At 36.9% G+C, this 144179-nt stretch overlaps 1 protein-coding gene and 1 pseudogene across 1 annotated transcript; both read left to right on the top strand.

The window, feature by feature from the left end:
* The first annotated feature begins 43317 nt into the window (after window positions 1-43317).
* On the top strand, window positions 43318-46404 carry LOC131079699 (pentatricopeptide repeat-containing protein At3g24000, mitochondrial). The gene is made up of 2 exons (XM_058017728.2): window positions 43318-43715; window positions 43890-46404. Exons 1-2 carry the CDS (start codon window positions 43550-43552, stop codon window positions 45785-45787), a joined length of 2064 nt encoding a protein of 687 aa, XP_057873711.1. The 5' UTR covers window positions 43318-43549; the 3' UTR covers window positions 45788-46404.
* A 22688-nt stretch (window positions 46405-69092) lies between these two features.
* On the top strand, window positions 69093-123478 carry LOC131079711 (pentatricopeptide repeat-containing protein At3g09040, mitochondrial-like; annotated as a pseudogene).
* The last annotated feature ends 20701 nt before the right edge of the window (window positions 123479-144179 follow it).

Here is a 144179-nt window from a genome sequence, read left to right as displayed (position 1 = left end):
CCCAAGCATAATCCTAGCTTGACCCTTAACCCTAATCCTAACCATAACTCTAAACCCCAACCCTAACCTAACCATAACCTTAAACCCTAACCCTAACAACAATCCTTAGTCCTAACCCTAAAACCTAATCCTAACCATAACCCTAACCCAAACCCTAATCCTAACCATAACCCATAACATGTCCCTTATCCTAAGATTAAATCTTTTTCAAAATCCTAATCCTAACCCTAAACCCTAACCTTAACCCTATTCTTAATCTTAAAACCCTAATCCTAACCATCACCCTAACCCTGATCCTAAACCTTACTCTAACCATGATGTTAATCATGACCCTAACCTGAACCCAACCCTAAACTTAACCCTCTAGCTATGATGTAAAACCTAACCTTAACCATTATCCTAACTGTGACCCTAACCCTAATCCTAACCATAATCTTAAACCTAACCTTGACCCCAACCATGATGTAAACAATAAAATTAACTATAAATCCTAACCCTAACCCTAATCATAATCCTAACCCTAACCCTAATCCTAATCCTAACGCTAACCTAAGCATAATCCTAAAAATTAACCCTAACAATAATCATGCCCTAAACTTAACCCTAACCCAAACTAAACTTTAATCCAAATCTATTCCTAGCCCTAATCTAGCCCAAACCCTAATCCTAATTGATCTAAATAATACTAATTTAACCCTAACCTTAATGTTATTGAACCATAACCCTAATTATAATCCTAACTTTGATGTAAACCCTAAACGTAATTGTAACCCTAACACTAAACCCTAACCATAAACTTAACCTTAACACTAAACCTTAACCTTAATTGCAATTGTAAACCCTAACCATAATCTTGAACCAAAATCAAATCCTAACCTTGATGCTAACCCTAACCATGATGGTAACCCTAACCATGATATACACCCTAACCCTATTCATAACCCTAACCATGATATAAACCTTAATCATGATAACCTTAACCTTGATCCAAAATATAATCATAAACCAAATCCTAATCCTAACCATATCCCCAATTATAATTCTAACCCTAACCCTAAATGTAATTATACTTACTGCAACCCTATATTTACTATATAAACCCTAAACATAATTGTAACCTTGACAATAAACCCTAACAATAAATTTAATCGTAATAATAAACCATAACCATAACCCTAACCCTAACCATAATCGTAACTATGAGCATAAACCCTAACCCTTACCATAATCCTAAACACAAACCGAAACCTAACATTGATGGTAATCCTAACCATCATCATAACCCTAATCATAATCCCTAACCCTAATCATAAACCTAACCCAAACCATGATGTGAATCGTAATCCTGACCATAACATTAACCTTAACCCTAACACTAACCATATCCATAATACTCCTGATTAAATAATGTGTTATATTATCATTAAATAAACTTTAATAATCTTAGATTTTAGTATTTGCTTTGATCTTGCAACACATATATATTATAAAAATAGTCTAAATACATATATATAATTTCATATATCTCTATGTAATAATTTAATAATATTATAATATTATAATATAATTTATTTTAATAAAAAAGATACTATATAATTATATATTGATTTATTTTATGATTCCCATGATGCGTCACACAATTGCCACTAGCATATATACCTTAAATTTTAATTTAATCTATATAAAATACGCTGAGAGATATCCTTCTCGAGACGCCTATTTTTAATGAAATCGCACCCTAGAGTCAAATAGGTGCCTTGAGAAGCATATCTCTCGGCGTATTTTATATAGATTAAATTAAAATTTAAGGTATATATGCTAGTTTGTATAATCATTTTGTAATTATTGTATAGGGTCGACATTGAATATCTTTTGTAATGTATTGTAAGCCAACATAGGCATATTGTTTGTAGAGGGTATATAAGTCAGTCTGTTAGGTCATTCTGATATATGACAAGGTAGTAGAATAAAGTGATGCGAAGGATATGTATGTAGGTCATTTGTATGTGAAAGTAATATCAGGCAATGATCAGTTTATGGTTTGTAAAGCATTCTTGGAGGAAAGGAGATACCGGTAAAAAGGTTTAGGGTTTATGAACCGGTACAGAGCATAGCTATAATTGGAACTCTTTTTGGCATTGCAGATGCATTTTGAGAGTTCATCATTATTGTTTTATCTTAGCAGAAGCTTGTAGTCAATGAGACTCTTTTGTGTTGAGCAGTGTGCCTTCCTGCATGTGCAGGCCCCCATGCTATGTAATATCTTTCATATGGCCAGTGAATTGATATTGTGGGGCACAAATCCCACTGTGGTTTTTCCTCTTTGAGGTTTTCCATGTATAAAATTATGTGTGTTATGGTGTTCATTCATGTGGTTGATTTATTTACTTCATGTTATACGTTTCTTCATTTACCAGTTTATATGTTTATGTTATAAAAAGTTAAAATCTTGTTTTACCAATAGAATAATGATTCAACCCCCCCTCGTAGTGTTCTTGGATTCATTGTATTCCAACAATTGGTATCAGATCCTAGTGCCTCGAAGAAAGTTTAACAACTTGAGGAAGATCCTGAAACCGGAATCATTGAACATGGCTATGGAGAAGCAACTTGAGATGGCACTTGAGGATTATGATGCTGAAAGGATTAAGAACTTAAAGTTGCAAGATCAATTGAATTTTTCTAATGAATTCATTCTTGTTCTGCAAGAAAGGTTATCATCAACTCAAGCTAGGAGGAAGGCACTTTTGCAAAACCAGAATGATGAAGAGAAAAATGCACTTAAGGAACAATGTTAGAAACAGAGTCAGGCAAACATGCTCATGAAGAATGAAATGCAAGACCTAACTTTGAGGATGTCAAAAGATATTGAGGATAGAAAGAAGAAGGAAGAAGATCTTGCTATATCTTTGAAGAACAAATTTGAAGATTGTGGCAGATTGGCTCATGAGAATGATCTGTTGAGAACTGATTTGGTACAATCCCAGAATAATGAACAAGAGCTTGAGAGACAAATAATGACTCTAAGAGATGATCTGACTATTGCAAGTGAGTATAAAGAAAAATTTAGGATTAGTGTTGCACAGTTGGATGATTTCATGAAAAGACAAAGGCAGAGTGAAGATTCTAGAGGACTTGGATTTGTACAACGTGAAAGCTCTGGTACTACAAATGAAGATCAAACAACTGGCATGCAGAACTCATCAAAAAAGAGGAAATCGATAAGGCAATCTAATGCTTACAAATTCAATGGTAGATGTTTTGTTTGTAATAAAATTGGGCATATGGATAAACAATGTAGAAATAGAGCAAATCAAAACTACAATTCAGTTCCTGGTCAATGCACAAATTGCAAGAAATATGGTCATAAGTCAGAGGATTGCAGAATGAATGTTAAATGTCATGCATGTGGAAATTTTGGATATTTGGCTAATCAATGTAGGTCAAGAAATGACACCAGATATGTCAAAGTAATTCAAAATAACAATGTTACATGTTATGCATGCAACAAAATAGGTCATATTGCTAAGTACTGCAGAAGCAAGACTAAATCGGTTAGCAATGACAAAGCAAATGAGAAAGGGAAGCAAAAGGTAGATGAAATACAAAAAGATCACACCAAGAGATGGGTTAGAAAGTATGAAGAACCAAGTGGAGATGCAACTACACCAACAACTGCACCAGTAACTCCGCTGATAGAACAGAGCATTCCTGCACCGACAGGAAATTCAACTGGTAACTGAGGCATGCGCCTTAGGGGTTGGCAAATTCATTGCAAATCTTGCATATTCCTAGGAAGAGATCTGGAAAGAGATCTAGAGAGTTGTATCAATCATTGATGGAGGTTTATCCGACATAAATCTGTGAAATTGACATCTAGTAGGGTACATCGCTAAGCATTTATGACAGTGAAGGATTAGGGTTTACTCACTAATAAAAAGGGAAAATGGACTCATTTTCACTCACTCAGGACTCAAGCAAGCTAGAGCAAAGCAAAGGTGAATCATAGGCGATCAAGAGCGAGCAAAGCCATTCTGGAAAGATTTCCAACAATTATCTGAGAAGTGATCAAAATCTTTCAACCGATGATCGTTATCTAGGTATTTCTTTGAAATGGCATCCGGATCATCATCTGCTCCTACTTTCATTGCAAATCCCACTATTGTTGAGGTTAAGGATAGGCTTAGACTTTCTTTCAAGGAAGTTCCTCAAATTGTAATGAAGGAAGACTCTACTGGCACATTTTTGAGGGTTCCCGATGGCGTAGTTTATGTGGAAGATGTCAAGGTCTATATTCACTGCACCTTGGAGGATTTAGGTACTAAGGAAATCAAGGGAATGTATCAATCTGTGATACTAGGCAGCTTCAGAACAATCAAGCCAGAATATCAAATCATTGAAGACCTAGGGTTAACCAGAATCATGTACATACCAGAATTCAAGGATGAAGTGATTAGATATATTCTAAGCAGGGTCTATAATGAATTCATCTGGCTGGACCGGCCTCACATGATCACCAAAGAAGCAATTTAGGTGATCACCAACTTACCCAAAGTTGGACATGAACCAGGGAAGAATATCTCCAACACTAAGGTTGAAAACCTCACTAGCACAACCCATGATAGAAGGTCGATGAGGATAAGCACCATTAAAGATACAAATGTGAAATTTGCTAGCATGATCATCGGCTACAAGGTAACACAATCAAGTCAATTGAACTATGTTTCCACTTCTTGTATCCATGTTGCATATCAAATGATAAAAATTAATGGAAAGTATGATTTGTGTGAATGGTTAAGAAGTGAATTAATGTTAAATCTGGCAAGATCAAAGGTGTTAAGAAAGGAACTTTTTGGTTTGGCAATCTTATTGTCTGCTTGATGTTATATTTCATGAATGAGCTACTGGGTTTGGGAAAGAAATGTTGGGCTCATGACATATTGGTAGGCATGCAGATTAAAGATGCAATCACCAGTCTTGGCAGCAACAGGGATGAGAATATTTGGGGCTTATTTAAAACTTTTCAAGAGAACATGAGACTGAGGGAGAGAATCTCCAAACACATTGTGGAGAAATACTCCACTGATATCTGCTTCATGGTAAAAATAGATGAGACACTCATGGAAGCAGTGGAACCTAGAACAATATGGGTCACTGAATTGGGTTAAGAAGTTGATGACAACATCTTGGAACTATATGCTAAAATGTTGATTGATGCTCCTTTGGATGATAAGGTTGAACACTTTGTTACTGCAGAGGAGAAGGTTCTTGAAGTTAAAATTGGTTTCAATAAGAAAAGAAGGGAAAATAAAATAGACAAAATGTCTTCCTTCATTCAAAATGTAATTCACAGGATATTTACAGAACTAGGTTGTGGATCTAAATTGGTAGATCAACCGGCAATGGCAGCTGCAACAACTGTAGTGAAAAGTGCTCCTGAGGTAAAGAGGCCAGCAACTTTCATATCTCCTATCACTTTTGACTCTAATGAAGAGGATAATCAACCTCTTGCATTCAGAATGCTACAGAGGAAGAAAGCTAACAAGCCTCCGATAGAAGAGAAGAAGGTAGAGCCAAGGAGGAAGCTAGTAAGAAAGGTGACAACAACATCCACACCTCCAACAAGGAAACCTACTCAGAAGAGGAGGCCTGCTCCATCTGCTCCTACAACCCCCAACAAGAAGAAGAGTAAGAGTGATGAAGCAATTGAATCTGGTAATATGACTTGTGCATAATTAATAGATGAGGTAACAAAAGATGGAATTTTGAAGAATGTGTCAAATCTATATGAGCATTTAGATGACAATGAACAAAATGAAATAGAAGAAGCAATTTTGTTACATTTAGACATATATAAGAAGGATTTGGTAGAGATTTTAAAGGAAATTCCTTTATCATTTTATAAGAAGTTAGATGCAAGGAGATTAGATGCAATCAAGAGGGACAAAGAGATTAAAAAAGTTGAACTTTGGGCGTTTGTGGTACTATAAACAATGAGGAAATGAAAAGATGTATAGAAGTTGCAAATAGAACAATCTTTAGTAGCAAACCCTGACAAATAATCTTAATGATGGGTAGAGTCAATGAAATAATAAATGAAACCAGAGATGGTTGGGCTAAATTCTTCCAAAAGAATCTTGATTTCCTTACTTCTCAAGAATAATTTGCTAACGCGACAACTCCCACCATTCCAGACAAATCTAAAGGGAAAGGAATTTTGGGAAGTTTAGATCAAATTTTAAATGAACCCGTAGATAAACCTAAAATTGATAAAAGTGTACAGACTAAACAGACAAAGACAACATTTGTACAGTCTAAGCAAGGTAATATAGGTACTGTACAAGATACTGATAATATTGTGGATAATACTCCACCGACAGTAACATATACTACACCAAGTGGCAAAGCCACTGGTGCAAAAAAGGATGAGAAAAGAGATACACTGGAAGAGGATAAGGAAAAGGAGATTGATAAGACACCCAGTACCATACTGGCGGTTGATTCCCCAACAAAACTTTTGGCAATTGACACTTCTCAAGTTGAGAAGAAATCAATCACAAAGATGAGTCCCATAGAGCTAATGATGATGGCTACTCAAAAGCTAATGAAGGAGGGATCTGTAGACAAAGGAATAATAGATCAGTCAATAACAATTTTGCACAGATTGATTCTTGATTGTATGATTGAAAATGAAGCAATCCCTTCCGACAAGCTTAAGGTATTGACAGAGCTTATATGTAAAAAACTTTCAATCATTAGAACAGATTTCCTACCGGCAAGCACTTGAAAGATTTACTTTGGCTAAGAAAGCCGCTTTTGACCAGATTATTGAGACAGAGAAGAGGAAGGTTGAAGAGAAACTTAAACTTATTGAAAATTATTTGAAATAGGGTACTAACATCTACATGGTCTATTGTAATATAGAGATTCTTACAACAAATGTAGATAAGAGGATAAAGGAGTTACAAGAAAAGATTGTTAAGATTGCAAATTCTTTTGATGGACTAACTTCACTTACAACATCCATTGATGGACAATTTTGACTTTGGAGAACCAAAATTTTTCTTTTGAAAAGGAAAGAGACAAGATTATTTAGAGAGCAAGGAGTCTCAGGGGTTTGGTGAGTCCAAGATTGGATTCACTTGGTGTACATAAGAGGGAATGCATGGATATGCTTGCGAAGCTCACACCGGCAGAAGTCACTGAGAAAGAAACACTTGCACATTTACTGAGTGGACTTGTATCCATGTTTGAAACATTCAAAACCGACTGGGATACCTATATACAGTTACTAGAGAAAGCTTATCTGAAAATATTGAAATTGGTCAAGCTCCGATAAAGTAATCTGTAATTATTTCTTTCAATTCTTTTACCAGTCTTTGGCATTGATGCCAAAGGGGGAGTATATATATGTGAAAAATATGTATATAATCCTAGGAGGAGGATATCAGACAGAGAGTATATTGCAAACATAGTCAATCAGCTCAGGGGGAGCATGTTTCAGTTGAACTGCAAGGGAATCCATTTTTCACATGAGTGTTGCCATCAATGCCAAAGGGGAAGATTGTTGGCAATTGACACTCATTGGATTCATATGTTGTCATTGATGGCAACAAGATTCTATAGAAGATAGATACCGGCATTGGAGGCATATACTGGTAGATACCAACATTGGAGGCATACACCAATAGATACCGGCATTGGAGTATTTAGGGTCATCATCGGCACCGACATCCAACACTTCAGTGAAGTCGACATCAGTCTGGGATGCAAAAAGTTTTATTTGTAAAATCATTTTGTAATTATTGTATAGGGCCAACATTGAATATCTTTTGTAATGTATTGTAAGCCGACATAAGGCATATTGTTTGTAGAGGGTATATAAGTCAGTATGTTAGGTCATTCTGATATATGACAAGGTAGTAGAATAAAGTGATGCGAAGGATATGCATGTAGATCATTTGTATGCGAAAGTAATATCATGCAACGATCAGTAGATGATTTGTAAAACATTCTTGGAGGAAAGGAGATATTGGTAAAAGGGTTCAAGGTTCATGAACCGGTATAGAGTAGAGCTGTAACCGAAACTATTTTTGGCATTGCAGATGCATTTTGTGAGTTCATCATTATTGTTTTATCTCAATAGAAACTTGTAGTCAATGAGACTCTTTTGTGTTGAGTAGTGTGCCTTCCTACATGTGCAGGCCCCCATGCTACGTAATATCTTTCATATGGCCAGTGAACTGATATTGTGGCTCACAAATCCCACCGTGGTTTTTCCTCTTTGAGGTTTTCCATGTATAAAATTTTGTGTTATGGTGTTCATTCATGTGGCTGGTTTATTTACTTCATGTTATATGTTTCTTCATTTACCGGTTTATATGTGTATGTTATAAAAAGTTAAAATTTTGTTTTACTAGCAGAACATTGATTCACCCCCCACCCCCTCTTAGTGTTCTTGGATTCATTGTATTCTAACACTCTTCTTACTTGTCTTTAAGTGGATTGGCCTTATCCAATTATGTGTTAAGGAACCTTGTATGAAGTACTCTTGATTGTGTCCAATTTTATAATGTTTACCATGTGCTTGTGTGGATTTTGTCTCTTAGTATAGAGGGGTAGCCTCAAGTTCTCACATGGTTGGATGGTATTGACCACCATTATGGTTGCATAGTGGATCATGTTAGACAATCTTAGAGATTGTAGAAATCATGTAGTACTTCTTGTATTGTTGTACTTTAGTTGTAATATACCAACCTGTTATTTATAGTTATTGAATACCTTTAATAATGAGACATAATAGTTTTAATTGTATATTGATCTCATCTTTATATTTGAGTGTAATATATCCATGTTTGGGATCTGAATAGCACTTTGAAACTATGTATTAATTATCATTTGAATTGAATTCATGTATTTCTTTGTAATAAATGTATCATTAATTAAAGTTTTGAATTTTTTACATTATGGCCTCATGTGTTCTTATGTTGGGGATGGATATGTAGATTTGGTTTATTCTTCATTATGATGTTAGTGTAATTGGAAATTATATACATGTAGCATTGTTGCATCTTGAATATATGAATGCTTGCCTATTAGTAGTAGAATTTTTTGGTTACTTCAAATATTGGTATTTAATGAGTTTTATGTGACATATTGTAGCTTATTGGAAATGAATAATTCAAGCTATATCATACTAGCTCTTTTTAACAAAAAAGGTATGTCTTGTTTCATGTAGGTTGTCTAGGCTTACAATGGCTTAAACCTTTATTTATGTTGAACCTTGTTGCCTTATTGTTTGTCATTTGTGTTTGAAACCTTATATTTGGGGTTGATATTATTTTTAGGTTTATTGTGGGTGCCTTACTTTTTGTTGGAATTAATTTTGACCTTTTGGGAATGTTATCCATTCCAATGCATGTTATTTTCTTAAAATTGCCTATTTGGCATAGGGGTGATTTGACTAGTAACCTAGATGATCTAAAGATAGTTCAAGTGATTTAAAACTTTCAAAAAGGGCGATTTGGACATAAAAGAGGAAATTCAAAGATAGTGGATTCCTTTCAACCTTCTTTAATCTTTTTTTAAAGAGATGTTGTTCATTGGTGTCTTCCATGAATCTCTATCATCTAATTTTTATGGCACTTTGTATACCCTATTAGTTATCCATATGTTTTTGTTGAAATGAATATCATTTGAGAATGAATACTATTTTGTGTGACTAGGTGAGATCTTAGATCTCCTAATTGTTGTTCCTTGTGAGTGAGTGAATTGATGGTTAAGATGTAATTCCCACTTCATTGTATATGTGTGGTTGTTCGTTGGTTAGTTTATGGTATGAGAAGATATAATAATTTCACCCTATTCTTTCTTTTTAGGAGAGATAGTGGTAGTGGTCTAGTACACTACCGTTAATTTTAGAGGAAACTCTACACTCTTTGGTCATCATAGTGATGGCATCATGTGACAATGTGTAAATATTCTAATGTTATTCTATTTTGGTGTCAATGGACCTTACATCACAATACACTTTGTTGTATCATGTTATGTGTGTTACCATGATTTTGTCTCATATGTATGTTATAAATGGATTACAAAACTGTTTATATATGTTTTATTTATTAATTTTCTAGTGTAAAATTTTGGGAAGTAAAGTCCAAGAGAATATTCTAGCCACATTTGCCTCTAAATACCACATGAGCACCCAATTCCATTACCTTTGGAGACATACACAAAATTATAATCCTAGATAGCATTTGGATTACAAATTTGTTTACAAGTACTTGCAAGATGAATAACACATAATCCTAATCTAGGTTTAGCATCATTTTTAGGTTACAACCACACTCACAAGGTTTCTAGTGCCATGCATGTCACCTTAATATAGTTTCACACATAGTTCCATATTTCATGGAACATAGTAATCTCAGTATGCTCATTTTAGATCTAGACCCAAATTCTCTAGATGTTAATCCTTCATCACAAAAAAACGTGCTTTCCTATCTAGCTTCAAGTTATAGATTTATTTTAGTCATCTTATTTGTATTTTTATATTAAATATAGGTATGAATCTAAACTCAACTCTTATATATGAGTTAATCATCCAGTAATTTTTTTAATTCATATTTTATCAAGTAGATATTTGAGAAGAATTTTTTTTAAACTTGGCATCGCCTACATCCCTTAGGGTTTGGCCTAAAGATTTATTTAAAATATTTGATGCTTGAATTAGATCTTATTTATATTAGATGGGGTTTTCTTAGGACCCTAACCGACAAAATATTATAAAAACATTACATTATATGCAAAAACAACATAATTCTTTAAAATTAGTTGTAATTATGATTATATTGACCAGAAGAATTGTACACCTCTTTGACGAGGCAACCTCCTTTAGAGAAATTCTTTATTACAATGTATGGTTCTAACATGATATTTTTTAATTATAAAATCAATATAAAACCATTAGAAGGATTGACTTAGAAATTACAACCAATGTGGGATAAATCCATTTATTATTTAATATTAACTACTAATTATACTAATGAATATCACAATACTTAAAGTATCTTAAAACATGTTTTGGCAATTCCTTAATATGTCCAAGCATAACGTACCTAAGAAACACACAAATTAATTTGGTACATAATTTCTATACAACATCGTCCTTGGAAACCACAACCTAGATATCCATTCCTCGTCATCTCATTTCTCATCCCTCATTGCTCTCTATAAAATTCCATCCTTTGATCCCTCAAAACACCTTCACGCTTGGTGCTAGAATGGTTTTCTTTTTAAATAATTATAATGTTGGCCAATTCAAATCCTACCACACAATAAATCCAATCCCAACATATGATTCAAATCCTATATTATAGATGCTCAAAACTTCAATATTGTAATCCCTTATCTAGTACCCAAATCCAATCCATGCTTCCAATCCATTAAGACAAAAAAATCCTCTTTACACAAACACCACAATAGATCATCACATAATGATATTACCAAATCTATCCAAGCCATCCAATTTATATCCAAAAGGCATCCACAAGATTTATCATAAATTTTGTTGAAGTCCGCACCTTGTTTAATTCATCTAATCATCCTCATCATAAAATCTTGTTCCCAACCCATGTATTGCTCTCAAGATATATTATTCACATTTCCCACGATGCTACCATCATAATAAAATCAAATAATCATTAGTTTTCAAACTAATTAGAGGCAAAATACTGCATACTAATATTTTTATTAATTTTTTATGTTTGCTTGTGTGTGTTACTTTTGTCACTTGCATTTGTGAGTTTGTACTTGGGGTACATCATGACCAATATAATCATAATATTTAATATCAAGGTGAATTAGGCCATATGTCTACTTAGATATTAGTCCCTCACACACTTGGCAAATTGTCAGCTTGGTCCTTATACCCTAGTGCATGATGTCAAGTGATACAACAAACATTAGTGTACTCACCATAAATTTGACATTTCCTACATCCAATTTCCATCACATTTTTTTTTTTCATAAAATCCACCGTCCTCATCATCCATTCTATCATTATGATGATCATCATTCTTATCCTATTCATTACTATCATCATATCTTCCTTTCCTAACATCCCAATATATATACTCTAACCACCCCTTTGGCTTCTTCTTATCTCTTCAAACCCCATTCATTTTTCATCCCTTTGGACTTAGGTCTCTTTTTGAGAGACCACCCAAGTCCTATCAACTCACTTGCTATTTCAAGGGGGAATCCCTTACCCATTTTCTAACTTCATTTCCTCTAAATGACCAGTGCATCCTACTACAATTATATAGCGCTAAATGTCTTTATTTATCTTCTTTGGAACAAAATTGCTTTTATTAGACACAATGTAATATTAAAGAGGGGTAATGTGTGTTGTGATTTCCAAGATCATAAAGAAAAAACCAAAAATGGAATTCCACAAATCGCATGCACACAAATATGCCAAATCCAAGAGTTGATTTGAATGTACAAAGTAGGCTTCCATATATAGGCAAGCTAGTGGAGGTAAGAAAGTAGTAAACATGTGACTGATACTCCAAATGTGGGACACTTGTGAACACACTTGGCAAGTGTCTAAGAAAGTGGTAAATGCAGATGCAATAGGTGTCTCACTAACTGAGTACACGTCGTAACCACATGAAGTGAGACAAATCTATAAGATAGGTATAATTAAATTTAAGCAAATGTGAATATGTTACCCTAGAAAGTGATAACAACTAATTACTTATGTAATGACACTATTTACACTTATGTGTGGACACATAAAATCATCCTAGCATCATTCAATATTAATGTTTCATTGTCACCAATTAATTAAAATTATATCATTTAATCCATCTAGTTTATGACCAACTAATAAAATAAATATTATTTAATTATTATTTAAGTAGTCTAACTCAATGTCACATCTAGTTAAATAATCAACTCAATTTCTATCTCACGTCTAATTAAATAATAATATCATTTAATTACTTCAATCTTCACCTCATATCAACAATTAATAAAATAATCTCTAATTATTTACCTTACTTATATTCCCTTCATCATTTCTAGAGATAAATGACTTTTTCATTCTTTTTCTCTCCCATTTTTTGTTGTAATATATTATTTTTAGAAAATGCAATATTAGCCATTCATTTTAAACAAACTAAAACGAAACCCTCCATTTTCTCCTTCATCCTAAGAAAATATTATCATTCAATCTCATTTGTAGATCTCATCCTTGAATCCTAGCCATCTATCCTCCTTGCCAAAAATCTATAAATTGACACATTATTCTATGCAAATGAATGAACTATCTTCAATAGGTGGATGTAGAGATTTTGAGCAACCTCATCCTATCCATTGAGCAAATCTATTTGCAACAATAGGTTTCAATTAATGTATCTTGTTTTATTATTTGAATTTTCATTAGACACAATTACGCCAAAGACATATTATTCTCACATATGGATGCAAAAATGTCCCTCAACAAAAATTAGAAGCATTTAGTTTGACATGTTTGCAACACTTCAATGCATGAAAAATTATAAAAAAAATAATTTATTATTATTTTATCTTCACTTCCACCTCTCAACTCCCACTCACTTTGAGTTTAACTAATCAATCAATTTTGTCTATCTCCATCCTGCAATCAAATAATTATCTCGATATTAATCAATTATTTATATCCATCATGCAATCAATTCATCTCATCGAATCTATCACAAACCTCCTTTATCACTTTTGGATTTAAAATACAATTCTATTATATTTTTGGATAAGCTATTTAATGATTGAATAAATGTTATAAAAAAAAATGAAAATAATAATACACACACACACACACATGGAAAATATACATTATTTTTATTTATCTATTTTCCACTTCCAATTATGGCACATGTTGTAGGAAGAATAAGAAGCTTCTAGAGGATTCTCCACCACATTGCATGTAACTCCCCCACTAAGTCTAATCAATTTGCATGAAGTCCAAAATTGGGAAAGAATCTCCTTTTTTAATTAAATTTTCTAGATAGTGGAGAGGAGGGAATTTTCTTATAAAATAGTATGCAAGTTTCAAAGAAGGGAGTTGATTATGTTTTGAAGAAAATTTCCCAAGTTTAGAAGTAGGATTCTCTTTGTTAGTCTCATTTTGGTTCCAGGAATTTTTAAGTTGTTGTTTGAAGGATTCTCTCAAATTTGAAAGAAGAATTTGGGACTCTGGAAAAAAAAAAAAATTGTGTATGGGTTTTGAATGAGATTTGGAGGATTTTGGGGTTTTGATTTTAGAGGTTGAACTGAAGGTGTTGAAGAGGATCTCAAATCGTTCGACAGAAATTGTGGACTGCTCTGCATCTTCGAGAATACTCCATCGGACGTTGGACTCCAAGTTGGAGATTTTATTGACCTTGCCTTACCTCTGTATAGTGTCCTATGTAAAGTTCTATTAGTTTAGTTTATGTTTTTCGTGCTTCTATCATTTGTCTTTGTTTTGTTTTCCCCGAACCTTTACTACCGTCAAGATGTAATTGTGTATATATGTCTGATCGAAGAATTTTTCAATTTCAATCTGTCCTTTTTATGCATGCAATGACCGTGTACCCCCTTGATTTCACCATACCAACCGATTAATATAATTGGACTACTCCCTCCTTTCACCGAGTTATAATAATCGATAAGCATATCCTTTTTAATTGTTTTGAGCTCTGTATAACCGTGTGGAAGTTGTTTTTCTTTATCCACTTTTCTTATTTTTGTCATGCATTCGAACTGACATGTTTTCATAGGGTAATGTTGTAGCCATCCATCGATTATGTTCCTTACTACCAGTCGCTATTATAGGTATTCTACCATTCATTTCCATGAATAAAAATAGGTATGCATTTTCCTTTATGTCTTAGTCATGCTTTAGAATATGTTCTTTTATTGATCGATTGTTATCTTCGGTACTAATTTGATTATCTATCAAATAAATTACTATATTGTTCTTTTCACATCCAGTAAAGATTGGATTACCTGATCGATATGATCGATATAGAGACCCTTGGAACCCATTTAAGTGTAATCAGCGTGTTTTCCTTGTCAACCGGTTTAAACCCGGTATCTATCCATATTGTCCTCAGGCTTTGAGTTGCACAGTGCCTTACTGATATTTCCTCAGTTTCCATTCTTAGTGTTCGACTCTTGTTTTACCTTGTTATTCAATTTACATAATCGGAAAGTATCATTTGATAACCAATTAATATTATCACGGTACCCTCTCGTTAATCGATTGTTAATCGGTGTGCTATCTTTGTATAGTGTTGTTTTGTTTAAAATGGTTTCCCTAGATGTTTGCCAAGTATTAAATCAGCATGCTTCATTTTCTTATGTTGTAGTCAACCCTCTTCTTACCAAGTAATAAAATTCGTTGGGTTACTTAGTTGGCCTTTAGCAATTAATTCATGAATCGAATGCCTAAATTAATCACTATTTTTGGATTGCTTAATCATGCACGCAAGTTACACTATTCTTATAACATGAAAATTACTTATAGATTAATTACATTTATTGATGTTCATGCAAGTTGCACTATTCTTATAACATGCAAATTACTTATAGATTAATTACATTTATTGACGTTCACGCAAGTTACACTATTCTTATAACATGCAAATTACTTATAGATTAATTACATTTATTGACGTTCATGCAAGTTGCACTATTCTTATAACATGCAAATTACTTATAGATTAATTACATTTATTGATGTTTATGCAAGTTGCACTATTTTTATAACATGCAAATTACATTTATTGACGTTTCATGCAAGTTGCACTATTCTTATAACATGCAAATTACTTATAGACTAATTACATTTATTGGCGTTTCCATCTCCATGCAAGTTTCACGTTTAAATATTATTATGCAAGTTTCCTAATCGTTATTATTATGCAAAGTTATATTTCAAGTTTTCAAATAATAAATAATGTTAGTTATGGTTCTTGTATATGGTGAAAATGGATAACAATAATAACATTGAAAGGCTAAATGAATTCAACCACAAAACCCTAGCCTAACAACAACAAAGATCCACCATAACATATGAAGATTACCTAAAACAATGCAAATCACATGAAATCACAAAGATTATACCATCACATGTCCAATAGGGTTTTGATCTCCATTCTTCCTATCTCCATTGATCTTGTTTGATATATTTGCTCTCAGATTTTATGTGCACAAGAGCTCAACAAAGAACAGAATGTGGTTGCAAGTAGGATCGTAGTGTAGTCAAAAATGATCATTAGGGCATTAAGTCATTAGAATGATTAGCTCATTAGCTCATTAGGGTTTGATAATGAAGGAAGCATCTCCTTATATAGAAGACACTATATGAAATGGAGGGATAAGATTGAGAGGTGTAAAAGGATGTCGGCTATGATTAGAGGGTAGGTAGAAGAAATAGTAAAACAATGAAAGAGGTAGGTAGTGTAGGAATTAAGAGATGAATGACATGTGTCATAGGTAGAAAAGGCTAATGAATTAATTAAATAAATAAAGATTTATTTATTTAATAGAAGAAGTGGGATAATTAAATAAATAAATATTTATTTAATTTAGGAAAAGGATAATTTAAATAAATAAATGTATTTATTTAAATGAGAAATAAGGCTAGAAGAGGATAAATGAATTAATTAAATAAATAAGGATTTATTTAATTAATAGAAGAATTAGGCTTAGATAATTAAATAAATAATATTTATTTAATTAGACTGGACAATTTTGGGTGTCTACATTTTGCCCCTCTTTGAGACAATGCGGCTTGTCGCGTTGTTTCAAAGAAGATAAGATGAACTGATACAGAGTTGCCCCAAGATGGGAATGATATGCCCCCTCGAGAGATTGGATGAAAATGTCTAAAAAGATTGCAGACAATCTCTCGATAAGAAAGAAAGGCTAGAATGGACTGACCGGATAAAGTGACAAAGTCACGGGATAATGAAGACTGACTCGGGAAATGAAGGCTAAGGCTAGGGTAGGCTATAAGATAGACCACGGGGGAAAATACATCCTCATTGTCATCTACACCTTCACGAGATCAAAGTGCAAAGCGAGAAAAGAGCAGCAGCAGTCAGCAGCGATGGCTTTCGTGCATAGATTCGATCGTGTTCGCCGATTTCAGAGGCCAGCAGAGGTAGGAGAGCCGGTAAGTACCACCAAACCTCCTCGTACTTTGACGCATTTAATTTTGTCATTAATGCATGTTGAATAGGGCAATAAATGTGCTTAGAAGTAGCGTTGAAAAATGTCAAAAATCGTTTAACCGCGTCTGCGTCGGTGCCAGGCACGTCTGTGTCCGCCAAGCGCGTCTGTGTCAGTGCCAGGCACGTCTGTGTCGATGTCAGGCACGTCTGTGTCTGAAACTGCGTCTGCGTCGAATGCGGGCGCATCTGCGATGTGTAGGGGCGTCTGCGTAGTCTAGTCGCGTTTATGCCTGACATAGGCACGTTTGTGTTATACAGGCGCGTCTATGTTGTGCAGGCGCGTCTGTGCAGTCTGTAGGCGCGTTTATGTAATGTAAGCGCGTTTGCGTTGAAAAAAATGCAAGTTTGGTCTTCTAGGTCAAATCGGCAGTTCTGTGATGAACATATGCTGTCGATTGGATAAGCTGCTGAGAGGATACACTCAAGCAGGTCCTCTAGGGAAGACTAGGATAGATCAAGGCACTTTGTGATGAACAGTGAGTACCAAGATAGAGTACTTTGTGATGAACAGGGAGTACCCAAAGTATGAGCAGCACTTTGTGATGAACAGGGAGTGCAAATGTGAGTAACACTTTGTGATGAACAGGGAGTATCACACACATAGTACTTTGTGATGAACAGGGAGTACTACTAGGATAGAAGCAACACTTTGTGATGAATAGTGAGTGTCACTAGGATAGATAGCCATATGCATTTAGATAAAAAGTAGCATTTTGTGATAAACAGTGAATGCCACTATAACTGACATGATTGATTTGCTTGACTGCAAGAGTATTTGTCGATGCTGGAGTCACGGGAGAGATTCCCATCGACATAGAGGTTGCGACCGGAGTTGTCGTTCGAGGACCGAGCTGCCATCGAGGAGATGGGCTTGAGACATATATTATATGTGCCTGAGTTTCGAGCAAACATGGGTTTGCTGACTGCGCTAGCTGAGAGATGGCACTCTGAGATGTGCACGTTCCATTTGCCTATGGGTGAGATGACAGTCACCCTGGAGGATGTATACAGGATTTTGCGGGTGTCGATCGATGGGGAGCTGATCCCATATGATCGAGATGGTGACAGAGAGGCCCTGAGACGAGTATTCCAGGACCCTGGATTAGAGATGAGGGCAGGACACGTGGCATGAGATACCATGACAGCCATAGGGTTAGCATTGTCGGTAGTGATCAAAGGAGTTATCAGTGGGTTCCTGTGTCTAGACAGGGCGACACGGGGGTTGGCTGTGGGATGGGGGGGAGCATTAGAGACGTTGATGACACAACATACCAGATATGCCTGGGGACCATGTGTGCTGGCACACTTATATTATGAGCTGCATCAGTTTGTTTATCATGGGTCAGTGGGATTGGGCTGTGGAGTGACACTGCTGCAGGTGTGGGCTTACGAGCATCTGCTAGTGACGAGGCCGATACACTTCAGAGGCAGGGGACATGGATGCAGTTTTGTGCATCTGTACGATATGATCACCTCACAACCATGGATTGGCAGGTTGGAGCATTGGTGGTGAGTGCTAGACGATATCAATGTGGTCATTGTAAGGAAGTTAAGTAGCGGAAACAACTTCCTACACTAACCTTGAGAGGAGGGTAATGCAAAACTTTTTCAGATCATTACAACAGTTATAGAAAATAGAAATAGATATAATAGCAATCATACCACAACACAATGATTTACGTGGGGAAAACCCTTTTGGGAGAAAAACCCCACCCTCCAAAAGCAGCTCAATATTTTATTCAGCAATCAAAAACAGATTACAACATACTTGCAGAGCAAGCTCTTCACAGGAGTATCACTAATCAGAGATTCAGAGGCAACTCAATAGCCATAAGACTCTTACACACAACCTCTATCTCACACACCTCATAAATAGGAGATACAATACAAGAAACCGTCAAACGGTATTACAAAACCATGGGCTAAAACCACCCAATAAGGTGTAGCCGACCTTATCTCCCTTCTAGATGCCCTATGACATGTTAAAGCACACATCAACATGTGTCGCTCCCCTTTACAGCTCATTTATGTATCCGATACAAATTATTTTTCCTATTTCAGGAGTACAAACTTCCGGAGGCCATAACTTGAGAACCGGGTGTCCGATTGACGAACCGTTTGAAGCGCCGGAAAGCTCGCGAAGTGCTCTATCACCTCGTAACCCGCTTCGCCGGTTACGACCACTTTTCAAGGCGTTTCGGAGCCTCTAAAGTCCCCAAAATTAAGTTTAAATATTTTATTGCACCCCTCCAAGACGAAAACATTAATATCTTCAAAACTAGCTGTGACCTTGCGACACAACTTTATCGGAATGCTTATCTAACCAAGCAGAAGCTTTAGGGAGAGTTTTGCACCATTTCATGCTCAAATGAAAACTTACTATAAATAGTAACCTCGCATAAATGCAAGGTTGAGACACCATTTTTCCCAACAGTCATATGGAGACCATATCTAGGCTGCGAGGAGTGGGAGGATGATGTAGTGGAGCTGCCCTACACCTTCCGGAGCAGGTACCTGATTGGGTGGACGCCCTATGTGCTAGAGAGGCAGCTTGTGGATAGGGTTGGCTGACAGTTTGGCCAGATTCAGAGGATGTCGCAGGGCTCAGGCATGTATGCCCGTACCGTGAGAGATCAGGCACAGTTTGGGCCGTTGCTGTCGTATGATCAGGCAGTGACACAGCTGGTGGAGATGATACCTCTACCCTGGGACATGTGGCCAAAGATCGAGGATGCTGGCATGGATGTCGAGTATACAGCTTATTGGGCAGAGCATCCATTCCCACGGTTGACAGATCCAGGAGAGGCACTGGAGGGAGATGGTGGGAGAGATGATGATGACGGTGGAGGTGATGGGGGTCGAGGCCGACAGAGGAGGAGGGGAGTAGTTGGAGAGAGGAGGGTTGCACCTCGGAGGGAGGGTGATGAGGAGAGACCGGCTCGGGTGGTGAGGGGTCGCGATGGATTGCCACTACAAGTACCAGTAGCATAGGGTCCCAGATAGGTACAGGCACAGGGACAGGGACAGAGATAGGGACCAGTACAGGTATAGGTACAGGGACAGGGGGAGCCACAGGCAGAGGCAGAGGCAGAGGGGGTTGACCCAGTGGAGGTTGAGCTACTAGATCTGAGGGAGATCTGCCAGGGACAGGCATATGAGATTCAAGAGCTGGAGAGGGAGAGGGATCGGCTCAAGACGAGGCTCAGAGATACTGAGCGGGAGAGAGATCAGGGGATCCAGCGCTATACAGAGGTCGAGACAGCACTGAGGGCAGGGAGACAGGCGATGGAGGACACAGGGGCAGGATATGCATATGTCCTGTGGGCAGGAGAGGAGATAGGCTACTGGAGGGACCTCTACTATGGTGCAGTGCCAGTAGATCAGCGGGCGAGGAGCTTCCATAGACCGTCGCGTACAGCGACAGCTACGGGGGGGAGCCGGAGGAGACAGGCATCAAGTGGTGGGGTCATGGGTCCTCCACCACCACCAGACAGAGGGGACAGGTAGGATGATCCTGGGGCGGGTCCTTCAGGGGCTCAAATTCCACCGAGGCCAGGCGGCTCCGAGGGAGGGAGTTCATCATAGCCATAGAGGGCTCCCATTGTATCAGTTTTGTACCATTTTTTTGTATGATGATGTAGACACCTACGGGTGCTTTTGTAGCCATATGTATTTTTGACATCATTGTATCATGACACTTTTGATTATATATATGAGATGATGCATTTTTTGCGGCAGCTATATGCATGTGTACCTATGTGATGAGATGTTCTTATGCGATGCTTATGATATGGATGCAAATATGTATATGATACAATGCAATATTTTATATTTGTTCGTTTATGTTTTATATGTGTATGCATGATGCAAATGTGAATGTATGAAATGTGAATGAATATGACAATGCAAATGTAAATTGTGCTAACAGGTGTTGTGTGTAGGATGTGATGCAATTGTGATATCTATATGTATGTATGAAATGCTTATATGTGGTAATGTAGGTGTAACTATATGACATGCAAATGTTTTTGGTGTGTCATTATACTCAGTCATGTGATAGCAGGCTACACGGACTCGAGAAGGACGATGGAAGTCAATCAAGAAAGGGGGATGAAAGACAGAAGATATGAACATGAAAGAGCTTCTTGTGTGTTATCATCATTGAACTTTATTATGCCAAAATAGGTTATGACAATCGAGGCATATGTTCAACCCAGAAAGTCATTGTACCTGTTTGCATGGAGATAAGACAGTCACAAACAAGGAATGCCCCAGTTCACACTAGACTCACAGTGTCCTCATATCCTTGGACAAGTCACAGCATTACTAAGAGACAATCCACAGACAGCAAATACAAATAGGTGACGATACCCCATCCTCGCCTTTCTAGTCAAAGACATCCTAGAGATAGAATCTCTAGTCAAAGACATCCCAGAAAAGCTAAAAGACATGTCACCAAAAAAAGATGAAATCAAAAGAAAACCAAGACTCGACACCAACATCCACTATAGTCCTCAAGTTTAGTGTCTCTTGTCACTTGTATAAGTCTTATTTGATTGTGTTCACAATGTTTACTTTCACAAAAAGGATAGATAGCACTGAACCATAATATTGTCTGAGTCTGTTGAAAGATTTGATTTGTTGAAGCCCATTGTTTTTGCTGTCTCATCTGAAATTGACTGAATCCATGAAGCTGATACTTTATTGCGGAGAAGATGAAGCTTTATTGCGGATCTGTGATGTAAATGCTGCTTTATTGCGGATTGTGGGCGGATAGATTGAAGGAAGCTGGAAGAAACTATACTCCTTGAAACATGTGATGTTCTCAGTTCCACACCCATTACTAGACGTAGGATTTGCCTTAGCCACAGATAGGATCTGGTTTATTATGGATGGAAAGGGATGATTTATTATGAATGGCTAACCAATCTTGGGTAGATCAATTGACAAGCCATGATAGGAATGGGTAAGTTTATTATTGATGGAAAGGTTGTGAGTGTGTGCAAAGTGAAAGGATGAAAGTGAATCTTGAAGGAGGGAGGAGCAATGTCTCTACGCATGGCGCTGGTGACCCAGTTTTCACCATGGTACTTGCCCAGGGTGCCACCGAAGTGGTTTTCACCGTTGGACGAAATTATTTCTCTTTACTTTTTTCGAATTTTCAATGTTTTTGTGTCACAAGGCACCTGTTTGCCAGGTTTTCACCAAGTAACGATTTTTTTTGTTTTATAATTTTTTATTTTTTTTATATTTTGAATTTTTTGATTTTTTTTTGTATTTTTGAAATTTTTGAATATTCCGAAGAGCTATGTGTAGAACCTGCGAAGGTGCATGCTGTTGATAGGATCCTCCAAAGGTTCACCTTCTGTAGTTGAGAGCTGATATGCCCTAGAGCCATATACTACTGTGATGATGTAAGGACCAAGCCAGTTTGGTTCGAACTTGCCCTTCTTCTCTCTGTCTTGCTGATTCTTGGGGTTTTCTCGGAGAACCAAGTCACCTACCTCAAATGTGCGAGACTTGACTTTGTGATTGTAGTTGCGACTCATTCGTTGTTGGTAAGCCTTGAGATGATTAAAAGTAGTTTGTCTCCGTTCATCTAGCAGTTCCAGTTCTTGTAAGCGAGAGACTCTGTAGTCTTCATCAGTGATGATGTTTTGCAAAGAGACCTGTAAAGAGGGTAGCTCGACCTCAATAGGCAAGGTGGCTTCAGAACCATAGACAAGTGAATAGGGTGTAGCTCCTGTAGGTGTACGGACACTTGTGCGGTAGGCCCAAAGTGCAGGATTGAGTTGGATATGCCAATTACGACCAGCATCGTCGACTGTCTTCTTGAGGATTTTAAGGATTGTTTTATTAGACACCTCAGCTTGGCCATTACCTTGGGGGTAATATGGTGTGGAGAAACGATGGGAAATATGGAAGCAGTCACAGAGTTCACGAACATCCTGATTTTTGAAGGGACGCCCATTATCAGTGATAATGGAAATAGGGATACCATATCGGCAAATGATATAGTTAAGGATGAAGGTAGCAATCTATTTTCCAGTGACTTGTTGGGGAGGCACAACTTCAATCCACTTCGTGAAATACTCTGTGGCTGTGATAATGAATTTATGACCATTGGAAGAAGGAGGGTGAATCTTGCCTATGAAATCGAGTCCCCATTGACAGAAGGGCCAAGGAGATGCAAGTGGCTGTAGTTCTTGTGCTGGCGCATGTATGAGGTCTCCATGAATTTGACATTGCTTACATTTCTTGACAAACTGATATGAGTCTTTTTCCATATTGGGCCAGTAATATCCAGTCCTAATGAGTTTCTTGGCCAAGGTAGGACCACTAGCATGTGGACCACATATCCCTTCATCCACTTCACGTAACGCAATCTGAGCTTCGTCGCTTTCTAGACATCTAAGAAGAGTGCCATCTAGACCTCGCCAATATAGGATATCAGCTAAAATGACATATCGAGAGGATTGGCGAATGAAGGTGCGGCGTTGGTTATTTGATAGATCAGGAGGTAGGATATCGTCGCGAAGGTATGTGAAGATGGAACCATATAACTGGGATTCAGGACCAACAACACATATCATTTCAGTAGGAGTGATCTCATATGATGGAACCAAAAGGTTATCCACCAAGAACTCATAGCGGGTCTCATTTGGAGGTAAATCGATCAATGAAGCAATTGTAGCCATGGCATCTGCGGCGCGATTCTGCTCTCTTGGTATCTGCTCAAAATCTATCCTTGTGAAGTGTTGTTTCAGGTCATCCACCATTTGTTTGTAAGGCATTAATTTTTCATCTTTTGTTTGGTAATCATCAGTTGCTTGACAGATGACAAGTTGAGAATCCCCAAAAACACGAAGTTCCTGGATCTTCCACTGAACTGCAATCCGTAATCCAGTTGTTAATGCCTCATATTCCGCTATATTGTTAGTGCAAGGAAATGATAAGCGGTATGATTTTGGTATAGAATCCCCTTGAGGAGTTATAAAGAGAATACCAGCTCTTGCCCCATGCTGTGTGTATGAGCCGTCAAAGTACAGTTGCCATGGCTTTGCATGTGATACTGTTAAAATGGATTCATCTGGAAATTCTGAATTTAGAGGAACATCATCAATCATGGGGGCATCTGCTAACTGATCTGCGATGGCTTGTCCTTTTATTTCTTTTCTGTCCACATGCTCGATGTCGAATTCACTCAGGATCATTACCCATTTGGCCAGTCGCCCCGTAAGTGTTTCTTTATTGAGAAGGTATTTTAATGGATCAATTCTTGCAACCAACTTAGTCTTATGAGTGAGCATGTAATGTCGTAATTTCTGTGAAGCAAAGACCATGGCGAGACATGCACGCTCAATTGGTATGTAGTTTAGCTCATATCCCACCAATGTGCAACTAATATAGTATACGGCCTTTTCCTTGCCCCCAGCAATTTGTTGTGCTAAGAGTGCTCTCAGTGCTGTTGGAGTAGCTGATATGTATAGTAGCAAAGGCTGATCTGGAACTGGTGGCATCAGAACAGGCGGATTCAAGAGATAATCCTTGAGCGTCTGGAAAGCCTGTTGACAGTTATCATCCCATTTGAATTTGATATTTTTATGTAGCAGGTGTTGAAAAGGATTGCACTTATCTGCAAGTTGTGCTATGAATCTTCGTATAGACTGGAGTCTCCCTTGTAAGGATCGAAGTTGACTGATATTTCTAGGTGGTGGCATGTCCAAGATAGCCTTGACCTTTGCTGGATCAGCTTCGATTCCTCTTTTGGACACAATGAATCCTAGGAGCTTCCCGGAGGTTACTCCAAAGACACATTTCTTGGGATTTAATCTTACTTTGTATTTTTCCAACTGATCAAAGATGACTGAAAGTATGTCCAAATGTGTATCTCTGTCTACTGATTTACCCAAGAGATCATCAACATAATCTTCCACAGTTATGTGCATGAGATCATGGAAGATAGTAGTCATTGCTCTTTGATATGTAGCACCTGCATTTTTTAGTCTGAAGGGCATGACATTCCAGCAAAAAGTTCCCCAAGGACAAGTGAATGATATTTTATGTTGATCCTCGGGTGCAATCTTGATTTGATTATAACCAAAAAATCCATCCATCAATGATAACATTTCGTGACCTGCCGTGAGATCAACAATCAAGTCAATATTTGGTAATGGGAAGTCATCTTTTGGACAAGCTTTATTGATGTCTCTGAAATCTGTACATATTCTGATGCTGCGATTTGGTTTACTGACAGGTACCAAGTTGGAGATCCATTCAGGATAATCAATTGGGCGTATGAATCCGACATCGAGTAATTTCTCAAGTTCTGCTTTGACTAGTAATGCCACTTGTGGATGAATTTTTCTTAATTTCTGTTTTACTGGCTTTGCCCCCGGTTTGACTGTCAAATGATGCATTACCAAATCCGGATCCAGTCCAGGCATATCAGCATATGACCATGCAAAGTTGATTTGTCGTTCCTTGAAGAAACTTATGAACTGTGACCTTTCGGACTCTGTCAATGATTTAGCCAGGAATATGTTATGTGGAACCTCTTCCGTGCCAATGTTTGTTTTGATAGTCTCCTCTACCAACATGGATGACTTTTCCTCATATGATGCTGGGAGAATGTCGAGCCTTCCATCTTCGGGTGCCTCAGAGAGGTTTTCGCCCTCAGATACGTCCTTTCTTTTTACTTTTTTGGGGTCAGATAGCACCACAGTGTGGTTTTCGCCATAAGACCCTTGATTTGTTCTTATTTTCACATTTTTGCGCCTGGAAGGTCCAACACCCTCACCAAAATATGCCATGTTGTTGAGTTCTATAGTGTATCCTGCTTTATGGTCCCCAGGGGGGAGATCATCTCGTATGCCAAGATAGTTAATAACAGCTTCATCATTTTGGAATGTGTCAAACTGTGCTGGTCCTTCATAATCCCAGTCAATGAGTTGGTGATGAACAAGGGGAAGGCCTTTAATGTTTTCGGAGTTTGCGGGGTTAAGAGTGAAGATGTGGTTATATTTGGGTATGTCAAGGTAATTATCGAGGTCATCGATGGCACTCTCCTCATCAGTCTCAATCGCGAGCGAATCCAAATTGTCATCACTAGTAGCGCATTCTGGGATAGGTGTTCCCATCCTATGTGATTTCAACCTAGAACCTTGAGACGAAGACTGTGTGGAATCCTCATGGGTTGTTTCTTGACCAACTTTGAACTTTTTATAAAATTCCTCTTCTTCTGTGGGTTCATCTGGCTCTCTGAATGTCTTGGTGAGCTCATAGTCATTGGAGGATTTGTCTGAACCCCATTCCCATTCGTTGGAGTCTGTGGAATAGCGATCCTCTTGTTGAACTTTGGCAGCTTTGATTTGTAATGCTTCTTCTGTCCTTTTAGTGTGGATCTTGGAAGTCAGAAAACCAAGTCCCTTCGAGTGTTCCTTTTTGAAAGTCAATTCAGGTTGTAAAGGTTCAATGATGCCTTCCTTTCGTAACCCAAGAGGGCTTCTTCCATCATACCCAAATTTTTGTAAAATCTTGAAGCCTTTGCCATATTTCTCACAGGGTATATTGATGTGATCTTGTGTGTCATCTTCAATGTCTTTGTAAAACATTTTGTATAGATCTTCCTCCTCCAGTTTGCCCCATCTTTGAAAGACAGTAGGGTCCCATTCGAGTATCATGATGGATACTTGTTTGTTAGGATGTGGTCTTCCATATTCTTTTGGAGAACTCATGACTTGTCGTAAGTACATGGTCTGATTTAAAGTGTACTCTCCCAATCCTTTGTCCTGAAATTTGCCTTTAAGCTCACCTTGTTTTGATGTCGAAGGTTTCAATGACTCAGGATCAACGTATGCGGAAGAAGGGACAGCTTCACGATTACTGGGAATGATGGTTTCTGTATGTGATCTCAGGTTATTGCAATATATGAATGGATTAGGATCACCGTTAACTGTTACTTCGACTCCATTGTGAGGAAACTTAATGCATTGGTGATATGTCGATGGGACTGCCCTCATTTCATGAATCCAAGGACGTCCTAGCAATATATTATAAGTGAGGTCTAGATCTAGGACTTGACAAACCATATCCTTTGTAACTGGCCCAATTCTTAGAGGTAAGGTGACTATGCCCTTAGATGAGTGCTCTTCATCATCATATGCCTTGATGGTGATTTGATTTGTTGAATTTACAGCTTTGTCGGAATATCCCAATTGTTTGATAGTGCTTAATGTGCAAATGTTTAGACCAGCTCCTCCATCTATCAGGACTCGTTTGATTCTATGTTTGTGTATGAAGGCTTCAATGTGTAATGGTGCATTATGAGGCTGACTTACGGAGGCGTCATCGGCTTCTGTGAATGTAAGGGAATGTGGAATGGAAAGGTATCCCACCATGGCTTGAAACTAGTCCACGTTCAGATCAGTAGGAACAATAGTATCTCTCAAGATTTTATCAAGAATGGCTTATGAGCGGGGGATATGTGTAAGAGTTCAAGTATGGAGATGAGCGCGGGCGTCTTCCCTAACTGTTCTACAAGGTCATACTCAGGTTTGGTTGATGAAGAAGCGGTGTTTTTAGTTGAAGCACCTGGCAAATTAATTTTACCTCGACGGGTTGTAACATGACACTCAGAGGTAGGCTCAGAAGAAGATCCAACACCTCTTAGGACAATCTTGGGTCTCTGAGTAGGATTCTCAGGGTTTTTGTTCTTGATGGTAATAGTAGAGATATGATTGTCCATCGAGATGTGATTGATAGTTGAATCATAGTTGTAAGGTGCTCTAGTATAGTTAGCTTGATCATCTGTGACTTTAGCTTTTCCCTTGTCGTGCTTTGGGAATGGTTCCTTAAACATCTCATGTCCCTGATTAGATGAGTGTCCCTCAATCTCAATGTCACCTCTATCAATGAGATCCTGTACGATGTTCTTCAGTCGATGACAATTTCCTGTCTTATGACCCTTGCTCTTATGAACAATACTCATCATCATTCCACCAATTTGGTTTAACCTTTGGTTCATATGGAGGAAAATCTGGAACTGTGATTACCTTGTTTGCCACTAGCTTCTTGAAAACTAACTCAAGTGGTTCTCCCAATGGGGTATACTTCCTTCATGATCTAGAAGTTGTTTGAGTATTCACTTGATTGTTTGTAGAACTTGATCCTGAAAAGATGAATTTGGGTCGCACTGTGTTGGCATCAACAACACCATCATTGACTGTGTTCTTGTTTTTATTCCAAAATCTTGGCTTGTCTTTTCCTTTAAAGTCATCTTTGTTCTCCTTGAATATCTTAATGACTCCTTGTTCAATTAGGACCTTTTCTGTCGCTAAGCCTTTTTCAATAACGTCTCTGAAGGTGGACAAACAAGCTTTCCTGAGATCATAACCAATGTCTTTGTTAACATTTTGTGTGAACATCTCTACCATTTGTTTTTGTGGAATTTCACAAGAGCATCTGCTGGCTAGATTTCTCCATCTTTGTAAAAATGATGCAAAAGATTCTCCCTCTTTTTGCTTAGTATTGCACAAAGTAGTGACTGATATGTCTGTCTCTATATTGTAGGAGAAATGTTGAATAAATGCCTCTGCTAAGTCACCCCATGACTTAATACCAGGTGGGAGTTGGGAAAACCATTCCATAGCTTGATCACCTAAGCTTTGTGGGAATAATCTCATCAAATATGTCTCTTCTGAAGCTACTTCAATGCAAGCTGTGAAAAACTGTCTTATGTGTGCCTTAGGATCCCCTTTTCCTCTATACTTATCAAATTTAGGCGTCACAAAATGTGTAGGAAATGGAGGCATTGGAATTTTCTTGTCGAATGGATAGGGACATATGTCTCTGATTGTGTATGTTGGCTTTGGTGTATTTATGTCCTCCATTTTCTTTTGTTAGTCCCTTATTTGTTGCTCCAAATCGCTCTTAGGTGGAGATCGACTTCTTGGACCATACCCCATGTTTGAGGCACCAATTGGAGGAGGAGCATGTTGCATATATGGATGATATTGATCATACACATGTTCATATGGAGGAGGTCTATAGTGATGCGGCATATATGGAGCACTTGGTATAGATTCATGTTGAGGAACACCATATCTATTTTGCGCATGTATACCATATTCTATAGGCATGTCATGTTCCATTGTGTTGCCCCCAAATTTGACATGAGGTTTCCTTGTGTCCAAATTTTGAGCATGCCTTTGAACATCCAATTGCTTTGGTTGATCCTTAGCATTAGTATGTGATTGAGCATATCTGTCTACATAAGACTTCCATACTGGTCTACGAAGGTAAGTATCATATGCTTGACCCTGTGTATGTGGGACCTCTGGTTTTTGAAGCAAAGACGATGGTGATTCAGGCACCATATATGGTCCTCTATTTCCTCCACTATTAGGTCTCCTTTGATCCATGTTGGAGTGAGTTTGTTGCAAAGGTCTATGTTCCATTATTTGAGACATGTCAAAATCATGAGGTATCTTGTCTCCACTTTGTGCCATCATGTGTAAGAAGTATTGTCTATCTCTCCTCATTATTTCCTCAACCAATCGATTGAAATGGGGATTCATAATGGATTCTTCCACATCTGCTGAATGTATTGATAAGTTGTCCAAATTGTCATTGTGTGTAACATTGTTGTTTGTAGTGCCTGTGTTTTCAACATTTGGAATGTTTCTATAGACATCCATGTCAGGTAATGTAGTATGATCAGTGTTGAAAAAGATATCATTCTCATACTCATAAGAACTCATGTTTGTGGACTCTTGAGCCTCTTTAGTTTCTCTCCTAGATTTTTGAAGACGGGTTTCAACCATGAACTAGGTATTGGCCAAGATGTGTGAGACTAGATGAAAATGTAAAAAGTATGGAAGAACAAGAATTGTATGGAGTGTAAATGAATCTGAGGTGTACTTGCAATGTCCCAAGTGTAAGACCAAGTATGTATGTAGTAGAGTAGGTGTGACTTCCAAAGAGAGGATAGTTTCTCTTGATGAGGTAAGCTGACCTTGACCCTAAGTAAGACCAAATGAGACCCAAAGGTAAGAAACCTTGATGAGGGACCACCTAGCAAAGTGTTGTTGTATGTAATGTGTTGACAAAGTATGATGAGGACAAGCAAGTGACCTTTTGACTCAAGTTTAGACAAGTGTGAATGTAAAGCAAGATGTAAAGCAATGATGGATTTTGTGAGACCCAAAGACAGGTTGAATGCTAAATGAAACCTTAGAGAGATGACCTAGGAAGCTCAAGATTTCCGAAATTGACTGTGTTTGCTTGCTGGACTGTAACAGTTTTTTTTTTTTTTTCAATTCTGAACACAGACGCGACTGTATACTTCACAGATGCGGTTTCCTGACATAGACGCGCTTCTGAGATTTTCTTGTTTATGTTTGCTGGACTGTAAAATTTTTTGCAATTTTGAACACAGACGCGCCTGTATACTGCACAGACGCGGTTACCCGACACAGACGTGTTTCTATTCAACACAGACGCTGTTATAAGCACAGACGCTATTCTGCCCTTCACAGACATGCCTAGACAACACAGACGTGGTTAAAACAGACACAGACGCGTTTCTGTAAAATTTGTGCAATTTTTTCCAATCTGTGAAGTCATTTTGTTGTGACCAAATCTGACTGTTTGACTATTTTTCGTGACAAGAGGACACAATGTTGATGAGGACTCAATGTTTGCAAGTGTTTAGACTGACAATGACTCCAAGAAAAGTGTGTTGTTTGATGTGAAATTGTTTTGCATACACTTGAAGACACAAAAGACACAATGTTTTTGTTGTTTGGTCTTGAATGTTTTGAATGTTTAACATAAGTCAAGCACAATTTTTATGGCTGGCCAAGACAATAGTTGTTGATCCCACATGGGGTTTTGCCCCCGAGGCTACGCTATTCAGAGCGGATACTTAGATGCTTGACCTCACTGGCTCCACCCTCGGCACTCACTTCTCGAGTCAGCCAAGCATCAGTCCCCATGAAAACTCCCCATGGCGAACTTTGTATCTCTACTAAGAACCGCATGTGTGTGGGCCGCTACCAGAGGTCCGACCTCCTGCCCCAACAACTAGAAGGATTTGGGCCTCTAAAACAAAATGGTGCTAGTAAGGGTATCCGCTCATGTGGCCATACATGCGACACTTTTAGCTCTGTAAATATAGAAGGCTCCCAGCCGGTAGGGGTTACGCCCTACAGCTGATCAAATAAATTTGATCAAACGGGTTTATGGGGAGACATAGTGTCGGTATGAACTAATCAACACACGTTATTCATAGTTTTCACCATGAATACATTTGATTATAGTGGTTCGGATGAGGTGGGTTTTCCTCGCTACCACTTGGGTCGTTCTCTTCTCACTAGTAGTCCTAATGACCACATGGGAAGATAGGCCCTCTAAAGATTAAACAAAAAGAGCCTATTGCTCAAGACACAAAAGACAATGATTCAATTTTAGTGCACCAATGGAAGTGTTTGCTAGTCTATGAAAACAAGGCACATAATAAAAATAAAAAAACCTTGCCAAGGACCTGCAACAAAAGGTTGTTAGTAGTTTGGGTTGTTTGAAATAATCACCCCTTCCTGCAAACACACAAGTTAGGTAAATTTTTAAAACCCAAAAGACTTTGTGAAATAGGGGCCTTCAACCAAACGATTTAGCTTCCAAGGCAAGCTGCACCACTTTTGTTAGCTAGATCTGAAAATGTTAGCTCAAAATAAACCAGATCTGAAACCCTAAATGCAAAATCCGAAAACTGAATCAATAAAATTTCAATATTTTGAAACAGGCAATACATAGACGCGATTACCCCCGACGCAGACGCGACTCTGCGACACAAACGCGGTTCTGTGAGACACAGACGTGAGTAAAAATCACAGCTGCTCTTTCCACACACAGACGCGGGTAAAAATGACACAGACGCGCCTCCCTGGAACCTACAAAATGAAATATTGCCAAAACACAGACGCGGATCCAGTTGTCTCAGACGCGCCTGAAAATCAAAAACGCGATCCGAAAGTGCGCAGACGCGAAAATACCAAAAATGTTGCCGAAAATGTCTGATCTGCAACTTCAAAAACACAAGATCTGCAACAAGGAGGTTAAATGCAAAGGGACAAGAGTCCCACCGGGCGTGCCAAAATGTATATGGTGAAAATGGATAACAATAATAACATTGAAAGGCTAAATGAATTCAACCACAAAACCCTAGCCTAACAACAACAAAGATCCACCATAACATATGAAGATTACCTAAAACAATGCAAATCACATGAAATCACAAAGATTATACCATCACATGTCCAATAGGGTTTTGATCTCCATTCTTCCTATCTCCATTGATCTTGTTTGATATATTTGCTCTCAGATTTTATGTGCACAAGAGCTCAACAAAGAACGGAATGTGGTTGCAAGTAGGATCGTAGTGTAGTCAAAAATGATCATTAGGGCATTAATTCATTAGAATGATTAGCTCATTAGCTCATTAGCTCATTAGGGTTTGATAATGAAGGAAGCATCTCCTTATATAGAAGACACTATATGAAATGGAGGGATAAGATTGAGAGGTGTAAAAGGAGGTCGGCTATGATTAGAGGGTAGGTAGAAGAAATAGTAAAACAATGAAAGAGGTAGGTAGTGTAGGAATTAAGAGATGAATGACATGTGTCATAGGTAGAAAAGGCTAATGAATTAATTAAATAAATAAAGATTTATTTATTTAATAGAAGAAGTGGGATAATTAAATAAATAAATATTTATTTAATTTAGGAAAAGGATAATTTAAATAAATAAATGTATTTATTTAAATGAGAAATAAGGCTAGAAGAGGATAAATGAATTAATTAAATAAATAAGGATTTATTTAATTAATAGAAGAATTAGGCTTAGATAATTAAATAAATAATATTTATTTAATTAGACTGGACAATTTTGGGTGTCTACAGTTCTTATTCCATGTAATTCATGAAGTAGTTATTTCAAGTAATTGAGCTTTGCAATGTCTAAATTCATAATTATTTTTCAAGCATGATGTTTATCATAAGTTAGAAAATTAAATAAAGGAAGTTGGAAAACCAAAACCTAGTAGCGTTCGGTATATACAGTGCCTCTGGGTCACGCTTAATGAAGTCATGTTGAACTACTGCACTTAATGCCTAATAAAGCTACATCAACGACGTCTGTGGCATCGTCCCTATAAATCATCGAGGAGTAATAAGGGACACTTGGAAGTTAAAATCCAAGGGGCGGGTAATACCCCTTGGATCAATAATTTAATAAGATAATTCTAAGACGATCTTTCATTCGCTGAGTTAAACTATAGTAAACCCCTATAGGGATGATGAGTGAAATGCTTTTATAAAATTGATTTAATCTCGAAGAATTATTGTCAATTGACAATTGGTCAAGGGTGATGCTTACGTTAAGATTTAGGATCTAGTGTTTTAGGCCACAAGCAATAGGCCATCTTGAGCCTTTGCTTAAGCGCTACCACCGTGGGTAGCAACCGCAAAGAAACTATTTGGGACATTGACCCTAGAAAGGGTTGCGTACCCACTAATCAGTTTACATCAAACCATAGAGTAGAAAATAGAACTACATACTTTACGCATTGATCCCGTGTCGAAGCGGGTATGTAGGCAGTCTTGGTACGGAGTTGTCCCTCATACTCAGGCTTTCGTGGGTGGGGTCTAGGCTTGGTATAGAAGGATTGAATAGAATCCTAATTTGAAAGATAATTAAAATGGGAAAATGTAATTCAATGCATACTGGGAAAGAATCCCGTATGGATTCACTTGACTTCCCGAGGCTTTAAGCCAAATTCCGAGGCAGAATTCAAGCTTGTATTATGTTATTTAATTACTCCTAAGGACAGCAACTTCGGTGCACTTCTGTTAGAAGAGTGTAGTACTTAGTGAGTGGCTTAAGACCCAAATGGTCCCAATGAGTCTAAGTCTCTGGCCAGAGCACCTCATATCCCGATTGGATAGATGCCTACCTCGCATGGGTAGATGCCTATCCCGATTGGATAGATGCCTACCCCGTATGGGTAGATGCCTATCCTGTATTAGATAGATGAAATCTTATGTCCCGTATGGACAAATGCCTAACCCATGTGGTTAGATGCTCATCCCGGATGGATGAATGCCTAACCCAAATGGATGGATGCCTAGAGTATGCGATTGAATCAAACACAATGATTAAATTAAACAAAAAAAAAAAGAATGCTCAATTTTGTTGAGTTAATTTTGGTGGGTTACTACATGTGGTATCAGAGCAAAGGTTCAAATCTAGGCCTTGTGCTCACTTCAATTTATACAACTAAGGGAATGTTTTGCAATGGTAGAAATTAAATTTTAAAAATCCTAAATCAAGAACTAACTACATAATTTAACTTTCAGGTAAAAACCTAAAATGGCTAGAGGAAGAGGAAGAGGAAGAGGAAGGGGTAATGGAAGACGTACTAGGAGTCAAAGGGAAGAAAACCATGAGGAAAACCATGAGGAAAACCATGAAGAAAACCATGAGGAAAACCATGAGGAAAACCATGAAGAAAACTATGAGGAAGACCATGAAGAGGATCAACACAACCTAGGAAATAACGAAGATGGGGTCAAAGCTATAACAACCTTCTAACCGAACAAAGAGATAAAATCAACTTCTTGGAACAATCAATGCAGGACCTTAGGGAAAGGCAAAATGACTTTGAAAATAGAAGTGGTACCGAAAATGGAAACCCTAGTAGCAATCAAGGGAATATGATGGGTTATAGAAAAGAAAATAACATATTGGAACTCTCCAAGGACTTAAAGAAAATCACCCCTCCTAAGTTCGATGGGAGGCAAATTGGTGAAGGAGCTGAGAATTGGTTAAATGAAATGGAAAAGTATTTTGAACTAAGAGATTTTAGCGAAACAACCAAGGCTTTATGGGGTTCCTATCAATTCACAGGGGAGGCAGCTAGTTGGTGGACCAACACCAAGGAACAAAATGGGTATAGCAGGGATACGGTCACATGGGATCAATTTATTCACCACTTCTGAGAGAGGTGGCTCCCTCAATTGTTCTTTGATGAGAAGGTGACAAAATTCCATAATCTACATCAAGGGCCCCTATCCGTTCAACAATATTGGGATAAGTTCACCAAGTTGCTTAAATATGTACTTATGTACCAGAAAGATGAAGAAGGCCAAGCAAGGAAGTTCATTTTGGGGTTAAATACCAACATAGGAGTAGAGGTTGACATGGATGGACCCAAAAACATGAACAAAGTACTTGAAAAGTCCCTAAGGCAAGAGAGGAAGATTCAAACACTAGCAGGGTAGAACTATAATGGGAACCACTCATTTAAAAGGAAGTAGGAATTCAATGGGAACACTAATTTCAACAAAGGTCAAAGGAATAATTCTTCCGAAAGAAGGCCACCTCCTAATCAATATAAGAGGAATGGAAATAATAATAATAACAGGGGCAATAATAACAGAGGCAACTATAACAGGAATGACCAGCAGAACAAGGTAACTTATCCACCCAGGGCCAATGAAACAAGGAATGATCCCCCTAGGAATCAAGGTAGGAGGGGTCCTCCAGGTGGATGCTTCATGTGTGGGGGAAACCATTTTTCTAGAGAGTGTCCCAGGATGCAAGGACAGATTAGGGCCAGTCAACCCCAACAAGGGCCCCAACAAAGGATTCATGCAGCAGTTAGGAACCGAAGAGGAAGATACCAAAATGTTCCTATGGAAACTACAGGTACACTATTTGAACAACCAATTTCAATTCTAATTGACACTGGATCATCTGAATGTTTCATCTCACCTGAATTAGTAAACAAGTATGCATTAAAAGTTAATCAAATGGAGTCATCATGGACGGTTCAATATGGGGATAAGGCAACTAGGGAAGTAACTAAGTATTTGCTGAGGGCAAGGGTACAATTTCCTGAGTTCGAAACAAGGGTAGATCTCTATGTGGCAACCCTAGGATTATATGATGTAATTATTGGAATGAGTTGGTTAACAAACCATCAAGCTAATGTAGATTGCTATAATAAAGTTGTTGAATGTTTGGATGATGGGGGGGAAAGGTCAAAATCCAAGTTTAAACCCATTAATATAGAAACCATCTCAACCATGCAATTAAAGAAGGAAAGGAGAAGAGGAGGCCTAATCTATATGGTTGAAATTGATGAAGGGAAGGAGGAAAATACCCTGACCTTTGAAAATACCCCTTTCTTAAAAGAATTCAAGGATGTTTTTCCAGAGGTAAGAAGCTTTATGGGGCTAGCAGGTTACTATAGGAGGTTTGTGGACGGATTCTCTAAGATAGCAAACCCCATCACCACATTACAAAGGAAGGGTAAAAGGTTTGTGTGGACAGAACAAAGTGATAAGGCATTCCAAATTTTGAAAGGGAAACTAACTTCAATACCCATTCTAAAGGTACCAGATCCAAATGGACACTTCACAGTCGTAACTGATGCTTCTATTGAAGGTTTAGGAGGAATACTTGTCCAAGATGAAGGGGTAGTAGCTTACGAATCCAGAAAGCTAAAGACTCATGAAGTCAATTATGCACCCCACGACTTAGAGTTGGCAGCGATTGTGCATGCCCTACAAAAATGGAGACACTTCTTACTAGGGAAGCCCTTTGAGTTAAAGTCAGATAACCAAGGACTAAAGTACATCTTTACCTAACCCCACTTAAATGTTAGACAAAGAAGGTGGTTAGAGTTTCTAAGTGAATATGATTTTGAAATTGAATATATTAAGGGGAAGGAAAATAGGGTGACAAATGCCTTAAGTAGGAGGAGACACTTGATGACTATAGCAACATTCAAAACTTCTTTCAAAAGGCAAGTAATGGATGAACAAGGACATGACCCATGGTATGAGCAAGTCAAATTGACTTTAGAATATGATCCAACCGATCCTAAGATCGAAGGGTATACATTAGATGAAGATGGGTTGCTTAGATACAATAATAGAATCTATATTCTTAATTCAGGGAACTTAAGGGAAGTAGTCTTATCGGAGGCTCACAATGCCCCTTATTCAAGGCACCTAGGAGTTAACAAACTTTATGCAGATCTAAAGAAGTTATACTTTTGGCAAGGGATGAAGAATGACATTGTCAAGTATGTGGCTAAATGTTTGGAGTGTCAAAGAGTAAAGGCAGAACATAGACATCCAGCTGGATTGTTACAATTGTACGATGTACCTCAACACAAGTGGCAAGTTATTAGCATGGATTTTGTGCAAGGGTTACCCATGTCAGCTTCTAGGCATGATGCAATAATGGTGGTAATTGACAAATTCACTAAGGTGGTACATTTTATACTAGGGAATCTGACGGATGATGCACTTACCTTGGCTAGGCGTTTTGTTAAGGAAATATTTAGGCTACATGGAATACCAGAGAAAATCATATCAGATAGAGATGCTAGATTCACTTCAAGGTTTTGGACCACTCTTCAATCAGCTCTAGGAACTCAACTAAATTTTAGCACTGCATACCATCCTGAAACCGACGGTCAGACAAAAAGGACAAATCAAATTATGGAAGACCTACTTCGCATGTATTGCATGGACCAACAGAAGAAATGGGAAGAGTACCTACCTCTGGTAGAGTTTGCTTACAATAATACATATCAAACATCTTTGGGAATGGCGCCTTTCGAAGCTTTGTATGGTAGACCATGTCGAACACCTTTGAGTTGGGATAGTCTTGAAGATAGAGTGATTGTTGGACCATATATGTTGAAAGAGATGGAGAGGAAAACTAAGGAAATTAGGCAAAGATTGAAGGAAGCCGTAGATAGGCAAAAAATTTATGCAGACAAAAACAAGACACCAAGGGAGTTTGAGGTGGGACAGAAAGTCTTCCTAAGGGTTAGGCCACACAAGAGTTCCATAAGATTTGGGAAAAAGACTAAGCTTGCACCTCGTTATGTTGGACCCTTTGAAATATTGGGAAGGATCAATCCAGTTGTATACCGGTTGGCCTTACCTCCCCAATTGAGCCGAATCCATGATGTCTTCCATGTATCTCTTCTTAAAAAGTATGTATCTGATGAGAAACACATTTTGAATTGGGATGCTTTACAGGTCCAGGAAATGGGAGGAATAATGATAGAGCCATTCAAAATCTTGGAGAGGTGCCAGTGCCAGTTGCACAACAGAGAGGTTGATCAGTGCAAAGTACAATGGGCCCAGTATGATGAAAAGAATGCCATGTGGGAAGATACTAAGGAAATGCAACAGTTGTTTCCTTTTTTGTGTTAATCATGAACTATAGACCCTTTTGGATGCGTTCAATAAGTGCATCAGGACGATGCACAAATTAAGGGGGGGAGGATGTCACAACCCTCCTTTATCACTTTTGGATTTAAAATACAATTCTATTATATTTTTGGATAAGCTATTTAATGATTGAATAAATGTTATAAAAAAAAATGAAAATAATAATACACACACACACACACATGGAAAATATACATTATTTTTATTTATCTATTTTCCACTTCCAATTATGGCACATGTTGTAGAAAGAATAAGAAGCTTTTAGAGGATTCTCCACCACCTTGCATGTAACTCCCCCACTAAGTCTAATCAATTTGCATGAAGTTCAAAATTGGGAAAGAATCTCCTTTTTATATTTAATTTTCTATATAGTGGAGAGGAGGGGATTTTCTTATAAAATAATATGCAAGTTTCAAAGAAGGGAGTTGATTATGTTTTGAAGAAAATTTCCCAAGTTTAGAAGTAGGATTCTCTTTGTTAGTCTCATTTTGGTTCCAGGAATTTTTAAGTTGTTGTTTGAAGGATTCTCTCAAAGTTGCAAGAAGAATTTGGGACTCTGGAAAAAAAAAAAAAATTGTGTATGGGTTTTGAATGAGATTTGGAGGATTTTGGGGTTTTGATTCTAAAGGTTGAACTGAAGGTGTTGAAGAGGATCTCAAATCATTCGACAGAAATTGTGGACTGCTCTGCATCTTCGAGAATACTCCATCGGACGTTGGACTTCAGGTTGGAGATTTTATTAACCTTGTCTTACCTCTGTATAGTGTCCTATGTAAAGTTCTATTAGTTTAGTTTATGTTTTTCGTGCTTCTATTGTTTGTCTTTGTTTTGTTTTCCCCAAACCTTTACTACTATCAAGATGTAATTGTGTATATATGTCTGATCGACGAATTTTTCAATTTCAATCTATCCTTTTTATGCATGCAATGATCGTGTACCCCCTTGATTTCACCATACCAACCGATTAATATAATTGGACTACTCCCTCCTTTCACCAAGTTATAATAATCGATAAGCATATCCTTTTTAATTGTTTTGAGCTCTGTATAACCGTGTGGATGTTGTTTTTCTTTATCCACTTTTCTTATTTTTGTCATGCATTTGAACCAACATGTTTTCATAGGGTAATGTTGTAGCCATCCATTGATTATGTTCCTTACTACCAGTTGCTATTATAGGTATTCTACCATTCATTGCCATGAATAAAAATAGGTATGCATTTTCCTTTATGTCTTAGTCATGCTTTAGAATATGTTCTTTTATTGATCGATTGTTATCTTCGGTACTAATTTGATTATCTATCAAATAAATTACTATATTGTTCTTTTCACATCCGGTAAAGATTGGATTACCCGATCGATATGATCGGTATAGAGACCCTTGGAACCCATTTAAGTGTAATCAACGTGTTTTCTTTGTCAACTGGTTTAAACCCGGTATCTATCCATATTGTCCTCAGGCTTTGAGTTGCGCAATGCCTTACTGATATTTCCTCAGTTTCCATTCTTGGTGTTCGACTCTTGTTTTACCTTGTTATTCAATTTACATAATCGACAAGTATCATTTGATAACCAATTAATATTATCACAGTACCCTCTAGTTAATCGATTCTTAATCGGTGTGCTATCTTTGGAGTGTTTTTTTGTTTAAAATGGTTTCCCTAGATGTTTGCCAAGTATTAAATCAACATGCTTCATTTTCTTATGTTGTAGTCAACCCTCTTCTTACCAAGTATTAAAATTTGTTGGGTTACTTAGTTGGCCTTTAGCAATTAATTCATGAATCGAATGCCTAAATTAATCACTATTTTTGGATTGCTTAATCATGCACGCAAGTTACACTATTCTTATAACATGCAAATTACTTATAGATTAATTACATTTATTGACGTTAATGCAAGTTGCACTATTCTTATAACATGCAAATTACTTATAGATTAATTACATTTATTGACATTCACGCAAGTTACACTATTCTTATAACATGCAAATTACTTATAGATTAATTACATTTATTGACGTTCATGCAAGTTGCACTATTCTTATAACATGCAAATTACTTATAGATTAATTACATTTATTGACGTTCATGCAAGTTGCACTATTCTTATAACATGCAAATTACATTTATTGACGTTTCATGCAAGTTGCACTATTCTTATAACATGCAAATTACTTATAGACTAATTACATTTATTGGCGTTTCCATCTCCATGCAAGTTTCACGTTTAAATATTATTATGCAAGTTTCCTAATCGTTATTATTATGCAAAGTTATATTTCAAGTTTTTGAATAATAAATAATGTTAGTTATGGTTCTTATTCCATGTAATTCATCAAGTAGTTATTTCAAGTAATTGAGCTTTGCAATGTCTAAATTCATAATTATTTTTCAAGCATGATGTTTATCATAAGTTAGAAAATTAAATAAAGGAAGTTGGAAAACCAAAACCTAGTAGCGTTCGGTATATACAGTGCCTCTGGGTCATGCTTACAGGTAATGTCGTCGTGTTGAACTACTACACTTAACGCCTAATAAAGCTACATCAACGATGTCTGTGGCATCGTCCCTATAAATCGCCGGGGAGTAATAAGGGACACTTGGAAGTTAAAATCCAAGGGGCGGGTAATCCCCCTTGGATCGATAATTTAATAAGATAATTCTAAAACGATCTTTCATTCACTGAGTTAAACTATAGTAAACCCCTATAGGGATGATGAGTGAAATGCTTTTATAAAATTGATTTAATCTCGAAGAATTGTTGTCGATTGACAATTGGTCAAGGGTGACGCTTACGTTAAGATTTAGGATCTAGTGTTTTAGGCCACAAGCAATAGGCCATCTTGAGCCTTTGCTTAAGCGCTACCACCGTGGGTAGCAACCGCAGAGAAACTGTTTGGGACATTGACCCTAGAAAAGGTTGCGTACCCACTAATCAGTTTACATCAAACCATAGAGTAGAAAATAGAACTACATACTTTACACCTTGATCCCGTGCCGAAGCGGGTATGTATGCAGTTTTGGGACGGAGTTGTCCCTCATACTCAGGCATTCGTGGGTGGGGTCTAGGCTTGGTATAGAAGGATTGAATAGAATCCTAATTTGAAAGATAATTAAAATGGGAAAAAGTAATTCAATGCATACTGGGAAGGAATCTCGTATGGATTCGCTTGACTTCTCGAGGCTTTAAGCCGAATTCTGAGGCGGAATTCAAGCTTGTATTATGTTATTTAATTACTCCTAAGGACGACGACCTCGTGCACTTATGTTAGAAGAGTGTAGTACTTAGCGAGTGGCTTAGGACCCGAATGGTCCCGATGAGTCTAAGTCTCTGGCCAGAGCACCTCCTATCTCGATTGGATAGATGCCTACCCCGCATGGGTAGATGCCTATCCTGATTGGATAGATGCCTATCCTGATTGGATAGATGCCTACCGCGTATGGGTAGATGCCTATCCCGTATTGGATAGATGAAATCTTATGTCCCGTATGGACAAATGCCTAACTCGTATGGTTAGATGCTCATCCCGGATGGATGAATGCCTAATCCAAATGGATGGATGCCCAAAGTATGCGATTGAATCAAACACAATGATTAAATTAAACAAAAAAAGGAAAAAGAATGCTCAATTTTGTTGAGTTAATTTTGGTGGGTTACTACAGAATCTTCTCATGAGATTCTCCATCATTAATCAATATCGTATAAAATAGTAGTATAATGATAGATTAGAAATAATGTAGTCTTAAAAGATTTTTTTATGTTTAATAGAAATATAATAATATAATATTTTTTTAAATGGAATAATGTACAAATATAATATCTTCGGTGTACTTTACCTATATTTCTCTAAAAATAGGATTTAAATGTGTTTTTGTATTGATTTTATTGTTGAGTTAGCGTTTACAAAAACATTTTAAAATTTACAAACAACATATCCATAACTATAGATCAAATCTATAAGACAAAAGCCAATCCATACTCATGAAATCAATTACTAACATTCATCTTACAATTACTAACATCCCTCCATAACTAGTGAATTATATTCTATCATCAATCACAATACTTCTAACTAAATATTTAAATGTAAAATAAATTGAGAATATTTATATTATTTATTTATATATATTATGCTTATAATAAGAGATTTTGTTCCTCTTTCACTAGCAAACAAGGATAAAGAGCAACAAAATAAGCATTTTTGGAGCAATTTATCAAGGCAATTATAAGCAAGTTATTAAGTGAAGAGCATGAGTTACTCCTCATGTTTCAATTATCATTCATTGAATTTCGCTAATTAAAAGTCCACTAAAAAAATCATCTAGTCAGCCAATAACTACTCATTTTCTCAAAAAAAAGAGTTATTAATTAGATCAATTGTTCAACTTTATTGGTACCAATAGTGTATGATTATTAGGGCATTTTGCATAACTATTGGATCTATTGTGCGATTTTTGTGGGTTGTCAAGCAAATGGGTAATAGGATAACATAAAATATGTTTTGAATGACACTTTGAAATGGCCATTTTTTGACTCTTGTGTGTAAAATGTATCCCATAGCATTCATCGTAACTACCCAATAAGACATAACTATAATCAATTAAGTTACATATAAAGACCAAAAAAACAAATTCATATATTGTTTAAAAGTTTAAGTAGGCCAAATTAACTATAACGACTAGTATGCTCTTCCCCTAAGGTATATAAGATTTTTCTGTTTGAACACCCACTTTCCTCATTGTTATTGACAGATTAGAGAGCATAAAAACCTCTAGACAGTCAGTTGTTTCGTTGCTATTGTGGGAGAAGTAGATTGAATGATAATGTGCTACAGCAGTAGACAAGAATGGCTTATATATTATTTTTCACATGTTCCAGACATGTTGGTGATTCCTCAATAAATTTTACACCCAGGGAATGACAGTAACCCATTTAAAACAAAATGGGAACTGAAATTTAAGATTAACCAAATGCCAATTCCATCCACCGCTAATCTCATTCTGAGAGCATCGTGTAGAGACGGTCGGTTGAAAGAGGCGTTACAGATTCTGCTTGCTATAAAGGATACCCTAATCAACTCTTGCACAAATCTTTTACTGTTGCAGATCTGTATTGCCAGGAATGGGCTTTTACAAGGTAAGCAAATCCACTCTCTCATCAATCACAAGCGACTTGCATTTGCTGCCAACACATTTGTTCAAAATAAACTTATCAGCATGTACGTCAATTGCGGTAGTTTGGAAGATGCTCGTAAAGTTTTTGACGATATGAAGGAGCGAGACAGCTTCTCATGGAATATCATAATTGCAGCTTACAGAAGATATGGCTTTCCTCAGGAGGCATTCAAATTGTTTCACCAAATGCAACGAACAGGCATTGAACCCAATCAGTTCACCTTTGCCACTATACTCCCAGCCTGTGCCAAACTGAGAAATTTGGCACAGGGTATGGATATACATCAAAGCATAATTGAAAGAGGATTTTTGTCAGAGGTTGTTGTTGAGAATGCACTGCTAGATATGTATGCAAAATGTGGAAGCATACAAAAGGCACGTGATCTGTTTGACATAATGTCTGAAAAGAATGTGGTTTCGTGGAATACCATGATTGCAGGGTATGCACAATGTGGTGCTCTGGATGAGGCTTTGAGACTTGTCAAAGAAATGCCTCGCCCAGATGTCATCTCATGGAGTGCCATGGTTGCAGGATATTCACAAAATGGGTTGTTTGAAAATGCCTTGGAGGCCTTTAAGGAAATGCATTTGGCAGGTTTGAAGCCGAACACCACAACCTTTGCCAGCATCCTACCAGCCTGTGCCAAAATGGGAGATTTGGAAGTGGGGATGGACATCCATCAAAGAATAATTGAATGTGGATTTTCATCAGATGTTGTGGTTGCAAGTGCCCTCGTAGACATGTATGCAAAATGTGGAAGCATAGGTAAAGCGCGTGAACTCTTTGACAAAATGCTTGAAAGAGATGTGGTTTCGTGGACGGCAATGATTGCAGGATATGCACAGAATGGTTTTAATGAAAAGGCTTTGGAAACTTTTAAGCAAATGCAGTTGGCAGGTGTAAAGCCAAACCCCACAACCTTTGCTAGCATCCTTCCAGCCTGTGCCAAAATGGGAGCTTTGGAACAGGGCATGGACATCCATCAAAGCATAATTGAAAGTGGATTTTATTCAAATGTGGTAGTTGCAAGTGCTGTGGTAGACATGTACGCTAAGTGTGGAAGCATACACAAGGCACGCGAACTGTTTGATGAAATCCCTCAAAGAAATGTGATCTCATGGAATGCTCTGATTGCAGGATATGCACAAAATGGCTTTTGCAGCGACGCTCTGAAAATCTTTGAACTGATAAAGCACTCTGGAACAAACCCTAACGATGTAACCTTCGCTTGTGTTTTATTAGCATGCACCTATGCAGGCTTAGTGGAAGAGGGATGCAAATACTTCAATGGCATGAGCGAGTTCCATTGCATTATGCCCACCATTGATCATTATGTGTGCATGGCTGACCTTCTTGGTCGTGCTGGCTATCTTGAGGAAACTTTTAACTTTATCATCAAGATGCCAGTTAAACCCGAGGTGGTTGTGTGGACATGTTTGCTTGATGCCTGTCGACCACATAATAATATAAGGTTAGGAGCATTTGCAGCAAAACTTCTCTTTGAGATGTATCCTGACAATGCTGCAACTTATGTTCTTCTGTCAAACATGTATGTAGAAGTGGGCAGGTGGGGTGATGCTCAAATAGTGAGGAGTTTGATGAAAGATAGAGGAATTAAAAAGATACCTGGATGTAGTTGGATTGAAGACCACAAGATGATACATGTTTTTTGTGCAGGAGACAGATCACACCCACAAACACAGGAGATCTATGAAAAGTTGGAGAGTTTGTCTTGGGAGATGAAGGTAGCAGGGTATTTTCCAGATTCGACACATGTATTGAATGATGTGGAGGAGGAGGAAAAAGAATTCTTCGTATGCCACCATAGTGAGAAGCTGGCAATTGCGTTTGGATTGTTAAACACACCCCCTAGAACAACTATTAGGATCGTCAAAAACCTTCGAGTATGTGTTGAGTGCCACACTGCAACCAAGTTTATCTCCAACATTGTTGCAAGAGAAATTGTTGTGAGAGATGTAAATCGGTTTCATCATTTTAAACAAGGAAAGTGTTCGTGTGGAGATTATTGGTGATGCAAAGGAAAACAACCTGTAAAAAATGAGACTTGCACCATATCAGGTTTGCAGTGATATAGAAGGGAACAGTCATTATTTGCAGTTTCTAACAAGTAGTTTTCGTCTGTTTGGAGACGTAGACCATGCTGTTAAATTGATAAAATCAGACGTCCATGATCCAATGTGCATCACTGCCTTTATATTCTGATATTTGATATTTATTGAAGTACTGTTTTATGATAGCACAAAGGTGTCAAAAAATTGAACTGTTTTCTGGAAACCTGCAATCTCTGGATCGAAAAGCTAGAGTAAAAGGCAGAAAATAGGAAAAAGAAAAGTAGAGGAACCCTTGAAGGAACTGGGAGAATGCTTGACCAACAGATGTTTGTCAATTCAAATAAATGTGAGACAAAGGCTTACAATTGATTCCGTGCGCGGAGATGACATGGAGAACATATCTTGATAGTTATTCATTCCAACTCTTTGTCATTTTGTACAGCGCTTCATTATCTCTGTGCTTACATCAGGTTTGCCATTTGGAACTGAATTTCATGTATGCAAATTTATATATGCTCAGCACAAAGCTTGATCTAGAAATTGTAGCTGTGCACAGATCAATCTTGGCTATTCATTCACTTGTTTTTAATCTCCTCCAAAAATGAATTGTCTCTGTAAAGAATTAGTGAATCATTCACAAAATTTAAAAAGATATAAATAATCATGTGTAATCCCAGAGTAAGATGAAAAATAAAGGGTAATTTTGATTGCCCTACTAGCCCAAGCTTAATTCATGTCTTTTGTTTGTTAGTTCCTGCATCTGGCAGGGATATTTATGTGATCACGTTTTGGTCTTTCTTTGCTTTCTAAATTTTGTAGAGGTAAAAGATTAAGGGAATGGCTAATGCTTTGGTTTTTTTTTTAAAACCTTCTTTTCTAACAAAATTATGTGATTTTTGAAGATTGTTTTGTGAAGAGAGTTTTGAATTTCTTAGGAGAGGAAGAAGTCAGATTACACAAGAAAATCATAGATATTCTTACACCAAAGGAGAGAGTACTTGATTTGGGAATCCAACATAATTGGGGAGATTGGTATCTTCATAACAACACCACACCTATAAGGGCATATGGTTACAAGGCAAGCCCACACATTTTGACAAAACATGTTCCAAAAATATTGGCATATTTGGAGATTATTTGGCAATTAAATGATTCTGAGAAGGCTCATTTGAGAAGTCAAAAGAAGGGGTCTTTATTCCTTATTTCTACAAAATTAATTGATTTTATTGCCCAAAATAAGGAAGGGTTGGAACATACCTATAAAGTGGAAAATTGGACCCTAGTGACTCCCCACATAGGAGAGAGAAAGGAAGTCACTAGGATGATTTTCACTTGGAGGAACTTTACATTCAAAAGAGGGGCTTGACTCCACTAGATCCAGATCCAAGGGAAGCAAGGATGTGAATTCCAAGTGGAAGGGTTGAAGTGTGATTTACCCTCTTTTGTAAATGAGAAAGTTGACTTGTTGACTATGTGGAACAAAGAGAGAAAATGAGTGAAATGAGGAGCTACTGGTTCAGGATTGCACTGTAACTTTGGATCTGAGTTAATTAAACTGATACGGATCCGCCCTGCAAATTTGGAGAAAAGTTGTCGGGACTGTGGCGACAATGTACATGGTCTTCCACAAAATCCACGAAACGAAAGGGGTTCTTCCATCTCTGCAAATGAAGCCCAAGCTTGCAATTATAGCGGCGCACCTACAACCTACACACATAAAAGAGAGGGATAAAGGTTGTGGATAGGGGTTTGCCTCAATCAAACCCGGTTGAGGAATCAACCTTGAAAGAAAGTAATTGCGAATGCTTGAATGTAAACAATGGAAATGTATACCTTGTAGATCTGCAACTTGTTGATGATGATTGCTTTGCTTCTTGGATGTAATCACCAGTGTTGCATGAAATGACATGTAACATGACAAAACCCTAACACACACACATGCTTGCAAATGAATGTTGTAATATTGCTCATATGGATGAATGAAGAAGACTTGAATGCTTGAATGCTTGATCATGTATATTTTCGCCTATGCTTGCTTACCATCCCTTCGCTTGAATTTCGCCTCCCACAAATGAGAAAACCAACTCCCTTTTATACATGCCTCAGAAGATTAATTCATCCCATCAAAGGTCGACATCGGGGAGATTTGGGACCCCGAAGTGCAGATAAGCCCGGGGGGACCTATCTCCGGGCCACCCTAAGAGGGTGGGACAGGGGCGCCCCTATCCCACCCTATCTTGGGGCCCAGACAGGGTCCTGAGGCTATCTTAGGGCTCAAACAGGAAGGGGTATAAGATGAAGATGAGAGATGCAGAGCAATACCACAAGGAGTATAAGATGTCACTAATCTTGAGGAACAAAAGCACCCAATCATAGGATCTTAACTCACTCAAACATATGCAAGAGCACACAAAACAAAAGAGGAACACGACAAACAAGAACAAGACCAAGCACAAAAGACACACAACGAAGACAAGACACAAGACCGCAAACCAACTAGCCGAAGAGACCTCAATATCCAAATGTCTCAACAACTAATTGAAACACAAAGACTAATGCCACCTCATTAACACAAACGATCACATAAAAGAGCAAAAGATGATATCATCCATGAACCATCAATAGTAAAACTATGAGTTCATGAGAGGAAGAAGAGAGAGAACATGAATACACACTTTGGTGATCCATGAAAAGAAAGGCGAACAAGAGAGAAACCATGGACATCTCGCCCCTAAAACTAGGTGATCCATGCAAAGGACATGGAAATCTAGCCCCTAGAGCCTGTTTGGGTGATCCATGTAAGGGAGGAGAGTGAGAGCGTCATTAGTTCCACTCAACCTCATGCACGTGTTTGCAAGTGAGGTTCGAAGCGCCTCATAGGAGTCCATGCCCGAGTATGCTACAACCTGTTATGGAATGTATAATACAAGTGTCAAGAAATGTGTGATATCTCGCTCTAAGAGTCTATGCTTTGGTTCCGAGAATAATCACCCTGCATAAGAGAAAAGTGGTGTCATCTCGCTCTAAGAGTCTGTGCTCTGGTTCTGAGAATGACTCACTGTATAAGACAAGAAGAAGTGAAGACATCTCGCTCTAAGAGTCTGTGCTCTGGTTTTGAGAATGACTCAATGTATAAGAGGAAAGTGATGACATCTTTCTCTAAGAGGCTGCCCTCTGGTTCCAAGAATGTTGCACTGTACAATGCATGAGAGAAGTATAGTACAAAGGAGCAGTGTGGGTGCCCCCCCCTTAAGATGTCAACATAGGTAGATGCTGATATCTTAAGGAAAGTAGAACAAGGATACCTACCTTCGTCACAAAGAAGATATCCACTATGCAACAATGTCGTAAATCGAAACAAGAGAGGGAATACTCTTCAAGCAAGGATAAGATAGTTGAAAAAGAGATATCTTGCCGCAAGTGTGAAGGAGATCCTTGGAGGAGAAGAGATCTTTGTTCAAAAGGCATCTACCCCCAAGAGGAGTTGTCGTAGACAAATATAACATCTTCTAGAACAAGAAAAGGAAAGAACAAGAATGCAATCCTTTCTCCTATTTCTAGGTGAAAGGGATTCTTGATGAGGGATGACTCACTTTTAGCCCCCAGAGGGATGGGTGAATTTATCATAGATGTACATTACCAAGTGTAAAAGAGGTCATAGTCAAGGACTAACACCTCTTGTATAAGAGAGAATCCTTGAGCCAATAACCAACAACTATGCACAAGGAATGACATCAAGTAATATAACTCACATCATCCACTTAATAGGGCAAAGTGGATCCCTAGAGAAAGAGAGAGAGGGGGGGATCATTGCCCCCCAAGCTAAGGGACAATGAGAAGAGCTTACACAATCTTCTAGAGAGAATTGAACATGAGTAAATGAAAGACATCAGTAAATGTAAAATACATGTCTCAAGAAGTGGTAATCTTCGAAAGGAAGAGAGAAAAAAGCATCACATATTCCCCAAGGGGGATTAATCATAAAAGCATACCATTGTAAGAAATGATAATCACATATGAAAAATGCAGCCCCTAAAGCAAATAATAATACATGAGAAAGAAAGAAAGGGAAAGGAGTGAAAATCCTTGCCCCCCAAGTGAGGAGAACAAGGAGAAACATTACACATTTTCTGATGGTGATTATTTTCAAGTGATATGCCTTCCTAGTGGAACAAATCCTTTCAAGGAAGGGATACATACTTCTCAAGAGATCATTCCCTGCTAAGGAGCATATCATACTTGCGAATAATCAAAATCATAGAAGAGGTAAGATTTCCAAGAGAATGAAGGAAAGAGAAGAAGTGCAATACTCATTAAAGATGCCCCTCTCCAAGCAAAGAGAGAAACCAAAGAACACTTATGTGCTCACATAAGAATAACTCTATGCAAGAAAAGAGATCTAATAATGAATAATGCACAAAGATAGAGATAAATGTATATAAAGAAGAAGGAAAATAGACTTCATGTTGCTGCCCCAAAGTATGCAAAATGGAAACAATACCACCATAAATGATAAAGAGCCCCCTATTAAATGGGTTAGTTATGACATAGGGTGAAGAGAAACATGAAGGAAAAATAAGTACTAAGGCACTATGTTTTTACCAAGAAATACAACTAGATCTGTTGTGAGACAAATTTGTGCAAGATCATATTGCAGTTGAACAAATTTCTTAAATACATAACATTTTCCAAGAGAATGTGAATATGAATCATGAAAAGTGCAAGATTCAATACCTTTCACTTGCTTAAGATTTTTGTTTTTATTTTGAATAGGAAAGGAAATGTTCTTGTCATATTTCAATCTCCAATAGATTCTTGCAGCTAATCTGTCAGGATGGTAAATATCATCTTGACATAAAGGAGAGGGTTTGTTAGGAGAGGAAGGTTGATTACCCATAATTCTAATTTTGCCACTATCTATGCCATCTTGAATAGATTTTTGAAAGTCAGGGCAATTGTCAGCATTATGGTCATGGGGTTGATGAAATGAACAAAAAGGACGTTTTGAAGAAGAAGCATTCTTGCAAGCTCTCTTGATTTGTTGTCTTTGAAGGTAATCTTTAAAGTTTTGAGTCGAAAGAGGTCATCCGTAGAAAGAGGGGTACCACTTCCTAGGCCTTTTGTAGTAGTTTGTGTAGGGGGATTTAAGGGACACGAATTCCATGCTCAAATTTCCCAATTCATTGTCCTTTAAAACCTTGTTTTGTAATTATATGAAAGCCACGACTATAAGAATGTTGCAATTGACTAGATGGAGGAACAAGATCATGAATTTCTTTGAAATTTGATGTGTAAAGAGGCAGAAAAAGATTTGTAGATGAAGGAGTATCATGTGAAATGACAATCTTCTTTCTTTTATCAAGCTTATCCTTTTTGGAAGATTGAGGAGGAACATCTTCGTCATCTAAAGGCTCATTTTTTAGTTATTTATATGCGAGGGGGAAGGTCATGCATAAAATGCATGACATCATCCTCCCTACATATACTTTGATGTTGAAGATAGGTCTTAGAAGAATAAGAAGGATCTAAAGAAGTAAGAATGTTGATGTTTTGATTTTGCCCCCCCTTGCTCAAGGGTATGTGTAGAAGAAGAAGATGAATCCATGTTACTTTCCAATGCTTTATTTTTTTTAGAGAGATCATTGGTTAAAGCATTAGGTCTTATCTCATACACACAAGATACCTTAGGAGAGGTATAAAGGTTAGGATCTCTCGATTTAGTATCTACAAAAGCTTTAAGGTGATTAACATAGGAAATGCATTTTGTTAACAACATCACCATAATGCAACATTTATGATACATGAAAGCTTTGAGATCTAATTAAAAAGAAAATAATTTTGAAATCCTAACAACACAATATGACCAAGCACTATGAATAAAGAGAAGCAACAAAAAATGAAATAAATTCTTATCCGACACATGATTATAGTAAATATATGCAAAAAAAACAATGTATTCATATGCGAAAGAGCAAGTAAATCCAATTTATTAATTGCCATTGAAAGTTTCTTAATTAAAATTTGAATTTGCTGGAAAAGCAGATCCAAAATTAGGACCTCTTATGAAAATCAATATAAGATTTGAATGTGATGAACTTTGAATTTGTGTTTGACCTTAAAGAGTGTTAAAATTGTTAAAGTACGTCGATTTTTTGGATTTGAGTAGAAAAATACAGTCAATTCCGTCTCCCGAAATTTCGGGAAAAAGCCGAAGACCGTGGCAAAAGTGCACACGGTCCGACCAACTTTTTTTGAAATTTTCAAGGATGATAGAAATTATGATTTTAATGCGGAATCCAAAACAACAATCGATTTGGAGATGTCTAGATTGGTCAAACGTGCAGTCAAAGGTCAAAAATAGAAGAATCTTAAAAATTAGGGTTTTATGATTTAACCACTAAATTTTCAGAATAAAGGGACAGATTTGAATTGCAATTTTGAAATAGAAATCAGATCTGAAACAAGTAATTAAAATTTTACATTTCACAAGCTTAATTTTCTCAAAATGAAAAATTACGGTTTTTAGGCAATTAACCTCTAAAATTTGCAAATAGATCAAACTTGGAAATGAAAATTTGAAATTGAAATAGCAATTAATCAGAATTAATGTGTAAGACGTTGGGTTCACCAAAATGTAAAGTGGAAAATTGGACCCTAGTGACTCCCCATGTAGGAGAGAGAAAGAAAGTCACTAGGATGATTTTCACTTAGAGGAACTTTACATTCAAAAGAGGGGATTGACTCCACTAGATCCAGATCCAAGGGAAACAAGGATGTGAATTCCAAGTGGATTGCAAGGGTTGAAGTGTGATTTACCCTCTTTTGTAAATGAAAAAGTTGACTTGTTGACTATGTGGAACAAGGAGAGAAAATGAGTGAAATGAGGAGCTACTAGTTCGGGATCATGTTGTAACTTCGGATTTGAGTTTTTGCCCTGCAAATTTGGAGAAAAGTCGTTGAGACCGTGGCAACAATGTACATGGTTCTCCACAAAATCCATGAAACAAAAGGGGTTCTTTCGTCTCTGCAAATGAAGTCCAAACCTGCAATTACAACGACACACCTACAACCTACACACAAAAAAGAGAGGGAGAAGGGTTGTGGATAGGGGTTTGCCTCAGTCAAACCTTGATTGAGGAATCAACCTTGAAAGAAAGTAATTGCAAATGCTTGAATGTAAGCAATGGAAATGTATACCTTATAGATATGCAACTTGTTGATGATGATTGCTTTGCTTCTTGGATGTAATCACAAGTGTTGCATGAAATGGAATGTAACATGACAAAACCCTAACACACACATGCTTGCAAATGAATGTTGTAATATTGTTCCTATGGATGAATGAAGAAGACTTGAATGCTTGAATGTTTGATCATGTATATTTTTGCCTATGCTTTCTTATCACCCCTTCACTTGAATTTCGCCTCCCACACATGAGAAAACCAACTCCCTTTTATACATGCCTTAGAAGATTAATTCATCTCACCAAAGGCCGACATTGGGAGATTTGGGATCCCGAAGTGCAGATAGGGTCGAGGGGACCTATCTTAGGGCCACTCTAAGAGGGTGGGACAAGGGTTCCATGCCCTTGTTCAAGGGGGACAGGGGTGCTATGCCCCTGTCCTACCCTATCTTGGGGCCTAGACAATGTCCTGAGGCTAGCTCAGGGCTCAAACAGAAAGGGGTCAATGAGGCGAACATGCAGAAAGAGGTCCAGGTCAGAATGGAGGGTGTCGTCGCCAAAGTGATGACTTCAAATGTGGTTAAAATTGTAGGAGACACAATTTTATGACACTACAATACCTATTCAATTTTGTTGTTTTATAAAATGGGATTGGAGCCTACAAGGATCTTTCATCTAGAAGGGTTCATAAACCAAGTCAAATTGAGAATCACGAGGACTAGATTCCTTGGTGAGAATTTATATTAAGAGGATGTAATTAGGAATTGTTTGACATTGAATGAGGTAGTTGATAGAATATTTAGGACTTGAAAATTTAGGACTTGAAAATTTCATTGTTAAGAGATTATTGGACACTACTTTCCCCAAGGTGCATCCCTTGCAGTAAATATAACCTTGTTTAGTGAAGCAGCAACAAATAAATTGTAGGTAGATTTTGATAAGTTGCATGAGAAACATATGAAGGTAGTTGTTGATCTAAACCAAATGAAAACATTCCAACCACCACCTTCAAGTGCTAATGTCTGATTGTTTCTACTTTGTCTATAAGTGGACTTTGAAGTCTACAGTCATGAAGTAGGTTTAAAAATGTGCAAATTTTGATTCAAAAGTTCCCAATGATATTATAACAACTAATGACATGCTAATTATACTTGTGGAAGTTGTTGCATACATGTAAAAGTTGGACAAAAAACTAAAAGATAAATTATAGATGCTGGAAAATGTAGAGGGTAGGTGCACAAAGATGTGACACAAAAAGGGAGTCTTAAGATGTCTGTTTTTTTTTTCTAAAATTAGCAAATTTTGACCTTTGATGAGAAATTGAAGATAGTTATGCTTAAAATTTGAAGATGCAACATGAACAAAAATTGTAGTTCTTTGAATCTACTTTCTAAACTACTATTTTTTCTTAAAAATGGCGGAGATTAAGGGTTTCAAAAAGGGGGGCCACACAAAGTGGTTATGCTTTTAATAAAAAAACATAACATAACATCTATTGTATCCCCCCTAAAATGTTAAATTTTTTGTAGAATTTCAAAAATAGCTCCAGTGATAAATTAGTTAATACCATAGTTTATGCTTGATATTTTTGGCTATTTTTTTTAATGAATATATGATTTTTTACTGACTTTTGAAGTGGAGACATCCTGAAAAATAGAAATTTGAGCATGCTCCCCCCTAATTTTTTTGACAATTAATTGAAAATCAAAAATTAAATTTCAATACATGTAGAATGGAGTCTAGTTTCTAAAATCTAATATGTTTCAAAATTCAATGGACTAGTTAAAAACTATACCCAAAATACCACATGTTGGTTTTGGAAAAAAAAAACGAACACACTTACAAAAGAAATTAAAGATGACAACTTTAACATAATCAAAATATAAAAAATTATATGCTTAGATAGCTAAGATAAAACTTAACATCATTGTGGTATTTTTGTAAATTTGCATTGAAACACATGCAAACATGATGGAGAGCACAACCAAAAATGTGTGAAATTTTTCTCTCTTTTCAAAAAAACACATCTTTGGCATGAAATGGTCATCCAACCCATTGGATTGGAAGGGTTGGTATTTTCAAATGCAAAATATTTGGCAAGCACCAAATTATTCCATTTTTCACATTTGGTGAGCGTCAAATTCAATGCTCACCAAATGTTCTGTAATGGAAAATTCTCTCTCTCTCTCTCTCTCTCTCTCTCTCTCTCTCTCTCTCTCTCTCTCTCTTTGTGTGTGTGTGTGTGTGATTAAATGTTTCAAACTTGAGTCAAACACAATATACCAACAAGAATATATACATGAAATATAACATTTAAGTATAAGAAAGAAAAAAGACATGTATATTTCACTTCTTTTTCCTTTCTGATACTTTAAGTTATATTTCATGTATATATTAGTAAGATGTTTAAGAGTCTTTTCAGATCTCTAGGAGTTATTAATATAGATTATAGGTTTTAGAAGATCATATAAGTTTTCAACTTAGTCAAATTTTAGTAAGCAACATGCTCCTATTGATATTTTCTCGCTATCTCTATCTTAGTCTCTTTATCTTCCCAAACTCTAGACCTATCTCTCTCCCTCTCTTCTCTCTCTCTCACCTCTCTAGGTATCTCCCACCCTCTCTCCCTCTCTACCTCACCTTCCCTCCTTACCCCCATCCCTACCCCTGCCTCCCTTCTCTTCTTCTATCTTTCTCTCTTATTGTTTCTCTCCCTTCTCTCCATTCTCTTGATCACTACCTATCCCTCCCACCCTCTCTCCCCCCATCTCTAGGTCTCTCCCTCCCTCCCTCTTTACCTCACTACCTCTCCCTCCCTATCTCATTACCCACCTCTCTCTCCCCTCTATCTCTCTCACCTCTATCTATGTCCCCTAGGTCTCTCACCTCTATATATGTCCCCTAGGTCTCTCACCCCTCTCCCTGGGCTCTAGGTCTCTCACCTCTCTATCTCTCACCTCTATAGTTCTTTCCCTCCCTCGCCACTTCTCTCCCTAGTTACCCCTTTTTCTCTCTTTGTGAAATCTCTCTCCCTCACCTCTCTACCTTTCTCCTCTCCAGGTCTCTTAGTCACTCCCTTTATACCTCTCCTACCTCTCTCCGTAGCCCTCTCTTTCTCTTTTTTCTTAGATCACTCACAATTTATCTCCTTGCCTCCTCTCTTGATCATCACCTCTTCCTCTCTTACATATAGGGTTTACAACATTTGGTGTAGGGTATAGGGATTAGGTTATATGCTTGATGGTATCAAGTATAGGGTTGAGGGTACAAGAATGATGATACAAGGTTTAGGGTACATAGGGTTGAGGGTATTGCCCATATTTATACTTCTCTCTATCTCTTCCTCTCCCTCATCTCTTCTCTCTCTCACCTCTCTCTACCATCTCTAGGTCTCTCTCTTTCTTCCTCTCTCCCTCTCTATCTCCCCTCCCTCCTTACCTCCATATCTATATCCCTCCCCTACTCTCTCTCCATTGTCTAGGTTGTCACCTCTCCCTCCCACCATCTATCTCTTCCCTCTCTAGGTTTCTCCCTCCATCTCTCCACCTCTATACCTCTCCATTCATTTTCTATTTACCCACCTCTCTCTACCCCCTCTCTCTAACCTAAGTATCTCACCTCTCTATCTATCCCCTCTCTAGTTCTATTCCTCCCTCTCCACCTCTCTCTCCATCCCCCCTTACCCATTTCCTTTTATGAAATTTCTCTCTCTCTCTCTCTCTCTCTCTCTCTCTCTCCCCCTTCCTTCTCTAGGTCCATCACTCTCTCCATGTCTACTTCCTCCCATCCCTTATTACTCCTCTCTCTCTCTCTTTGTTTTTTTGTCTCTCCTCTTATCACTCCCTCCCTCACCTCTCTAGGTCATTACCTTTCCCTTTTCTCTATATGATATATGGTTTAGGGTTTAAAGTTTTAACTTTTTAGGAATAGGGTGTAGGATATATGGTACAAGATTGATAGTATAAGGCTTAGGGTACATAGGGTTAAGGGTATTTCCTGTGTTGATAATTCTCTCCTTCTCACCTCAATATTACCTCTCTCTCACTTCTCTAGGTCTTTCCCTCCATTTATTCCTCTCCCCCTCTCTATCTCCCCCTCCATTCTTACCCCCATGTCTATCTCCCTCCCCCACTCACTCTTATTCTCTCTCAACATTGCCTAGGTCGTCACCTCTCTCTCTCTCTAGGTTTTCCCTCCCTCCCTCTCCACCTCCCTACCTCACCATACATGTTTCATCACCCACTTGTCTATACTCTTTACATCTCACCCCTCTCTCTCCCCATCTAGGTTTCTCACTTCTCTTCCCCTTAGGTCTCTCACCTATCTATATGTCCCCTCTCTAGTGCTCTCCCTCCTTCTCCACTACTCTCTCCCTCTCCCCTTACCCCTATCCCTTTATGAACTCTCCCCTTCTCTTCTCTCTCTCCTCTCACTTCTCCATCCCCTCCTTCCTTAGGTCTCTTACTCCCTCCATGTCTTCCTCTCCCTCTATCCCTTCTCTCCTTTCTCTCTCTTTGTTCTTGTGTCTGTATCTCTTCCTCTATCTCTCCCTCTCTTCTCTCTCTCACATCTCTCTCCTCTCTCTAGGTTTATCCCTCCCTATATTCCTTTCTCCCTCTCTATCTCTACCTCCCTCAACCCCATCTCTCTCTCTCCACATCTCTACCTCACCAAACATGTCTCATTACCCACCTATCTCTACCCCTCTTTGTCTCTCTCCTCCTCCATCTAGGTCTCTCACCTCTCTTTTCCCCTCCAATTCTCTCACCTATCTATTTGTCTGCTCTCTCTCTCTCTCTCTCTCTCTCTCACCCTTCCCACTTACCCCTATCACTTTATGAACTATTTACTTCTCTTCTTTCTCTCCCCTCACCTCTCTATCTCCTCCTTCCCTAGGTCTCTCAATCCCTCCATGTCTACCTCTCCCTCCATACCTTCTTACTCCTCTCTTTATTTTTTCTTTTATCTCTATCTATTCCTCTACCCGTCCCTCTCTATCTCTATCGCCCTCCTTAACCCCCCTCTCTCTTTCTCTCTATCACACACACATTCTCCATATATCTCCCCTCTCTAGGTCTCTCCCTCCCTATATTCCTCTCTCCCTCTCTATCTCCCTCTCCCCTCTTACCCCCATATCTATCTCCCCCCCCTCTCTCTCTAGGTTTCTCCCTCCCTCTCCACCTCCCCACCTCACCATAAATGTCACATTACCCACCCATCTCTATCTTCCTTTTTATATCTCACCCCTCTCTCTCTCCCAATCTAGGCCTCTAACATCTATTTCCCCCTCTAGGCCTCTCACCTATCTATATATCCCCTCTCCAGTTCTATCCCTCCCTCTCCCCCTCCTTAACCCTATCTCTTAATGAACTCTCTCCACTCACCACTTTATCTCCTCCCTCCATAGGCCTCTCACTCCCTCCATGTCTACCTCTCCCTCCATCATTTCTTATTCCTCTCTCTTTTTTGTCCATCTCTCCTCTCCTCCCTCCCTTCCATCTCTAGGTCCCTCCCTTGCTTTCTTCCCCTCTCCCTCTCTATATCCCCCTCCCTTCCTCTCCACCTCTTTATCTCTCCATCCATGCCTCATTACCTACCTTTCTCTATCTCCTTATATCTATCTCACCCCTCTCTCTACCCATCTAGGTATAGGATATAGGGTATAGGGTCAAATTACCTATAGGGTTTAGGGTATTGATATAGGGTTATTAAAATGCACTGACATAACTATAGCGCAAAATAATACTAGCATGTTTTTTTCTACATTGGATCTATTCTCTTACTCTTTGTCTCTCTCTCTGCCACTTTGATTAAGGCTTAAAGTTTAGGGTTTATGATTGATGATTGATAGTTGAGGTTTTGCCTTTCACTATCTCCCTACCTCCTTCCCTCTCTAAGGATACTTCCCTTTCTCTCTCCCTATAATCTCTCTCACCTTTCTCTCCCCTCTCTAGGTCTCTCACACCCCATCTCCCTATCTACCTCACATTTCCTCTTCAACCCAATCTCTATCCCTACTTCCCTCCCTCTCTCTTCTCTCTCCCTCTCTTATCATTTCTCTCCCTTCTCTCGATCACTACCTCTCCTTCACGCCCCCTCTCTTTCCCCTCTCTAGGTCTCTCCCTCTTTACCTCTCTAGTTCTCCATCCCTATCTCATTACCAACCTCTCTCTCTCTCTCTCTCTCTCTCTCCTCTCTCTCTCTCTCTCTCTCTCTCTCTCTCTCTCTCTCTCTCTCTCCCTAGACTCTAGGTCTCTAACCTCTATATCTCTCTCCCCTCTCTAGTTCTTTCCCTCCCTCTCCACCTCTCTCTCTCTCTCTCTCTCTCTCTCTCTCTCTCTCTCTCTCTCTCTCTCTCTCAACTCATCTCTCACACTTTATTCTCTCTCTGTCTCTCCCCTCTTCAAGTCCCTCACTTTCTCCCTTACTACCTATCTATCCTTCCCTCCTTCCTTGATCCTCTCTTTCTCTTTGTTATTTATCCCGTTCTCTCTCCCTCCCCTCTCTCATCTTCTATCCGCTCTATCTATCTCACCCCCGCTCTCTCTCCCTCTAGGTCTCTCACCTCTCTCCCCCCTTTAGGTATCTCACCTCTCTCTCCCCCTCTAGTTCTCTCACCTCTCTCCCCCTCCCCTCTTACCACTCTCCCTTTATGAACTCTATCATTCTCTTCTCTCTCTCCCCTCACCTCTCCATCTCTTTCTTCTCTAGGTCTCCTCCTCCCTCCACCTTATTCTCTAAAACCTATATGCTAAACAATTTAATTTCCCTAAACCCTATACCATATAAAGTGGAGGGAGAGGTAAAGACCTAGAGAGGGGAGAGGGGGAGAAGATGAGATACAAAAGAACAAAAATAGAGAGGGGAGTAAGAAGGGATGGAGGGAGAGGTAGATATTTATGGAGTGAGGGGATTAGGGAAGGATGAGAGAGAGAAGGGGAGAGTTCATAAAGGGAGAGGGTTAAGGGGGGGGTATATATTTAGGGAGTGAGGGACCTAGGGAAGGAGGAGAGAGAGAAGGGGAGAGTTCATAAAGGGAGAGGGGTAAGGGGGGATGGGTGAGATACCTAGAGGGGGAGACAGAGAGACCTAGATGGGGAGAGAGAGGAATTAGATAAATAGAGGGGGTGTAGATTGAGGTGGCTAGAGAGACATAGATGGAGAGGTAGATACGTGGAGGGGAAGGGAGAAACCTAGAGAGAGGAGAGAGAGTGGGTGGGAGAAGTGATGACTTAGACAATAGATAGATGGAATAAGAGAGGGAGAGATAATAAGAGAGAGTGGGGAAGTGAGAGATATAGGGGTAAGGAGGGAGGGGGAGATAGAAAGGGAGGGAGGAAGAAAGGGAGAGGGACCTAGAGAGAGAGAGAGAGAGAGAGAGAGAGAGAGATCAATACAAGCAATGACCTCAACCGTATGTACCCTAAACCCTTTAACATCAATCTTGTCCCCTCAATCCCATACCCTAAACCCTATATCCTACACCCTATTACCTAAATTCATAAAAGGGAGGGAAAGGTGATAACCTAGAGAGGGGAGGGAGATAGAAGAGGGGGGAGAGAGAGAGAGAGAGAGAGAGAGAGAGAGAGAGAGAGAGAGAGAGAGAGAGAGAGAGAGAGAGAGAGAGAGAGAGAGAGAGAGAGAGAGAGAGAGAGAGAGAGAGAGAGAGAGAGAGAGAGAGAGAGGAGACAAATGAAGAGTGATAGAGAGAGATAGGTCTAGAGTTCAAGGGAGATAAAGAGAATGAGATAGAGAGAGAATACTGATAAAAGCTTGGCGATTACTAAAAGTTGATTAATTCTAAAAATTAATAAGATCTTCTAAAATCTATAACCTATATTATAATGCCTATAGATTTGAATCCACTCTCAAACACATTAATTATAACTTAAAGTATAAGAAAGGAAAAATATATATTCAAATGTGACTTAAATGTTATATTTCATGTATATATTCTTTCTAGGATATTGAGTTTGAAACATTAATCAAAATGGGAGAGAGAGAAAAAGTCATTTTTTTGACACATAATATTTGACGAGTGCCAAATTTTGTGCTTGCCAAATGAAAAAATACATTTTTCACATTTAATGAGCTTGCCAAATGTTTTGAATTGACCAAGCTTGAGGCTTGGTCATTCTAAGACATTTGGCGCTTGTCAAATGCACAATTCGAGACAAAAACAAAAACTAGCATCTTGATTGTGTCACATCTTTGTGCACTTATCCTTGAGAAAAAGAATTGTGCCATCTATTGTAGATGGTAATGGGACAACTAAGTCATTGGGTCAATAGAAGGGAGAATTTAGTGTAGTGTTGCCTACTTTATCCTCATTCATATGTGTTAATGAAGAAATTGATGGAAATTTATTGAATAACACATTGGATGAGTTATTTACCCTAGAGACAAGTCTTGATAGTTATATCAAAGAGACTACAATAATATGGGATGCAAAATACATTATACATAATGAAAGGTTAGGTAAATTACTTTCTTTCCAATGGTCTTTAGAGAAAATGTATGCATCATGGATAGAGAAGTATAATGAATAGGGCATATTTGAATTTCAATCAATCATCATGCTTTGATAGTCAACATCCAACTTTGCAAATGACTTGATTTTAGAAAATTTGGCAATTCTCTAGTAGTGTAATAATTTTGGTTTATCTCATGGCTTATGTGGAAATGTCAAGATCAATCTCAGTTCTCTCCAACAACTTCAACAGATTCAAGGATTTTGTTTTGGAAAGATAATATCTTGCAATGGGAACAAGTTCCCAAGTAGCCTTTATTAAATGAAAAGTTAAAATGTTGAAGAGGGGAAAAAGACGGAGAAGGGACAAAGGAGGTTAGAATGCAAAGAAATCAAACAAGACACAATAAAAATGCAAATAACCAAATTTATACCTTGTCTTTCACCTCTCCCTTGGATTGAGCTTGATGAAGTGAAGGTGCCCCTTTGATGCCCCCACTTGATGTGCTCCTTTCTTGATGTGGATGTGGATTGCTCTCCTTTGCTCAACAAGATTAGGATTTGATAGGATTTGGATTGATGGATGAAGATTGAGGATTTGATAAAGGACTATGAGAAAATGATAAAGATATGATGAGGGAGATGAGGGGAGAAATTAGAAACATAAAGATAGAAGAATGGAAGACTCCTTTGTGAGGAAAAGAGACTCAAATTTATAGATTGGAGGAGGCCAATGAAGGGCCAAGATTGATTTGATCATGAAGGGCTAATATTGATTCAAGATAGTGGACATGGATCAAGGATGCCTTGGGAGAATAAAGAGGAATATAAAATTCCTTAGGGAAAGGGGAGAGGAATTAAAAAAATTCAAAATAAAGGATGCATAGGGAGATTCAAAGAAATTTGAATTTCTTTGAGAGGTTCAATGTTGATCTGACATGAGTGGGAGTTTAAAATTGGAGAATAATGATAAGTGGGATTATGAGAGATTCTAGAAGAATTAATTATGTTAAGTGCGATTAAGAAAAGTGATTTGTAGGAATCACATCACTAGGTTAATTAATTAAAATTAATTAACTAAGTGGGTTTAGAGGAAATAATTATTCGAGGGACTTTGGAAGAAATTGATAAATTAATTATTGGACAATAACTTGACAAGATTAATTAAATTGGATTTAATTAACACTGAGAAGAATAAGGATAACACAATTAAATCAATTAAATTTTGTTGACAAGCTTAAATTAATTAAATATTAATTTTAGGTGTCTACATTTTGCCCCTCTTTGATATAGCACCGTGAAATGATGTTGTATCAAAGAAGAATAGAACATAGTAGAAGAAAAGGATAAGGACTAGTAGCATGACGCCCCAGTCATAAGATGAGGAAGAATGATGAGGAGGAAGGATGATGAGGAAGTAGTTGCATGCCCCCTCGAGAGGACATGCGGGTTCGAAGAACATGGGTGTGCTCTCGAAATGGATGAGAAGACGAGGTAATGAAAGGATGAAGATGATGAAAGACGTAATGAGATAAATAAATGATAAATGGATTGGATTTCTTGTTGAGAAAGTATAGAGAGAAAACCTAGTTTGATATTGCCATGGATAGTCTACACCATTGATTATAGGAACCATGATGATATGAAGATTCAAGGTGTGGACTGATGCTCAGTCAAACATGTATGCCTTGCAAACAATCATGCAAGTGTTGATAAACACTAATGTAGGGTTGTCGGTTCGTACAAGGAAAACCTTCAAACACACCATGCCATGAAAAGTATGCCCCATTATACACCAGCCAAGAAATACCAAGATATAGGAAGATTAAGGAAGCCATGCGTAAGTATAGTCCTGGGACACAAGATGAACATTAAAGTGAAAAGATCAAGCCTACAAACAACATGCACATAACCAACTGACATCTCTTGCCAAGAGTAGGACATGGATTTGGATAAACTGCCAGACTAGGGAAGGATACATCCCGATGGGAAGGTGATGGATAGATTGGTGGATGACAAAAGACAAGCTGGATGTGCAAGGTCTGCAGATGAGAGGATTGCCACTTGGATTTGATTAGCACAGGTGCTTGAATTAGGCACAAGTCAGTGTAAGCTTAGGTAGATGGGAAAAGCTCAATTTGATGGATGGATAGGATTGGAAGAAGGAAAAATGATTAGATAGGATGAAAAGGGGGATGGATGATTGAGTAGGATTGGATTGGGGACGAGATTAATGATTGAATTGGAAGAGATGGAGAATATGATTGGATGAGATAGGATTGGATTAGAAATTGGATAGGATGGGGTGGATAGGATTTGATTGACTGGAGCCAATGACAAGGGAGAACCAAGGCTTGGTAAAAGGATGGATGGATGGAGGGGGGGAGATATTGTTTGGATAGGAGACAAATGGATTGAGTGGATGGATATGGATAGGATGATGGAGATCCAAGAACTATGTTGCAAAGGAGGAAAATGCCCCACTAAGGGTAGTGGAATGAAGGATAGGAAAGATGCTGGATAATAATGTGTGAGGTGGAAAGATAACGTGTAATGGATATGGATGGTAGAGGTATTAAGGCTTCTGTACTCCAAAGCATGCATATACATTATTTTGCCTCTATATGATCAAGACCAAAGATAAGAATGAAGGATTGCATTTGGATAGGATGAGGGATATGAGATGGAGGATATGGATATGATATTCAAGATCAAAGATAGAAAAGGACGATGTACTTAGATAGGATGCAAAAAAAAGATAAGGAATGTGGATGCTAGGATTGCATGTATGAAGCTTGCCCCAAAGTGTAGAGAGGATGGGGGGATGACACATGACACTTATTTGCCAAGTTTTCATCATGGTACTTACCGAAGGCACCACAAGAAGTGGTTTTCACCATTGGATGAAATGATTTTTCTTTACTTTTTCTGATTTTGATTTTTTTTCTTGATTTTTTGATTTTTATTTTTTATTTTTTTATTTTCTATTTTTTATTTTTTTTGAATTTTTGGAATAGTTTGGATGGATAATGATGAGGATGAGTGGATATGGAAGATAGTGTATGCATGAAGGAGAAAGGGATGACTCAAGCATCTAGTTCCATGGATGGTATCCCTTAGTATTGCTTTGAACCGGAGGTATGCTCATAGATATTGGTAACCATAATTGGGGGGATGAAATGGATAGGGGATGGAAGATAAGGATTTGCAAAGGATTGGACTAACAGAATGGGATTGTGAAAAATGGATGGTGGATAATGGATGGGGTTTTGAAAAATTTGTGGAAGATAAACATTGACACACACCTTGAAGGGTGGTGGAGTAGTGGAGGAGAGTGTTTCGAATTAGATGGAGGATAAAGTGTGGATTTTAGGAAATGAGGACCCAAAATAGAAGAAGAGGATGATGGGGTTGGGATGGTGGATTTTGGGACATAGTGACCCAAAATGGATTTTGAAGATGGAGGATTGGAGGACTTATGAATGGATGAAACTTTTGGATTAGCAAGTTTGGATGCCAAATTCGAATGTTTTGCTTCTAGAAGTAGCTTAGGAATCCACATAGTTTTTGATTTTTTCTTTTGGGGCCTTTTTTATTTTTATTTCTTTCAGATCATATTTTTCTTTTGAGCATGTCGTTTTGAGGGGACATGTTGATCCTTTAATTTTTGTGGATTTTGAGATTTATGCTTTTTAGATTGGGCATCCAAATTGCTTCCAAAAGCAATGGTATGGGTGCATGAGGATGGATGATTTAGGGATTTTATGGATGGTAGAATGATGGAGGGAGAATGTTGGAGGCGATTCAAGGATGTATGCCTCTATTGATCTTGCTTAGGGATTATTTGAGGTGATGGGGTGGCAGATGGAGGGATGTAAGGACCCAAAATGGATGGAAGGAATGGAGGATTTAGCTTTGGAATATAGGGTCCCAGAATGGATGTGGATGACTAGGGATGACGAAATTTTGATTTGCATGAAGGATTTTTGGATTTAGGAGGAATAGAGGATGTACCAACATCTTGAGCATTAGATTGAGGACCGATTATTACTTTGAAAATAAGATGCGAGTCCATTTTGAGGGGGATGGGATGTGGAAGGAGGATTAGGATCTTTAGATGGATTGGGATCATGACATGGAGATGAAGGGATACTTTGAACATGACTAGGGAGGGTATCATGAGATGGAGTGGGAGGGGTGATTGGATCATGAGATGGAAGAGGATCATGCGAATCATATGATCATGAGAGGAAGTGGAGGGGATGGGATCATTAGATGTAGTGGAGGGAGATGCATCATGAGATGAAGAGGATTCTATGATAGCATGCTTTGGAACAAGCTTTTGACATGTTTGGAGATGTGAGGATTGTGTGATGGAGGAGGATATGGAAGCTTCAATGTGAGTAGATGGAGGAATGTGGGTATCATGAAGTGCGGAGGATTGAGATTAGTTTTGAGGTGGAGGTGATTGAGGTGGATGGAGGACTTGAGGAGACGAGGCAACTTGATTTTGAGGTGGGGATTTTGTCTCCTTTGCTAACATGTCTTGGATAAGATTATGTATGATGGACTTGGAGGATGTCGATAATACGGATTTTGGAGGATTATGATAGGATGGATTGGGATAATGGATTGGGGGATGAGGATTGAGATAATGGATTGGGGAGTTAGGATTAATGCTTGGAGGACTATGGAGTAAAGGATTTGGATGGGGAGTAGAGGTAATGAATGTGTTGTAAAAAGATGAGGAAATGAAAAGGGGAAAAAGATGGAGAAGGGACAAAGGAGGTTAGAATGCAAAGAAATCAAACAAGACACAATACAAATGCAAATAACCAAATTTATACCTTGTCTTTCACCTCTTCCTCGAATTGAGCTTGATGAAGTGAAGGCGCCCCTTTGAGCTCCACTTGATGTGCTCCTTGCTTGATGTGGATGTGGATTGCTCTCCTTTTCTCAACAAGATTATGATTTGATAGGATTTGAATTGATGGATGAGGATTGAGGATTTGATAAAGAACTATGAGAAAATGATAAAGATGTGATAGAGGGAGATGAGGGGAGAAATTAGCAGCATAAAGATAGAAGAATGAAAGACTCCTTTGTGAGGAAAAGAGGCTCCAATTTATAGATTGAAGGAGGCCAATGGAGGGCCAAGATTGATTTGATCATGAAGGGCTAAGATTGATTCAAGATAGTGGACATGGATCAAGGATGCCTTGGGAGAATAAAGAGGAATATAAAATTCCTTGGGGAAAGGGGAGAGGAATTAAAAATTCCAAAATAAAGGATGCATAAGGAGATTCAAGAAATTTGAATTTCTTTGAGAGGTTCAATGTTGATGTGACATGAGTGGGAATTTGAAATTGGAGAATAATGATAAGTGGGATTATGAGAGATTCTAGAAGAATTAATTAGGTTAAGTGGGATTAGGAAAAGTGATTTGTAGGAGTCACATGACTAGGTTAATTAATTAAAATTAATTAACTGAGTGGGTTTAGAGGAAATAATTATTGGAGGGACTTTAGAAGAATTTGATAAATTAATTATTGGACAATAGTGACAAGATGAATTAAATTGGATTTAATTTACATTGAGAAGAATAAGGATAACACAATTAAATCAATTAATTATTTTGACAATTTTAAATTAATTAAATATTAATTTTAGGTTTCTACAAATGTAAATGAAAAAAGATATTAATGAGTCATGTAGTTCGCTTTTAAGCCAACATGTTTTACTTTTCTATACAAGGGACTTGTAATATTGTAAAATGGATTATGAAATTTCCATTTTGGGCAAGTGTTTTTGTAGAAAGGTCATACTTTGTGTCACAAAAGAGAATTTTTGTTTGTAGATGAAAAGATGTATATAACATGTCTTTAATTTAGATCATTTTATATGAATAACATGAGTTTTAAATAATTGTCTCCAAGGCATATATGTTCTTTTTCATAAATAAGAAGATCGAGGCTCTTTGAATTTATCTGTGCAAATTTCTTGCATTGCATATTGTATTTATTTTTTCTTTTCAAGTAATAGTTAAATGCTTTGACTAGAATATGAAGTGTGTATGACATTGAGGTTTGTAAAAAGAATCTTGAAGAGTTCTTTTGTTGGATGATTAGTTTAAGGCATTGGTACTATTCATCCATTGAATTTGAGTTTAGATGTTACAAAGAGGCATTTGTCGAGAAATATTTGACTTTATACCCTAAATAAGGACTGATCGAAAATCCATTTTGTGTAAACATCCAAAACCAAGAATCTGAAAGATAAATCATTTGAATGTTTTTATGTTTTATAAATTATTTTTCATTTATGTATTCTATCAAAGCCAATGATGAGAAACTCTCTAAGAATCTAACTAATTTTGAGTAGATCTTATCTTTCTTGGCAAAACATTTGTGAGAAAATTTATGCTATTGCAATATTGTGGTACATTATTAGTGGAATCCATTGATATTACATAAGGGATACCCCCCTAGGTCTAACACAACATAAAGTGCAAAAAACACATTTAATATATCTCATTAATTGGCCATTGATATGAGAGTCTTGAGCATTAGAAATAACTATTTTATAGAGATAATCAAGTAATCAGTTGTAAACAACAATAGAAAAAATAAATTTATTTTTTGAAGGTAGACTATTAGAAATAATGAAAAAACACAAATATTTTGGGATTGATTTTCACTTCAAGTTCAATTAGGAGACTAATAGAATGAAAATGATACAAGGATATTGGAACACTTCTTACTTACTCCAAAACAAGTGTAAGAAAGCTAAACATTGAGATAGGAAAACTACGAAAACCCTTTTTGGTTTGCTAGTCACATCAACCATCCTCTATAGATATTAAGTGTGGGAAAGTAGCATGTCAAATCATAGATGAAGACAATTAGAAAGAATCCAAAAACATCTAATCACAAATAGTCTCAAAGTCAAAACCATGGTCCCTTATCAGATCCTTTTGGCTAAAGAATGAATATTACCATTAGAGGCATTAACGATAACTCAAGTGATAAACTATCTTAAAAAAAGGTTGAAAACATGATTAACCATCATAGACTTAAAATAGTTGTTGGAGAGGAATTAGGTCGTAGGAAAAAAAACATGGATGAAGCAAAATAACAAATGGTTGAGCAAGTGGAACATCAATTTGCATGAGTGTCCTAACACTAATGAGGAAATGAAAAAATACACATCTAAAAAATCCAAGAGTCATGTGAACAAAGTAGATTGGAGAAAGAAGCTTACTATGTTAAAGAGTTAAACCCAACTTGGGTACATGGTGAAAAAACATTCAAGAACAACTATTAATTTGAAAAAACAAGGTTGTTAATTATGCAACTGAAAATTGGATCACATCATCTTATGTGTGAAACTTGAAAATGGATTATGCCCAAGGAAGTTTGAGAAGAGAGAATGTGCATATTCTCATCATCTTATGTGTGAAACTTGAAAATGGATTATGCCCAAGGAAGTTTGAGAAGAGAGAATGTGCATATTCTCAAGTAAAGGGGTGATGGGGACATAATGACACTATCGAAGAGTGCAAACCTTATGAAGATACCTGCACTCAATGAAAGTTGGCAGCTCACAAAAGTTATTTAAGGAAGCAAAGATCAAAAAAAAAAAAAAAAAAAGAGACCAACTTCTTGATCAAGATCCATAATAGATCCGACAGCAAATTTTTTTTTTGAGATAACTTGATATTGTAATTCTCAATCCCTCCCACTTAATCTCATAGACAGATCTTTCGTTTCCCCAAAATGCGCGCCTTGGAACTGTTTGAATGAATGATTATTATCATTTTGGTGGACATCAAACTTGAACACCGAACTATGAGTAAGTTGATCGCTTAGTGTGACCTCTAAATTCAGATTTATTGGGTATCCCGTACAAGAAGTCTCTGGTTTAGGTGTTTCACAGAACGAATAAAATGCATGTAAACTGAAAGATTTGTATGACCTTTACAAGTAGATTTAATAATAATGAGCATTTCCAGGGTTTCAATTATAATCATACAATGCCAACGCGATCCACTGTCAATTTCAATCTCAGTCTCAGAGCATTATGCAGAGCGAGTCGGTTGAAAGAAGCCCTCCAACTTCTTCTGACTGCACACAATTCTCTTGTAGAGTCGAGTACTTATCTTCTATTATTGCAGACCTGCATTTCCAAGAAAGCTCTTTCAGAGGGTAAGAAAATCCACACCCACATCAATGGCAAGGTATTTGAGTTTACCGCATATAAACGTTTACAAAATAACCTTATCCGTATGTATGATAAGTGCGGAAGTTTAGTTGCTGCACGCGATGTGTTTGACAAAATGACAGAACGAGACGTCGTCTCATGGAACATCATAATTGCGGCTTACAAAAGACATAAGAATCCTCAAGAGGCATTGACACTGTTCCATCAAATGGAAGGAACAGGTGTCCAGCCCGACCAGTTCACCTTTGCCACCATACTCCCAGCCTGTGCCAAAATAAGAGCTCTGGAACAGGGTGCAGACATACATCAACGCATAATGGGAAGCGGAATCATTTCAGATGACGTAGTTGCAAATGCCCTCGTAGATATGTATGCAAAATGTGGGAGCATACACAAGGCACGTGAAGTGTTTGACACAATGACTCAAAGAAATGTAGTCTCATGGAATTCAATGATTGCAGGATATGTGCAAAATGGGTGTCTCGACGAGGCTGCAGAGCTTTTCCAAGAAATGTCTCATAGAAATGTGGTTTCATGGACAGCGATGATTGCAGGATATGCACAAAATGGTTTTGCTGAAAAGGCCTTGGAAGCTTTTAAGCAAATGCAATTGGCAGGTGTAAAGTCAGATGCCACAACATTGACCAGCATCCTCCCAGCCTGCGCTCAAATGGGAGCTTTAGAACTGGGTTTAGGCATCCACGAAAGAATAATTGAAGATGGTTTTTTGTCTGATTTTGTAATTTCTAGTGCACTGGTAGACATGTATGTAAAATGTGGAAGCATACACAAGGCTCATGTACTGTTTGAAAAAATGTCTCAAGCAGATGTGGTTTCATGGACGGCAATTATAGCAGGTTATGCTCAAAATGGATTTGCTGAAAAGGCTTTGCAAACTTTTAAACAAATGCAGTTGTCAGGTGTAAAGCCAGACTCCACAACCTTTGCCAGTATGCTCCCAGCCTGTGCCAAAATGGGGTTTTTAGAACAAGGAATAGACATCCATCAAAGAATAATTGAGTGTGGATTTTCGTCAGATGTTATAGTTGCAAGTGCCTTGGTAGACATGTATGCAAAATGTGGATACATACACAAGGCACAAGAACTGTTCGACAAAATGACTCAAAGAGATGTGGTCTCATGGACTGCAATGATTGCAGGATTTGTACAAAATGGGTTTATTGAAAACGCCTTGCAAGCTTTTAGGCAAATGCAATTGGCAGGTGTAAAGCCAAACACCACAACCTTTGTCAGCATCCTCCCAGCTTGTGCCAAAATGGGAGCTTTGGGACTTGGCATGGACATCCATCAAAGAATAATTGAAAGCAGATTGTCATCAAATTCTGTAATTACAAGTGCCCTGGTAGACATGTATGCGAAATGTGGAAGCATACACAAGGCACGTGCACTGTTTGACAAAATGCCTCAAAAAGACGTGACCACATGGAATGCTATGCTTGCCGGATATGCACAAAATGGCTTTTGCAAGGATGCTCTCAACCTCTTTGAACAAATGAAGCACTCTGAAACATACCCTGACTGTGTAAGCTTCGCTTGTATTTTATTAGCGTGCAGCCATGCAGGATTAGTGGATGAGGGCTTAAAACACTTCAGCGACATGAGGAACACTTTTTGTATTACGCTAACAATTGACCATTATACATGCATGGTTGACCTTCTTGGCCGTGCTGGCCATCTTGAGGAATCTCTAAATTTTATCATCAAAATGCCAGTTAAACCTGTGGGGTTTGTGTGGATGTCTTTGCTTAGTGCCTGTAGAGTACATAAGAATTTACGGTTAGGAGTGTTTACAGCAAATCTTCTTTTTGATCTGGATTCTGAAAATACGTCAACTTATGTTCTTCTCTCAAACATCTATGCAGAAGTGGGCAGGTGGGGTGACGCTCAAAAGGTAAGGAGATTGATGAAAGATAGAGGAATTAAAAAGCCTCCTGGATGTAGTTGGATTGAAGACCATAAAACAGTACATGCTTTTTGTGTTGGAGACAGATCACACCCATAGACACAGGAGATATATGCAGAGTGAGGAAATTGTCTTCAGACATGGTAGCAGGATATTTTTCAGATTCTAGGACATGTACTGAATGATGAGCAGGAGGAAAAGAGTTATCCTCTGCAACCATATTAAGAAGTTGGCAATAGCATTTGATTAGCATCCTCCCCCACGCCCCCCGAACAACCATTAGAGTGGTCAAAAACCTTCAGTCTCTGTAGACTGACACATGCCCACACAGTTTATCTCCAAGATTGTTTCAAGACAAATTGTTGTCAGAAATGCAAAACGGTTCCATCATTTCAAACAAGGATAATGTTCTTCTAGAGATCATTGGTGATGCCGATTGAAGCTATGTAAAAACGTAGGTATGCACTATAACAAAGTGCACCTTGTCAGATCTGCAGTTATAACAACCAGGTTTTCTTTCCCGGTTTCTGAAAACGTGTTTTTTCTAGTGTTTGCAGATCTAGACCATGATTTGACATAATAAAATTAGATGATTAATATGGAATGTGCATTAGTGTCCAGATATACTGAACGGGTATTTGATAAAGGCCCGTTTTATGGTGCCATAGAGGTGTTGTGACATTTAATAGTTTTCAGGATCCCTATGCATGTTTGGTATGAAAAGGTGGAGGAGGTGGAGATTGAATAGCAGCAGAAGGGGAGGAATGATGATTGAAGGTATAGAAAGATGCTCAGCCAACAGGAAATGTGAGAGAAGGGCTTGCACTCAATCCATGGCCTGCAGATGAAAGCAAGAGCATCTCTTGATAATTCTTTGCTCCAATCTTGGTCATTCTGTGGGGTACTTATGCCTGGATTAATTATGTTCTCTTGTGCCTATGCCGGGTCATTCATTTATGTATGCGAATGTGCATACATGAAGTTCTCCTAACTACAGAATCTGGTAATCTTAACCGAGTTTTTAACGGATTTCAGGGCAAAATTTTATTATAGGATTCAATTCATAATGTTCAAAGATAAGTCATGTGGTTAGTGACTTTTGTTTAGCCAATTTCAAATGTAATGAAGAATAAGAGTTATACAAATTACTTGGGACAAATAATCAAACAGTGAGAAAAGCCTAGGATTTAGAGCTGGGACTGATGATTGAAATAAAATGTAAAATAAAACATCAAAATCAAAATAATTGAATGCGAAACTTAGTTTTGAAGTCTAAGGATGGATAAGTCTTGTGACAGGTATCAGTTATTGATTTGTCAATGCTCTGGAATTTTATGGCTGACTTAGATGAATATCTCAAGTTTTGAGAAATGATTGTTTTTCCCTTTCAAACATTTATGAAGTGTGGAATTGATCATAATGAGTGCAGATCTATTCTTGCAGGTGGGCCTGATTTCAAACTCACAGATCTAATATGACAAAACAAAACAATTGGAATTAATTCTCCTTGCTTTCTAATGTCTGGATTTTGCACAAGGACAAGTGTTCATATATACATTTGGGGAATCTATTAAATTGAAAAGGACATTTTCTCCTCAATCAAATCTCTAGAAGAACAACTTCACAATTCTAATGTACTTAAATACATGAATGAATAAATGAATACATTCTTATATTTGAGATAATTGCAAAATAAATGAATGCATGTACTTAAATACAACCAAACACACAAATCACAAATCACATGACGTGTAACAACTTTGCTCACAATGGCTGGTGAAGTAATTTGCAAGACAAAAAGTTGAGTTTTGGATTGTATAAGGCCAAGGATTAGATCTATAACTATGAAAGTCGCTTGGGTCAAGTCTGCACTCATGGGCCTAATCGGAGGTTATGAATATTAGGCCTAATGATCAAAAGTACAATTTTTAGGGGTTAATGATGAGAGGATCAAGGTTTGGAAAGTCATGAATCAATTTTGCAAATAATTATTGCATTTATGACACTTTAATCAAATGAAACCCAAAACAAAAGGGAAAAGGATATGGATATTCAATTTTCACCATTGTGTTTTGCCCCTGCTTTGATGTGCATGCAAACTATTATGTGGATGCATGCACATGTAAAATAGGTCAAAAAGATATCAATAACTGTAAAGTAACAAATCATTCTTCAAATCTTATTGTCATGAGTGATCCAATGAAACTTGCAAAACAAAGCAAATTAGCAATTAGTAGCATCTAACACACATTTTGAGATTAACACATACTACAACTTGCTAAATAGTTTGTAAAAGAGAAAAGGGAAGTAACTTAAGAGATTTGCTTGTTACAAAAAAGTGATAAAAGCTCTAACTATGCACAAAGCAATTCCAATAAGCAAATGAGATGCTAAAGGACTTCAATCATGTAGAAGAAAGATTTGACTTTGTAGATAGTTTGATAAATGCTTCCCTCAATGTGCGAATGAACATGGACATATTACTACCCAACACAACGGATAAAGGAACATTAGTGACATTTATGCCCCTCTTTAATTGGTTGTATATAAAGGATGTAAGGAATTGGATGGCATAAAAAATATGAATAAACATGATAAATTATGTAATATTGTAAAAGATATCATTATATGATAACAAGTAATCATATGAAGTTGGAGGTAATTGTGAAGCACATGTAGTAGGGCTTCTCCCTATATAGGCAAGTGATGAAATAATAAATGGGCATGAGACATGGTAAAAGGTGTCATCATATGATAATCATGTAAGTACATAGATTGGAGATAAGCATCAAGATATGTGTAAGAGATTACCCCTAATATACACAAATCATAAGACAATGATGGCCCTCAAGGCTATATAAGACATAAATGCCTTCTTTCTTATTAATAAAGAAATAAATACTAGTTTGAAAATAGAATTAGAGTCACTATTGCAATAGCATGATTATTGCATTATAGTCTCCATGTGATCACAATAATAGTGTGATGATGAAAATTGCATACCTTGCACGTTTCCCCTTCATTTTAGAATCACACCTAACTACCCTTTTATGCCATACAAAAAGTATAAGCTACACAATTTCTACTACAAGTTGGCATATAACTTGAGCCTTACTTGGTCCCATCTATATTCATTTCTAGGGATTAATCATGATCGTCATTTTATCCATTTCCCACCTAGGTTCAAATCTATAATGTGTAGGATTGACCTAGGTTAGTTATGCGATTTGCAAAAATGAACCCTAAACAAGTTCAAATTTCAAATTTAGGATGAATCTAACCCTTCTAATTAGCCACTATGTGTTGACTCAGAGTGGAAAGTGTTTCACTTGCCAACTTTGGAGGTATGCTTAAGGACTATTTTATACATTAAAGAATCATTCAAGATATTTTTTATATGCATAATAAATGGCTATATCTTATTTTGTATCATTCACAAAAGTTGTTAAATTGGTATCCTAGGGTTTTTACCAATGAAGAATTCCTTTACCTAGAAAAATCCTTAAAGGCGTTCTTATACCTTGCCAACTTATTTATTGTCAATCAAAATATCATAATGAATCATCATTTACAAGTATAAAAATTGCATAATCAACATGGTCAAATATGTGGATTGTGTTGGAGTGAGCTCCCAAGCCAACATCATGATTGCAACAACTTCCATAGAAAGAGAGATAAATATTTCACTAGGAAATGATATATTATTGCTGAGATGATTTAAAAATGTACAATAGCCTTGCTTAAATAGACAAGAGATTATAAGGTAGTTACATCTACTCTTGATACAAAATTAAATGCACAGTGCATTGTGAAATTACTATTAAATGATGAGCTATGACTCATCTCTATCTAGAATGACACCTAAGATAACTAGCATGAACAATATTAAATGAGATTTCCATGTGACAACTAAGCTATCCTAAGTAAACTTAACATGTGTGAATAGGTGCTAACTAGGAACTAGATAGGATATGTTATTATTCACACCAACACCCCTCCTTAAGTGCAACTTAGGGAGATAAATTATTATGCAAAATGCAATATGATATGGTGATGAGTCTTGACAACTAGGCCATGTTAGGTACCCATGTACAACTTGACGAGAGCCAATTATGTTCTATAATTTTATGCCATATTTTAACCCGTTTTATTCACCTTCATATCCATTTTCGTATTCCATTTCCATACCATTTTCCCATTATATGTTACATATGATTTAATATATATGTCATATTTAATTTAGTTTTGGGATAAACTACGTGAATCAGATTGTGTTTACTAATATTGCTTCCAACATATCAAATAGATAATGTAGCATATTGATTTAAATATCACCAACTTCATGTTGTCTTCCTATCATGCAACTCTTTCATTGGCACGAAGGAAATCATTCATCATAATTACATGGCATCTAAGCTCTTGGTTCAAACATGAGGGTTTTGTGGGTATCCATTCTCCCATGTGCCACTTTAACAACCAGCTATTTATTATTGGATTTCTTCTCCACGTTGTAAATAACTACAACCTGAAGCTGTGGGAAAGGATGATGAAGTTTTCTTAAGGAGGTTACCATGATCTTCACATCTTCATTAGATCTAATTCTAGCATGTTGTTATGTAATGCAGTTGAGAAATATTGGCCATGAGCCACACAAACATTCACGTTTACCTCAGCTGTTATGGAAATTGATTTATAGACTTAAGAAAGAATGGCCACATGCCATTTCATTCTTTCCCAAAATTGTTCAATAAAACTCCACCACAAGACTGTAAACTGTAAGCATAAATTAGATATTCTGTTTTTTTATAAAAGCTATATAAGCCACTCTATGTGACAGACAAGGGAAATCTGGAGATAATATAATATCAACGTTCTTATCATCTGTTGAGTTAAGACTCTGCGTTCTTTGATTATTCTCTTCAATCGGCTAACTGGGAGGAAGGGCACCCCCTCTGCAGCTGTCGAATGAATGTAAATATTTTATTTTATTTATGCAAGGTGTGTTTCATTATTTCCGTATGTTGAGTTGATTGATCTTGAGAGTACGTAGTATCTATTTGTTTATATTTATAAATAATTGATTCTCATGTGCTTCGCATTTAATTATGGATTCGGTAATTTGTGTTGAATTTTTGTTTATGAGTTTGTTGTGTGTAGATCTTGTTGTCAGGAAGTAATAGTTCCTGTTGTCAGTTTTATTTCAATTTGCAATTGGTTTACTTTTCTAGCTGCACTTCATCCCCACTCAGCTTGCTACCTACATCCCTTGTGCAGATTGCCATGACATCTTTCACAAGCTTACGTGGATTGCCACTTCGACCAAGCTGAAACTAGTTTATTCTTTACCCCAGCATTGTCCTATCACAACTAATCATGAAACTAATCTATTACAAATTAAAAAAGGAGAAAACCCCATGAGACAAAACTCCTCTTCAAAAAAAAGATATGCAAATCAATGTATAAGTGAGGAAGATATATGGAAGTCTCAAAATCAGTACCCCCAAGAACTACATCCATCACAAAAATATAAAAAAATCACCCCTCCAGTGATGGAAAAGATAGAGACAACATTGCCTCCCCATAATGAAATATCCCCAAAACCACTAGAGCATGTTAGAAGCCAAAAGAAATGCCCATGACAACAAACAATGTCTCCTCTTGGGAAGAAGAAAATCCAATGGTCCATGTAGGAGAAAGTCCATATCCATAACAAAATGGGAAGGAAGAAGTCTCACCAACGAAAGCTATAAAGAAGAGTCGTGTGCCTCCGAAACAATGAAACTTGCCTTATAAATGGAAAGATAAATAGCCAACAACACAAGGATAGACCCAATAATAAATCTCGAAACCTTATAACTATACGACTATCAATGTTAAAAAGCAATACCGTTGTATTGCCAATGATCAAAATGAATCTTTAAAAAAATGCAACCTGAGAGATATATTGCAGGCACAAAAATGTTGAACTCGGCCAAAGAATAGCAATGCCAAGAAAAATGAATATCAACCACCAAATGACATGACCAATAATATCACTACCTCCAATCTTATAAGGCAAACCGTGAGTGCTTTGAACAAATTGATAATAATATACACAATTTGAAATATGAAGGGAGATGATAATGCAGGCCCACAAACAAACTAGAGAAATGGGTGAATTCACAATAATGGTTCCCACTTTTTTGCCACTTTTGATACTGAGATGAATATTTTAAAAATAATCTTCAACTTCCAACAACTATAACTTTTAAAGTATTAAGAATTTGAAGATGATGTAAATTAGTGATTTGTAGCATTTTGTTTGTAGATTCTCTCTCTATATTTTTTTCAATTTTTTTTGATTTTTTTTTTTTGAATTTTTCCATCTCCCTCGAAAAGTAGTTTTTTACAGCAAACTACATTTTTTAAGAGTGACGTGCCTCCCAAAACGCATAACTTTTTTTCTATAAATGATAAAAACTCATTCTTTCATATTTTGGTTTGTAACATCAATATCCAGGGACTGCAGTTGGTTTGATAGTGACATGTTGAATATTTTTCATTTTATTAAGTTTTGAAGTCTAACTAATTATATTTTAAACATAGGTGTACGTTTGAACACATAACTTGTTCTATATATATTGAAATTCAATTTTTTTTTGTTAGAAAGAAGACATTAATACCTAGGGCATAGATATTTTTCAATTTTTTTTTGAATTAGTTTACTATTTTTCCCAATGTGTTGAACAGAGAAATTCATGTTCGGTGAAAAACCTATGTTTGGTAAACAAGTTCATAATAAAATCAATATGTAATAAAATTATAGTCATTGGAAAGCTTGCTTTGAGGACTACCATACTACATTTTGGGTTGTCAAGATCATTCCATTTGAGCATTCAACCAGAGGTTTGAAGGCCAAAAATTTGCAAGAAATTCTAGAAAGTTTCAAAGAAGTGTAAAAAAAGGGGTTCGAACGAAGGGGGGTTCGAATGAAGAGGGGCTCGAGAGAACCCCCAATATAATTAAAAATCGACATAAACAAGCATTAAAGGCGGTTCGCTTGAAAGTGGGGTGTTTGCTTGAACCCCAAAGGGTAGTTCGTTCGAACACCCCCACTTCGCTTGAACCCCCTCTGAATATTTTTTCCTACCATCTTGTTTTTCCTTTGTGGGTGAAAGTGGGAACCATTATTGTGAACTCACCCAAATAGTGGTGCAATTAACCGAGAGTGAAATATGGAACGAATTGGGTAACACCAAATGAAACGGTGCAAAGATACATCGCTAATTTGTAGATTTCTGATACCTCAACATGGCTGGTGAAGGGTATCAACTAGAAAGGTATACAAATCAGAATGCTTTGATATCATGTTGAAGTGAGCTCCTAAGTCAGGAACACAACTACAATAACTTCCATAGAAATAGAGAGATAAATGTTTCTTCAAAAAATGATATATTATTGCTTAGATAATTTACAAATGTACAATAGCCTTGCTCAAATAGGTAAGAGATGATGAGGTAGATACAACTACCCTTGATACAAAATTAAATGCATGATGCATTATGAAACTAATGTTAAATAATGAGCTACAACTCATTTCTATCTAGAATGACACCTAAGATAACTTATATGAACAATACTAAATGAGAGTTCCACGTGACATGTAAGCTATCCTAAGTAAACTTAACATGTGTGAATAGGTGCTAACTAAGAAATAGTTATGATATGTCCTTATTCATACCAACATATTGAAGTTCATTTATGTGCATGAGGTTCAAATCCATTTTCATGGATCTATTTTAGTTCATTTCTAAATTCACATATTAAACTTAACCATTTTGAGAATAACATATTTTATATTTTGTTGTTGTTGTTGTTCAACACATATAATAATAAGAAATTTTGAGTTATGGTTATAAATTATGATCAAAATAGTGAACAACTACCTATCAACCATTGAAATCAGCCAAATATTTATACTTTGTAGTGTACAAAAACCAATTCTTACAAAGGAATATAAGCTTTCCTTGAGAATAAATGTTACACTCTACAGTTGGGTGAATCTTCTATTCTTAAACAACAAGCTTATCCTTTTATTATAATTATAGTCAATAGCTAAACAAAAAATTAAAAATTTACAACTCTAAATATTTGTTGTTACAAACTCGTGAAAATACCTGACAATTGGAAAATAATTAAAATGTAATATCCATAAAATAAGAAGTGTTGATCACAAAGAACTCATGACAACTTGTTGGAAGTCTCAACCATGCACATCCGTGCGTTGTGTGACTATCCCCACATCATGTTGTCATTTGACTAGAACACGAAATAGAAAGTGCAATATGACATGACAAAAAATCATGTACACACATAATTCAAATAACAAAATCCATCAAATATAGAATACTCAAAGTAATGAAACAATAACCAAATCAAATATTTATATAAGCTAAAAACTAAATAACCAAGGAAAACATAGAAAATAGAGAGATACTAGAATGAAGTCATTGCATTATGCTTCTTTCTTTGACATGACTATGTACTAAAAAAGAAAGAGAACAATCGATTTTTGGTTTGTTTTTTGAGGGGCTTGCCTTATTCAAACCCTTGTTTTACCTCTATGAAAGCTAAGATTTTTGAATAATATAGATAAACGCAAATTGATTACTTCAAAATGAAAGTATGAAACAAGGTGGTATGAAATAATCTAATAACACCAAAAATCTCAAAATGGTAGCATTGAATGGTAAACGAAATAGGAAGGAGACACCAAAATAGAAAAATATCACCTAGAAAATATAAAAAACCTCCAAGGGAAATGTTGTTCTCCACAATCTCACTTCAAGAAAATGTCATGCAATGTGAGAGAAAGTTTGTTGTGTATACAAAGCGAGAGAGTTTCTACAAAATTTGCAAAGTTGAACGCATGAGAGAACCAAATATCAACTTCCTCTTTTTGAAAACAGAAATTTAGGTTGATTTTGTTCAACATGACTACATGTAGGGGCATTGCTTTTGGAATATACATGAAAAGGTGATTCTCCAATGACCATTGGACCCATAAATTTTCATAGGTAATCTACATGTAATGCTCTCATCTAGAAAACTTAAACTCAAAAATCCCAAAACATCATAAAATTACTAGAAATAAAAGATTTCAATGTTTACATCTTGTAATTAAAGTATTTTATATCAAAGGCTAAAGAAGGGTTAATATGCAGTGTGAAATTGTAGGTTATGTAATTAATGACACTACATTTTGCCTCCACTTTAATAGAAATATGAGCTATGTTGAATATGAATGCTAAAGTAGGAAATGAAAACCACAAATATTACCAATGATACTATAGAGGATGTAGAATCTTCAAATGAGGTAGATGCAAGAAAATCAAGATATCTTGCATGATACACAAATATTAGGCAAAAGTTTTAAAAACAAATATGTTAGCTAAAAATAACACTAAATACAAAGAAACATAAGAAAAATATGTTGGCAACAACAATGAAGTAAAAATGAGAGGGGGGGTGAATTAATTTTCACTAGATTAATACACTTAAGCACAAATACAAATCTGCTAAATTGCAACAACAACAAAGATAAGCAATTTGATAGCTCAACTCAACACACAACACCAAGATTTTGACGTGGAAAACCCAGTTAAGAGAAAAACCACAGTGGGAACCTACCCACAATAAGATGATACTCTGCAATAGTATGTGGAAATATTACAATGGGGAATGCACCAACATTCAGGCACACTGCCTAGAGCTCACAACTCAAGATACAATAACCCAAAAGGCTACAACCCTCAGGGAAGTCTCACTAACTTACAACATTATTTGGACTACAATCCAGAAGGAATGAACTACAATAATATCATCTGGTAATGCCTGATGACAGTTCTAATTTAGCACATTTGTCTTCTCTACACCAATCTTTGTTCAATATACCATGCCGAAAGATGAATCCCTTTTTTTGCACATACACCACTCTTTGATAATGCACACACAACCTCGACACACAAATTACATGACTATATCACCTATTTATACAATTCATCAACCCTGACAACAAGGTAGGCTAAACCCTCAACTCATAATTACAAAAATTACATTGAACATGTGAAGAGGGGAAAAAGACCTATGAGGTGGATTAGTTAATAAGCATGCAAATCAAACATGGAAGTATATGAAATCAAAGACATAATTTGAACTGCATGAAAACATGAATAATGAAAATGTATACCTCACATAATCCTTTTACCTTCTCCTTCAGATGGAGCTTGATGAAGTGAAGGCGCCCTTGGATGATGCTCCACTTGATGTGCTCCTCTTGCTTGCTTGATGTGGATGGCTCTTCAATGTTGTGCACAAATGGAATGGATTTGGAAGATGATGGAAATGAGATGATTAAGTGTGGATGTAGGATGATTTTGACATGATAAGGATGCTAAAATGATTTTTCTAGGCTCAAAAGGGCAGCATAAGATTACTGAACTTGGAGATAAAGAATGGAGGGATGGAATCCTCAATTTATAGGAAGAGGAGAGGAAGAATGGATAGCTAGGATGGATTCAAGATGAAGGGTTCAGATTGCTTGTGAGCTCACACAAGGCCCAAGAGAGGGTGTGGAGACCAAGAGATATGCCTAAAGGCATTTCTTATCTCCACACTCCTAAAGGTACATTGGGGAGACTTCCCAAGGTACCTTGAGAAGAGAAAAGTGCATTGGCAAGACTTCCCAATGTGCCTTGAGAGGAGCAAGGGATGTGACATTCCTTGAAGAATGGGGAGGAGGAATTTAAAATTCTCCAAAAAAGGATAATCATGGGGATTGGAGGAATAAGAAGGAATTAAAAATTCATTGGGAGAGGAGATGCCTAGAGGATTGAGATTTTGAAGATCTCACATTCACCTAGGAAAAAAGCATTAAAAGCTAGTGGTTGGATGGAAGGGACAAGGAGTTGACTTCGTGGCTAATTATGATGATTAGCCATTAGCAACTCGGAGGAAATGTTAGGTGGGATTAGGATTTGTAGGAGGATTTGACTAGGAGAGAGAATGAGTGGAGGGAATTGAAAATTAGAAGAATAAGGTTAAGTGAGTTTAGGGAGTTTCTAGAAGACTTTATTAGGTTAATGATGAATTAAGAAGATGGTTTGTAGGAATCATGTGGGTTAACTAATTAATTGAAATTAATTAGCTAAGAGGGAGATTTGTGAGAATTCAATTTTTAGAAGAATAAAGAAAGGGATTGATTTATTAAATAAATCAGTCACATACTATAGTGACAATATCAATTATATTTAATTAATATTGAGGAGAATTTGAATTAACATAATTAATTAAATAATTATGTGAGGAATTAAAAATAATTATTTTTAAGTGTCTACATTTTGTCCCTCTTTGAAGCGATGTGTGATGACGCATTGATTCAAAGAATAACTTGTTTGATTCGATTGATAAGGTCTAGATTCAGTCTGGTTTCAGGAAGGATTCATCCTGTATAAGACAAAGATGATGAAAGCGTCTGGTTTCAGGAAGGATTCATCCTGTATAAGACATGATCAGAGCGTCTGGTTTCAGGAAGGATTCATCCTGTATAAGACATGATTGATCACAATGTTTGGTCTTAGGAAGGATTCATCCTGTATAAGACATGATCAGAATGCAACACCTGGTTTTAGGAAGGATTCATCCTATATAAGACATGACTGATCACAACGTCTGGTTTCAGGAAGGATTCATCCTGTATAAGACATAATCAGAATCAGAATTAATTATGTGAGGAATTAAAAATAATTATTTTGAAGCGTCTACATTTTGGCGATGTGTAGAAGATAGAGGAAGAAAATGATGCCCCAGCATAAAGCATGGGAGGTGTATGCCCCCTCGAGAATTTTTTCAAAAAAAAGGACGAAAAAATTCTCAAAAAAAAGATGAAGAAGAATCAGGGTGGAAGGGATAAATGAGGAAGAAATATGAAGTAGTCGTGAAGAATTTGGAAGGAAGAATAGGAGAGGCGAGACCGCGGGGAAGATGGGCCCTCACGGGGACCCATATACGCCACAACGGACCCAATGAGGGGTCATTGTATTATGACAAACATATTTTCCTCTTTATATATATATGTATACATGATTCAATTGGTGACAGATGATGTGTATCATTTATTGTGATGGATTATTTTTGTTTCTCTTATGATGTCATATATGGATGCAATCATGGATGTGCTATGCTGACCTATTTTGTGATGCAGAGTGGATGCTTATGTATGTATGTTTATGATGTGTTGCTGACATAGTTTTTTTTTTGGATGCAGAATGAGTGTTTTTTTTTATGCTTTATGTATAAATACACATGTGTGAATGATTTATGATGCAGTCTAAATGTAATGCTATATGGATGAGTGTATCTTTTATATATGTGATGCAATCTTATATGGTAAATGTTTTGTGGAAAAAAAATGATTGTCTAAGAAATGCACTCTACATGATGTGAATGAATTAATAAAAAGAGGGAATATGCCAATAATAACACAATGATCTTAGATAGAAGAATATGGAATAAATGGGAAGTGGGGGAAATGGAGAACTCCATGGGATTATTGAGTTTAGGATTTGATGGAATGATGGTGAGATTTTGTGCACAACAAATGTGGAGAGCCAACCTAGTTTGATGTTGCCTTGAGTGGCTTGCACCACTGATTATAGAAATCAGGATGCCATGAGAAACCTAGGGCATGGACTGACTCTGTAGACAAACAAGAATTTCTTGCACACAATAATGCAAGTGTTAAGAAACACTAATACAAAGTTGTGGGTTTGCGCAAGGAAACCCTTAAACACACCGATACCTCTTGTACATGAGAAGGTAAGTGTTGGTAAACACTAGTACCAGGTCGCCGGTTTATACAAGAGGGATCCAAAACATGCCATACTATGAAATATGCCCCAGTATGCGCCTATCATAACGTACCTGGATATGGAAGAACCCAAGCAGTCGTAAATAGTGGTAGTCGTAGGGCAAAAGATGCAAGTCTATATGAAAAGATCTAACAAAATCTAACAAGTCACTTCCTTGCGACCAAATGATACCTCTTGCCAAGAGTAGAACTAGGATGAAGGATTAGGTTGCCAGGCAAGGGCAAAGTGGGCTTTTGGATTAGGCAAGTGATTCTATGGTTTTGGAGAGTGGCCTATGGACTTGGGATTGTTTCTCAAGACTTCTTGAAGTTTACATATAGGCATAGAAGCTCAGTTTAATGGGACATTCTTGTTCATGACTCAGGAGAAGACTCATCATCATACACATGTTTTATTGGAAGGCGAGAGGGAAGGAATGCTGCGAATGGGAGGATTGGACGGAGAGTGATTTGCAGTGTCGACCTCATAGACAGTGGATCCGGTTATTTACCTTGGCGCCTGTATGGAGGTTTTCACCAAGGTACTTGTCCATAGTGCCACAAAGTGGTTTTCACTGGTGGACGAATTGTTTTTCTTTCTTTTTCTTTCTTTTTTAATTTTTTGTGTCATAAGGCGCCTGTTTGCTAGGTTTTCACCAAAGTGATGATTTTTTCAGGATCTTTTTCTCATTTTTTTATTTTTATTTTTATTTTTTTCTTGATTTTTTTGATAATTTAAGACTTTCTGAGGACTAAGCATAAAATCTTTTGAGGTGCATGATATTCATTGGATCATCCAAATGATCTCCTTCAGGAGTAGCCAACTGATAAGCTCATTATCCATATTTTGTTGTGATTACATATGGTCCAAGCCAATTAGGCTCGAACTTGCCTTTCTTTTCTCTTTCTTGTAGATTTTTCTGATTCTCCATGAGGACAAGATCAACAACTTGGAATTCACGGGTTCTGAATTTTTTGTGATAACTCATACGCAAGCGGTTCTGATATAACCGAAGATGGTTCAAGGCCTTGAGGCGCCTTTCATCTAATAATTCTAGCTCTTGTAAGCGGGCAATTTTGTATTCTTCCTCTAGTAGGATGTTTTTCAGCGATACCCTTAGAGAGGGGATCTCGATCTCAAGGGGAAGGATGGCTTCGGAACCAAAGACTAGGGAATAAGGGGTGACGCCTGTGGGAGTGCGAATGGAGGTGCGGTAGGCCCACAAAGCAGGATGGAGTTGGAGGTGCCAATCGCGGCCAACTTCATTGACTGTCTTTTTGAGAATTTTGATTAAGGTTTTATTAGAAGCCTCAGCTTGGCCATTGCCTTGGGAATAATATGGGGTGGAGAAGCGATGTTGGATGTTGAATTTTTGGCAGAGTTCTTTAACATCCTGGTTTTTAAATTGTTTGCCATTATCTGTGATGATAACTTTTGGGATGCCATATCGGCAAATTAGGTAGTTTAGGATGAATTTGGATATTTTCTTGCCGATGGTGAAAGTAAGAGGGATAGCCTCTACCCACTTGGTGAAGTATTCTGTGGCGGTGATAATGAATTTATGTCCATTGGAAGATGAAGGGTGGATTTTCCCAATGAGATCAAGCCCCCACTGTGAGAAGGGCCATGGTGTTATAAATGATTGCAATTCTTGTGACGGTGCATAAATTTTGTTGCCATGTTGCTGGCAAGGGATGCATTTCTTCACATAATTATATGCATCTACCTCCATTTTAGGCCAATAGTATCCTGTTCTCAAAAGCTTTTTAGCCAATGTGAGCCCAGTTGAGTGTGCCCCACATATACCCTTGTGTACTTCGCATAATGCCCATTCCGCCTCTTGTTTATCTAAACACCTTAGGAGGGAACCATCGAAATGCCTTCTGAATAGGGTGTCTCTGAGGATGGTGTAATGAGTACATCGACGGATGAAGGTTTGTTGTTGGGTTTTTGTGAGATGTGGGGGAATGGTGTTGTCTTTGAGGAAAATGAAGGTTTCTTGGTACCAAGGGGACTCAAGACCAACAAGAACACACACCATTTCAGACTCTGGTAGGTCATATGCTGGTATAAATAATTGCTCGACCAAGAATTCGCACTTCTGACTGTGTGCTGGCATTTGAAGGAGGGAGCCAATGGTGGCCATTGCATCTGCATCCCTGTTGTTTGTTCGTGGGATTTGATTAAATGTGATTGCTGTGAAGTGTTTCTTAAGATCTTCAACCATGGTACGGTAAGGAAGGAGTTTATCATCTTTTGTCTGGTACTCATCATTGACTTGTTTTATAATGAGTTGAGAATCACCATAAACTTGTAACTCCTTTATTTTCCAGTGGATGGCCAAACGTAAACCAGTGATGAGTGCCTCGTATTCTATTATGTTATTGGTACATGCAAAGGCTATCTTGTATGATTTGGGGATGCCATCTCCTTGAGGTGTGACCAATAATATTCCCACCCTCGATCCATTTTGGGTGGAGGAGCCATCAAAGTATAATTGTCATGTGGAGGATGTGGAAACAATCATAATGAATTCATCTGGTAACTCTATGAGAATAGGATGGTCACCTGGAAGTGGAGCTGTAGCCAACTGATCTGCAATGACTTGTCCCTTGATTGCCTTTCTATCCACATATTCGATGTCAAACTCACGTAGGAGCATGACCCATTTGGCGGTTCTACCAGTGAGAGCAGCTTTTGACAGGAGATATTTAAGTGGATCAATTTTAGCAATTAATTTTGTCTTGTTGTTTAGCATATAGTGTCGTAGTTTCTATGTGTTGAACACTAATACCAAACATGCTCTTTCAATGGGGGTATAATTGAGTTTGTATCCTACCAGTGTTCGACTAATGTAGTAAATGACATGTTCTTTCCCTTGGTCGTCTATCTATGCCAATAATGCTCCCAATGCCACTACAGTAGCACATATATAAAAAATAAGGGGTTTTCTAGGAGTAGGAAGCATCAACACTGGAGGTGATGCTAGATATTCTTTTAGTTTCTCAAAGGCCCTTTGGCATAAGCAGTACCATTTGAATTTTGTGGCCTTGCGCAGGAGGTGTGCAAATGGATGGCACTTATCTGCTAGTTGTGAAATAAAACGTCTAAAAGATTGGAGTTTTCCCTGGAGGCTGCGTAGTTGTTTGAGAGTTTTTAATGGAGGCATTTCCATGATAGCTTTTACTTTTGTAGGATTGACCTCGATGCCTCTGTAGGAAACAATGAATCCTAATGATTTTCTCGATGTGACTCCAAACACACACTTTTTGGGATTCAAGTGTAGTTTGTATTTTCCTAATCTTTCAAAGATCTGCTTTAGAATGGGAATGTGTTCTTGTCTTGTCTTAGATTTGCCTAGCAGATCATCCACATAGTCCTCCATAATTTTGTGTATGAGGTCATGAAAAATTGTTGTCATGGCATGTTGGTATGTAGCTCCAACATTTTTGAGACCAAAAGGCATGACTTGATAACAGAAAGTACCACATGGTGTTGTAAATACGGTTTTATGTTGATCCTCATCTGCTATCCTGATTTGGTTGTATCCGGAAAACCCATCCATTAGCGATAGCATTTCATGTCCTGTTGTAAGGTCCATAATCATGTCTATATTGGGGAGCGAGAAATCATCTTTAGGAAAAGCTCTATTTAGATCTCAGAAATCTGTGCACATGCGAATGCCCCCGATAGGTTTGCCGATAGGTACAATGTTAGAGACCCATTCAACGTAGTCTACTGGTTTGATAAATTCTACGTCTAACATCTTTTGGAGTTCCGCCTTGACCAGGAGTGCAATATGTGGGTGCATTTTGCGCAATTTTTGTTTTACAGGTTTTGCATTTGGGCGGACGGCGAGATTGTGAACCACCAAGGTAGGATCCAACCCTGGCATATCGGAACAGGACCATGCAAAATTGATTTTTACCTCTGTAAGGAAGTTGATGAAGTCTTGTTTCTCTATTTTTGTGACGGATTTGGCAATGAGCACATTTTTCAGAATGACTTCGATGCCCATGTTGATGTTGTCTCTTTCTTCTATCAGCAAATTTGATTTGTCCTGTGGAAGGTAACCAATGGTAGGGAGGTCAAGTCCCTCATCGTCAAGTGCCTTTTCCAAGTTTTCACTTTCGGATACGCCCTTTGTTTTTATTTTTTGTTCATCCAAAGGTGCCTCAGGGAGGTTTTCACCTAGGGAATCATGTCTTTTCCTTTTATTATCCTTTTTGTGGCTAAGGGCATTGACCTGACTACCAAAGTATCCCTTTTTGTGTAGTTGAATACCCTCGATTCTGTTACAATCTTCCAGGTTTCACGCCATCAGGAGAGCAATGAGAGCCTTATCATCAGCGCAGATATCTAAAGTGGGTTTGTCTCGTTGGCCCTAGTCAACAAGTTCAGGATGGACTAGATGTAGCTCGTGTGAAGTGGGAGGGGTTACAGGGTGATGGTATTGATGTAAGTGTCAAGGAAGATATCTTTCTCGTATTCATAAGGCATTTCGTGGAATTCCTCTTTGTCAGCGCTTTCAATATCCAAAGAAGGACTAGAAGGGGAACCAACGATAGTAATCTTAGGCACCGGGGTGTACCCCAAGCCTTTGTTGTATATGTAGGAGATAGGATTTATGGGTGCTTTTCTTCCTTTCTCCTTTGGTCCTAGGTCGTGTCCTTTGTAACCCATTCTTTCAACTATGACAGATGCTTTTGGGTACATTTTTTTGGATATTTTTGTTGGATCATCATCCTCTTCCCAGTACAACTAGGAAGAGACATTTGCTTCAAGGCTCTCCTCATTAAGTGGGCCCCATTATTGGAAGGTGGTATTTTGGCATTGCATGACTAGTTTTGGGTCCTTTTTGAGCTCTTTTGGTTTGCCAAATGACTTAGGAGAGAGAGGGAGGTTGCCTATTAATAAGACGTCCTCCAATTTGTATTCTCCACAGCCATTGTCCAAGGTCTTGATTTGATTATCTGGTTGGGATGATGTGGAGGCAACATTTGATGTGTCAGATGGAGGCGTTGGTGAGGGTCTATTTAATGGGCAATGATATGGATGGTTTTCCTCTAGGAGTTTGCAATACTGGAAGGGTTGTGGATCACTTTTGATAGTTATCTCTTTTCCATTGAAGGGGAATTTGATGCATTGGTGATAGGTGGAGGGTACAACCTTCAAGGAGTGAATCCATGGCTGACCAAGGAGAATGTTGTAGGGGAGATCAAGATCTAGTACTTGGCAAGGGGTTTCAATTGTAATGGGGCCCACTTGAAGAGGTAAGGTGATCATGCCCTTTGAAACTCTTTCTGCATCATCATATGCCTTTATTGTGATCCTTCCTGATGTGTCTACCAGGTCCTCAGAAAGTCCCAATTGTTTTATTAATTTGTATGTACATAGATTAAGCCCGGATTCGCCGTCTATCAGGATACGTTTGACCTTGTGCTTGTGGTTAAGAACTTCGATGTGCAAAGGTTTGTTATGGTCTTCATCTGCAGGAGCATCTTTGGAGGTAAATACAAGGTGCTATTAGGCAACAAGGTTTCCAATGAGGGCTTGGAATTGGGTGGTGTTGATGTTATCAAGAACATGTGATTCAAGAAGGGCTTGTTCCAAAATTTCTTTATGGACCGGGGAAGTCTTGAGAAGTTCCAAAATGGAGATCTGCGCGGGTGTCTTCCCAAGTTGGTCAAGGAGGTCATATCGGTGGGTGGTTGACATGGGTGGGGGGTTTGGTGGGGGAGGGACTCCTTGGATGGTTACTTTACCTTGGTGTGTAGTTACATTGCAGTCATTCTGGAAATGGGAGGTGGAAGGCGTGGCACCTTGAATGACTATCCTAGCAGGATTTGGTCTGTTTTGGGAAGAAGGAGGATTAACTCCTTGGATGGTTATGACATTGACATGATTGTATGTAGGTTCAATGCGACCTACTAAAAAATCAAAGCCGGTTATGTGATTAGCGTAGTCATAACCCACTACGTTAGATGATGAGCCTTTTCCTTTATCATGCTTCGGGAAGGGTTCCTGGTACATTTTTCAAGTTTATCATTGTTATTACCAGGTTTTGCATTTTCTACTTCAACCTCACCTCTATTAATGAGATCTTGTATGTAGATCTTCAGTTTCATACACTTTCGTGTATCATGTCCCTTGATACGATGGTATTCACAATACTCATTTTCATTATACCATCTTGGTTTAGGTTGATTGGGGTCAAACGGGCGAGTGATTGGAAAAACCACTACACTTGCTTGGACAAGTTTTTGAAACACCATTTCAATAGGCTCAGCTAGAGGAGTGAAGTCTCTTGGAGTCCGGTTATTCGCTTGGGGTGGTCGTCCCTGGATTAAGACATTGTTGTGAGGTTTTTGGGATTTATTTTGATTGTTTTGATTATTGAATTGATGATTATTGGTGGTGGATTTTGGGAAAGTAGCCACGGTTTGGACCCGCTTTGCATCAGTTACACCATCATTGACCATATTTTTGTTTTTAGACCATAATTTTGGCTTGTCGTTATGATAAGAGGGAGAACTTTGTGTCGACTTCTACTAATGTTTCAAGGTTCTTTCCTCCATCAAGACACGTTCGAGGGTGAGGCCCTTATCGGTTAATTTTTGGAAGGATTTGATACATAGGGATATTAAGGGTCTCAAAAGTTTAGGTACCAAGTTATTTTGAAATAGCTCAATTTGATGTTGTTCTGGCATGTCCCACTAGAATTTTTTGATAAGATGTTCCCATCTTTGTAGGAAATTGGCAAAGGTTTCTCCGGGCCTTTGTTTTGTATTACACAGGTCCATCATAGAAACATCATTAACTATGTTGTAAACATAGTGGGCCACAAATTTTTCTTCCAAGTTTGGAAAGGAGATAATGGAACCTCGTGGTAGAGATGAGAACCATGCGAGGGCATCTCCCATGAGACTCTTGGGAAAGAGTCTGTGAAGATAAAGGTCACTATGGGAGACTTCTTGGCATAAGATGTGGAATTCTCGGACATGGTTGCGGGGGTCTCCTTTGCCTTCATTCTTGGTGAATTTGGGGATCTCAAATCCTGGGGGATAGGGTGCAACTGATATAGACAGGTCGTAAGGATAAGGGAAAAACTCTTTGAATGAGTAAGTTTTCCTTTTATTAGTCCTTTGTTTCATGTCCTTGATGATATTTTTCATGTCTTGAATTTCCTTGATGAGATCTTGTTGTGGACTTTGATAATGATGAATTGTATTTTCCCCAAGAATTGGGTGAGCCAAAGAAGGTGCACCACCACCAATGTATTGATATGATGAGGAGGCGGGAACGTGGGATGTGAGGACCGATGTCACAGGGATTTGTGTGATAGTTGGTTGCGGTCCGCAAACTATTGCGACGGGATTGAGTATGGTCCGGATGAAATTTGTGACATTGTTGGCAGGAAGGGAAGTTTGTGGAATAGAAATATGTGGTTGAATGGAAGGAGGTGGTATAGAAGTGTGTTGGATAATAGATGAGATCAGATTTGATAATGGTATAGATGGTAAGGAGGAAGAAGATGGTATGGAGACCACGGTGGGAGGTGCCGCGGGTGGCATTGATTGAGCTTGGATGATTGATGGGGTTGTGATTGATTGAGTTTGAATAATAGGTGCAACACTTTGTGTGGGAGTGAGGTCTCCTCGTGGTTGTTGGGTGAGAGTGGATATATTAAATTCAGGAAGAAGTTGAGCTCCATTTTCAAGGAGAGTTTTTAGAAGTGCAATAGGATTGTGTTGAATAAAATTTTCCATCATCTCTTGGTTATAAGAATCTGCTAGGAAAGTTTTCACTTCTGGAGAGAGTTCATCTTGGCTAACCATGCTAGGATTTTGGCTTTGATCTTGATTTCTAGGTTGCCCACTTTGTGTAGGATCTTGTGTGGGATCTTCACATAGGACAATAATGTTCGGCATGCCATATTGTTGTTCAACCATCTTTCTCTTTTGGGATCGAGTTGTAACCATACACGAATAACCTTGGAAAATTTTGGAGGGGGGAATTTGTGATGAAAGGACTTAGCAAGATATTTGTGGAATTTTGGATTTTATTTTTTTCTATGACAAGGGATTTTGTTGATTGCTATGGTTCTTGGATTAGAGCCCGGACTTGATTAGGATTTGACAACTTAGTCCTTGGATGAGGATTTTAGGTGGTGGATGCAACCACAAGTAAGGTGATGGCCAAGTTGTGTAGAATTTAGACCTTGGATTGATGATTAAATAGCCTCTCGTATACCAAGGGTTGGCTAATGACCCTAATAAAAGTAAAGATGCGAGTTAAGAGTCTTAATCGACTCAAAAGGATTAGGCAAAAGGTGTTTGGAGAGGATTCCCCTTCAAGCACGAGAGCCAATTGATTAATGATGAGGTCTAAATGGAATTTCACAAGGCATGTAACCTTAACGTGAGGTTAAATTGGATTAGAGGATAATTGGATTTGAATTTTGATAATTGATTTCATAAAGGAGGGAGATTGATTTGATGTGCTAAGTCCTTGGGATGTTTGAGGATGATTGATGGAGGAGGTATGGTAGTGATGGCTTAGAAGAAACTTGATGACTAGGTTGTCTTTGGCATGAATATGACTTAAGGATTGATTCAAATGGCAAGTTGTATGAAGGGATACGACCACCCTGATTTGGATGATAGTAGGTGTTTCAAAGGACAAACTTGAATGTTGATGGAGAGGATGAACTCTTAGCTTCTTTCTTGGGCTTATGAAACATGGGATGGACAAAGTTTTGACGCAATTTTGGACTTTGTGTGGGTAATGACTTGGACAATTGTTTGTGTCTTGACAAGTGTTTTTGCAAAGTGTTTGGGGATAGTGATGTGTTTTTAGTCTTCTCTTGGCAAGTATGTATCAAAAAAAAGAAACACAATGATCAAATGCATATTATCTCAAATACACTCATGCTCATATACAACATTCTTAAGGCTGGCAAGGACAATAGTTATTGGATCCCAATCGGTTTCCCAGCTACACTTACCTAGAGCGGACACTTAGATGCTTGACCCCACTGGCTCCCCTCCATGATACTCACTTCTTGGGGCAGCCAAGCATCAATTCTCATGAAAACTCCTCATGGTGAACTTCGTGTCTCTACTAAGGGCCGTAAAAATATGGGCAGCTTTGGAGGTCCAACCTCCTGCACCAATGACTAGAAGGTTTTTTGCCACTATGAACAAGGTGTTTAGTAAGTCTTCTCATTAGGAGCTACCCTTCGAAGTTGCGCAAGGGAAATTGAGGCCTATAACCCAATGAAGCACCAAGAACTTAGTAGTCAGGCAAGCGTGATTGAGATCTCTAGGATCCTACTAAGCACCCAATGTAAGAGTGAACTCTCATATAGCCCCAACCATTGACCCTTTCGTAGTCAATGGCCCATTTATTATAGTGAGTTGGGAACCCCAGGTCCCGGTGTACTCACTTGGGTTGTTCCCCTCTTACCTTCTCAAAGAGTAAGTTGGGAGGGCAGGCCCACTAGAGGTAAACATGCAATCAAACAAGAAAAGGTTGGAGGGTCTGGATTTCTGATCGTCTAGCTAGATGAGAGCATACTCTCCTACCTTTACGCTTTTCTTAAAGATACATAAGACAATGGTTCATTCCATTTTAATTAATATCTAGGTACCTAATTTAAATAAATGCACAATGTTTGGTCAGATATCTTAGGCAACCTGCAAAACAACTTGATTAGTAGTTTGAAAAAATGGAGTCTTCAACAAGCATCCTGCAAAAGACAACAAAATGACAAAAATATTAATTTTTTTGGTTTTTTTGGGAATAAGTAGAAAAACATGAATAAAAACTTTTTTACTAATGACAAATGTGGATTTGGAGGAAAATTTCATGGGTAAATGGGGTTTGAATAGGTTTTTGCTACTTTCCAAGGGATAAGCAAGCAAAAAATGGGGATTTTGGAGGAGAGATGAAGGAATGGAAAAATTTGTCCTAGAGGGACAAAGAAGCAAAAGTTGGAGATGGACAATATAGGAAAATTTGGAGGTGATTGGATAAAAGGGGAAGGAGTTATGGCAAACCCTAAAAATAGACGAATGTGGGATTTTTGGCTTCAAAAAGTGGATTTTGGGATAAGGCCCCCAAGGAAGGAAATGTGCAAAATGGCAATGCCAGAACAGACAGTCGCGCTAAACTGAATAGAAAAGTGCTAAAGGTCTGGATTTCTGATTGTCTAGATAGACAAGAGCATACTCCTTTCACACTTTCCTGCAATCAGACAGATTATAATTAAACAAAGCAGAAACAGAAAAGAAACAAAAATTTTAATTGATTCTTGTGGACAGATCATTAAAATTAAACAAAAACAGAAAAGAAATAGAAGATAGAAGAAAAAGAATGAGGAGGAGATGGGAGAATGCGCAGAGCGCTCGCCTTGAAATACAAAGCCGCCAAAGATTTTTTTGTTTTTCTGTAGTCGTGCTATTTTGGAACCTGCGTCTCACAACTCACAAAAACTCATAAAAAAAACATTAGTTCTTAGGGATGTGGGTCCCACTGGGCGTGCCAGAATGAAGAGGGGAAAAAGACTTGTGAGGTGGATTAGTTAATAAGCATGCAAATCAAACATGGAAGTATATGAAATCAAAGACATAATTTGAAATGCATGAAAACATGAATAATGAAAATGTATATACCTCACACAATCCTTTTACCTTCTCCTTCGGATGGAGCTTGATGAAGTGAAGGCGCCCTTGGATGATGCTCCACTTGATGTGCTCCTCTTGCTTGCTTGATGTGGATGGCTCTCCAATGTTGTGCACAAATGGAATGGACTTGGAAGATGATGGAAATGAGATGATTAAGTGTGGATGTAGGATGATTTTGACATGATAAAGATGCTAAAATGATTTTTCTAGGCTCAAAAGGGTAGCATAAGATAACTGAACTTGGAGATGAAGAATGGAGGGATGGAGTCCTCAATTTATAGGAAGAGAAGAGGAAGAATGGATGGTTAGGATGGATTCAAGATGAAGGGCTCAGATTGCTTGTGAGCTCACACAAGGCCCAAGAGAGGGTGTGGAGACCAAGAGATATGCCTTAAAGGCATTTCTTATCTCCACATTCCTCAAGGTACATTGGGGAGACTTCCCAAGGTACCTTGAGAAGAGCAAAGTGCATTGGGAAGACTTCCCAATGTGCCTTGAAAGGAGCAAGGGATGTAACATTCCTTGAAGAATGGGGAGGAGGAGTTTAAAATTCTCCAAAAAGGGATAATCATGGGGATTGGAGGAAAAAGAAGGAATTAAAAATTCATTGGGAGAGGAGATGCCTAGAGGATTGTGAGATTTTGAAGATCTCACATTCACCTAGGAAAAGAGCATTAAAAGCTAGTGGTTGGATGGAAGGGACAAGGAGTTGACTTCGTGGCTAATCATAATGATTAGCCATTAGCAACTCATTAGGAGGGGGATTAGAGGAAATGTTAGGTGGGATTAGGATTTGTAGGAGGATTTGATTAGGAGAGAGAATGAGTGGAGGGAATTAAAAATTAGAAGAATAAGGTTAAGTGAGTTTAGGGAGTTTCTAGAAGACTTTATTAGGTTAATGATGAATTAAGAAGATGGTTTGTAGGAATCATGTGGATTAACTAATTAATTGAAATTAATTAGCTAAGAGGGAGATTTGTGAGAATTCAATTTTTAGATGAATAAAGAAAGGGATTGATTTATTAAATAAATCAGTCACATACTATAGTGACAATATCGATTATATTTAATTAATATTGAGGAGAATTTGAATTAACATAATTTATTTATTAATTATGTGAGGAATTAAAAATAATTATTTTTAAGTGTCTACAACATGATATAAATATCGACCATCAGACCAATATAATGATATACATGACATAGCATGGACCTAAATAAAATTCTCAAACATGCAACACCATTGAAAATAACAACAAGATCAACTACAACACGCTACACCTCCAAGAATACCACATAACATGAAGAACATCACCAGTTCATGGAAATCACCAACAACTCACACAATGGCCAATGCAAACCTTAAAAAAAAATATGACACAATTAGAAAACACCAACAAACATGTTAGAATCATCTACAATAGTTGCACCAACACCACTTATCAAATCTTCATCGATCAACATCTGAAACTCAAGAACACTCAAACAACAACAACTATCACAAGGAAAGATGACTTGTGGAGCACCAAATCATGAACCTTCTAAAATGAAGATGCACATGAACATACCAAATAATCTCCCAAAATCTCAGCTCAAGATCTGATCACACTGAAATATACTAGAGGAAATATCGAACTCTGCAAAGCATTGATAAAAAAAAAACAAATTGCAAACCGGATCATATGATATGACCAATTAAGTTACCAGATCACCAAAACCAATACAGAAAATATATAATGACACTATAAATACTTCATACACTGAACCATGATTGCAATAAACCAATCTGCAATGGTGGTTGCAATAAAATCTTAGGAATATTTTGACATCAATGACAACAACATATCCTAGCAGCAACAATGTCCAACAATCTCCCCCTTTGGCATTGATGACAACATATGGATGTGAAAAAAAATCAATGCAAAGAAAGAAAACATCACCAACAAAATCCCCCTAAGATCAAGCACATAAAATAGTTTTTCACATGCTTCTGCCCCTTTGACATCAATGACAAAGATTCTCAAAACAGAGAACCAAACTTTCCCCCTTAGACAAATCAGCTCAACTGAACCACAAACAGACTACTCCACCAGAAGAGTAGCATAAACTCATCAATCCAGACAAGAAGATAAGACCATGAAGTCCACTGGATCGATGCAACTCAATGCATCTAGTTCCCATCAGGAGGGGTGGATACCCCGAACTTATCTCTCAAATAGACAAATGTGTCTGTAGGCAAAGGCTTAATGAAAATATCAACAATTTTTTCCTTTGTAGACACATACTCTAGCTTCACTTCCTCTTCACCGACTTTTTCTCTCAAGAAATGATATTTGATTGATACATGTTCAGTCTTTGAATGTTGCACCAAATTCTTTGACATATTAATAGCATTGGAATTATCACAATATATGACAATAAGCTCATCATAGATAACTCTGATATCCTTTAGCATTTGCTTCATCCAAACTATCTGAGTGTAGTTACCAACAACAACAATTTATTCAACTTCGGCAGTGGATAAGGAAACTGAATTTTGTTTCTTACTAGCCCATGAAACCAATTTATTTCCTAAAAAGAATGCACCACCCGAGGTACTCTTTTGGTCATCAACATCACCAACCCAATAGACATCGGTGTAAGAACATAGCATGAAATCATCATTCCTCGGATACCATAAACCATAATCCATAGTTCCTTTAAAGTATATGAATATCTTCAGATCAGCTTGATATTTGACAGCCATGCACACAACATGCATAATGTCCAGTCTATTCTGAGTTAAGTATAGTAGTCCACCAACCATAGATTTGTACAAAGTTTGATTAGATTTCAGAGATTCATCATTTTTAGATAATTTGCAGCTAGTCACCATAGGAGTTCCAACCGCTTTAGAGTCTTCTAACCCAAACTTCTTCAGTAATTCTTTCACATATTTAGTTTGAGATATAAAAATACCTTTTCTAGTGTTTGAAATCTGCATACCTAAGAAAAATTTCATTTCTCCTATCATAGACATCTCAAATTCTTTCTGCATATCACCGACAAACATCATACTCAAGTTATCATCTCCTCCAAAGATAATGTCATCAACAAAAATTTCAACAATTAAGATTTTATCATTCTCAATCTTGAAATACATATTACTATCAACAATGCCTTTCTTAAATCCTAATTTCAACAAGTACTTATCCAATCTAGCATACTAGGCTCTAGGGGCCTGTTTCAATCCATAAAGAGCTTTATTCAATTTGCATACCATGTCTCCATCATCTAATAATGAAAATCCATCAGGTTTCTCAATGTAGACTTCTTCCTTAAGATTACCATTCAAAAAGGTTGACTTGACATCCATCTGATATACTTTGAAATCCTTATATGCAACATATGCAAGCAATAGTCTAACAACTTCAAGTCTAGCTACCAGAGCAAAAGTCTCCTCATAATCAATCCCTTCCTTTTGTGAATATCCTTTGCATACCAATCTTGCTTTATTTCTAATAACTTCATTGGCTTCATTCAATTTGTTCCTGAATACCCATTTGGTACCAATCACATTCTTGTTTTTAGTTCTAGGCACAAGTTCCCATGTGTTATTCTTTTCAATTTGATTCAATTCTTCTTCCATAGCCCTTATCCAATTTTCATCTTTGCAAGACTCAACAATATCTTTAGGTTCAACTTGAGAAATCAAACATACCTCTTAAGTAGCTAGCCTTCTTTTAGTCATCCCACCTTTATAATTTTTATCACCAATAATATGATTTTCAGAGTGATTCAATCTTACATACCTTAGAGTCAACTGATTATTCTGATTTTCAGGTTCCTGCACCTCTCCACCAACAACACCAATATCCGGGTTAGCTATCTCTATCGAATCCTTCTACTTCACTTCTTCAGTTTGAATAGGTATTAGAACAATATGTTGACCATCATCATATCTGCATGCTTTGATCTCTTTTCCATAGTTCTCATCAACTTTCACATTTGCACTTTCCACTACCTTTCTCAGTCTCTTATTGTAGCACCGGTAGGTTTTTCTCTTTGTTGAATATCCCAAGAAAATTCCTTCATCAATTCTTACATCAAACTTTCCTATATCCTCATCTCTCTTGATATAACACTTACTTCCAAAAAAATTGAAATATCTCACACAAGGAACATGACCAAACCATAACTCATAAGGATTCTTACCAGTATCACCTTTTATATGTACTCAATTGAATGTGTAAACAATAGTGGCAACAAATTCTCTCCAATTGATGTTCAAAACATTCCCTTCAATCAATATAGTCCTTGTAGCATCCAAGATAGTTATGTTCTTCCTTTCAACAAGTCCATTCTGTTGTGGGGTTCTAGGAGCAGATAATTGTCTTCTAATCCCTTGCTTCTCACATAATGAATCAAACTCACTAAAACAAAATTCTCCTCCTCTATTAGATCTCAAAAATTTTACCTTTAGTCCTGTCTTAGTCTCAACCTTTTCTTTGAATATCTTGAAGTTGTCCAATGCTTCCGATTTTTCCCTCAAAAAGATAACCCACGCCATTCTATAATAATCATCAATTGGTAACATGAAATAGTTGTCACCCTACACACTTCTAATATTTGTAGGTCCACATAGGTCAGTATGCACAAGATCTAGCAATCCATTAGATGTGTACTGCTTACTTTTGAAAGAAATTATTGTTTGTTTACCCATTTGACATTCCTTACATACCGGATTAGCAGGCTTAACAATTTTAGGTAGATCTCCAACAACTTGTGTAGAACTGATCTTAATCATTGAGTCAAAATTAACATGATGCATTCTCTTATACCACAACCAACTTTCATCAATCCGAGTGATTAAACAACTTTTCTCATCAACATTCAAATAAAAGATATTACCTTCAGTCTTAGTTCCATATGAAATTTCTATACTAGAGACATTTAGGATTAGATTGCATTTTTCATTCTTGAATTGTAAATCATAACATTTGTCAACCATCTGTTCAACACTTAAAAGATTATTTTTCAAGCCTTCAACATACAAGACATCATTAGTGTTATGCTTACCATCAAAGGAAATAGAACCTCTACCACGGATTACACAAGCTTTGTCATCCCCAAATCTTACTATTTCACCATCATACCTCTCCACACTCACAAATTTTCTTTTGTCACCAGTCATATGATGTGAACAACCATTGTCAATCACCCATTTATCTTTCTCTTCAACTTTAGAAGCTAAAGATTTCTCCTAAATAGTGTAGCTTGTGGAATCAATAGGTACCGATCCATCTTATTTGATAGAAATAAACACAACTTCATCTCCTTCTGATTCTTCATTTGTAACACCTTCATTAGCAGCATAGTAATAGTTCTTTTGATGTTTGTACTTCTGGTTAGAATTGTAAGGCTTATCATACTTCTCATGGTTCTCATATTTATCATTCCTATCATGCTTATCATATTTATCATACCTATCATACTTAGACATTCTCTTCGGGCACCTAGAAGAAAAATGTCCTATCTTATTGCAAGAGAAACATTTCAGAGGTAATTTTCCATCATACTTACCAGCTTCCTTAGGCAATCTCTGGGCAATCAATGCTTCAAGATCATCCAATTCTCTTTCTTGCTCTTCCATCTCTCTTCTTTCTCTTTCATACCTGGATATTTTGCATCCTTCAGGATTATACTTCTACTTTTCAGATACAAATGCTCTAAATGTTGTCTCAAACTTTGCATGTGATTCACCAAATTCGCTTAGTTCAAATGCAATAATCTTTCCAACCAACATATCTCTTGTCACAATAGTCACACTCCAAATCTCATCAATAGAAGCTACCTTATGTTTGTAAGAAGGAGGCAATGATCTCAACACCTTAGAAACAATTTCATCTTCTTCAAGGGTTCCACTGACATATCTAATGTACCTAGGACAAGTTCATTAACCTTAGCCATAAAGGAGTTTACGTTCTCATCTTCTCCCATCTTCAACATCTCATACTGAACTTTCAAACTCTACAACTTAGCAGCCTTGACTTGTTTATCTCCTTCATACAGGGTCTCAAGATTCTCCCAGATCTCATGTGCAATCTGAAATCCCATTACACTAGTCATTTCTGAATCAGTCTAGGTACTCAACAATGCATCCTTATCTCTAATGTTATTTTCATCATCCTTGATCTCAAAAGTAGTAACTAATCCATTCTAAGGAACATAATAGGCATCCTTTGTAATCTTTCAGTAATCTTCTCCAACACATCTCAAATGCACCTCCATCTAATTCTTCCAAATACAATAGTTACTTCCATCAAATCTTGGACTATCCTTCTTAAAGATATCACCTCTAGTTTCCATTCTAGATCTCCTTAAGAACTTAAGATACTTCTAAAGGATCTAGCTCTGATACCAATTTTTGCAACAACAATGAAGTAAAACTGGGAGGGGGGCGGGGGGTGAATTAGTTTTCACCAAGTTAACTGTGTAAGGGAAAAAGTGAGACTAAGCAAACAAGTTCTAATCCCACTCTCATGTACACACTGTGGAATACGAAAGAGCCTAGGGAGGTAACACGCTTAGGCTACTTCTTGTGAGGAAGAGAGATCCAAGGATTACCTCTTAGGGTTTCTATTCCTTTTCTGCAAATGAGGGGAAGAAGTGATGCAAGAGCGTAGATTTAAATGATTCAACCTAGAATACAAGTATGCATAAACAACCCTAATCTGAAGATGCAGAACTGAGAATAAATTATATGCTGCCGAAAAGTAAAGATTAAGAGGCAAATTCAAAGGTGCACCTATATCAGAAATTTGAGCCAAAATTTCTGGGACCAGGGTGCTATGCCACTGTCCTGATTCTATAGGCCTGAAGGTGTATCTGTGGAACTGGAAACTAAGATCTGAAACCTGCTGCTTTGCCAAACCTTGTTGAAAACAGGGAGGACCAGGGTGTCACGCCCTTGTCCTGGGTAGGACCAGGTACCATTCCCCTACCCCAGGGGTTTTTTGGTGAATTTTAGCCCTCAGAACAGTCCCTGTGCACTCTGTCGGTCTTGAAACTTCTAGCGACACTCGGGTCTGAACCTGCACCTGTAGCTGAAAAATAGGGTTTTGGGTGGCTATATAGGGTTTTGCATTAGTCAAACCCCCATTTTGGTGATTTCCACCTTAATAAATAGCCGATTTGTAAAGTAAAATAATGTGTACAAGAACCTTGTGTGTGTGCAAGATCCTAGGATGAGAGTAAACAATCTAGAGCAACCCTAAGAGTAAACCCTAATTGCTTGTAATTGAAAAAGTAAATGCTCTAAATCAATGATGCAAAGTGATATAAAGCATGAATATAAATCAAATTAATGTAACAAAGCTCATACAAAGACATAGAAACAACATGAAATCATACCCAACCCCAAGGAAGAGGTACAAGCCAATCTTCAGTCGGTGATCTCCTATTGTTTTCCCATATCTTCAAAAGCCCCCAATTGATGAAAGAATGCTTGATAAATGCTTGATAGGTGTTGTTGAATGTTGTTGAAGACTCCAAAGATCTTCTCTTTCACTACATAGAAGGCTCCTTGTAATCGCTCAAATCCTTAGACCAAAAACTTCTAAGCCTTCAAATGAAGAAAGAGAGCTCTTATGTATGAAACCCTAGATCTTAATTCCATCTTTAGGCTGACCTAGGATTTGAATTTACCGACAATATTTTGGGGTTAAGCATTATAATATCATATAATTATGCTCCCGAAATTTTTAGGAAAAATGTCGAGGACCATGTGCAAAGTGCACATGGTCCGACCAACTTTTCACCAAATTGTGGAGGCCATTAGATATGATGATATTAGAGAGAATCCCAAAGTTACAGTTGATTTCAAGATGTTTTGATATGCGAAATCAGGCCTTAAAGATCAAAATAGGACATAATTAGGGTTTATGATTTAATGATTAATTGGAGGAATAAAATGAAAAGGGGCAAACTTAAGGTAAGAGGCCCAACTTTATAATATGTGAAATATGAATTTAGATTTAATTAAATTAATTAATAAAATACTTAAAGGAGATGAGAAATGCAAAATGCAAAACACACTAAGGTGTGTGCTAAACCAAGCGTGGAATTGTACCACATTAACAAGGGTGTACAATTTACGATGCTACGTTAACACATTTAACCACATATACAAATTTGATAAACTATAACAACAAAAAAGATAAGAAATTCGATAGTAAAACAAACAACACCAAGATTTTGATGTGGAAAACCCAGTGAAGGGAAAAACCATGGTGGGAACCTACCCACAATAAGATAATACTCTGTAGTAGTATGTGAAAATATTACAATGGATAATGCATGACATTCAGACACACTGCCTAGAGCTCACAACTCAAAATACAATAACTCAAAAGGCTACAATCCTCAAGGAAGTATCACGGATTTACAACAAGATTCAGACCACAATCCGGAAGTAATGAACTACAATAATAGCATTTGCTAATTCCGCATGATAGTTCCGGTTAAGCACATTTGTTTTCTCTACACCAATCTTCTCAATACACCATACCGAAAGATGAATCCCTTTTTTCGCACATACACCACTCTCTAATAATGTAAACACAACCTTGACACACAAATTTCATGACTATATCACCTATTTATACAATTCATCAACCTTGACAACAAGGTCAGCCAAACCCTCAACTCATAATTACAAAAATTCCATCACACAATACAAAGATTGACCACTGGACCAATATAATAACATACATGACATAACATGGACCTAAATCAAATTCTCAAACATGGAACACCACCTGAAATCATGACAATATCAACTACAACACACTACACCTCCAAGAATGCTGCATAATACGAAGAACATCACCGGTTCATGGAAATCACCAACAACTCGCACAATAGCCAATACGGACCATCAAAACAAATAAGACACCATTAGGAAACACCAACAAGCACGTTAGAATCATCTACAATAGTTGCACCAACACCACTTATCAAATCTTCAACAATCAACATCTGAAACTCAAGAACACTCAAACAACAACAACTATCACAAAGAAAGATAACTTGCGGAGCACCAAATCATGAACCATCTAAATTGAAGATACACATGAACATACCAAATAATCTCCCAAAATATCAGCTAAAGATCTGATCACTCTAAGGAAACTTGCAGTCATCTTTATGACAATGTCCAAATAACCCATTTAAGATTTCAATCAAGTCAACAAATAGAAGCCATATGCAAAGAATAAACAACATACCCTTGAAAATGTGACACAAGATATATCTTGGGAAAACCCTCATGAGGGAAAAACCTAGCCTCCAAAAGCATCATCCACCATGTATTATTCAACAATACGTCCATTATAATACAACTATGGAAAGCCTTCAAAAACCCAACCATAACCAAGCACTCCATGTGACCAAGCATGAATCCACACATCCCATGCCATGCTTCCTACTTCACAAATGTTAACCTAGATAACCCAAACAACTACCCTTGTGGTTGCTTTTATAAACACAAGCTCACACAAAACCACCAAGTGGTATTACATCAAAACTATGTGCCCAAAACCATGTGACAATAAAATATAATATTTTTCCTACCTACCCTTGAACCACATTTAATATTGGGTACTTCATCACAATTGCATTCCCCAATATTAAATAAATATAATATAATAATACCAATGTGTCAATACAACTCATCAAGTGGTTACAAGAATATTCTAAGGGAATCTCTACATGTTGCACATCCATCTAGGTGCTCCTAGGTGCAACAATACAATATGATATTACAATCTAATTCCATGTCCACCTCACATAATAATAAAGTAATATAACAATGAAACATTACTATGAAAGGTGTACAACACCATTTTCCTAACAATCATACCAAAATATACCAGAGGAAATACCAAACTCTGCAAAGCACTGATCAGAAAAACCAAATTGCAAATCAGATCATATGATATGATCAATTAAGTTACCAGATCACCAAAACCAATATGGAAAGATATAATGACACTATAAACACTTCATACACTAAACCATGATCCCAATAAACCAATCTGCAATGGTTGTCACAATAAATCTCAGGAATATGTTGACATCAATGACAACAACATATCCTAGCAGTAGCAATGTCCAACAAAATAATCATGTGAACAAACACATAGAAAGAATAATCAACATGACAAAGAGTGAGATAACAAGAAAGCATGAGATATATTATTAAAGAGTTATGTTATCCAAATATATTATGCTAGATGACATACAATTATTTTGATTGGCCATGGTTATTACAAGTTTTTCTATAAGATAAACATGAAAGGGTCTAGGATATATGAGCACCCACAATCCAAAGATTTGTATTGTGCTAGGTGGTTCATATACTACCAAACTATAGGAAGAGCATAAATATTATTTGTGTTTTGACAATTAATAAAGTAGGCCGTGTGCATTGTGGGAACCCCCCCTTAAAATAATTGCATGATACCAATAATGCAATTTATTTTGAGGAGATAGAAAGAAGAAATACTTAATATGTAAGAATAAATAAGTATGTTGCATTATGAAACACATAACATTGTGCTCATGAAATGACATCACATAATATAGGGATGTCACATAAAAAAATAAATCACTTGTACAATTAGACTTTAAGGGATCCATAGACATATAGTTAGCATTAATATATGATAGTCATGTATATTATTAGAATATCAAAATTTAAATTCATCTTTCCCCAATTCTAGTGGAAGTACAATCTCAAAGGATAAAAATCATGTGGACAAATAAATTTTTGGGTCAACATAGAAGAGGCTTAAATGCTTCAACACTTTGAATTGTCCCAAAAAGTTACAAATGAAAAGCATGAAAAAAAGAAGAATGATGATACAAATAGAGGAATTAAAACAAAAATCATCTACTTTGTATCCATGTACCTACAATGGTATCATGGGTCCTCAAGAAGGTTTTAACATACACAAACAAGCAATCATGAGGATGCACAAAAAAATTCATGCAAACACCTATAATCTAAAAATATGAATGTATTGCTCTAAGCATCGTTCCCAAATAGATCATTGATATGCCAATATATATCATAAGGGGAGAGAGGTCAAGGATATAAAGGAAGTATTGTTAGAGAAATAGTAGGCACATTGCTAATAAAAAGAGCTAAGGAACTATCTCCAAGTACAACATCATCCTAAATGCCTTTCTGGGAAAGTGTCAACAATCTTGTGAAGAACAAGGATAATGGTAGAAGATCCACAAAGGATTCAAATAGATGTTCCTCATGAGGGGAGGTTGGTGAATCACTATCAGATATGTAAAAAGAGGATTATCACAACTAATCTCTTTAATGAGAGTAGTAATAGGAACATAAGAAATGGGTTCTTCTTCGATGAGAATAATTTGTGTAGTATTATCTAGAGACAATGGAGAAGGTGTGTTCAAATATTATTTTTGATTAACTAGAGTTAGAAAATGCTCAAATTTTTATGCTAGTAGGTTGGTGGGGGATGTTTATGCAATTGGTGGAAAGAAAAATAATATATGGAAATATTTGGTGGTGGATGCATTAGAATGGGGCAAGTGTAGCAAGAGCAGTGCTTGAAACAACCTTTGTGCTAGGCATGTCTAATGGCTATAAGAAAGGAGAAATTTCAAGAAGATCTAGAATAAGGGGAGGGTCCATTGAAGGAGCTAGGAAAACATGAACCCTTTTAGGGAAAAGTTGATTAGGATCATGATAAGGATCATAAGGTGTTATGGAAGTGATACTAGGAGAAGGAGAGGAAGATGAAGAATGCCAAGATTTTGAGGTGGTCACATTGGAGTAGGATGTCTTGTGTCGGTCATCTTTATAGTAGCATGTTCTCATGCCCATGCACATCAATAACACTTGCATTCACTTGCAATTTTTTTTTCAAGGGGGAATATGATTACTTTATTCAACTAGTAGGACTATCTTCTATTAGAACAAGAGGAAGAACAATCTTGGTAAGTGAAGTTTGAGAGACCTAGGGTACACATGGTTTAACCTACGTCATAGGTACATTTCCTCTTTTTAACACAATGTTAGTTGGAGGAACAAGAGGTACCACTAGAAGATGAGTTGTAGGTGGTGGACAAGAGGATTCTTGTTCAATGAACTACTTTACATTTCCTATCAGAGGGGTAGCTCTAGGAATAGAAAGAGTCATCGCAGGACAAAAAACATATGGAGAAGATCTCAATAGCATAGGTAACTTTGTCTATTTTTTATACTAACATGTAGAGGAACATGAGGTACCATTAGGGGCTAGGAGACTTAGGAGGGGTGATAAGACTACCCAATGAAGCATTCATATCTTTAACCATTGAAGGGGTAGGCATGGGGATAACTAAATGGTGTTATGATTAGGTAATTGATAGAGAAGAAACCACATAAGAAGAAGAGTAAGGAGAGAAAGAGGGAGACCCTGAATGATTCACTTTGATTTATAATAAGCCTTTAGAAATAAAATTTTATGAGGCTGCAAAGGTCCAAGAGGCATATGCTAGAAATAGTCTAAAGAGAAGCCCCATGAGTGACAAGTGGTTTATATCCAATATGTTAATAGTGTGCATAACACCTTTGTGGGGATATTTTAATCATTTATGAGCTATTAAAGTTAATGTGTCCATGTAAGTTAGCCATGGAAACTTTAATCTAAATAGATGAGATCTATGGATGACAACAAACAAGGTTTCTACATACTTGGGTTCAATCTGGACCATCAAAGTGGTAGAACCCATAGTTGGAAGAGATATGCTATCATGGATATGAATGGTTATCGGTGAATTGTTATACGGTTTCTTATGAAAAATATTGATGAAGAGAATTTATTCTATTGTGACATTAACCTTACTAGAAGGGTCAATGTGAACAACAGTAATGCTTTTCTCATTGAAATGAGTGGGTATGAAAAGAGGACCATCCTCTATATGAACTGATAAGTTATTAGTAGATAATTATATGGTAGGAATTGTAATATAAAACAACTTAGATGATTAGGGGTGATCCTTTACCATGTTTATCACATTGTTGAATAGAGAAAGATATTCAAAATTGAAAGGAGAAGCATCCACCATAAAAAAAATTAACTAAATGTGATGGAAACGGGTTTATGTAAAATTACAAATTTAATTTGGATTCCTAGCTAAAGTATTCATATTTTATTTTTTATTATGACTCTAGATAAAACCCACATCAATATGGTCTTGCATAAAGTGGAAAAGATGCATGCATTGCTCAATTTCATGTCCAGGAGTGAAATAAAATTGGTAGAAATCTTTTGGGTCATAACAAGCTAGAAGAGGTCAATTTGTTGGAAGAGGTTTGATAGTAGGCGATGTGATTAAGTTATCTTTTATAATTGTTGCATCACACTATACAAAAGTTCATATAGTTTTGTGAATAATTTATGCTTTTGAGGTACAACAAGAGAAACATTAGAATCTTGTGATGTTTTTATTACATTTTTTTAATCACTGGAATATTTTTTCTTAAAATTATTGGGTATTAGAGGGATTTGATGAGGTGAAAATTTTGTATTTATTCATTTTATACTAATTTTAGTGTCATAAATTATAACCCCTTAGAATTTCACACTCCCTTTTGGGCATCTTGCCTTAGTGTGCCTCCTCTAATGTTATTGTAAGATTATTTGGGGTTATATCCTATTTAAATTTTAATGCAACTTATTTCCCACTTAAATTCCATTAATCTTAACATAAAATCCAAATTTAATATTAGGAACCAATTATCTCGCTTCCTTAAAAATCAGGGCCTATTTTGTCAAAACATTGTCTGACGCTTTTTGGCTGAAATTTTGAGAGAGTAACATGTTGGCCTTAACATTGTTGGATTTGGTTTCGATATTGGGATATGGCCATTGTAAGTTGGACAAAATAAAAAAATACCTTTAGAACCCTAGATTAGATATCACCTTTAATTCATTTCATGATCTCATCTCATCTTTTCAATTCAAGAGCAAAAATTCTTCCTCGAGAGTAGATTTGAGTACAAGGAGCATCAAGCTAAAATAGGTTTGTTATGACTTATCATGTTATTGCATCAACACTTGGATGAATTATCTTAAGAGCATTTCATCATCAATCAAAGGTATAATCATGTTATTTTAGCACTTCAATTTAGTATTTCTTTTAGATTTATCCTTTTCCCTAATAGGGGTAAGCTCTCTTTTCATCATTGTTATAGTGGAGGTTAACACCTACCTGATGTTTGAATTAGGAAATCATCTATATAACCCAACACAATTTTCCTCTCCTTTTTCTACATTTGTAGGTTCAAAAATAAGTTCAAGGCTCAATTTGAAGGTACATGAGCTCCTAGGACTTATAAATAGTGTTTCCCAAAAAAATTCATTAGAAAAGATTTGGTCAATGGAAATAAATGCAAGTGTCCTTAGGACTAGAGTTCCTATCGCCATAGTCTAGGTGATTGGACGTAAAAATTTGCTTCAGGAGCTAGTTTGGAGGCTCCTGAGACCATTTTGACCCTTGTTTTGCACTAAAAAAATTGATAGGACTAGGGCGCCTAGCCATTTTAAGCTCAAATTTTAGACACAAGTTCCTCTTTATAGTTTATTTCTAGTTTTATAAATCTCAATTGATTCTCATATCTATGCTTATTATTGTCAATATTGCATCATTTAGCTTAGTTCTTGCATTTTCACATCTAAATAGTTACGCAATCAATTGAATTAAAAGGGAACAATCAATCATTATATTCATTTCTTTGAAGGGTAATATGAAGTGTTTCCTATTGGTTGTCCTCCAATGTAATTGATGGGATTGAGTTTGATTCCTAGTTTGCATGTTTAGACCAGTGAACCTTAGTTTCCCTACATTACACTCATAATCATGCAAGGTCGTGCAAAGGTGAGTGAAAGAGTTGTATTTCATCAATATGATTTTGCCTTGGAATATTCGTCACAAGTTTTTAATGAATTCTCTCTGTATATAAAATTAGGGAGTACATATGAGATTTGCGAGAATAAAGATTGCATCTAAAAATAAAGCCAATTACCTTTTTGATAGCTCCTTGGTTGTAGTGGACAATGTTAGTAGTTGTGACCTATGGTCCAATGTTTAGTTGTAAATGCTAAAGGAACCAATTTATTAATTGTTCAAATATGTTGATAAAACAATCAAATAGTGATAAAAACTAGTTTAACATGATATCTTTCAATGATCATTGGAATATTTTTGTAGCAAAGCACATAATTGAAAATAAAATGTCATTGCATAGAGGAATGAAAAAATACAAGTTTGAGGGTCTCCCTTGCCAATATAGTTCTTGAACCTAGGTGCCTCAAATCCTACAAGTAAAAGTGTAGCAAATATGTGTGAAGATAGGGGATTGTTCCTATGATATGGAGTGGTGAGTGATTAATAAGTGATAGTTAAAGTAGAAAGTTGTCTTTCTAATTCGTTAGTTTTGCATGAGTTGGTTAAGGATAGGATCAACAATATGCATGCAAGTGCAAAGTATCTATGGGCCAATATATGTGAATATAGTGAAACCTAAAGGTTGACATGTATCAAGGGTTATTCTAAATAAATTCAAAGAAAGACCACTAGAAGAAGCTATTGTGGCCATAGGTGTAATATTTGCAATGTCCACATAATGTATTGGAAATTGGCATAAGAATCTATGTGCTAGTAACATTCAATTGAGAATCTAGTGGGTTTCTAGGAATATAATGTAGGATGGGACATTCTTATGTACAATGTGTGCCAATCCTCTAAGAAATTATTTATACTAAGGGTTTTATATTAGCATATTACAAATAACATCAACAATAGTCAGTGCTTGCATGAGGGTATTACTGGCTATAAAAGTTTGATACTTATGCAAATTCTAGTCTAATGTTTGATTTTTTGAGAAAGGTACTTTTAAGAGCCTTGTGATAAAATCCCCCATCCATAGGAGGATATGTGTAAGATGAGGAAGTGAGATCAAGAATAATTGAAGGAGGGGATGGAGACATCCCCATAGTGAATTGTTCTTTTGAAAAATTTAGATCATTCCAAATAAGTGTAGTGAAGGGTCTAGAATGTGATATTTATATCCATAAGCTTCTTCTAACTACATCACTTGAATCAAGAGATTAGATTGTAATATCATAATAGAGTTCACAAAACACAATCTAATTATCATTCAGATAACAAGAGTTTTTTTTTTATAAATATTTTGCAGTTTATTTATTTTTAAAATGAAAAAAGGTTTATGTGTAAAAACTCGAGTTCACCAAAATATAGCATACAAAATTCAATTATTACAAAGGAATAAATTCAAGTTCCTTGAGAATAAATCTCACACTACACTTGATTGAATCATCTATTCTTAAATAACAAGATTATCCTTTTATTGTAATTATAACCAATAGCTAAACATCAAGTTGTAATTTTACAACTTTAAATATTCTGTTGTTACAAAATGGTGAAAATATATTACAATTGGAAAAAAATTAAAATAGAATATCCATAGAATTTGAAAGTGTTGATCACAAAGAGCCTGTGGTAACTCGCTAGAAGTCACAACCATGGACACTAGCATGTAGTATCGATTTTCTTCTGTGGAACTATTTTTTACTATAATACAAAATAGAAAGTGTAGTACACCATAAAAAAAACTACTATACACACGCGATGTCGATAACAAGATACCAAAAAATATAAACTACTAGACCATTTTTCATATTTTTACCACCATGACTCCTAGGATTTTATAATAATATAGGGCAATGTAGTGTCATAAATTATATACCTTAACAATGTCACACTAGGTTTGGACCTACTTTGGTGAATGTATCTAACTTATGTCTCATGGTGCTTAGTTTTATGACCATTTCCATAAATTTGGTTCATTCTCTTATTCACAACTTTTTTTGTGGCTCATTTTTCCAGGACCAAAGCATTGGTTGCCCTTGTTTAGGTAATTAGAGCTCAAATTTCAAAGAATGAAAGTTGGATTTGGAAATAGCAAGAATTTTCCTTTCTTTAAATTTACCTTCTCCAAAATTAATTTGAAAAAGGTGTAAGTTGCATATACATACAACTCCCTCTCTCATTTCAAAAGTCTAACATCTCTTAACACATTCAATAAACACTTTAAACAATTCTGAAATCACATATATACATTCAAGGAGAAAAGCATTCAAGTTGAAAGAATGCATTAACATGTTGCAGGACTTCATTCCAACACAACAAGCCTTGTGTGAGATTCCATGAAAGAGTTTCATAATTGAAGTAATATTTGTCAATTCAACATTTTTATTACTTTTTTAGCCTTTGTCCTTGCAAGGGCATGCACTCTTTTCATCATTATATAGTTGTTGTGGAGGTGGGAACACAAACATGGTGTTTGACTTAGGCAATCCCTTATATAACATACTCTTTTTTTCTATTTTTTGTGTGTGCAGGTTCATATCTTATAGCCAAAAGGCTACAAGAGTGTAGAGCAGATAGTTACATGTTGCAATAGATTTCAAACAAATGAAAATATTTGGAAGAAGTCACCTAATGCCCCTATCTTGCCATTTTGAGTTAGATTTATGGGAGCTAGTGTTTCAAAGCTTCTTGATTGCATTCTTGATCACCTTCTCTAGTTTTGAACAACTTTAGACTAGGCTGCCCAACACTTGTGTCTGCCACTTTTTTCTCTAGATTTTAGATATAGATCATCTATGTATCTCTTCCCTATGTCTCGCTTACTATTTCTGTTATTCTTTTTATATCTATTATTTTCTACTAAAATCAATCATTTTTCAATTATAACCTTAGATATCATACACACGCTTCATAGTCTCATTTATTTTGCAACAAAGGAATAGAACACTAGCATCTGCTTCTCCTATCGGGATATCGAGATTGTAGCTAGGTCTATTTGTGTTTCAATTTATGTGCAGGGAGTTTGAGATCTTTAGTTTACATTCATAGGCCTAGGATCTCATTTCCTTGCACACGAGGAAATACAAATGAGATTGCTTCAAAATGAAAGTACAATATGGTGTGATACAAAATAATTTAGTTAGATTATGCTAGCACCAAAAATCTCTAATGTTAGCATAGAACGATACATAAAATAGGAAGTAGACAACAAAATGGAACAATATCACCTAGAAGCTATGGAAACCCTCTAAGAAAAATGTTGTTGCTTTGATAATGGATGACACTCACTCTTTTATTATAGGTTGAAGAATAAATTTTCCTCACTCCTTTTCTATTGAGTATCACATTTTGAACTTGATAGATGAATTTGATGGAATGAACATCCCTTGTATAATCTCACTCATCCACTATCGAGTGTCATCTTGTGAATTTGATATGTGAATTCTATTAAATTGATATATCTTATTCCTTTTGTAGTTAGGAATTTGGGTGTAATCATCAAAGCAATAAATTATCTAACCACGAAAGCTAAAATGCAATGAAAATAACTCCTAATTCAATCAATAGAAGCATAGAAAAAAAACACTAAAATAAAATGCAAACCAAACCAGAGTGCTCCATCCATTTTATTTCATTGTTCTTCTTTCACCTTCAAATTTGATGTAGATCCTACCTACAAAGCACAAATGCAAGTGAAAAGAAAGAAGGAGAGATGAAAATCGCAACATAAGATTACTCAAAGCGTGGTTGTTGAAAATGAGCAATGAGAGCTTAATTTATAGAAAAGAGGATTTTGAATTAGAGGATGAGATTAATATGAAGACAAGAAGAATCGACGGCTAGGATCAAACACATACCAGAGTTTCCATTAGGAAAAAGAGAAAAAGTGGAAGAAATCCAAAATCAAATCGAGGAAGATAATATGAGGATTTAATAAATAAATTGTGAGATTTTGCCAAGATCTAGAGGCAATGGAAAGCACAAATAAGAGACAAAATAGATGATAGGAATAAATTGTATTCTATCAAGATGAAAATACTGATCAACTGGATCATCAAAAGTTCAATCAATCAAATTACATACAATGAATATGAGCCTACTTATATAGGAAAGGCTATATGGATAAGTGAGAACACAAACATGACATGTGGCTCAATAAGAAACAAGGGTAGGTAGGAAATAGGCATGGTAGGTAGGAGAAACAATATAATATTCCACATGAGGTGGATCACCCATCGAAAGTGGAATTATCACTCCACAATAAGTGAATATGATAGAGTAGTAACAAGATCACACCACAAAAGGTGGAAATTCTCCTACACACACTATCTCAATGTGACACAAACACCCAAGTGTTTCATACCCAAACTACTATGAAATGCATTTACCTAAGTAAACTTAATTAAGGTGTAATAATATCCAACATGAATAATTAATTACACCAACACCCCCCCTTAAATGCAACTTAGGGGAATGCACTTAAGTCTATAATGCAACTAAGCAGTGCAAGATGGGTCTCGACTACTAGGCCATGCTAGGTACCCATGTACAAAATACAAATGCATGCAAACCAATGCAATTAAATCTCTCACAAAGCGGGGAAAGAGAGAAAAACCCAATGGGAAAAAACCCTCCCCCAAAAGAGAGATGAAAACTATACAAGAGAACTCTCATAGAAGTACGTGAGGAGCAAAACCCCATATGAGGAAAATGTCCCCCCCATATGAGAGAAGAAGAGAAGATAGGTAGCCCCCCCTCAATGTAGAATTTGCACCAATGATAGAAGCTCGACGATAAATGAAGAAATTGCTCCATAAACATCGAACCACGTTCCTCCCCTTAGGAATAAAAAAAACCAAAGGTGTATCCATGCAGTCTTCCCAATCATGAAGGGAAGATGTAGGAAAAAAACTCATGATGAATGGAATCTCTGAAAATTGCTCAAGTGTCCCCATGTCAATGTTGAAAGTAACCCCCTCCAAAGGTGGTAAACTGCTCCACACTACTGAAAAAGGCACTCCAAGATCTAGTGGAGATGAATGTAGAACAAGTCCCAAAGACTCACAAGTCTCCTCAAAGAATAAAGAGACCTCCTCCAACTGATGTACAAAAGTATCCACAATGATGTCAACCTCAAAAGAATGATCATGTAGAGAATGCACAAGAGGGTCTGAGTGTTCCCTCACAACAATCGAAGAAGGATCATTTTCATCAAAGAGAAGATGAATGTCATCAATGATGTCTCCCAAATATGTAATGTAGGACTCCATAAACAAACCTGTAATGTCTGTCAAGTAGTCATCCCAATGAACTAAAGCTGGAAGACATGAAATATCTCGCTACACTAAATCACAAGAAGGAAAAACTGCCGCACTAGCTACATCATCAGGTGTAATAGGTGATGTGATATCAAGAGGAGGAGATGAAATGCAAGGCTCAAGAACAGGGTCACATGTGAGAATCCCCAAGTTCAACTACCCAAATTTCTCCTCAAAATCTAAATCACCAACATAGGAAGAATCAACCTCATCTATAGGACCAAAATCTGAAAATGAGTGTAACTGAGATGCATGATCAACCATCCCAGTAGCAATGATAGATCTAGTCTCCAAGTCTTTAATGATAACTGAATCAGGTGTGAACTCCACAATTTTTCTAGTTGCCCCATGTGTGATTTGATAGATGGAAAGAAGATTGTTTGTCAAGTGGGGTACACACAACACATCATTGAAGGAGTTATCGCCAATGGCAATAGATCCTTTCCCAATCACATCCATGTATGTATGATTTCCCATCAAAATCAGCGGCATGGTGCAAGGCTCAAATGAAGAGAACATAGACTATGAAGATGCTATATGATGAGAAGCTTTTGAATCTAGAAGCCATATCCTTGAATCATGACTTGTAGTAGCACAAAGAGCTTGTCCCTTTCCTTTATCTATCTCAAAAGAGTGATCCTTTCCTTTATCCTTGGAAGAAGCTGATGTAGAAATTCTAGAAGGTAGGTTGATTTTGTTCTTCTCAAGAAGATTCTTCAACTCATCAATATCCTTCTTGTAACAATGATGTTCATCATGTCCCGACTTCTTGCAATATCCACAAAAAATATTGTCCTTATATGATTTCCTCTTAGGTGAGAATGGTGAATCACCTTGCTATGGAGAGGATGATTGTACTCCATCTTGTTGTGGTTTTGACTTAGGTTTCTTTTGATTCTTGTCTTTCCCTTGATTGCTTTGATTCCCTTTGTTAGCCACCAAAGCTAGTGACTTTGAAGATTTGAGAATCCCCATCTTGGTCAACTTAGATTACTCAAGTATCAACATCTCCATGAATGCATCAAATGAGAGAGAAGTGTATGAGGAATCTTGAGCTAACCTATGGGTGTGAAAGCTAGATACAAAGGTTGCATACTCTGAAGGAAGCTTGTCCAACAAGTTATAAATCAATTGAACATCCTTTTTGTCAATTCCAAAATCCTTTAGCTTTGCTCTTAGCTCAATTGCTTTTGTGACATAATCTTGGATTGTATCAAAATCCTTGGGATCCAAAGTTGTGAGTTCACTATCAAGCTTGTAGCCCTTAATCTCATCAACTTGACCATACAATTTCTCAAAAATATCCCAAGCCTCTTTGATTGTTGTACACTTCTCAATGTGAAAAATGAGGTCATCTGATACATACTTTCTCAAAGTTCCAAGTGCCATAGAATTATTAGCAAGCCATTCAATTTGAGCATTAGGATTAGCCTTAAGATCAGGTGGTGCTGTAATAGTTCCACTTACATAATGAATGAGTCATTTTTCTATTAGTTTACTCCAAGACTTAATCTTCCATGAAGCATAATTATGAGGAGTTAAAAGTGGAAATTTAAGAGAACCCATAGCACCAAAATGAAAAAAACACAAGATAGAGAGAGGCACAACCACACAAGACACCCCCCCAAAAATACTCAATCAAGAAACCCGCCCAAAATGGTGGTTTGACACTTTATACTTAGTGCATATACAATGAGCCACTTGCAAAACAAGGCAATGTGGACTTCTAATTTCAATCTTACAACTACCTCAAATAGGCTATAAGAGACTCCAAAAATTACTGCAAGTGATCTAAACTGAGATCCAAGCAAAATACAAGTACCAAATCGGCCAAAAATGACCAAGTACAATTTCTACTCAAAATCACTACAAACAAATGGCAGATTATGAAAGTAGACGAAAAATTATGCACTTAAAAAAAAATGACACCTGAAAAAGGAGTCCATATGAGCCCGAACGAAGCCTTCAAGGTTGTAAAAATCGATATTTCATGATTTTAGAAAAACTTGTATCTGAAAATCTAAAAAATCTCACACCACTGTATAGATCAAGAAATTCTACCCCAAAACAAAAAAAAATCTTCGAAAAAAGGAGTCTAGATGAGTAAGATATCACTATTTGAAAATTGCCTGCAAAATTATAATTTTTGGAAAATTTCCGTCACAGCTTCAAACTTCAAATGCCTCTAGATTTGGCCTTCGAAGTCCAATTTGGATGAAACAAAAGACAAAACTAAATTTCTTGGACCTCCTCAATCCAATGGTGACCTCAGATTTGACCCATTAAACTTCAATAATAACTTGCAATAGAAAGCTCCAAAATACACAACCTCAAATAACATCAAATTTCTCTCAATTAGCAAACCAATGACACCCTAATGGCTCTGATACCATGTGAGATTTTGTCAAGATCTAGAGGCAATGGAAAACACAAATAAGAGACAAAATAGATGATAGGAATAAACTGTATTCTATCAAGATGAAAATATTGATCAACTGGATCATCAAAAGTTCAATCAATCAAGTTACATACAATGAATATGAGCCTACTTATATAGGCAAGGCTATATGGATAAGTGAGCATACAAACATGACATGTGGATCAATTTGAAACAAGGGTAGGTAGGAAATAGATGTGGTAGGTAGGAGAAACAATATAATATTCTACATGAGGTGGATCACCCACCGAAAGTGAAATTATCACTCCACAATAAGTGGATATGATAGAGTAGTAACAAGATCACACCATAAAAGGTGGAAATTCTCCTACACACTATCCCAATGTGACACAAACATCCAAGTGTCTCATACCCAAACTACTATGAAATGCATGTACCTAAGTAAACTTAAGTAAGGTGTAATAATATCCAACATGAATAATTAATTACACTAACATAAATAAATTGATTATCCTCATGTTTTCCGAAATTGGTAGGTTGAAAAGATAAATATGGAGATAAAAAATAAAAAATTGGAAATAAAAATTAAAAAGTGGAAGAGCCAAGTGAGGTCATAAATAAATAAATAAAATTTATTTATTTCACCCACACATGGTAATTAAATAAATTAAAAATTTATTTAATTAGAACAATTTGGAGAAGGGGATTAAATAATTAAGTGGAAGAATAATTAGCTTAGAATAAATGGATTAAATAATTAAGTAAATTATTTAATCAAAGAGGAATAGTTCTAGGATTAATCGATTAAGATCAAAATTAATTGATTTGAAAGAGACAATGATGAACATTAATTAAATAATGAAAGATTATTTGATTAATGGTTTAGAAGAACAATAATTAAATAATTAAGAATTATCTAATTATAGGAAACTAGAAGAAGAATATTAGTACTAATTAAATAATTAAAATTATTTAATTTTCTAGACGAAAAAGGTTAGTGAAAAGTGTCGTCGAAGACTTAGGACAATTTTCAATGTCTACACCTTCCTTGTAATTTAAAGAATGGATATCACTCACTTCATCACTAGTAAGTGCCATCTCATGAACTTGATATGAATTTAGCGGAATAGGTAGCCCTCTTCAATATCCCTCACTCTTTCATTGTAAGTCAAAGAACGGATATCCCTCGCTACTTTGCCATGAAATGTCATCTTGTGAACTTGATATGTGAATTTGGTAGAATGAACATCTTGCACTCTGGTCTATGTAAAAGATAAATTATTTGTAGGCTTAGTATGTGAATATTATGGATTGGCTACCATTAAGTCCTTAACTGCAACAAAACAATAGATTAATTATTTATACATTCAATATACAAAGTTGATGAAATGAATAACAATCAATTATTGATTTTATTCCAAAGAAAATGAATTATTCGATTAAAATATAAATTTGATCAAATAAATATTTAACTATAAACCAAAAAATAATTATCTATATAGCTAATATTGAATCAAACAAAGTACTTCCCAAATTATTTACTATAAACTATAAAAGACAAACTATTCATATATAGAATAAATATATGATATGCTCAACTAAAAACATCATTCTTAATGAACCCACAAGATACAAGTCTTGTTGAGTAAAAAGCCCCCATATCATTAAAAATGATTCAGGGGTGAACATGCAGAGTCTCTCCTATCATACAGAGACGGGTTTGGAGATGCTAAACAGCAGTTTCTCGTCTCCTAAATTCCTGCTGTTCGCAGTACTGCAACCAAACGCATTAGACAATGACGGTACATGCAGATCACTCTTTTCCTCTTTCTACCACTGTCCACAAATATAAAAATGGCCTTAAAATCACTGTGGTGGACGGTTTTTCATTGTCATAGTGGTGAAGCAGATGGAATAACAATGTGCATTTCCAACGATGCAATTATAATCATACAATTCCAATGCCATCCATGGGCAATTTCAATCTCAATATAACAGCATTATGTAGAGATGGTCGGTTGAAAGAGGCGCTACACTTTCTGCTCACTACACACAATTCCCCTCCAAATTTGTCTACGTATCTTCCACTATTACGGACCTGCATTTCCGAGAAATTTATTTTGGAAGGTAAAAAAATCCATTGCCTCATCAATGAGAGGAAATTTAAGTTTGCAACCCACAAAATATTACAAGATACTCTTATACGTATGTATGGCAAGTGTGGAAGTTTAGTACATGCTCGCCAAGTGTTTGACGAAATGACTGAACGAGACACATTCTCATGGAATGTGATCATTGCAGCTTACACCAGAAATGGGAATCCTCAAGAGGCACTCACACTGTTTCAGGAAATGCAACAAACAGGTGTTCAACGCGATCGGTTCACTTTTGGCAGCATACTTCCAGCCTGTGGAAAATTAAGAGCTATAGAACTGGGTATCAACATTCATCAAAACATAATTGAAAGCGGGTTTTTGTCAGATGTTGTAGTTACAAGTGCCCTGGTAGACATGTATATAAAATGTGGATGCATACACAGGGCATGTGAACTGTTCGATAAAATTTCTGAAAGAGATGTGATATCGTGGACTACAATGATTGCCGGATATGACCAAAATGGGTTTTTTGGGAAGGCCTTGGAAACTTTTAAGAAAATGCAATTGGCAGGTGTAAAGTCAGACTCCGCAACTTTTGCCAGCGTCCTCTCGGCCTGTGCCAATATGGGAGCTTTAGAACAGGGTGTGGATATCCATCAGAGCATAATCGAAAGCGGATTTTTGTCGGATGTCGTAGTTGCAAGTGCACTGGTAAGCATGTATGCAAAATGTGGAAGCACACTAAAGGCACAAAAACTGTTTGAAAAAATTCCTCGAAGAGATTTGGTCTCATGGAATGCGATGATTGCAGGGTATGCACAAAATGGCGTTCTTGATGAGGCTTTAAGACTTTTTGAAGAAATGCCTCAAAGAAATGTGATCTCATGGACTGCATTAATTGTAGCATATGTACAAAACGAGCTTTTTGAAGAGGCCTTAGAAACATATAAACAAATGCAGTCATCAGGTGTGAAGCCAGACTCCACGACATTGGCCAGCATCCTCCCAGCATGTGCCAAAATGGGAGCTTTAGAACAGGGTATGCATATCCATCAAAACATAATCAAAAGTGGATTTTTGTCAGATGATGCAGTTGGAAGTTCCCTGGTAGACATGTATGTAAAATGTGGAAGCATGCCAAAGGCACACAGAGTGTTTGACAGGATGCCTCAAAGAGAAGTTGTTTCATGGACTGCAATAATGGCAGGATATGTACAAAATGGATTTGTTGAAAAAGCCTTGGAAAATTTTAAGCAAATGCAATTGGCAGGTGTAAAGCCAAACTCCACAACCTTTTCCAGCATCCTCCCAGCCTGTGCGCAAATGGGAGCTTTGGAGCAGGGCATGGACATCCACCAAAAGATTATCGAAAGTGGATTCTGGTCAGATGTTGTAGCAGCAAGTGCCCTGGTAGACATGTATGCGAAATGTGGATGCATACGCAAAGCACGCAAACTGTTTGATAAATTGCCTCAAAAAAATGTAATCTCATGGAATGCTATGATTGCAGGCTATGCACAAAATGGTTTCTGCAAGGATGCTCTCGAACTATTTGAACTAATGAAGTACTATGGAGCATACCCCGACCATGTAAGCTTCACTTGCATTTTACTAGCATGCAGCCATGCAGGTTTAGTGGATGAGAGCTGTAAATACTTCAATGGCATCGAGGCCTCTCATTGCATTATGCCTACAGTGGATCATTATGTGTGCATGGTTGACCTTTTTGGCCGTGCTGGCTATCTTGAGGAAGCTCTAAACTTCATCATCAAAATTCCAATCAAACCTGTGATGGTTGTGTGGTCGTGTTTGCTTTCTGCCTGTAGAGCTCATAAGAATATTGAGTTGGGATTATTTGTAGTAAATCTTCTTTTTGAGTTGGATCATACAAATGCTTCGACTTATGTTCTTCTGTCAAACATCTATGCCGAAGTTGGCAGGTGGGGTGAGGCTCAGATGGTAAGGAGATTGATGAAAGATAGAGGAATTAAAAAGATACCTGGATGTAGTTGGATTGAAGACCATAATATGGTACATGCTTTTTGTGCGGGTGACAGATCACACCCACAAATATAGGAGAACTATGCGAGGCTGGAGAAATTATTTGGGAGATGAAGCAGCAGCATATATTTCAGATTCAAGACATGCATTCAATGGTGTGGAGGATGAGGAAAAAGAATTGTTCCTCTGTCACCGCAGTGAGAAGTTGGCAATTGCATTTGGATTGTTAATAACTATTAGAGTAGTCAAGAACCTACAGGTAAGTGTTTACTGTCATGCTGCAATCAACTTTATCTCCAAGATTGTTGCAAGACAAATCCTTATGAGAGATGCAAACCAGTTCCATCTTTTCAAACAAGGACAATGTTCTTGCGGAGATTATTGGTGATGCTTAGTGAAGAAATATGTAAACATATGCTATTGCCATAAGAAGATGGATGACGCCAAGCCAGCAGCGATAAATAAGGGACCAGGTTTGAATTCTCATTTCTAAAAATTGATTTTTGAATATTTGCACCATGATGTTTTGTCCATAAAATCAAACATGGAGGATGCAATGTGCATCACTGGTGCTGCCTATATGTGCTGATGGGGTATTTGTCAAAGTCCTGTCTTATGATACCATGGAAGTGTTCATAGCATTCAACTGTTTTGAAGAAACATGAACATGGCAAATGAAAAAAATGGAGTAGTTGGTGACGAATGCAGAAAACGAAAGCCCTGATTTATGATGTCATTGAGGTGTCGAGACACTGAACTATTTTTAAGAAACCTTCACATGTCAAATGAAAAGATAGAGGAGGTGATGGAGAATGGCATAAAGAAGGTGACGGAGAATGGCATAAAGAAAGCCCGGTTTTATGATACCATGGAGATGTCATGACATTTGAACTACTCTCAAGAAACCTGCACAGAATGAAAAAATGCAGTAGGTTGCGACGAATGGAAAAAAGAAAGCTCTGATCCATGATACCATGGACGTGTCATGACACTGAACTAATTTTAGGAGACCTGTCTAATGAAAACTTGGAGGTGGTGGAGAATGGTATAAAGGAATCCCCGTTTTGTGATACCATGCAGGTGACGTCATTGCAATGTTTCCAGAAACTTGGTCATAATCGAATGAAAAGTTGGAAGAGATGGTGGAAATTATTAAAAAAATGGAACACATTTCAAAGAAATAGAAATATACTTGCTAGTATAACCCCTGAATGAATGAACGAACGTTTTTAATAATGTCTAGGAGGCCAAACAGTTGATCCACAGATAGTTAGCAAAGAAAGCATTCAAAGCTTAAACAAAATATTGTGACTGCTAAACCTCTTTTTTCTTCTGCATCTTGGATCTTCTATCGTGTATCTTGATTAGGAAATCTGCAACTTTGTCATCTTTTTTTCGTCAAATAGGTTACTCAAGGTGTTTACATTTAGTGTCTTAGCATAGTTGATCCAAATATCATTGTAGGCTGGATGCTCCATGATGTAATTCAATTTTGTCTCCACCATCCTTTGAGTGCAATATCTACATCTTCTATCTTCCCATTCTTTTTTTGTATCATTCATCTTCATGTTTTGCATCTAAATTGATGTGAGCTGGTTCTTATATGAACAATTAACTTTTTTGTTTTCCATTTTATTTCCATTCCTATGTAGTTCTTTTGTGTATGTTCATGTATGTGATTGAAATGTTTGATATAGTATTCTTTTTTCCTCCCTGTTTTACCTGTCAACATTTTTTTTTTGACTTTTTCTTGCATATACTTTTTTATTTCTCTATTGTTATTCGGACAATCTTTTATGTTAATATTCCACTTATTTGTCCATTTAATGTTTTGTTTCATTCATGTGCTTTTCCTTCTATCTAGTTTCTCTCCCACTGCCATTTTTGTCAAAGAAGGGTTTATAATTAATTTACTACGTGGATACAATACATAGCATCTCTTATAGTTTTTAACTACAACCTTTTCATTTTCTATGGTTTTTTTGTCTGGATTAAGGACTATCATATAAATGAATTATATACACTATATTATATCCAAATTTATGTATGTTCATATGGATTTTGTTTCATTTTAGAGCTAGAGATTTCTAGTGTTGCTTCTTATTGTTATGTTTATAGGAAAGCTAATATGTTTGATATCTCAATTATACCATATCCAAATTTATATATGTTTATAATGATTTTGTTTTTAAATGATAAGTGTCTATTTTATAATCGTTTCTTAATAATAGTTTAAAAACAAACTATTAAAATTTATATTTTTTATAAGTAAAAATTTATAATTTGTTTTTCTTATTTCATTTTGTATGATGTTTAAGTAGACAATCTTAGTATATAATTTGTGTGATTTAGTATATATTGATTTCAATTTCAATTTTACTTCATAAATAACATTTTGTTTATACGTAAAATTATTGAAAATTTGGTGTATTATGCATTTGTATATAAGTATATAAGTATATCAAGTATTTTTTTTTATTTGAATAAATTTTTACCCCCTTTTTAGTAAATTATTATGGGCTTTGGTAAAGGTGGACAAAGAATATAAAAAATAAGAGAAATAATAAGGGAAAGGAGAAAGGAGAAGGGAGAGAGAAACATGTGCTAATATAGAAAAGGGACAGAGGAGCAATTAAATAGAAAAGATGCGCCTAAGAATGTTTACATAACATGTGAAGTAGAATGTAAAGAAAGGGCGAGAGCATGTAAAGAAAGAATGCCCCAAGGAAACATAAATAAAAAAGTGTCTTTGTCCCCACAGTGAAGATAAAGATAAAATTAGGAACTTCTAATATAAAAAAGTCATGGGAAAAGAATGAAAAAATACAAGAAATGTATACAAGGAACCTAGATGTGTGCCTAGATGAAGAACATGTACCATAGAAATAAAGTTATTGGTGCCATAATATAATCAATAAAATTATAGTATCAATGTAGGAAGAGAAGTGTAAATAGAAAGATGAAAGAATATAAGTACACGAAGAAAGGGGGAATCAATTAGTAAAGAAGTGGCATGACCACAAACAAAATTATCATTAATCTCATAAGCATTTGAGGACTCGACCAAGAGTGTCATGAAATAGGAAGTAGCTAGAAAAGGGTCCAAAGAGTGAAGAAATTTCTATTGAACATTGCTTTCTATTGAGAGGGCCAACGAGGGAGGGGGGTGGGGTGAGGGTGGTGAATTAGCAAACTAATTCAAACTTTAATCCTCAATCCTATAAAACAATTTAACCACGAGAGATTTTAACAACAAAAGAGCATTCACACACAAGAGCCATACAATGTGATACATGTGGAAAACTCGAGATGGAAAGAACCACAATGATAAATATTGCTAGGATCTACTGTCCTAATCTAGCCTCACAATATAAAAACCACTTACAATGTTTAAGGGCACCAACCCTAAGGAATCACCAAATCCTTGATTTAAGAGAAACAATTATAAGGAAGTACCAACTCCTTGATTTAAGAGCACCAACTCTAAGGAAGCACCAACTCAATATCTTGTAGGCACCAACCTTAAGGATATTATAAAAATCATTTAATAGAGGAACAACTACTATCATTAAATGTTACACACATTTTGCAACTAGCACAATTAAAACTCTCTTCTCCTCACAAAATTGTATCCGATCAACAACTATATTGCATATTTCAGTTTGGTCATTGAAAACTATGCAACAAACTGCATAAAAATGTGTTTGTCATGTTCACTATTGCATTCACATTTTAATCACTACTATTTTGTTCATGCATTAGAAGTTAACTTCTCTTATCGTGCAGCTACAAATGAAACTCTCAACTCATCGTTTGATCATGCATGCTCTCCATCTGATCATGCTCATGCACTAATTATTTCATCCACTTAACTGATTGTTGCAACTCATTGTTCTTCATGCACATTCTCTATCTAACTATGCACACATGATTTGATCTTGGATTATTTCATATCGACCTTTCAATTAATTAACTGTTACTTCAAAATCATGCAACTCATTGTCGTCCCAAAAATATCACCTTGGAATCATAAACTAGTTGTTTAATTAGTTAAAAATTGATTCATTAACTTCAGATGCAACAAAGGTCAGAAATCTAACCTCTGTTGGAAACCTAACCAAGTTTCAAAACTATCTCCCAATGTTGTGCACTTCTTCCTCTTTCCTTCGTTTGAGAGTAAACTTGGCAAAATTTGAACTAGAAAACAAAACCTAGTTTCGAAATTGAACTTAAAATACAACTCATAGAAGCTACTTTACTCTTTACCTTTGATTTTTTGCTTGTCAGAGAATCTAGTGGAAAATGTACCTATTTTTGAAACCCAATAAAAAAGCTAACAAGTGTTATAGAGTGCACAAGCCGACTTAAGCCTTTGTCAAAAAATCAACTAGAAATCGAATCCATTTTGATAACTGGTTCTTCTTTGTGGTACAAAACTCGACCAACTAAGGCAATTGCACGAGTTTCTCTTCTTCAAGTTCTTTTCAACAAAATTCTAGGTTGTGAGAACTTGTCCAAAACCCAATGGTTTTGAATTATGGTCTAGAACTTGATTATTGAATGAAAAGCATTGCTTGCTCTTTGTTGAAGCCTTTTTTGAAAAATTATTGGTTATCAAAACCAGTCCAAAACCTAATGGTTCTAAATCGTAGTTTAAAACCTGACTACTATCAGAAATGATTGATTTTTGAGCTTAACGACACTTGAAACATTAATGGCAACACTTTGTGCCACTCCTTTAACATCAATGACAATACTAATCAATAGTTAGTCTAACAATCTCCCCCTTTGTTATTGATGGCAAAACTTAATTTGAAACTCTTCTTCTCAACATGCACTTTGCTCATCTTTCATTGCATTTCACTCCCCCTTTGTTCAACATCTGCAACTCTTTCTTCTTTTGTAATTCTCTCCCTCTCTCTATATCTTTCTCTCCCTTTGACATCAATGAGAAAGGACAGTATGAAATTCTACCCTTTAGGGTTAGAAGATGAAACATTTACATACTCCCCGTGGGTAGATACTCTCCCTTGGAATTCTTAGAGAGAAGGAGCCAACACTCCTAGCTTTTGATAAGAAGCTCAAATGTCTCCTTGGGAAAGGGCTTTGTAAAAATGTCTACAACCTAATCCTTAGTGGAAACATATTCCATTTTTACTTCTTGATCAACAACTTTTTCTCTCAAGAAGTGATATTTTATTGAAATATGCTTAGTTCTTGAGTACATAACTGGATTTTGTGTCACAAAAAAATGAGATCGGTTCATCATAATTAACCTTGATGTCCTTGAGTGTTTGCTTCATTCATAACACTTGTGTGCACCATGAAGCAGCTACAATGTACTCAGCTTCACCAGTAGATAAGGAAATAGATTCTTGTTTCTTGCCTATCCAAGAGACCAATTTATCTCCAAGAAAGAACTCTCCAACACTGGTACTTATCTTGTCATCTACAGATCCTGCCCAATCAACATCTGCATATGTTGTTTAAGTGAAATCATCACTTCTGGGATACCACAAGCCATAGTCCATAGTGCCTTTTAGATACCTAAGATTCTCTTAATAGCATTAACATGAGATTATTTAGGAGTCGCTTCAAATCTAGTTACCATACAAACTGATTGCATGATATCTAGTTTTGATGCAGTTAGATACAAAAGGCTACCTATCATGGATCTATACATTGCCTGATTTGCTTAAGTTGATTCACCATTTTCACTCAATTTGCATCCAGTCACCATTGGCATACCAACAAGCTTACGATCTTCAATCTTAAATTTCTTGAGTATCTCCTTTGCATACTTTGTATGAGTTATGAATATCTCTTTCTTTAATTATGAAATTTGTAGTTCCAGAAAGAAAGAAAGTTCTCTAAGCATAGACATTTCAATTTTAGACTACATTTGTTCAACAAATTGTTTGCACATTTTATCACCATTTTCTCTAGAAAATATATCATCAATATAGATTACTACAATTAACATGTTCCCACCTTTTGATTTGAAATACATATTACTATTAGTACCGCCCAAGGTACTGAATTCTTGTTGTCAAAGATGCTTATCAGTCTTGGACTACCAAGCTCATGGTGCTTGTTTTAATCCATATAGAGATTTCTTAAATCTACAAACATATTCCTGTTTATTTGGTAAATAAAACCCTTTTGGTTGTTCGATGTACAATTCCTCTTTCAAGTTTCCATTCAAAAATGTTGATTTAACATACATTTGATAGACCTAAATTTTTTTATAAATAGAGAATGTTAAAAACATTCTTTTTACTTTCAGTCAAGCTACGAAGGCAAATGTCTCTTCAAAATCCATGCCTTCAACTTGTGTGTACCCTTTACAAACCAGTCTTTTCTTGTTCCTCACAACTTTACCCATTTGCCAATCACGTTTTTATTTGCAAGTTTGGGAACTAATTCCTATGTTTTGTTCTTCTCAATTTGATGTAGCTCTTCTCGTCACCTTTTTTTCAGTTTTCATCTTTGTTGGCTTCATTATACATCTTGGGCTCAAATTCTGATAATAGAGCAAGATTCGGTATTCATTTATTTTTTAAATTCTTCTCCTTGTTTGCATGCCTTCGTCTTTGTTTCCAATGATCATCTGTTCTAGATGATTCGATTACACATTTTTAGTTGGAGTTCTTTTAGTGACCACTTCAGGCTCTTCTCTATTACCATCTTCTTCTTGATTAGTTTCTTCTTATTCAAATTCTTCTTCATGATTTTCTATACTATTCTCCACGTGCTGCATTTTCTCATCAATTTTCATATTTGCACTCTCCACAATTCTTCCCAATTGCTTATTGTAACATTTAAGCTTTGTTGTGAGTGGAGTATCGAAGAAACATTCCTTCATCACATTTGAATTCAAAACTTCCCAATCCATCTTCATCTCGTCTAATAAAACATCCATTTTCAAACACTTTGAGATATTTGATAGATGTAGCTTTCCCATACCATAATTCTGTTAGTGTAGGTTTTTATTTCCTAGTGGGTTATTTATTTTTTTCCTATATTCCTAGGTTTTTTCTACACTTCTTTTAATCTTTCTTAGGTTAATAAATAATGCTTAATTAAGTGAGTGGTTATGAGGTGTCACCTTTCTACATGTGTGCATCCATTTTCTATCTTGGGAAGATATTTGCTATCTTTAGTCCAAGAGATGGTTGCTCTTGATTGGTTGGTATTGCCACCTCTTCCCTCTCCATGGTCTATAAAAGCATGCTACCTGGCTTGTATTTGGCATCTCTTGATTTTGCATCCTCTTAATGCTATTTTGCTTCTAGCATTTGCATTACTCTCTTGGAGACTAACTCTGTGTTGCTACTTTGATTTCGTATCATTTGCATTCATAGTTTAGATATCTATTCATTTGCACTAGTTTTCTAGGTTTATAATCTTTTTAGATTTTATCATGGTATCAGAGCATTTCTATGTGCAAGAGTAGATTTTAGTTTCCATATTTGAGAGATTTGGGGGGAGGCTAATAAATCTTATTATAGTTTTTTTAAAAACCCAGTATGCTCTTCTCTTGCATCTTTGGATGATCTTAAGAACCAGAAAAGTTTGACGAAATTTTTTTATCGCTGGGGTTTGCACATGTGTTTTATAAAATCTGGGTGATTGCAACATTTCAGGTTATACTGGAAGCATCTGTGGCTGTTCCAACGCGTCCAAGAGGCTTGAGAAAGTCAAAATCTGGCTTTCGTTTCACCGAAATCAGAGATCGTCATACATAGTTGTAAAACTGGGGTTTCAAGATCAAATCTGACAACCATCTTGCATATTTGGTGTTTTCAATCAATATTGCAGGTTCCAACATTCCTTCTCTTGACTTTGGTAGCTGATTCAGCATTTGCATGCCATTTTTTTGGTTGTTGGGGTCATTTTTTGTATCTAAAGTCATTCTATTTACACTGGATTTACATCTTCTATACATAAAATAGAAAAACGTCTTCTGGGTTTTGTTCACAACACAAAAAAACCATCTGGGTATCTTTTAGTTTTTGCATGCAAACTGTATATTTTGCAGAAACACACTCAGAAAGTTACAACAGGACCCCTCTCTGTTGGCTGTTGCAGTTTTGAAAGCCATTTTCAAATGCTTCGTTCTTGCTCATATAGACTCCTTTTTCCACGATTTTTTTTTGATTCTGGATTTTTTTTGTTCTCTATGCACTAGTGCAGCCTTTTTTTGATTTTGATGCAGATATTTTTCTGTAATTGTAGATTCTCAGTCGTAACACTGCACAGTTCTCATTTTATGAACTTCAAAGGATCATAACTTTCACATATGACCTCGTATCGAGGTGATTCTTTTTTTGAAAGTGCATTATTTTTCGTGTAGATTGTAGTGGTGTTATTTTTATTTTTTTTGATATTGTGCCAAAAGTTCATTCTTAGCATATGCTTTTTATGAGGATTTTGTAATCCATTGAAATCAAGACCACTTAGCATTTATTGCTAGTGGTAGTTGTAAACGCACTAATATAAAGTGCCAAATCATAATTTATTGGGGGGGTTGTCTTGATTGTGTTCTCTTCCTTTCGACATTTTTTTTCTGCACTTCTTCATCATGGATCAAACAATAGTGCCTATCCTAACTCCATATAACTACTTTGAGTGGAAATCACGCATGACAATCTACTTAAAGAAAGTTGGATTACATAGGATAACTATGGGGCTTGAAACTGAACCTGCTAAAGATGAAGATAAACCTAAGTGTTTTAACAAATGTGATGAGGCATATGGAACATTGTGTTTGTTTGTTTCTCCTGACTTTCTCTTTCATATTGAGTCTTTAAATTTGCCAAATGAAATCTGGAAAAAGTTAGAAACACTATTTGGCACACAAGATTCAATGAGGGGTCATATGTTGGAAAATGAACTAATTAGTTTAAGTCCAGGCAATTTCAACACAATCCAGGATTTTTTCACTAAATTGAAATCACTAAGGTTGCAGTTAAAACAATGTGGAATTGAAAAGAAAGATGAACAATTGATTCTTAGTATTCTCTCTAAGCTAAATTCAGAATATTTTGTGTTTGTTTCTACCTTCTATGCTACTAAGGGTGCACTTGGTACACAATTTACCATGCCATCTCTAGATGATTTTGCTATCTTTCTCACTCGGGAACAGGATAAGCTAATTCAGATGGGCACTCTTAAGTCCTTTAAGTCACATGCCCTGGCTGCCAACCAAGGCACAAAAGAACATAAAGGACAAAGTAGTAATAACAATAGTAAGGATAAGAAACAAAAGAATAGCAAGGAGAAGAAGGATCAAACATCACTTGCTTTAAAAGAAACTAATGCGACCCAATCTTCCAAGGGCGACAAGCCTAAGAAGGAGAGGGTCCAATGTGCCTATTGTAAAAGACCTGGTCATGATGAACATAAATGTCTGAAGAAACAAATTGATCACTTGACACACATTCTTGAGAAGAATAATATCAGTGTTCCTAAGTCAATTAAACAGAGTTCTAGTGAGGGGTCTAACAAGGCAAAAGTAAACAACAAGGGGAAAGGAAAGGGCAAGGCCCTTGTTGCATTTGATTCTTCACCATCCACTTGGGTTCTTGATTCGGGTACTTCACACTACATGGCTTCATCTAAGGAAGAATTTGCATCTTTGGAGCCGTGTACTATGCCTTCTATTTTGATGGGTGATGACACTCCTATTGAGGTGTGTGGGAGAGGGTCTGTTGATGTGAGGGATGACACATTTGATGATGTTCTTTGTGTGCCCTCATTATCAACTAATCTCCTATCAGTATACTAGATCACTCACATAGGTTCAGGCAAGCGGGTTGAGTTCACTCCTGATTCAGTGGAGATTCGTGAGTTGCACAGTGATTCTACAGTTGCAGTTGGGAGAGTAGATCATCAGTCACGACTCTATCTGTTTTCTCACTTTTCTCCTGATCCTCCTTCGACTGTTTTTCTCACTCATTCCAATGATGTGAGTAGATTATGGCATGAGTGGTTTGGCCATCTCAACTTCCGCTACTTGCAGCAGCTCAAACAACAGAGTATGGTCACAGGGTTGCCTTCAGTTCAGTTTTCAATTGGTGTTTGCCAAGGTTGCATACTTGGTAAGCATCCTAAGGAAAAGTTTGATAAAGGAAAGGCATGGAGAGCTTCACAGATACTGGAGTTAGATCACAGTGATTTGACTGGTCCATTCCAACATCCTTCATTCAGCAGGGCCGGATATGTCCTCACATTCATTGATGATTTTTCTCGATATACTTGGGTGTACTTTCTCAAACAGAAGTCTGAGGTATTTGATCAGTTTCAGGACTTCAAAACTTTTGTAGAGAAGCAATCCGGGAAAGCCATCAAAGTTTTGTGCACTGACAATGGTGGTGAGTATGTCAACCATCGGGTTGAGAGCTTTTGCACTTCAGAGGGAATTGATTTGCAACATTCAGTTCCATACAATCCTCAACAGAATGGTGTGGAAAAACGGAAGAATAGGTCCTTGAAGGAAATGGCGAACTACATGATTCACTCCAGATCTCTTGCACCACAGTATTGGGCAGAGGCCATTAATTGTGCTTGTTATATCCAGAATCGTGTTCCTCACCGAGCCTTGAAGGGAGTCACTCCTTTTGAAGCTTGGAGCGGTTGGAAACCATCAATTAAGCACTTTTGAGTTTTTGGTTCTCCTGCATGGGCCCACATTCCTGTAGAGAAACGCAAGGCCTTGGATCCGCAGAGCAGACCTTGCATATTTGTAGGTTATCCTGATGGTGTGAAGGGTTATCGGTTGCTCCACCCTACTACACATGAGTTGTTCATTGAGAGGAGTGTTCAGTTTGAGGAGGGCTCCTCGAGCTCACTTTCTACCACTTCTCCAACTCCTTCTACTTTGGCATTGGAGTCACTTGGGATACAAGACAACTCCTCTGATGATTCAGATTCACCTGAGCAGTCTTCTACCTCCACTTCTGATGCAGAGAGCGATTCAGAGGAGTCACCTCCATCCTCTCCTAGTCATCATTCAGAGGTTGATGATTCTCCATCTTTCAATCCACTTTGGGCTAGACAGACCTTGCAATCTATAGGTGATTGGGTTGGGGATCCATCAGACACCAGGTGGACTCGTTCATAGTTCTAGGGTGCTCCACATGTCTTCATTGCTACTACCTCAGATCCACAGTCTTTTCATGAGGCTTCTGGTATTCCTGAGTGGGGTACAACTATGCAGGAGGAGTATAGTTCCTTAATGAGGAACCACACTTGGGATCTCGGCCCTCTTCCTAAGGGAAGAAAACTTGTTCGATGTAAGTGGATCTATCAGACAAAATTTGCAGCAAATGGGTCGGTTGACAAGTATAAGGCTCGCTTGGTCGCCAAAGGATTCTCCCAAGTTCTTGGGATTGACTACTCTAAGACTTTTGCGCCAGTTGCTCAAATGAATTCCATCCGACTTGTTCTTACCATTGCTGCAGCTAATCATTGAGAAGTGCACTAGATGGATGTGAAGAGTGCTTTTCTTCACGGTGACCTTCAGGAGGAGATCTACATGGAGCAGCCACAGGGGTTCCTTCAGGATTCTTCACTTGTGTGCTGTCTTCGGAAGTCTCTCTATGGCCTCAAATAGGCTCCTCAGGCCTGGTATGTGAAGATGGACTCTTTCCTTCTATCAATTGGGTTCACTCAGTGCCATTTTGATCCCAATGTCTACATTCTGCAACAGGATGATTCACTCCTATTTTTGGTTATGTATGTTGATGACTTGTTGATCACAGGGAGTTCTTCATCCACTATTGGGGCTATCAAAACTGCCCTTCATGACAAGTTTTTGATGACTGACTTGGGCTTGTTGCATTACTTTCTCGGGATTGAGATCTACTAGTCTTCTTCTGGGATCACCATCAACTAGTCGAAGTATGCTCTAGATTTGCTCTTGAGGTTTCATATGGCTCATTGTAAGCCTACTCCGACTCCCTTTCTTTCTGGAGTCAAACTTGAGGCTCAATGTTCTTCTCCACTTGTTGATGGCACTTTGTACTGACAACTTGTTGGGAGTCTCATTTATTTGACTCATATGAGACCTGACATTTCATATGCTGTAGGTATGGTCTCTCGGTTCATGCAAGAGCCTCATGAGCTGCACTGAAAAGAAGCCAAGAGAATCCTTCACTACATTCAACGTACTCACAGTTTTGGGATACACTACGCACCGGGCATTGAGCTTGATTTGGTGGGCTACACAGATTCAGATTGGGCGGACGATTCTCAAGATCGCAAGTCTACTTCAGGTTACAGCTTCTCACTTGGTTCAGGTCCTGTTTGTTGGTCGAGCAAGAAGCAGTCTACTATTGCTCTATCTTCTACTGAGGCCAAGTATTGGGGGGCTATGAATGCCGCCACTGAGGCCATTTGGCTTCAAAATCTCCTCACTGATTTTGGTATCTAGATCAGACGGTCATCAGTCATATTTTGTGACAACTAGAGTGCCATTCAGATCTCACGGAATCTAGTCCATCATCAACGAACCAAACACATCGAGATCCACATGCACTACATCTGAGAGCTCATCCATGGCCACGTCATCGACCTTCGCTACTGTATGACTTCCGAGCAAGTTGCTGATATCTTCACCAAACCCTTCACTGAGAACAAGTTCCTTCATTTGCGAGCTTTGCTGGGGGTGCGGGATGCTTCATCTTCTGGGGGGGCTTCTTCCTCTCACTCGGAGTCTTGACTCTCTCTACTCTTGGGGGGGTCTCTTTTCTCTCTCTTTTTGGGGGAATTTTATGTACATGGGTACCTCATCAGACTTGATTTGTCGGGACCCATTTCTACATAAGCTTCACTTATGGGTGGGTGTTAGTGTAGGTTTTTATTTCCTAGTGGGTTATTTATTTTTTCCCTATATTCCTAGAATTTTTCTACACTTCTTTTAATCTTGCTTAGGTTAATAAATCATGCTTAATTAGGTGAGTGGTTATGAGGTGTCACCTTTCTACATGTGTGCCATTTTCTATCTTGGGAAGATATTTGCTATCTTTAGTCCGAGAGATGGTTGCTCTTGATTGGTCGGTATTGCCACCTCTTCCCTCTCCTTGGTCTATAAAAGCATGCTACCTGGCTTGTATTTGGCATCTCTTGATTTTGCATCCTCTTAATGCTATTTTGCTTCTAGCATTTGCATTACTCTCTTGGAGACTAACTCTGTGTTGCTACCTTGATTTCGTATCATTTGCATTCATAGTTTAGATATCTATTCATTTGCACTAGTTTTCTGGGTTTATAATCTTTTCAGATTTTATCAAACTCATAATGTGTTTTGTCACTGTTAACCCTTAACTACACTTTGTTTAGTGTCTATAATGCTATGTGCATTGCTTCAACCTAATATATATTAGGTAATTTTGCCTCATTGAGCAACATCCTTGCCATCTCTTTGATTGTTCTATTTTTCCTCTCCACTACATCATTTTGCTATGGGTTTTAGTTGCATAGTATAGCTGTTTAATACCATCTCTTTCACAGTATTCTTCGAATTCATTGGAGGTGAATTCTCCACCTTTATCCGATCTTAGACATTTGAGTTTTTGACTATTTTCCTTCTCAACCATAGCTCTGAATATTTTGAATCTTTGAAATTCTTCTTATTTGTCCTTAAAAAATGTTGTCTGTGTCATTATTGAATAATCATCTACAAATAACACGAAATATTTTTCACCTTTGATTCCTCTTATCTTCATTAGGCCACAAAGATTCGTATGCACTCGTTTGAATGACTTTGAGGTTGAATAGATCCTAGATTTGAAGTCAGTTCTTGTTTTTGTTTCCTTGTTGGCATTCTACACGTGATGTTTGGGCTTTGTAATCTTAGGCATATGCCTCACAATCTTCATAGAAGTCACTTTAACAAAATTATGAAAGTTAATATGTCCCAATCTTCTATACCAAAGCCAAGTTTCATCAATCTACCCCATTAAAAAAAATTGCTTTGAATTTCTCAAGTAACATAAACATTACTATCAATTCTCTTTCCTTCAACGATTAATTTTCCCGATTTGATTTTTATGATCTCACACCCATGAGCGTTGAACATTACATTATAACCATTGTCACACATATGACTCACACTAAGTAGATTATGCTTTAATCTTTGTACATATCAAACATTATATGTTTGTGACCATTTATGCTCAAAATTCCTTTACCACGAATCTTGACAGCTGAATTATCTTCAAATTTCATTGAGCCTCCATTCCATTTAGTGAGCTTGATAAATTTGCTCTTATAACCAATCATATGGTTAGATAAGTCGTTGTCCACTATCCATAGATTTTACCTCTTAGCATGAAATGAAGTTTGAGCAATTATATACTTTTCAATCTTTTGATCACAATCTTTCTTCTTCCACGCCTTTATTTATTTCTTTTTATTATTAGGAATTTTTTAATTTGCATTCCTTTTTAGAAGACCGTGCGAAGAAAAATGTGTGTGCTTAAATACGGGCTAAAAAGAAAGCTAATTAACCGAACAAACACAATACATCACACACCTCAAGATTAGAATGGTAAAACTAAAACGAAGAACAAAATGATAAACAAATGCAAACCATAATTCCCAATTTAATTTGATTATTTCACGATTGGATTTGTGCTCATGACGTAGTTTCAAATGTTCGATATTCCTCCACGATGTTGATGCAAATGATAAAGGATGGGTTGAGTGATAATTCTAGAAGAGTAACGGTATGATGTATGAAAGTGGATCAGAGAGTTTATTTCAGTATTACAATGACATGATTAAAAAAAGGTGGATCATTTGATCTAAAATGAGGGGGATTATATAGGAGAGATGAGGAAGGGAAGGGGAGGTGAAGAGGAGATACTTGTCCTCCAAAAAGGACAAGTGGCTCAACTAGAAAGAAAAGGAGTGACATGTCTATTTTGGGCAAAGCCGCCCAAAAATGGGAAGAGTGACATGAGTCCTTACACATGTCTATTTTGGACAAGACCACCCAAAATAGGAAGAGTGAAATATTTCTCTAATTACACATGTCTATTTTGGAAAAGGCCACCCAAAATAGGGTATTTTCCCCAAAATAAGGAATTGGTTAGGATGTGCACATATGGAGGTTAGAAGGAATACGATAGGGTTGTTTGGGAGATTTGGAAGGTGACTAGGCTAGGGAGGTGGGTTGGAAGGATAAGGTTGGTTAGGATAGGATTGGAAGGAGGTTAATGATAAAATTTAGGAGCCATGTGCTCAAATAGAAATTTGAACCAAATTAATTAATTACATTAATTAATCCATGGGCTTGGAAAGGGGATATTTAATTAATTAAAGTAATTAATCAAAAGGGGGGAAGAACAAGGATAATTAATTAATTAGATTAATCAATTAAGAGGATGGGATAATCAATTAATTAGATTAATTAATTAGAAGGATAAGATAATTAATTAATTAGATTAATTAATTAGGAGGATAGGATTAGGGAATTAATTAATTGGAAGAAAGGGGTTTGGGAAATTAATTAATTAGATGAATAGGATTGGGAGATTAATTAATTAGATGAATAGGATTGGGAGATTAATTAATTAGAAGAAAGGGATGGGGAAATTAATTAATTAGATTAATTAATTGGAAGAATAGAATTTAAATTTTATTAAATTAATTAGCCAAATTTAGGTATCTACACTTTGCCCCTCTTTGCGGTGGCACTAGAATAGCGTCGCTGTGAAGACAAAAATACACTTGCGAGGGCATAAAAAAAGGGGAGCGAGAAAATACCCTAGGCAGACAAAGGAATGGTTAGGGATGCCCCCTTGAGAGGGTGGATGGGGAAAAAGGAATTAGGTGGTGTCTCGAAAGAAACAGTGCCCCAGTGGACATGATAAAAGGGAAGAGGCTAAACAAGAAGGGGAGAAAAATGCAAATGCAATGGATGATATGGATGAAATGATCATGGAGCACGAGCACTCGCGAATTATGATGCCATGTGTTGAGCACTTATTTTGATTTAGCAATGTTTATGAGTCACCAAGGTATGAAGAACCAAGGTGGAATTTCAAAGCTAATGTATGGATTGATACATATAAATAGACACACAAGCTAATCTAGCACCACACAGAGTTATAGAGACCCTGCAGACAACGGTGCTAGAAGAACCCAAGAAGAAGATATGCCCGAATGTAACACGAGATGACATAGACCTCATGAGGGCACAACAAGGGACACATCCAAAAGACATGCCAAGCAAAACCAAAAGCAACAAGATCACATCCCGAGCCCTGTTATTCCTAGCGCACCATGATATAAAAGATTGTGGCGACCAAGAGGAAACAGAGCCCTCAGGAGATTAAAAAGATAAACAAAGATAAAAAAGAATCAAAGCCAACACGAGGGCCTCAAATATCTTTTTCCAAAAGGATGATTGATTGGATGAGGATTTGCTGATGTCTAACTTGAGGAGGGATACATCCTACGTAGACAAATGATGGGTATTGGTGAGAAGGATACATCTCGGAACAACACCAAGATAAAATATTGATGATGGGATGACAAAAGGTATCAGGTACAATTACGATGACAAAGACGCTCAAAGATGATTGCTAAAGAACCATCTGATAGGATATGATCTTGAAGGACGCGATTGACAGATGCCTATGTACATCGACACCTATATACGAGATGAACAAGATATATGGATGATGGAAGAAGACGTCGGGACAAGCATGATTTTTCCCTGGTCAAGAGGAAAAGCAATGAGAGATTGATGATGATGATTGGAAAGGATATATCCTGATGATGATGAGAAGACTATAATCAAGGCTTGAGAACAAGACCAAGGATGCGATTGGATGATCATATGGATGGTATCAGATAATTGAGGAAGATGGATAGGATCTACATGAGATGACGGATTTTGAGGAGCAGTTGGATTGAGGGAATGCAGGTACCATGGGATACTGCACTGAAAAGATGCAGATGCGATGGGAGGTAGCCAAGAGATAGATACAAAGGACATGGGATGAAAGAGGTAGATGTAATGATATGAGAGGAGGGATGAAAGGATGAAGGATAGGATGAAAAATATAGAAATGAAAGCACTATGGAAGTGGTTGGGAGATAAAAGGATGGGGGATGAAGGGATGATGGGGAGAGGAATATGTTATGGATGAAGGGATGGAGGAACTAGGAGGTCCAAGGATTGGTGGATGAAAGGATATGATAAGATATGGAGGAACTGGGAGATAAGGATTGATGGATGGATCAGGTTATGAGTGAAGGGATGGAGGAACCGGGAGATAAGGATTGGTGGATGAAAGGATATGGTAAGATGACTGACAAGAGGATAGGAAGCTAAGGAATATGGACGAAAGATATGGTGATAAATGGATAAGGACCATGAAGGTATGAGGAAGGATGATACAGATGATAGGAAGGATGCATGAATGACCGACCTGATAGGGACATGGAGGCCAAGAGGTGTCCAAAGCATGTATATATGGGGGAATTTTCTTTCTTTTAAGATCCTAGGGAGGATGAAGGAAGCAAACTAGATAAGATATGATGGGTATGGTAGGTAGATGGAAACGAAAGATGAAATGGCTAGATGTCCAGTAGAACTTGCCCCCAAGCATGGAGAGAAAAAAGATGAGGGGAATTATGCATGATGCCTGTTTGCCATGTTTTCATCATGGTACTTGTCCAAGGTGCCTGTTTACCAAGTTTTCACCATTGGAATAATTTTTTCTCTTTACTCTTTATTTCTTTTCTTTTTTTTTTTTAGTGGGAGGGGAATTTTCTGATTTTTTTTAATTTTTAATTTTTGGTATTTTCTGAATTTGGGAGGAAAATCATGGATGGACATGGATGGGGATAAATGGATTTGGAAAGGATATGTATGGAGGAATAAAGCATCAAGTTCCATATCAAGGTAATAGGAGACCATTTCGAGTGATCATTGGATGTTGGTTCAACTTTATTAGGAAAGAGTGAATTATGCAAAGGCTTGGATTAGATGGTTCTGATGGGGAATACATGCAGTGTAAGGGATATGGTATTGGCAAATTTCTAGATGGAAAGAGGGAAAGTGAGTGTGATGGGGGGATGTTGTCAGGACCAACATTGGAACATGTTGCAGAAGACGTGGGATGAGCAAAAGGGAGGTGGATGTAGCATGTGGATATGATAGAGGCATTATGATATGTAGCTTTGGGATATAGGGACCCAAAATAGATTTAGGAGATGGAGGGGAAGCATTTTTAGCTCATGGGATAGCAACTTATTTTGGATGCATTGCTTCTTTTTTCTTTGGTGGGCCTTTGTGATAATTTAGATTCATTGCATTTTTGTATCAACTTTTGCACTTTTGGAACATGTCTTTTTGAGTGGACATGGTCATCTTTATATTGTTGTGGATGTTTAGCTTTATGCATTTTTAATGTGGCATCCAAACTGCTGCTAGTAGCATGTGAAGGAGTGTGCGAAAAATGGAGGAAATATGGGTGAAGTGATGGAGGTAGGATGTTGGATGGGATGTGAGGACATGTGCCTTTGATAATCTTGACTAGGAATGAATGGAATATGATGTTTATGATGGGTGATAGAGATAGTGAATTTGTGCATGGAAGGATGAGTAGGAAAAAATGGAGGATGGGATTTTGGGATATAAGGGCCCAAAATTGATTTAGAGGATGAAGGAGGGAGATGGATGTTTTTTTAGCTTTATATGATAGAGGAGGGGGAATGGAAATAAATGCCCTAGAGAAACGATGGGGAGATGTGATGGTGTGTTTGGAAGCATACTTGGATTTTACATTAGTTGGAAGGTTTATTTGAAGCTTTTTATATTTTCTTGAACTTGTCTTTGGTTTTCTAACAAAATTTGCCACTTCTTCATCAGTATCATAGTTTGGTTTTGAACCAAATTTTTTTTCCTTTTTTTGCAACTTTAAACACGACTTCTCTTTTAGGTGGCTCGTCACCCATCATTCTCATCTCATATGCTATGAAGGTGCCTACGACTCATCAATGTTGATTTTATCAAGATTTGTGGCTTCTTCAATTGCAAATATCTTAGAATCATATTTTGAAGGTAAGGATCTTAGAATCCTTTTAACAATTACAATTTATTTCATTCCTTCTCTAAGGCCTTTGATTGCATTTACAATTTCATCAACTCTGAGAAGATAATCAACAATATTTTTTTCTTCCTTCATCTTCAAACCTTCAAACATCACCTTAAGAGTCTATAACTTCACCTTCTTTGCCATATCATCACCTCCATGAATGCTCTTCAATCTGTACCAGATGTATTTAAGTAATTGACAATTCATAACCTTAACAAACTCCAAATTTTTCAATTCACAAAGAATTTCATTATTTTCCTTTGTGTTATTCTCATATTCCTTTTTTCCAGCTTGATTAGTAGGAGTGGTAGGAATTACATATCCATTTGCAATAGTCATCGATACATCAAATACTAATGCAAACAAATAACTCTCCATTCTAATGCTCCAGAATGCATAATTAGAAGCATCAAATAAAGGGGCTTTGATAGAGGAGGATCCTTCTTGAAATGTCATGCGTTCACTTTCCAAGATCTACCTTATCTACTTAAGCCTTTTCAAGGAACCTACACTCTAATACCAATTGTTGAACACAACTTTCTATTGAGGGGTGAATTAGTAGATCAATTAAAAATTTAATCTTCAATCCCTTAGAACAATTATAACCATGAGAGATTTAAACAAAAAGAGAGCATTCATGCACATGAGCCATTACACATGATATACATAGATAAATCAAGATTAGAAAATTTATGGTGAGAAATGTTGTTAGGATTTACTATCTTAATCCAGGCTCACAATGTATAAACTACTTAAAATATTTAAGGGAACCAACCCTAAGGAATCATCAAATCCCTTATTTAAGAGAAACAACTCTAAGGAAGTACCAACTCCTTGATTTAAGAGCACCAACTCTAAGGAAGCACCAAATCCTTTCTCTGAGAACCAAGACAGTATCGTGTAGGCACCAACCTTAAGGATTTTATAAAAATCATTTCGTAGAGAAACAATTCCTATCAATAAACAATACAAACACAATTTGCAACTAACACAATTATATCTCTCATCTCTCACGCAACAAACACATTCTCTCTTCTCCTCACAGAATTGCATTAGCTCAACAACTATATTGCATGTTTCAAACTGGTTATTCAAAACTATGCAACAAACTACTTAATCACAAATTGTTCTATTCAAGCGTAGCATTGAAAGCTATTTACACAAAAGAGGCTATTTAAACTGCCATTAAAAGCCCTATTTTTCACAATCTCCATAATTTTTGTTGGAGATTGTGAAGAAGAAGAAACCCTTATTTTTTTGCAATATTTATGAATTTTTCTCATGTTGCAGAATGTTTTATTGGTTTATTTGAATTTTATCTTTCGTGTAATGATCTGAAACTGGTTGGAGAAGTTATTTATGTGAATCTACTTCCATTTGCAATTGGTCTCGTCAATTTTTTTTGAAGAAACATCAATCAACATAAATAAATTCAATCAACATAGACCAATCAATCAACATATAAGATATACTTAAATAAATTCATAAAGAGAACTTCCTGCTGTATCACTAGTTTACTGTGGCAGCCACAACTTTGTTTAGGATAACCCAAGTCATTTCCTCTCTCTAGGGTATTCCAACACCTTAAAAGGTCACTAAATAATCCCACATACCTTGCCCAAGTTTCATCTACTCACCAAACCCATCCATTGCATCATATTCTCAAAATTTCAGTCCACTAGTTCATTAGAACAACAATATACCAAGTTTTAGGACAGTCATAAAAATGGTGAGTATTTTGACCAATCAAGGGCCAGAAACACTTGATTAGGGTCTACACTAACCTATCACACCCCTCCAAGCCTTCACCCAAGCTTTGGGATCCCAATATTGCACTTATATCAACCTACACATCACCAACTTGTTGCCATTTTTAGTTTGAGACACAAAAATCAGATTTTGCATCACTCTTAGCACACACCATCCTCATAATGGGACCTTGCATTGAAAGGATAATAAAGAATAAATTATAAAGGGTCATCCCATCTATTGGAATGAGTTTTTAATGATGGGATGACCAAAAATTATATTATTTGATGTCACAAAAGAGGACTGCTACACTGGAAAAATCAATTTGAAAGCCCTAAGAGAAGAGGTAGAAGCATTAAAGGCTAGAGAGAGAAGGAGAGATAGGGGTGAAGAAAGTGATAGTGACCCCAAAGAAGAAGAAGGAGTGTGAAGGTGGAACCCCTTAAGAAGAGGAGATGGCTCTTGAAGAAAGAAGGCTTCTCAATGCTTTGAAATCAGTGAAAGGGGACACCTCCGATGTAAAGATGGATCTTCCAATGTATGGAGGCAAGATGGATGTTGAGGAGGTGATAAAATGGGTTGATGCTCTCAATAACTACTTTGAGTACAAAGAAGTGCTAGAGGACAAGAAGGTTAAGTTTACAAAGAAAAAATTGAAAGGGGTTGCCTTGACATGGTGGAACTATACCCAAGGAGAAAGGGTGAAGAAAAACAAGTCCATGATCAATTTATGGGACACAATGGTGAACAAATAGAAGAGTCAATTCTTACCTACAGGATATGAGGTCCAAGTGTTCAATAAGATGCAAAACTTGAAGCAAAAAGATATGGATGTGGTTGCCTACACCGAGGAGTTTCATAAACTCGGTCTAAGGTCTAGACATGTAGAGAATGAAATGTTGGCATTTGGCATTATAACAGACAAGGAGAAATTTTTGGCATTTCAATAAGGATATTGAGAAGGTTGTTGATGATTATGGATATAACTGATTAAGGGTGTTTACTATCTTAATATTATTATTTTGTCATTGATGTCAAGAAATTGATTTTCTAATTCAGTATGATGTTACCATATCTTGAGAAGTATGATTTGATGAGTATAAAGATGTCGGTAAAAGACATAGAAAGAATATGATGAATAAGGGGAGGAATAAGTTATTCAATGGGCAACTATTACCGAGTTAAAAAATGATGAGATCATGATATTTAGATTGTTTTGATATCATACATATGTTATTGATTGTAAGGTTAATACTATACTATGTTACCGAGCAAAGAACCTAGTCGGTAAACCCTAAGGTTATCGCTATCGGTTAATGAAGGCGGAATGTCTACCGAGTGAAGTT

This window comes from Cryptomeria japonica, chromosome 9 (assembly GCF_030272615.1).
Source record: "Cryptomeria japonica chromosome 9, Sugi_1.0, whole genome shotgun sequence".
Taxonomy (NCBI): domain Eukaryota; kingdom Viridiplantae; phylum Streptophyta; class Pinopsida; order Cupressales; family Cupressaceae; genus Cryptomeria; species Cryptomeria japonica.
This window is presented reverse-complemented; position numbering and strand designations above follow the sequence as displayed.

Bases quoted from the DNA above. Each gene is read 5' to 3' on its own strand.
- LOC131079699 (XM_058017728.2), top strand. From the start codon at position 43,550: ATGCCAATTCCATCCACCGCTAATCTCATTCTGAGAGCATCGTGTAGA. The intron at 43,716-43,889 runs GTAAGCAAATCC...TCATAATTGCAG, and splicing joins CAGGAATGGGCTTTTACAAG to CTTACAGAAGATATGGCTTT.